Source organism: Theropithecus gelada, chromosome 3, assembly GCF_003255815.1.
Source record: "Theropithecus gelada isolate Dixy chromosome 3, Tgel_1.0, whole genome shotgun sequence".
Lineage (NCBI taxonomy): Eukaryota > Metazoa > Chordata > Mammalia > Primates > Cercopithecidae > Theropithecus > Theropithecus gelada.
The window spans coordinates 111,415,943-111,551,185 of NC_037670.1; the positions used below are offsets into that span (position 1 = coordinate 111,415,943).

At 40.8% G+C, this 135,243-nt stretch overlaps 4 protein-coding genes across 11 annotated transcripts in view; 2 read left to right on the plus strand and 2 right to left on the minus strand.

Moving 5' to 3' along the window:
* Window positions 1-15,603, plus strand: part of FAM133B (family with sequence similarity 133 member B) — a 29,888-nt gene extending 14,285 nt beyond the window's left edge. For 2 of the 5 annotated variants that reach the window (XM_025380953.1, XM_025380950.1), the window contains 4 exons: window positions 825-875; window positions 6,691-6,783; window positions 10,685-10,732; window positions 14,267-15,589. In XM_025380953.1, coding sequence (XP_025236738.1) covers window positions 825-875; window positions 6,691-6,783; window positions 10,685-10,732; window positions 14,267-14,353 — 279 coding nt within the window. In that variant the 3' untranslated portion in view covers window positions 14,354-15,589. Of the gene's footprint in view, window positions 1-824; window positions 876-6,690; window positions 6,784-10,684; window positions 10,733-14,266 lie in introns of all 5 variants that reach the window. The other 3 variants (XM_025380951.1, XM_025380952.1, XM_025380954.1) reach the window with 3 other exon arrangements.
* Window positions 15,604-51,019: 35,416 nt separating this feature from the next.
* RBM48 (RNA binding motif protein 48) lies at window positions 51,020-60,445 on the minus strand. Its single transcript, XM_025379440.1, has 5 exons — window positions 60,300-60,445; window positions 59,555-59,745; window positions 56,664-56,809; window positions 53,934-54,502; window positions 51,020-51,696 (listed from the first exon to the last, which is right to left on the minus strand). The coding sequence occupies exons 1-5, from the start codon at window positions 60,408-60,410 to the stop codon at window positions 51,610-51,612; spliced, it is 1,104 nt and encodes a 367-aa protein (XP_025235225.1). The 5' UTR covers window positions 60,411-60,445; the 3' UTR covers window positions 51,020-51,609.
* A 248-nt stretch (window positions 60,446-60,693) lies between these two features.
* PEX1 (peroxisomal biogenesis factor 1) lies at window positions 60,694-103,518 on the plus strand. 4 transcript variants are annotated; one of them, XM_025380693.1, is made up of 24 exons: window positions 60,694-60,918; window positions 67,336-67,479; window positions 70,790-70,908; window positions 71,619-71,733; window positions 71,832-72,598; window positions 75,760-75,879; window positions 77,992-78,115; window positions 78,656-78,759; window positions 80,267-80,349; window positions 82,544-82,676; window positions 83,299-83,395; window positions 84,769-84,939; window positions 86,471-86,625; window positions 87,574-87,763; window positions 87,981-88,147; window positions 89,851-89,985; window positions 93,205-93,269; window positions 95,632-95,774; window positions 95,865-95,968; window positions 97,121-97,297; window positions 98,731-98,961; window positions 100,320-100,517; window positions 101,114-101,244; window positions 103,026-103,518. In XM_025380693.1, exons 5-24 carry the CDS (start codon window positions 71,984-71,986, stop codon window positions 103,108-103,110), a joined length of 3,228 nt encoding a protein of 1,075 aa, XP_025236478.1. In that variant the 5' UTR covers window positions 60,694-60,918; window positions 67,336-67,479; window positions 70,790-70,908; window positions 71,619-71,733; window positions 71,832-71,983; the 3' UTR covers window positions 103,111-103,518. The 4 variants fall into 4 exon arrangements, with proteins under 4 accessions (XP_025236478.1, XP_025236476.1, XP_025236477.1 ...); XM_025380691.1 differs by having other exon boundaries at window positions 60,700-60,918; window positions 70,790-70,873; XM_025380692.1 differs by lacking the exon at window positions 84,769-84,939 and having other exon boundaries at window positions 60,700-60,918; window positions 70,790-70,873.
* Window positions 103,519-122,304: 18,786 nt separating this feature from the next.
* GATAD1 (GATA zinc finger domain containing 1) lies at window positions 122,305-134,334 on the minus strand. Its single transcript, XM_025380607.1, has 5 exons — window positions 133,731-134,334; window positions 132,840-132,965; window positions 130,944-131,003; window positions 127,028-127,211; window positions 122,305-125,352 (listed from the first exon to the last, which is right to left on the minus strand). Exons 1-5 carry the CDS (start codon window positions 133,983-133,985, stop codon window positions 125,162-125,164), a joined length of 816 nt encoding a protein of 271 aa, XP_025236392.1. The 5' UTR covers window positions 133,986-134,334; the 3' UTR covers window positions 122,305-125,161.
* Window positions 134,335-135,243: the final 909 nt, after the last annotated feature.

Consider the following 135,243-nt stretch of genomic DNA (forward strand, 5'->3'; position numbering starts at 1 on the left):
TCAAAAAAAAGTGTTGATTCCTGAGCCCTGTCTCCGGAGTCTGATACAGTATCTGATTACAGTTGGAAACCTACATCTGTAACAGATGACTTGTGTGATTCTGATACCGGGGTGTGTATGGACCACAGTTTGACAAACACTATACTAGAGTCTCAGGAAACCAAAGCAGCTGTCTGCATTTATAACAGATAGCTGCTTGCCCCTGTGAGAGATCTTCTGGCAAAATACCTGGCATCTAGAAAGTACTCAGTAAATGTTGGTTTTCTCTTTGTCTTTTAAAGCAGAAGAGTCAGTCTCATGATAATGATGGCTAACATTTATTGAGTGCCTACTATGTGTTAGGCACAATTCTAAGCACTTAATTTATTAACTCATTTAATCTCAACAACTTTAGAAAGTAATTTGGTAATCTATGGACAAAGTGGATAAGGAAACCAGGCTCAGGAAGATTAATAGCTAGAACTCAAAGGATTCAAAAGAAGAAATTGTTGCCTTCTCAAGTTAGAGTACAACTCCAGTGCATGTGACCACCATAAGCACACAGTCTATGGCACGAAGTCCTATTTTAAAGTAAGCTGTGTGGGTATTACAGACAATACTTTAAGAGTAAATTTGGTATACAGCCAGATAAATAAAGAAGCCTGTTTGCTTACAAGCAAATGCATACATAACATGCATTTCTCTTAAGTTTTCAGAATAATATTCTGGGATTAGAGTAGCCTTTTTTCCGTCATAGAGCAAATCACTTTTTGGGTATTTTTGTCCTTGTTCTATAATGCTGTGTCCTTAGCATTTAAAATTGATAACTACATTTCTTTGTTTAGGATAGTTTAAAAAAGAAAAAGAAGTCAAAAGATGGAACTGAGAAAGAAAAGGTAACTATACTCTTACATTGCCTTAAGATAGTCTGTCATATAATACTTAATTGACTTAAAGAAATAACAATAATGTGTACCTCTTTTTAATTTAAGAGATGTATTTATTTCATTTTTGTAATATTTTGTTTCAATTTAAAGCAATTTTTAATTTGGATTCATTATTGAAGCTAAAGGATCAAAAGAGTATTCTAGGCCGAGAATTTGAATTTGTATAGATTAATGGATTATCTCAGATTAAAAATACAAAATAATGCAGATGAGCAGATTAAACATTTCTTTTTATTTCTTTTTTTCTTTTTCTTTTGAGATGTAGTCTTGCTTTGTCACCCAGGCTGGTACAGTGGTGCCATCTCAGCTCACTGCAGCCTCTACCTCCTGGGTTCAAGTGATTCCCTGCCTCAGCCTCCCTGTAGTTGGGACTACAGGTGTGTGTCACCACGCCCAGCTAATTTTTGTATTTTTAGTAGAGACAGTTTTGCCATGTTGGCCAGGCTGCTCTCAAAACCCTGACCTCAGGTGATGCGCCTGCCTCAGCGTCTCCGCGCTCGGCCCATTTCCTTTGATTTCTTAAATCATTTTGAAGAAGGCCCTTCCAATTAAAGAACATTAATTTCTCTTTCAAATTGAATATACTATAGATAAATATTGAAAAATCTTCTTACTATTGTAAATAGATGTTTTACCCTCATTTATAACTTACCTGTATAGTTAAAGCAGAATTTATGCCCATCTTAATTTCTGGTTTACATTTTAAATTGTTATTCTGGTTATTAAAAATAAAGAAAAACCTAAAGAGGGCAATAATAAAACTATAGACCAGTGTCACTATTTTTTTACTCAGAATTTATGTTTTTTTAATGATAGAAAATGAAACTGAAATTCAGTTTCAGTTTTATTTAATATACCATGGTACACAATGGTATATACCATATACAATGGTATATTATGTGCAGTTCACATAATATAACGTTGACATTTTAAAGCTAAAATTCATTATTAGTTAACGTATTTACAGTGTTGTGCAACCACCATCTCACATTTCAAAACTTTCATCACTCCATAAAAACACTCCATATCCATTAAATAATCACCACCACTCCCTCATTCTCTGGTAACCTCTAATGGGCATTCTGACTATGGATTTGCCTATTCTGGATTTATCATATAAAAGCAGTCATACAATATGCAACCGTTTGTGTCTTTCAGCTAGCATAGTATTTTCAAATTTCATCCAAGTTGTATCATGTATCAGTACTTTGGTTTTTTGTATGGCTAAATAATATTCCATTTGTGTGTGTGTGGCGGCACAGGGGGAGCTGATTTCTCTGTCCATTCATTTGTTGATGGACATTTGGTTTTGTTTCTACCTTTTGGCTATTATAATGATGCTATGGACATTTATAAACACAAGTTTTTGTATGGATGCATGTTTTCATTTCTCTTGAGTATATGCCTAGGAGTGGTTTACATAACAATTTGCAAATAAAAATTAATTTTAAATGTTTTTAAATTAATTTTAAAAATTAACCAGGCGTGATGTAGTCCTAGCTACTTGGGAGACTGAGCCCACAAGGTCATACCACTACACTTTATCCTGGGAGAGAGAGTGAGACCCTGCATCTAAATTTTAAAAAAATAAAATTTAATTTAAAAACACACTTAGAAAAGAAACTATAATGACCAATTCCAAGAATTCAAGGATAATTTATTAATATGATTTGCCATATTAACTGATCAAGGAAAGAAACCATATGATTATTTCAGGAGTTGCCAGAAGGACGTGATGTAATTCAGCATTAATTCCTGATTTTCAGAACAATTATAAAATAAGTGGTTACCCTGTTTAAAAAAAAAAAAAAAAAAAAGTGTGTGTGAAATTAAATCTGGTAACGTAGAAACATGAAATATTAAAACTGAACTGCAATTTTTAAGTACTGAAAATATTAGATACAGAGTGATATACACACATATGATCAACAAATATTAATATATTTACCAGCTGGAATTAGTAAATGATTTATATTGGCTTCAGGTCTTGTTTTATGTAAAAAAAAAAAAAAGAAGAAGAAGAAAGACTGGGCACAATGACTCATGCTTGTAATCCAAACACTTTGGGAGGCTGAGGCAGGAGGATCACTTAGTTTCTCCTGAGACTGAAGTGGGAGGATCACTTAAGCTGAGAAATTGGAGGTTACAATAAGTTGTGATCATGCCACTACACTCCTGCTTGGATGACAGAGTAAGACTCCTATCTCTTTTTAAAAAAAAAAAAAAAAGTCCCCAAACTATCATTTCTTCCTTTGAGGTAGCTGATCCTGAAACTAGTGCATGTCTTTCCCATCCACATTTATATACTTTTATTACATTAGTATGTGTTCATAAATAACAGAATATTGTGTGTGTGTGTTTTTTTGTTTTTTTAGTTATACCTACGGAATGGGAAGAATATTGTGTATTATCAAAATGGTATCATTGTGTTTCCTTCTGAAACTTGTTTCTTTTCATTCAGCATTACTGTTGACATCTATCCTTATTGATACTTTCAAGTTTTGTGTTTTTTGTTTTTTTTTTTTGCTTATGGTATTCTACTGATTAATCCACCACAAAGTATTTCTTCATTCTCCTTTTTATGGACATCTAGATTGTTTTAATTTTTCAGTAATGCAAACACTGCTGCTGTGGATATTTCTTACCCATTTCTTCTTTTACTGTTTTTTTTTTTTTTTTTTTTTTTTCAGAGACAGAGTTTCGCTCTGTCACCCAGGCTGGAGTACAGTGGTGCAATCTCAGCTCACTGCAACCTCTGCTTCCCGGGTTCAAGCGATTCTCCTGCCTCAGCCTCCTGAATAGCTGGGATTACAGGCATGTGCCACCACACCCGGCTACTTTTTTGTATTTTCAGTAGAGATGGGGTTTTACCATGTTAGTCAGGCTGATCTCGAACTCTTGATCTCGTGATCCGCCCACCTCAGCCTCCCAAAGTGCTGGGATTACAGGTGTGAGCCACTGCGCCCAGCCAGTTACTGTTAATTTTCTAAAGGATACTTTGGACTGTAATTTCTAAGTTCTAGGATATACATTTAACTTGTGAACATTTTGCTTGCCCAAGTGCTTGTTACTTTGCATTCTTGCTAGTGTGTAAAAATACCCTTGTTTCACATACTTGTCAACCCAGGGAGATGTCATTATTGCAAATTTAATGTATACAAATGGTGGAGCTTCTTAACTTGTTTATTAGCCATTCATATTTCATTTTCTTTGCATTGCGTTTCATAGTCTTTGCCCATTTTTCTGTTGGAAAGAAACAACATTTTCTGGTTCATGGCATCTCTTTACGTGGTTTTTGTGTCTATTATAATCATATGAAGTCTTTAATTTTAAGTCACATAATCATTGTTTTTAGCCCCTTTATTATTTAAAATTGTTCTGAAAGTGCTGATAATAAAATACTCAATTAGAAAATACAGTGGAAGAAAATATCCCATTTATAGTAGTAACCAAAAAGCTATAGGAAAATTTTAAAGAAGTAAGCAGTACTTATTTGAAGAAAACTATACAAGTCTATTCAGAGACATATATGAAGATTGAATAAATGGAAAGTCATAACATGTTCCTGGGTATAACTTGCCATACTGGATATTAACACATTATAAGAATGTTTTAATTAACATAGTACAATACTAGTACAGGAATAGACAAAACAGTGGGACAGTGTAGAGTCCAGGTCAAAATTCGAGAATTTGTGGAATGTGGTAATATGATAAAGATGGCATTTCTTGGAACAAAATGACTAATCATTTGGAAAATATAAAGCTGGCCACTACATAAAGCCAAATCCCAGACAGCCCAGAGATTTAAATGTATGAAAACGCAACTAGAGAAAGGGTGAATATTACAATACTGGAGTGAGGAAGGCTTATGCCTCAAAACTCAGAAGGTTTTGACCATATATTTCAAATTCTGAATGGCAAAAACTGATTGCAAAAATTAAACTGTGAACAAAGTTTAAATACCATGAACAGACTAAGAAAAACTTCTAAGAATATATAACACAAAAAATTAATGCTCTTTAATAAGGAAAAAAGAATACCACACATACACAGACAAAGAAAACACAAACTGTATTCTCTGATACGATTGATAAAGAGCCTGAGAGGGAGGCTTCTTGGTAAAGTGTGATTCATAAATGGGTGACAGACAAATTTTGGACACGGTGGGAGAAAAAGATTATCGTTTGTGTGAAGGCTATGTTGGTCTTTGATTTAGTCGTCATTATTAAAGAGTTTGCACTCATGTACACTTCATTCTATTTCAACTTTGTTTTTAATAGCAAAGAGTCCATATTCCTGCCCTCCAGAAGGAGATGGGTTAAGTAAATTTGGCATTTTCGTGAATGTTAAATGCAGCCATAAATGATGTTGTAGTTGGCATGGAAAGATATTATTGGGTGAGAAGAGCATGTTCCAGACAGCAAGTATTCATGTAATATTGTAAACATACACGTAGAAAGATGTTTCCAAAAATCTTAATAGTGTTTAATCTCTGGTAGTGGGATTTGAGTCCATTTTCTTACAATTAACATTTAACATTTCAGCCAAAATAACAATGCTGTTTGCAGAAACGAAAGGAAGTCTCCTATAATCTAGGCCATAGAGAGATCATCACTGTTAGTTTATTTCTGCATTTTTGTCTTCAAAATTAGACTCATGCTGTATAAAAAGTTTTATATCCTGAATTTTTTTATGTAAGATTAGGTGGTGAACACTTTTTCCATTGTGTAGTTTTGTTTTTGTTATGAACTACTTCAGATATACAGAACAGTGCTATGAAAAATAATAAAATGATAACCAGCATATCCACTATGCAACTAATAAATCTTAACATTTTGTTATACTTGCTTTGGGTGTTGTCATAATTTTTTATTTCTTCAAATACATATTTAAGCCCCTAAGTACTACTCCCAGTCTCAGTGCCCTCTCCTTCTCCAGAGTTACTCACTTTTTCAACATTAAAAATACTAAGAGTTTAAGATTTTTTTGGCCGGGCGCGGTGGCTCATGTCTGTAATCCCAGCACTTTGGGAGGCCAAGGTAGGTGGATCACGAGATCAGGAGATCGAGACCATCCTGGCTAACACGGTGAAACCCCGTCTCTACTAAAAATACAAAAAACATTAGCCGGGCGTGGTGGCAGGCCCCTGTGGTCCCAGCTACTTGGGAGGCTGAGGCAGGAGAATGGCGTGAACCTGGGAGGCGGAGCTTGCAGTAAGCCGAGATCACACCACTGCACTCCAGCCTGGGTGACAGAGCAGGACTCTGTCTCAAAAAAAAAAAAAAAAAAATTTTTTTTAAACACATATTTACATTTAACACTTTAAATGCACTAAAGGAATTACTATGTAGAGATTCTTTTAGATCATTGCAAATAATTACCCATTTATTTTCTTTTCTGCAGTACTAGGCCTATCTAATCCAATCCTGCATAGAAACAAAAGAATTAAAATGCAAAGGAACCAAATCTTACATCATCTGCATGGTTTCATATGACTGTTTAAAAGTCTATTCTGTATAATTTAAGAAAAGAAGGTGGATTATTACATCTAAATGGATATGTAGTTACTTCTTTTCAATTTATTTAATATTGCTTTAGTGGAATTAAAGACAAATCCTCATAAATGTTACAATTTTTAGACATTCTAAAATAAAGATGGGTAATTGTAATAATTAGAAGAATTAAATAGAACTTAGAAACATAAAATGTATGTGACAAAGTGTATCTTTTTGAGTCAAGATAAATGTATTTATTTTTCATAGGATATTAAAGGACTCAGTAAAAAGAGAAAGATGTATTCTGAAGATAAACCTTTATCATCTGAGTCCTTGTCAGAATCAGAGTATATTGAGGAGGTAAGTATATGATCAAATCCATTTTCTCTATTTCAAAATGTTTAGTAATTGATTTAATATGACTTAGTAAAAAGAAATACTTCGGCCGGGCGCGGTGGCTCACGCCTGTAATCCCAGCACTTTGGGAGGCCGAGGCGGGCGGATCACGAGGTCAGGAGATCGAGACCATCCTGGCTAACACGGTGAAACCCCGTCTCTACTAAAAATGCAAAAAATTAGCCGGGCGAGGCGGCGGGCGCCTGTAGTCCCAGCTACTCGGGAGGCTGAGGCAGGAGAATGGCGTGAACCCGGGAGGCGGAGCTTGCAGTGAGCCGAGATCGCGCCACTGCACTCCAGCCTGGGCGACAGAGCGAGACTCTGTCTCAAAAAAAAAAAAAAAAAGAAATACTTCATATTTAATTTATTCACCTTTCTAGTATGAAAAAAAGAAAGTTATTTCATTTCAGAATGAGTTTTGCTTTTTTCCAGAAGATAATTATCTATTATTTTTTGTAATTAACCATATTTCCACATACCTTTCCGATCTCAGATATTTTTAGTCTTCTAATATTTTCTTTTTATTGTGCTACCATTCTTATTACATGAAAGAAACTGTGTAACATACAACATGTTGAAACCCAACATTCTCTTACATTGTTAAAATAGAATATTACATATACTATCTCAGTTTAGTTGATACTATTTAGTTGTGTTTTGAGCTACTTTTCGGGGCATAGAAAGGTGATTAAGTGGAGAAGAAATGTTGGCAGGAAACATATCATATTACTTAGTTGTGAGAACTAAATGAGATGATAAATTACGAAAGGCATTGCATCATACCTGAGACAGAGTAAATGGTGGCTAAAGGTTGCATAATTCTTGGTGTTACACTAAAATCTAAGCCAAGTTTGCCCTAGAATCACTTATCTTTAAAACTGTAGCTTTCTTTGGCGATCAACATGTTTAATCCGCCAATGGTATAATCTAAAAGAGTTGAGGATCTTACCCTTGCTTACAAGGGGTGGTAGCAGATTGCAACAAGAGCTGGTTTTCGTGATTCCTTAGTTGTTTCCGTATTAGCCTCCTCCTGTATCAGTCCTGCCCAGCTCTGTCTGTCTACTGTATTCCTCATCTCCCCATTCCCTGAGTCTTGCATTCTTGTTTGTTTGTGCCTCTCTCCTTTCTGATTTCATTGTTCTTGGTCTGCAACAGTGGCACTTGGTCCTCTAAGATCTGTTGCCCCCATTTTATAGCAGTGTCTTGTAATTGCTCCTGAAATGAAAGCTAACACTGAGGCAAGAAGGTTGCTTGAGCCCTGGAGTTTGAGGCTGCAGTACGCTCTGATCCCACCTGTGAATAGCCACTGCACTCTAGCCCAGGCAACATAGCAAGACCCCATCTCTAAAAAAATAATAATGATAATAATGTGTAATTTTATGAAATTGTATTTCAGTGTAAATGCTAGAATGCCGTAACACCAGGCCAGGCGCAGTGGCTCGTGCTTATAATCCCAGCACTTTGGGAGGCTGAGGCGGGTGGATCACCTGAGATCAGGAGTTCCAGACCAGCTTGGCCAGCATGGTGAAACACCATCTCTGCTAAAAGAAAAAAAAAAAGTTAACCAGGCGTGCCTGTAATCCCAGCTACTCGGGAGGCTGAGGTGGGAGAATCACTTGAACCTGGGAGGCGGAGGTTACAGTGAGCCAAGATCACACTATCACACTCCAGCCTGGGCAACAAGAGTGAAACTCCATCTTAATCAATCGATCAATGCAATAACACCAGAAGACATAGAATCTTAAGAAAAAAACAAAATGCAGGCTCTAGCAGGTGTATTACATATGCCCTTCAAAAACCATATGGTGGCATTATCTTAAAATGTATCTTAAAATCCTGCACAAGAGACTGGGTGCAGTGGCTCAGCCTCTTGTGGCACCTGTAATCTCAGCAATTTGGGAGGCTGTGGCAGGAGAATCAGTTCAGACCAGGAGTTCACGACCAGCTTGGGCAACATAACGAGACCCTGTCTCTTTAAAAAAAATTTTTTTTTTTTTTTTTAAATTTAGTTTCTGGGCCGGGTGTGGTGGCTCACGCCTGTATCCCAGCACTTCGGGAGGTAAAGGCAGTTGGATCACCTGAGGTCAGGAGTTAAAGAGCAGCCTGGCCAACATGGCAAAACCCTGTCTCTACTAAAAATACAAAAATTAGCCAGACACGGTGGCACAGGCCCATAATCCCAGCTACTCAGGAGACTGAGGCAGGAGAATCGCTTGAACCAGGAAGGCGGAGGCTGCAGTGAGCCAAGATCGCACCACTGCACTCCATCCTGGGCAACAGAGCGAGACTTTGTCCAAAAAAAAAATTAGTTTCTGTGTTGTAAACAGGTTCATCACGTGAATGTTTAGCAGGCTATTCAAAAGCTGTGGAGGATGTACAGGGCTGTTCAGGACATGGCGTGACAGCATCCCTCATCTCTGCCTGGCTAAATATAGATGCAGTACATCTGTCACCCTTAGTCATTGTAATAACAAGAATAACAATAAAAATATTGTTTCCTAGGTGCTCGGTAAAAAGAGCTAGTGAGTTAGTGATCTCTGTTGTGAGCTTGTGATCTCTAATGCTTATGTGTTGTATTTTTTTTAGTCCTTATGCGTTCTTTTATTGTTGATTGCATTTTAATGTATTTGTGATGTATTTAATATTGTAGTCACTCAGCAGCGAAACCATACAATTCAACATTAGGCAAATTTATAAATATTGTTTTATATGTAATGTATTAGTATTGTATTATGTTTGTCTGCTACATGGTAGCAAGTTTAATATGAAATATCTTACATTTGGGCTTAACATGTAATATGAAAGCTTATGAAAGCTTTGACAACTTTCAGTTTATTTATTTTTATTTTTTTAGAGGTAGCTTCTTGCTGTCGCCCAGGCTGGAGTGCAACAGTACAGTCATAGATCACTGCAGCCTGGAACTCCTGGGCTCAAGTGATTTTCCACCTCACCCTCCCAAGTAGCTAGGACTACAGTCACATGCCACCATACCCCACTAATTTTTAGCAAAAATTTTTTTGTAGAGGTGGAGTCTTAACTAGGTTACCGAGGCTGGTCTTGAACTCCTGGCCTCAAGCAATTCTCCCACCTTGGCCTATCAAAGCGCTGGGATCACAGGCACGAACCACTGCTCCCTGCCTCAGTTTAGTTTAAATCCAGTGTACCACACTCAAAAAGACTGAAATAAAATATAAATGGGATGATAATTCTTACTTAGAATTTTAAGCTGTTGGCTTATACTAACTACACTGAATATAGAGCTACCATTTGTTGAGCACCATAGAGTGAGAGATATACCTGCTGTATTTTAGGCACTTCCCCTTGAGGGTGGATATTATCTCCATTTTACAGATGTTGAGAGTAAGATAGGATTCAGACATTAATCTGTCTCATTTCAGAGCTGATTTTTTTTTGCCTGTTTTGAGACAAGGTCTCACTCTATCACCCAGGCTGGAGTGCAGTGGCGCAAACAGGGCTCACTGCAGCCTCAACCTCCTGGGCTCAAGTGATCCTCCCACCTCACCCTTCCAAGTAGCTGGGACTACAGGCACATGCCACTGTGCCCAGCTATTTTTTTTTTTTTCCCTTGGTAGAGATGGGGTACTCTCACTATGTTGCTCAGGCTAGCCTTGAACTCCTGGGTTCAAGCAAGCCTCCTGCCTTGGCCTCCCAAAGTGCTGAGATTATATGTTTTTTATTGAAACCTCGTTGAGATGTAACAGGAGTTATTTTAAATGTCCTGTGATTGTCAAAACGTTTTTTACATTTAAATTTTGAAGATGCAAGATAGAGAATGAAAGAAAAATGCTTTGAGTGCAAATTACATGTTTGTCTTCTGTTCTCCACAAAAATTAAAACTTTCTAGGTGCGAGCAAAAAAGAAGAAAAGCAGTGAAGAACGAGAAAAAGCAACAGCAAGTATCTCTTAACATTTTTACAGACAATAGCATAGGTGTTTTGGTTTAATATAAAATGAGTCATGGTAAAGCTTGATTGGATTTACTGGGACCAAATAAGTATTTGTTGGGAAAGGTGTGGTGTGTTCAGCAACTTCACTTAATGGGTAGGAGAAAGTCAAAATGGTTCATGAAAAATAAAAAATGCCCTGGTAGCAAGCATGTCCTGTTTCCATTTCAGTATTTTACTGTTAGAAATATAAACTCAGGGCCGGGCGCGGTGGGTCACGAGGTCAGGAGATCGAGACCATCCTGGCTAACACGGTGAAACCCTGTCTCTACTAAAAACACAAAAAAATTAGCCCGGCGTGGTCACGGGTGCCTGTAGTCCCAGCTACTCGGGAGACTGAGGCAGGAGAATGGATGAACCCGGGAGGCGGAGCTTGCAGTGAGCCTAGATCACGCCACTGCACTCCAGCCTGGGTGACAGAGTGGGGCACGGTGGCTCACACCTGTAATCCCAGCACTTTGGGAGGCCGAGACCGGTGGATCACGAGGTCAGGAGTTCAAAATCAGCCTGGCCAATATGGTGAAACCTCGTCTCTACTTAAAAAAAAAAAAATACAAAAATTCGCTGGGCGTGGTGGTGGATACCTGTAATCCAGCTACTCAGGAGGCTGAGGCAGGAGAATCACTTGAACCTGGGCGGCAGAGGTTGCAGTGAGCTGAGCTCACTCCACTGCACTCCAGCCTTGACAACAGAGCAAGACTCCGTCTCAAAAAAATAAAAAAGAAGAAATATAAGCTCAAATTTCTGTTTGACTTTCTTAAGCTACAATATGAAATATGAGAGACCAAAGGTATGGTGATTTCCGTTATCTTTGATAATAGTTACTTTCAAATCAGCCAAATCTGGTAATAACAGAAAAAGCCTCTCCAAGCACTAGCTGCAATGAAAAAATAAGAATATGACAACATAAATTACTCATTAATAAAGATTATTTTGATAGTTTTTAAAGCCAAACTCTGCTATTAATGCAAATTGAGAAGAAAAGAGAAAGAAGAGGCAAATTAAGGAAAATAGAAGTAGTATCCAAATAAGAAGGAGATCAACCAAGAGAAAATGGTTAACAGATTATTTTCAAAGAGTAATGCAAACAATATCAGCAAAGTAATTTAGGGGGCCTCAGTATAAATGTGAGCGATGACCTTTGAAGGCATTTTCTTAGGGAAAGGCGAAAGAAAAACGAAAACATCATCATTGGTAGGTTTGAGTAACCCCTTCCCAGAATTTCCCTGACTCTTCAAATGAGGTACCTTCTCTGATAGGAAGGCTCACCTAGTAATGATTCAGAAATAACATTTTATATGCTCCAAGCCTACGATGACAAATAAGGTTTTTTTGGTTTGTTTTTTCTGAATGTGAAAGTAGTTTGGGTGAAGATAGCTTTGGTCTGTGGTTCAGATTAATTAAGACATAACCACATTAGTATTTGCATACTTTCACGTTTCTATGCTTTCAGCTAGTTGTGTATGTATGAAGCATTTCTATGCAGGCACTTAGTCTTAAGAGTATAATGGAGTACAAGATAGAAGAGTATGATACGTGAGAGAGATACTGTGGGGAGGGGCTCATGAAATCCTCGCTGAGGAAGTGAAATTAAGCTGAAATCTGATTTATAAGAAAGAGCCAACCACATGAAGATCAAAGGAAAGAATATCCTAGGCAGAGGGAAGAGCTCTTAAGGACCTATAGTGAGAATAAGCTTGTATATTTGAGGGACTAAGAGAAGGTAAGTGGCTTAATGCCATACAATGCCATACAGTGAGGGTAGCAAGTAAGCAGAGGCTTACTTACATTACACAGCAGAGTGTGTTTTCATCAGAATGTTACAAGAAGCTGTTCTGAGGATTTTAAACAAAGGTGACTTAAATATTTTACATTTTGTAAATGCTTTGGTACAGGAGATAAGTGGGCACAAGTGAGGAATGACGTTTGTACAGCAGTGATAGTAATGGAGTTGGACTGGCAAGGATGGATTTGAGATATATTTTGGACTTAGATGGTAAGACTTCCTTGGTGCTTTGAATGTGGACATTGGAGTTAAAGCAAAGAGCAGAATCAAAGATAGCTTAGATTCTTTGACTTAAGCAAAATGACAGATAAGTAGTGCCAGTTACTAAGATGGCTGAGGATTTGGAGAGAAAAATGAAGCATTTTGTTGTGGTAATTTCAGATATGCCTACCAGACATCCCAGGTAGAGCTGTTAATGAGGCACTTACAGTCCTGAGGTCAAAGTGTAGGACTGCATATAAAGATTGGGGCTTCATTGGTGTTTAAGTGGAAAATAAAGCATGTGACTGGAAGAGTATGTGGAAAACAACGGAAGGAAGCCCCAGAAAAGCCGAGTAGAGGAAGAAGAGCAGGCAAAGGAAATGAAGAGGTCTTAGTGATAGAAGAAAACCAGCAGAGAGGTGTCATGGAAGCTAAGAAGAAAATGATTTTTAGAAGAGAGTGCTCAGCTGTCCTTTTGTGGGGAAAAAAAAAGCAATCTGTACCCAAAACTTAGTTTTAAAAGCCCAAATTACAAGATTTTGGAAAGTTCCCTATGTACTTCAAACATGTAGTGAAAAAAGAATGATGAAAATTAGCTTAGTGCCACAGAGTGGTAGAGGCCTTTGAGAGAGGGGAGAGTAGGTAGTGCTGATAGATAGGAAATGGATAGGAAGCTCTGCTGTTACCATCCTTATAGGTCTCTTCTCCTTTCTTGCTTTTCATTTTCTTCTCTTGAATATCAATACACTAGCAGCAGTTGGTACCACCTTTCCAAAGTATCTATGTTTCTAAAAGTTCTGCCTTCTGTAACAGAAATAGGAGAGTCAGACTTCAACAAAACTCCAGCTCCCTTCAGTTCACTCAGTTAAACTACTTTTACCAGGCTTTAGTGGCATTTTCTTCTAAAAATCAGACATCTGTTTTGCTTAACAAAATAAACTTTTTAACTGTATATTGATACTTTGTACTAATTAGTTGATCTTAATTTAATAATGTAATTTAATAATTACAACAACTTCAATTAGTGCTGCCAGTCTGAGCAGTACACAATACCTGTGTTCCTATTTACTTAAAACTAGCAAATTTAATATTTCTGTTCTGTCTGAAAACTGTCTTACAAAAACAATTATGTTTTTCTGTGGTTACTGCTTTTCAGTAACTGCAATTACTTTACCTTTAGAAGTTATATAGCATGAAATATAATGATTGGTAGTGTGATTCAATTGAATTTATTTCCTATAGGAAATTTTGTTAGAAGTTACGTTAATGTGCTAATGACTTAAGAGTTTCTCCCTATCTTTTTGAAAATCAACAAGAACTCTTTTAGTCCTCATATGATGCTGGTTGTTGACACTTTTCAAGAAATGTTTTGAGTAGTTTACTTGGTTGTGTGGATTGTTTGGAATTATATAGTAGCTTAGGAGAAGCATGGTAAAGATGCTTTTAATTTGCATATTTTTATATAGTAATGTATAACATGGAATTATCTTTACAGGAAAAAACGAAAAAGAAAAAGAAGCATAAGAAACACAGTAAGAAGAAGAAAAAGAAGGCTGCTAGTTCAAGTCCTGACTCACCATAACATTAAGAAAAATCAGGATTCCCTTCTAAAGAAAGTGCAATGTCTGAGGAAATTTCAACTGTGAAAACTACAACATATTTACTAAAATGCATGAATTTTCTTGTTTTTAGAATTATTCCTGGACTATTCAGTAGCCACTCAGATGCCACTGTGTGAAAGGGCCATAAATGTTGCCTGCTGCTTGAACATCTTTTTTTTTTTCTTCCAGTGCTTGATAACTCTGGGAGATAAGACACTGCAGTCATACTAGTGGTTAAGATATTTGGGAATAAAATTAATACTTTTGACTAGAAGTGTCTAAGGATAAACCAACAGAAATTGAATCTGGATGTATCTTTAAGATGTAATCAGAAATGACCAGATGACTCTAGTTAAAATTTTTGAAGGAGGGATTACATTACTATTTTAAAACCCTTACTCTGTAGATAAGTGTATTTTAATTTTTTCCCCTTGTATACTTGTATTTACCTGGGGAAGGGGCTTTTAGGGTTGGGGGGGTGGTTTGCTATCTCTTTAGCTAGCAGAATAGTGTGCCTTTGATCCTCACACATCCTATATTCTGGACACAGTAGCCATGCTTCACAGGGAGGTCAGAGCTGGCTACCAGCAGTCTTGCCCTTTACTGAGCTTAGTGTCATCCTTGGATGCTGTCATATGCTGCTTTCAGTGAACCAGAGAAACAGCCATTTGCAGCATGAGAAAGCCCCAAAAGCTCTGAGATTTACCTCCACTTCAGTAATAATGAAAATTTTTTAGCATTAGAATGTGTTATGTCATTTGAATTAATTTTGATTACACTTTGGCTTGGGAGAGGAATTATTTTAAATAGACACTGGTACTTTTTGAACTTGATAGCTAAAGATTCTAAAATGCATGTTTTATACTAAGTTTTAACCAGTCAGGAAAATTTTATGTAACCAGTGATAGTTTATTTTTTGTATGAATTTTGTTTAGGCTGCAATGTTTAGCTTTTGTTAACTCCTCACTCTTGCTGTCTTAAGTTCATTACTATGTTTAATGGCCTACTTGCCAAGATATTTAGCATGTAAAAAGTAGGATTTTGATTTAAAAAAAAAAAAAAAGGCTTCATATTGAAGCTGAGACTTACAATAACAAGTTGAGTGGCAAGCCTGGTATGCTGTGTCTTATTGCCAGAATCTTAGTAAATGTAATGTTTTAAAAGTTTGTTGTCTTTGTATATTAATAGCAAATTATGACAAGTTAAGTTTAAATAAGTTACATTATTGCTCTCCCTGTGTCATATTTTACTAAGATTTTGTGCCTCATATCTACTGCTGACTTGTTTACTAGGAATGTTAAAAGGAACTGATAATTCATTTTCATTTTACATTTTTATATAATCAGGTAACATGAAATACAACTTGATGTACAATTTTGCCTGTTACAAAGGATGTGCTAATTATAGTGGTATATGCACAGAACATGTTAGCATGACAACAGGCTGAATAAATAGCTATTTTACTTAAAAATAGCTGTGTTCTTATCAGCTCCCTTTGGACTGCAAGTAAACTTACACAGATAAGAAACACTCCTAGATGTTAAGCCTGAAATAAATAAGACATCCCTAAATTTTTAGCTATTAAAAAACCACACATCTTGGTTTCTTTAAATTTCATACTCAAAGGTGCATACTATTTCCTAATAAAAGGTATCTGTATGCTTTTGAATACACAGAAAATTTAAGGGACGTTGTGCATCCAAAAGAAAGTTTCCTAGAATTGTTGTTCGTGAAAATGCCAGAAGATAAGTTGATCAAATCACATGGTCATCACTTTTGTTATGACACAGAACTGCAGATTTACAGACTAGTCCGTTATATAAAGATTATATTCCGCTAGAAGCAACTGTTCATTTTATTAGACTGGGGGAGAAGGTGATTTGGTGAAGAACTGTATTCTTTCCAGAATGTGTTAACTGTCTGGACAACACTTTTTTCTAGTCCTGTGTTGGTAGCCTTAACAGCCTCCTAACAAAGTATGGAAAGAAAAGAAAATTTGACATAGTAATTTTATTTTTATTTATTTATTTTGTGTGTGTGTGTGTGTGTGTGACAGGGTCTCTGTTTCCTGGACTGGAGTGCAGTGGTGTGATTTCAGCTCACTGTAGCCTTGACTCCCAGGCTTAAGTGATCCTCCCACCTCAATCTCCGAGTAGCTGGGACTTCAGGCGCACACCACCATGCCTGGCTAATTTTTTTTATTTTTTGTAGAGACGGGGTTTCACCATGTTGCCCAGGCTGGTCCCAAACTCCTGGGCTCAAGTGACCCACCCACCTCCGCCTCCCAAAGTACTAGGATTACAGGCATGAGCCACTGCGCCTAGCTGACAGAGTAATATTATCAGTTAGGTTTATTCCAAAGTTATTACCCCTGTGCAAATTACATCTCTTCCTCCCTTCCAAACTACCCTTTTTCTTGACAAACTTTACACCAATTTTTTACAAATAGAAGGCATGTTACTAGGATAACGGTACTGGAATAGGTGCTGTAAATCAGTGGATGTTCCAGATAGAAAAATTGGCTTTATACTCGTACTACCTCTTTGTAATTGTTTGGATTCCTTTAGCTGTCGTTAGTATAGTTAGATGTTTTAAATACCATTAGAGTGTCCTGAATTTATTTTATTTTATTTTATTTTATTTTATTTTTATTTTTATTTTTTTTGAGACTAAGTCTGGCTCTGTCGCCCAGGCTGGAGTGCAGTGGCCGGATCTCAGCTCACTGCAAGCTCCGCCTCCCGGGTTTACGCCATTCTCCTGCCTCAGCCTCCCGAGTAGCTGGGACCACAGGCGCCCGCCACCTCACCCGGCTAGTTTTTTGTATTTTTTAGTAGAGACGGGGTTTCACCGTGTTAGCCAGGATGGTCTCGATCTCCTGACCTTGTGATCCGCCCGTCTCGGCCTCCCAAAGTGCTGGGATTACAGGCTTGAGCCACCGCGCCCGGCGTCTGAATTTATTTTAACTAGAATACAGATTGACATTCCTTCCATCAAGATGTATTAAAAACCTATTGCTTAATTTTCTGACATTTCTTGGAGACCCATAGACAGGACTCATGGAAACCAAGTGAGAACAGCTATTCTTCAGACTTAAGTGACAGGGTTCATACTTTTTTTAAAATTGCCACTTTTTAACTTAAAGTCTATGAATACTCATCTATTTGCTTAAGAAAAGTTTTGAGAAACTTTTTTCCCCAAAACTGTATTTAATCATAGGTCACTGCATCCTTGACTTCCCAGGGTCAAGCCAGCCTCCCACTTCAGCCTTCCCAGTGACTGGAATCTGTGACAGGCATGCCCCGCCACACCTAGCTAATTTTTTTTTTGTAGAGACAGGATCTCCCTGTGTTGCACAGGCTGGTCTCAAGTTCCTGGGCTCAAGCAGTCCTCCCACCTCGTTTTCCCAAAGTGCTGCGATTACAGGCATAGGCCACCACGCCCAGCCTTTGCCGTATTTTAAATTTGGGTTTTATATTTTATTTGAAAGTAAGAATCTAGTGCCCTAAATTGTAAAAATCACTTTAATACATTTTCTTGCCTTACCACAGTGAAGGCCAGCAGACATAGATTACGTGTTTGTTCTCTCTACCAGGATTTTACAATCAAGTTAGAACAGTTGACATTTTAGTCAACTTTGGCATAATCACACCATGTTATCCTACCAGTCAACCCAATCAAAGTTGGAGGGGTAAAAGTGAGTTTTTACATTTTTCTAGAAGCTCCCAGATAGAAGCGTTTGTTTGGATATCATAAAAGGATGCTTGGTTAGAGTTTGGAGAAGGTTGTAACCTTTGAAGGAGCTGCTGATAGCCTGGGAAATTACTTCAGCTTAAAGAATAAGGTATTTGTGATTTTACTTATTTGTTACGTGTTCAAATATGTTTTCAACTGTTCTGTTGGTGCTGAAGGAGTATAAATGATAACAAATACCACTTAAGTGGTGTTTAGCCCTGAAGAAAAATGTTGGAATTGCTATAAATTTTTAAATCACATTAGCTGGGTGTGGTGACTTGTGCCCGCAGCCCATACTTGGGTGGCTGAAGTGGAGGATGGATTGAGCCTGGGAAGCCGAGGTTGCAGTGAGCTATGATTGTGCCACTACACTTTAGCTTGGGCAATGTGACACAGCAAGACCCTGTCTAGAAAAAATAGGCCAGTCATGGTGCCTCAGGCCTGTAATCCCAGTAATTAGGGAGGTGGAGGTGGGTGGATCGCTTGAGCCCAGGAATTCAAGACCAGCCTGGGCAACATGGCAAAACCCCATCTCTACAAAAAATGCAAAAGATAAGCCAGGTGTGGTGGTGCATGCCTGTAATCCCACATATTCACGAGGCTGAGGTGGGAGGATTGCTTGAGCCCCAGGAGGTGGAAGTTGCATTGAGCTGAGATGGCGCCACTGCACTGCATCCTAGGCAACGTGGCAGAGCAAGACCCTGTCTCAAAAAGAAAATAATAAAATTTTAGATCACAGAAACCTTAATGAAATTACCATATTCGAAGTGGTAGCAACCATTATTGCATACTTTTCCAGTTACTTGAGAACCTTCTGTGTTTGGTTGCTGGGATGTTGCCATGGTCACATTCCATGTTGGGATTGGAGTAGTGAACTGTGGAAACAGTGATAGCTCAGGATGCCCAGGCTTGAAGCTAGGCTATCTGGAAATTCTGGAGTGTGCTAAAGCCACACTGGACATGGACCAGACGGCTCTGAAGAAACTGATAGAATCCATGAGTGAAACTGTCAAGAGCTGTAAGTACTGACCAGACTTCCAATGCTTCCTGAACATCTTGATTCACAGAAATGTTTAAAAAGCAAAAAGATGAGGATATATTTAAAAAGATACAGGAGCCAACCTGAAAACTGCCAATGGCCAAGGCCGGAACTACTTGAGCAACAAAGTAACATAGTATTCTTAGGCGTCTTAGTCTATTTGGGCTTCTGTAACAAAATACCATAGACTGGATTGTTTATAAGCAACAGAAATGTAGTTCTCACAGTTCTGGAGGCTGGGAAGTCCAAGGTCGAGGCCGATTCGCTGTCTGGTAAGGAAGGGCCTGCTTTCTGGCTCATGGATGGCACTCCCTTGCTGTGTCCTCACCACAGTGGAAGAGACTAGCTAACCCTCTGGGGTCTCTTACTTTATAAGAACACTAGACCTAACTGCCGCTACCTCCCAAAGGCTACACCTCCTCATACCATTAGCTTGGGGGTTAAAATTTAAACCTGAATTTGGTGGAAGCCAGGGAGGGGCCTCAACAGACCATAGCAGTGTATAACCAGTGGTATAAAATAAATACATGTGACAATACTAATTAATAATAATAAATGGAAGAGAAAAATCTTCCTCATGGAAGATTTCTAAATAATAGTATAGATACCACTTCCCAGGGAGTGGAGCTTAATTCCCTTCTTGGGTGACCGGCTTCAAAAGAATAGATCGTGGAAAGAGAAAAATAGTAACTACCGTGGAGAGAGCTGGCAGACTCTAGCTTAACCAAATGATCAAGTTTAACAACCATGGTGATATGTCATGTTGAGATCATGGTTCCCTTTACATGTGATTAGAGCAGCACTTTACATCTGTGGTTTTATTCCCCAAAACACATGATCACAATCTAATCTTGAGAAAAACAGGCAAACACCCAGATGTGATGGCATGCACCTGTAGTCCTAACTACTGGGGAGGCCTTGAGGCAGGAGCATATTTTGAGCCCAGGAGTTTGAGGCTGCAATGAGTTCACGGCACTGCTTTCCTGCCTGGGACACACAGCAAGACTCCATCTCTTTAAAATAAAAAAGAAAAATATAAAAATATTTAAAAAAACAAAATGATGATCATTCCATTCTACAAAATAAATCCAAAACTGTCAGGTTCATGAAAGGCAAGGAAAGACTGAAAACTATCACAGGTTGGAGAAGGCATGACAACCGAATATGGTATCCTGGATTGAATTCTGAGATCAAAAAAAGAATGTTAGTGTAAAAACTGTGGAAATCCAATTAAAGTCTATAGTTAATAGTAATGTACCAATGTTAATACATTAGCTTTGACAAATGTACCATGGTTATGTAAGACATTAGCATTAGGGAGAAACTGGATGAAGAGTATATAGGAACTCTTTGTAATACCTTTGCATCTCTTATGTAAATCTAAAATTATTCCAAACTAAAATGGGTCAATTTCTATTATCTCAACACCATCCTCATTACTGACCCATGGTTTCTCAAATATCATTTACAATGGTTTCTTTTCTCCGTTTCTTTTTGAGACAGAGTCTCACTTTGTCACCCAGGCTGGACTGTAGTAGTAGTACAAACACAGCACACTGCAGCCTCAACCTCCCTAACTCAAGCCATCATTTCACCTCAGCCTCCCAAGTAGCTTGGGCCTACAGGTATGCGCCACCACACTCAACTAATTTTTGTATTTTTTGTAGAGATGGGGTTTCATTATATTGCCCAGGCTGGTCTCAAATTCCTTAGCTCAAGCAATCTGCGCAACTCTGCCTCTAGGAGTGCTGGGATTACAGGCGTGAACCACCGTGCCTGGCCTTACAATGGTTTCTTGACCACATGTGAAAGGCCTTTAGATGTAATGAAACATGAGATACACTGGGAAAATTCAGAAAAAGTTAGCTTACTACTTGCTGAAGATTGTATCTAAAATCTTTGATTGCTTTGTTGGATGACTTGTCAACATTTGACTCTCAGAGAAGCTCCTGACTCTTATTCTTCAAACCTCTCTTTTTTCGGGCTTCCATGTGCACACCACTATCGGTGCTAATACTTCCACACCACTGTTGGTGCTAACATTTCCACTCAGATAATAACTTTCTACCAGAGTGGAGCAGAGTCTCTTTCAGGCAAGCATTAATACACTATATTCTACATAATACATCTACACCTGAGCTTCCTTTTTCTTCATATTCCAGACAAGAAAAGACTTTCCAAGTTTTTATGCTCAAAGCAGCTGCATCCATTTTATGACCTAGCCTTGTAAATCACAGAGCCTCATTTTCACTATATTCTATTGATTAAAACAGTCACAAAAAGCCCCCTAGTTTTAAGAGGAGAAGACATAGACACTATTTCTCTAAGAGAGGAGTATCAAAGTCACATTGTAAGAAGAGCATATTCAATGGGATACATTGATATAGTCATCTTTAGGAAAATACAAACTGCCTCATCAGGATTCACCATTAATAAGGTAGTTTCAAGAATCTACTACCAGGTGGCGAGGCACAGCAGCTCATGCCTGTACTCCTAGCCCTTTGGGAGGCTAAGGCAGGTGGATCACATGAGGCCAGGAGTTCGAGACCAGTCAGGCCAACATGGTGAAGTTCTATCTCTACTAAAAATATAAAAATTAGCCAGGCATGGTGGTGGGAGCCTGTAATCCCAGCTACTCGGGAGGCTGAGGTAGTAGAATCGCTTGAACCCAGGAGGCAGAGGTTGCAGTGAGCCGAGATCGTGCCACTGCCCTCCAACCTGGGTGACAGAGCGAGACTCCATCTCAAAGGGAAAAAAAAGAAAGAATCTACTGCCAGGCCTGGCACAGTGGCTCATACCTATAATCCCAGCACTTTTGGAGGCCAAGGCAGGAGGACTGCATGAGCCCAGGAGTTGGAGACCAGCCTGGCCAAAATAGTGAGACTTCATCTCTACTAAAAATTTAAAAGTTAATGGCCTTTAGATGGAGCAACTTGGGTGGAGCAGGAGGCCATTATTCTAAGTGAAGTAACTCAGGAATGGAAAACCAAATATTGCATGTTCTCATAAGTGGGAGCTAAGCTATGAGGATGCAAAGGTATAAGAATGATACGATGGACTTTAGGGACTCTGTGGGAAGGGTGGGAGGTGGGTGAGGGATAAAAGACTACATACTGGGTACCATGGACACTGCTCAGGTGATGAATGCACCAAAATATCAGAAATCACCACTGAAGAACTTATTCATGTAGCCAAAAACCACAGGTACCCCAAAAACTATCGAAATAAACTTTTAAAAATTAAAATTAGCCGGACATGGTGGTGTGCACCTATAGTCCCAGCTACTCAAGAGGCTGAGGCAGGAGGCTCTCTTGAGCCCAGGAGTTCAGGACTGCAGTGAACGATTATCGCATCACTGCACTCCAGCCTGGGTGACAGAGAAAGATCCTGTGTCTAAAAAAAAAAAAAAAGCATAAAGTGTAATCTTTTTTTTTTTTTTTTCCAGACAGACTCTCACTCTTATTGCCCAGGCTGGAGTGCAATAATGCAATCTTGGCTCACCACAACCTCTGCCTCCCCAGTTCAAGCAATTCTCCTGCCTCACCCTCCTGAGTAGCTGAGATTACAGGCATGTGCCACCACGCGTGGCTAATTTTGTATTTTTAGTAGAGATGGGGTTTCTCCATGTTGGTCAGGCTGGTCCCAAACTCCTGACCTCAGGTGATCCGCCCACCTCAGTCTCCCAAAGTGCTGGGATTACAGGCATGAGCCACCGTGCCCAGTGACACTTTATGCTTTTAGAGACTGAAGGAGTCTCAGAGATCATCCAGGACAAAACCTAAGTGCTATAGGTGAGGGCAGAGAGGCGTAAGGAAGCTGTATGGCTTGTGTAAGTCTCTCAGCATCTAGCATGAGAAATGGAAGTGGAACCCAGCGGCTTATTAAGTCTTGTATCCCCAGCCCACGAAGTCTCACCTGTTGGTTCTCAGTCCTGATACTGTGTCAGACACTTGTGCACTTGTTCAAAACAGGATTTTACTAAGTCTGGAGTGAGAACCAGGTATGTGCGTATTTTAAAATTTCCATTTGAACACTGCAGATCTGATCAGTCACAAAGCCTGAGTTTCTGCAGCATCTCAGGCTCCCTCCCCAGCTTTCTGTCTTTATTTCCACCTTTCTATCCCAAACCCTATGCCTCCAAGCCTGGCTTCCATGCTTCTAGCTTTCCTACTTCAATGGATTTTCCTAAACCACTTTTACTGTTATGCCCCTCTCCTGTTCCAAAATGTTCAGTGGCTTAACCCAAAGATTCTCAACTCCTAGGGCATAGAAGTTGTGCTCTTGTTCAAAAGCTAATTCCTGGGCCTGCTGTTAACAATTCTGGTTTAGCAGATTTGGGGCAAGTTCTGGGAAACTGCAAGCATGGGGCAGTGGAGAAGGGGTTAATTCTCATACAGATGGTACAAAATGACACCGATTCTGACACCTCTGACCAGGCATTGAAGGCCCTCCACCATCAGCCTATCCTCTTCAACCTTGCCATTCTCTTCTTACCAACTCCTTGCTATGCTCGTTATGCTCCCAGTAAGGCATGTTCTATTTCAATCCTAAAATTCTACGTCTTTCCTTTTACTCATGTTGTCCTCTTTTCCTAGAATTTTCCTCCTCTTTAACACCCTCAACACATTTCTTCCTACATAGATACTATGCATCCTTCAAGACTCAGCTCACAGTCTAGTTCTCCCAGGAAAATGGCCCAACTCCTTTCCCATTCTGATTTTTCTTTCTTCACATGCCTATAGTGGTGAATGTTATCTTACATGATTTAGCAGCTGCGTACCGTCTCAGGAAATTTCTGAGTGAGGCCCACATTAATTGTGTAAGCTCTTTAGTAACTAGTCCATATCGTATATATTTTTTTCTATCAGAACACCTAGCATCATAGGAACAAAATAGCAGCTTAGTAAGATATACTTAATTGGACTGAATAACTCATTGATTAAATCTAAGTTGTATTTATTTGCCTTTTCATTTTACAGCCAAAAAAAGTGAGCTAGAGTGTCTCATAAGACTTTTCCACAGCTTGGTGGGAAGAGCTGATGGAAGATTTAATAACACTGGGCTAGATCGTAACACATTTCGAGGGGTCCTCCACAACGTATTAGGAATGACTGATGACATGTTGATGAATAGGGGTAAGAAGTCATAAGACACTAAAAAGAGCCAATCTGAAATAGCAAACTACTCAGATCCCGAGTAGCTGGACTACAGGCATGCACCACCACGCCCAGCTAACTTTTGTATTTTTAGTAGAGACGGGGTTTCACTATGTTGGCCAGGCTGGTCTCAAACTCCTGACCTTGTGATCTGCCCACCTCTGCCTCCCAAAGTGCTGGGATTACAGGCGTGAGCCACCATGCCCAGGCTGAATTTTTTTAACTCCAAACTAGAAAGGCATAATTCCAGAGGCATGGTGCTATAAACATAATTGGTTTGATCATGAGGATAGTTTTCAATACAAACTCACTCAGAATTTCATACTTCATAGGTGTATAGCTTTGAGAAATAACCAGTAGGTCCAGGCGCGGTGGTTCACACCTGAAATCCCAGAACTTTGGGAGGCTGAGGCGGGTGGATCACCTGACGTCAGGAGTTCAAGACTAGCTTGGCCAACATGGTGAAACCGTGTCTCTACTAAAAATACAAAAAATTAGCAAGGTGTGGTGGTGCATGCTGAGGCAGGAGAATCCCTTGAACCTGGGCGGCAGGGTTGCAATGAGCCGAGATTGTGCCATTGCACTCAAGCCTGGGTGACATGAGCGAAACTCTGTCTCAAAAAAAAAAAAAAAAAAAAAAAAGAGAAAGAGAGAAACAACCAGTAATGAGCTAAGTAAGCTAGCAGTATCTTTTTTATTTATTTATTTATTTATTTATTTATTTATTTATTTTATTTTATTTTTTATTTTTTTGAGATAGTCTCCCTCTGTTGCCCAGGCTGGAGTGCAGTGGTGCGATCTCAGCTTACTGTAACCTCCACCTCCCAGATTCAAGGGATTCTCAGGCCTCAACCTCCAGAGTATCTGGTATTACAGACATGCCACCAAGTCCAGCTAATTTTTGTGTTTTTAATAGAGATGGGATTTTGCCATGTTGGTCAGGTTGGTCTTGAACTCCTGACCTCAAGTGATACACCTGCCTTGGCCTCCTAAAGTGCTGGAATTACAGGTGTGAGCCACCCCATCCAGCCTGATCAGTAACATTTTTTTAAAAGATACGCAGTTTGTGGCTTTTAATCGTGATGTCTTTAGATTCGCATGCTGTAGACATGTAAATTACTAAATGGCTTCACTTTCCTCATAAAAATAAAGAACATGTATCAGTTAGTATAAAAAATGGTAATGACTCATATTGAAAAACTCAAAGATCATATCTTTAAAATAAAAAAATTACTTAATGTGATCCAGTTAGTTTTAGTAACAGGTTTTTTTTTTTTTTTTTTTTTTTTTTTTAATTGAGATGGAGTCTCTGTTGACCAGGCTGGAGTGCAGTGGCACGATCTCAGCTCACGCAACCTCTGCCTCTCGGGTTCAAGTGATTCTCCTGCCTCAGCCTCCAGAGTAGCTGGGATTACAGGCGCCTGCCACCACGCCCAGCTAATTTTTTGTACTTTTAGTAGAGACAGGGTTTCACCATGTTGGCCAGGCTTGTCTTGAACTCCTGACCTCAGGTGATCCGCCCTCCTCGGCCTCCCAAAGTGCTGGGATTATAGGCCTGAACCACCGCACCCAGCCAGTAATAGATTTTTAAGATATACAATTTGATAAGTTTTAACACATGTATACACCTATGAAACCATCACCACAATCAAAATAATTAATATATTCATCATCTCAAAAAGAGTAAATATCTTATTTTTATAGGATAATACTAAATTTTCCAATTTTAAAAATAATGTATTATTTTAGTAATTTACCTTTAGATATTGTGCAAACTCTTTAGAACATATTTTTTGCCACTTTTTTTTTTTTTTTTTAGAGTAAACATAATCCCATTAACTCTGCTGTGTGTCTTCTTGGCTCATAGTAACTGTATAAAACATCACAAATGAAACTCATCATTGCTCATGGAGGAGAATGTCTCTTTTCTTTCTTCAAGAATACAGCGTAAAACACATTTCCTGTAATTTTGATTATTTCAAGAGACTGTGCCAAAAATTTTCCCCCTCAATTTGGGAGAAACATTTTTCTATCTATTCGAACTTACATACTGTTGAATTACAAAATAGCACTAAATTACAATACAATTACACATTCTTTTTATTTCAGTGTTTTTTGCATTTGACAAAGACAATGATAACTACATAAAAGTAAAAGAGTAGGTTAAAGGATTATCAGTGTTTCTTCAAGGAACTTTTGAAGAAAAGCTGAAGTGTAAGATTTCTGTATGTAATTATTGGCTTGGTAATATATAGACAATTTTGTACTTAGTGAATGCTTAAATGTTTAAAAATATAAAATCAGTGTTCTTTATAGCAACCTTGCAAAAATAGTTCATGACAGCTTAAAAAAAAAGCAAATGAAATGGGTGCCACAACTGTAAGGTCATGGAAGAGTCCCCAGCCCCAAACATTTCCTTTACTGGTTCTGGAATGCCCAAATGTCACCACCAGGATGGGTCTTTGGCTTATGGCCCACATTAAGAACAACAGCTAAGAATTCAGGGCTTGTGCCAACTCTGATCAGCTGGCAAGACTGCATTTCCGAGGCTGCCTCCGAGGCAGGAAACAGGCCTTGCACATGGCAGTGCATGGGTTATGGAGGGGAAATTCTTTGACTTTTCTTTGACATTTATGAATTTTTTAGTTTCTCTGTGTTGTACTTTTTTTCTCCCACTCTAACTTTGCATGAGATGAGATAACTTTTCAATATAGTTTTCCAGCTGGTCGTGGTGGCTCACTTCTGTAATCCTAGCACTTTGGGAGAGGCCAAGGTGGGTGGGTTACTTGAGGTCAGCAATTCCAGACCAGCCTGCCACCATGGTGAAACCCCCTCTCTACTGAAAATACAAAAAGTAGCTGGGCGTGGTTGAGCTTCCCTGTAATCCCAGCTACTGGGGAGGCTGAGGCAGGAGAATTGCTTGAACCCAGGAGGCAGAGGTTGGAGTGAGCTGGGATCACTTCACTGCACTCCAGCCTGGGCGACAGAGTGAGACTCTGTCTCAAAAAATAATAAATAAATAAATAAATATAGTTTCCACTGCAGTGTTTTATACAAAAGTCTCACTGAGGAGTGAACAGTTGTTTTCAGAATGTAAATTCTTGTGGTAATGCTAATATTTGGTGAAAATGGTCTTGACACTGAATGCAGCTGTACACGGTTGAACAGCCTCCGATTATGAAAAAAATTTTCCGTCTCTAATCTCACTTCCTAAAACTGTTTCATATACACTTAAAGATATGTTAATTTTGAGAAAATACTACTTTCTAGTCAGGTTGTATTGCAAATTCATATGTATGCTATAGATTGAAGAAATTCAACAGAAAGACCCAACTAATCTGATAATCTGGAGTTTTATTCTTACTTTTACTAAAACATTTAATTAGATTATAAACCCCACAAAACTCCTTCACTGTGGGACTCCCTTATTCACAAATGACCTTAGTAAGATCATTTGTGGGATAAGTGAGTGAACTTTGTGCTTATAAAGATCATGGAAAGCATGACCTTAAGTTCCATGATTATAAGTCATGGAAAGCATTCTCCAGGGAGAGGTTATTTGATAATTTTGGATAGTGCAGATGAACAGACCCCAAGGACATTACTGATTCACCATCCAAATACATCCAAAAACGTTCTGTGTCAGCAATATAGTGAAGTGTGTACTTCGTTTTTGCACTCTATGTAAGAAGAGAATCATAATATTGACATAGATACACACATGCATATACATGTATGTATATATATGTATTGCATGATCAAAGGTTTAAAAACTTCATCTCAAAGCTCCTTGATTACAGCTTCATATCATTTTTAAACTTGCAATATAAAAATCCAGAAATTGCATTTTTCTTTTCACATCCCAAGGAATATTTAATCTGATAGAAAAAAATATAAAGAGTGCTTTATTCTAAAATCTCTCTACCGTATAATAGATTAAACTCGTCATTGTGTGGCATATCCATTGTTTTTTCTTTTAGTATCATAAATTGAAATAACTAAAGAGAAGACTAATGACACTTGAACTGCTGTTATTCAAATCTTTAAACTTCTTATGCTTTAAAAAGTCTGTAAGTTTATTATTTAAATGGAGATGGTTACATTTCTCGAAAGCAAATACTTGACATGTTGAAGAACAGTCTACACCAACAGTCATCTGAAGAAGAGACTATGAAGGAATTAAAGAATTGGTAGATATAACACTGAAGAAAATGGTAAGAATGAAAAACTGCAATTCATTATAGTTAGATAGAGCTAAGGAAATGATTTCTTTTCTTCCATAATGAATGTAGCCTTTATGAGTGCAGGGGTTTTTGTTTGTTCTCTGACCTAACTATTGCCTAGAACAATGCCTGACTGATAGCGGTGCTCAACAAATATTTATAGAATAGCTGGGCAACTAAATGAATCACTATACAAAATGAATGCTTATTTTACTATTTTTAAAAATTTTACTCAGTAAAACCTCATTAGTTTAGGGGGAGACCAGATGCAATGCGTGTACAACTGGATGCTACTCTATTTTGTCTTTATGACCTAACTCCTCCAATCCATCTACATATTCATTATAATACAATAACATAATAATAAAAATAGTTGACCCCTCTAGAGTGCTTTCTAAATGCAGGGCGCTTCAGGGAGCTTTAATGTGTGAACTCATTTTATTTTATTTTTATTTTTTATTTTTTTTGAGACAGAGTCTCGCTCTGTCACCCAGGCTGGAGTGCAATGGTGAAATCTCAGCTCACTGCAGCCTCCGCCTCCTGAGTTCAAGCGATTCAGTCTCCCGAGTAGCTTGGATTACATGCGCCACCACACCCAGCTAATTTTTGTATTTTTAGTAGAGACGATGTTCACCATGTTGTCCAGGCTGGTCTCGAACTCCTGACCTCATGATCCTCCCACCTCGGCCTCCCAAAGTGTTGGGATTACAGGTGCGAGCCACTGCGCCTGGCCGTGAACTCATTTTATTCTCAAAACAACCTCATTGTCATGGGATTCTTGGGGTGTCACTTTGCCAGCCAGAAACCTCTGTGGCTAGTGGCACCTCTGTCCAAATTTTGCTCAGTCCCACTAGACTCGTTACATCCACTCGGCCTGGCAGGGTTGCGCTTGGCTTGTGCTACTGACCCTGGATCCCATGCCTGCCAAGGGTGAGTCAGGCACTGAGCAGCAAAGGGTGTGTGGTGTGTGAGTGAATGATCACGGGGTCCAGCCGCTGCGCACAGACAGGCACACTGGCTGCGGTGGGGTGGGCAGCTCCAGGTGCCAGCACAAGTGCTAACTCCCTGTGAGGCTGCAGCTGGACCAGGTATACCGCAAGCAGCTTCCACGGCTGGCACCAGCGAATGTGGTGGTGCCCAGAAGCTTGGAGAAGCCAGGAACTACAGATTCCCAAGCAGGGTGTCGCATCCCTGGCTTGCAGAGCTCCTAGGTCTGGGCTCTCTGAAGGGCCGCAGCTCTTCTCTCCTTCTCTCTTCTTAACTGAGAACCCACCCCTTTCCACCCCAGAGCCTGTCTGCCTCCTGCCATTGTTCATGGCACCCAGGTTGTTTGGGCCAAGGAGTGCCTGCAGGCCAGCGCTGAGCTGCCTTCAGCACCCCCTTGGCCTCCCTCCAATGCTAGTCAGTGCCCAAAGTCCAGAGGGGGCTAAGTCAGCAGGGGACTGATGTGTCAGCACTGCCCTGAGTGTGCGCACACCTGGCCAGGTTACAATAGTGCCCTGGCTCAGCCTCAACTTTGCTCTAAGATTGGAGTGGGTGCCGGAGCAGGGAGAGGCCGGGAAGTGGCAGCAGGTGCTTCCAAGCCTGTGGAGTAGGCGCTGGGAGAAGGGAGAGGTCAGAGAGTGGCAGCAGGCACCTCCAAACCTGGAGGGGGAAGGGGGGCCTTCCCAGCCCCCAAGAGTGCAGAGATGCCTGGGTCCGCAGCTGTGGCTTGGGCAGCTGCAGCTGTGCTCAGGAGGGTGGGGATCCTGCCTGCTACCTAGAGCACACAGCCCCAGTCACACCTCCCTGCTGCAGCGACACCTTTGTAGTGGCCGCTCCAGATGGGCCACTGTTGCCATCGCTATGAAGTAGAAACTATTATCTCCATTTTGCAAAGGAGAAAACTGAAATACAGAAAGGTTTACCCAAGGTCACCCTAGAAAATGGGGTGCATAATTTCTCTCTCAGTAAAACCTAAGGTAATTCTTGGCCGAGTGCAATGGCTCACACCTGTCACCCCAGCACTTTGGGAGGCCGAGATGGGGAGATCTCTTGAGGTCAGGAGTTCAAGACCGGCCTGGCCAACATGGTGAAACCTCGTCTCTATCCAAAACAGAAAAATTAGCCAGGCGTGGTGGTGCACACCTGTCATCCCAGCTACTCGGGAGGCTGAGACAGGAGAATCACTTGAACCCAGGAAATGGAGGTTGCAGTGAGCTGAGATCATGCCATTGAACTCCAGCCTGGGCAACAGAGTGAGACTCTGTCTCAAAAAAAAAAAAAAAAAAAAAAAATGCCTAAGGTAGTTATTTTATTGTGAACATGGTGTTTTCTACCTTTTCTTTCTTTGATCCTAAGCTGGATACCAGTGAGGTTTTGTGAATCTAAGGCTGCCCAGGCCCGGTTCACGTGTATTACTTTGGAGTTCAGGAAAGAAACAGATGGTGGGAGGTTTTGGAGTCTCAGATGCAGCTAATGCAGTCTCCAAAGTATCCTCTTCTTTTGGAAATATACTCACTAGGCCTGTTAGGGCTGAGGGTAGATTCCTTCTTGAGAGACAGTATGTTTCCCAGTACCACACACACCCTTCTTTCTTTGTATGAATATATTTTTTTAATTTTTAATTCTTGTAGGTACATAGTAGATATATATATTTATGGGGTGCATGAGATACTTTAATATAGGCATGTAATGCATAATAATCACATCATGGTAAACGGGGTATCCACTCCCTCAAGCATTTATCCTTTGTGTTACAAACAATCCAATTACACTCTTTTAGTTATTATTATTATTATTTTTTTTTTTTTTTGAGACGGAGTCTCGCTCTGCCGCCCAGGCTGGAGTGCAGTGGCCGGATCTCAGCTCACTGCAAGCTCCGCCTCCCGGGTTCACGCCATTCTCCTGCCTCAGCCTCCCGAGTAGCTGGGACTACAGGCGCCCGCCACTGCGCCCGGCTAGTTTTTTTGTATTTTTTAGTAGAGACGGGGTTTCACCGTGTTAGCCAGGATGGTCTCGATCTCCTGACCTTGTGATCCGCCCGTCTCGGCCTCCCAAAGTGCTGGGATTACAGGCTTGAGCCACCGCGCCCGGCCTTAGTTATTATTAATATTTGGGGTTTTCGGGGTTTTTTTTGAGAAAGAGTCTCACTCCATTGCCCAGGCTGGAGTGCAATGGCGCCATCTCAGCTCACTGCAACTTCTGCCTCCTGGGTTCAAGCAATTCTCCTGCCTCAGCCTCCCTAGTAGCTGGGATCACAGGTGCCAAAAATTAGGTGTCCAGCTTAATTTTTGTATTTTTAGTAGAGATGGCGTTTCACCATTGTGGCCAGGCTGGTCTCGAACTTCTGACCTCAAGTGATCCGCCCATCTCGGCCTCCCAAACTGTTGGGATTACAGGTGTGAACCACTGCACCTGTCTCTTTCAGTTATTTTTAAATGTACAATGAAATAATTGTTGACTATAGTCACCCTGTTGTGCTATCAAATACTAGTCCTATTTGTTCTTCCCATTTTTGTACCTATTAACCATCCCCACCTCACCCCCACCCCTCTATTACCCTTTCCAGCCTCTGGTAACCATTCTACTCTCTATTTCCATGAGTTCAATTGTTTTCATTTTAACTCCCACATATAAGTGAGAACATGTGAAGTTTGTCTTTCTGTGTCTGGCTTATTTAACTTAACAAAATGACCTACAGTTCCATCCATGTTGTTGCAAATGACAGGATCTCATCCCTTTTTATAGCTGAATAGCACTCCATTGTGTATATGTACCACATTTTTTTTTTTTCTGAGATGGAGTTTCGTTCTTGTTGCCCAGGCTGGAGTGCAATGGCATGATCTTGGCTCACTGCAACCTCCGCCTCCTGGGTTCAAGCAATTCTCCTGCCTCAGCCTTGCGAGTAGCTGGGATTACAGGTACATGCCACCATGCCCGGCTAAGTTTTGTATTTTTAGTAGAGACGGGGTTTAGCCATGTTAGCCAGACTGGTCTCAAACTCCTGACCTCAGGTGATCTGCCCACCTTGACCTCCCAAAGTGCTGGGATTACAGGCGTGAGCCACTGCGCCCCGCCACATTTTTTTTATCCATTCACCTGTTGATAGACACTTAGGTTGCTTCCTAAGTGGCTTGGCTATTATGGGTGGTGCTGCAATAAACATGGGAGTGCAGCTATCTCTTCAATATCCTGATTTCTTTTCTTTTAGATATATACCAAGCAGTGGGATTGCTGGATCATATGGTAGTTCTATTTTTAGTTTTTGGAGACTAGGTCTCACTCTGTCACCTAGGTTGGAGTGCAGTGGCATGATCACAGCTCACTGCAGTCTTGACCTCCTGTGCTCAAGCAATCCTCCTGCCCCAGACTTAAGAGCAGCTGGGACTACAGGCGTGTGCCACCATACCCAGCTACTTTTTTTTTTTTTTGAGACGGAGTCTTGCTCTGTCGCCCAGGCTGGAGTGCAGTGGCGCAATCTCGGCTCACTGCAAGCTCCGCCTCCCGGGTTCACACCATTCTCCTGCCTCAGCCTCCCGAGTAGCTGGGACTACAGGCGCCTGCCACTGCGCCCGGCTCATTTTTTCTATTTTTAGTAGAGACGGGGTTTCACCATGGTCTCGATCTCCTGACCTTGTGATCCGCCCGCCTCGGCCTCCCAAAGTGCTGGGATTATAGGCGTGAGCCACCGTGCCCGGCCCTTTTTTTTTAACTTATTTTTTTAGAGACAGAGTCTCACTATGTTGTCCAGGCTGGTCTTGCACTCCTAGATTCAAGCAATCCTCCTGCCTCTGCCTCCTAAATTGCTGGAACTACAGATGTGAGCCACCACGTCCAGTTTTGAGGAACCTCCAAACTGTTCTCCATGGTGGTTGTACTAATTTACATTCCTGCCTACAGTGTACGAAGGTTCCCTTTTCGTCACATCCCTGGCAGCATTTGTTATTGCCTGACTTTGGGATATAAGCCTTTTTTCTTTTTCTTTTTTTTTGAGACAGAATTTCACTCTCGTTGCCCAGACTGGAATGCAATGGCGCGATCTTGGCTCACCGCAACCTCCGCCTCCCAGGTTCAAGTGATTCTCCTGCCTCAGACTCACAAGTAGCTGAGATTACAGGTGCCTGCCACCACACCCAGCTAATTTTGGATTTTTAGTAGAGACGGTTTTTTCCATGTTGGTCAGGCTGGTCTTGAACTCCTGACCTCAGGTGTTCCAAGGTGCTTGGCCTCCCAAAGTGCTAGGATTGCAGGTGTGAGCCCCCACACCCGGCCGATATAAGCCATTTTAAATGGGGTGAGATGATATCTCATTGTAGTTTTGATTTCCATTTCTCTGATGATCAATGATGTTGAGTACCTTTTCATATACCTGTTTGACATTTCTACATTTTCTTTTGAGAAATGTCAGAACTTCTGCCCATTTTTAAATCATATTGTTAGATTTTTTTCCTTTACAGTTGTTTGAACTCCTTATATATTCTGGTTATTAATTCCTTGTCAGATGGATAGTCTGCAAATATTAATATTATCTCCCATTCTACGGGTTTTCTCTTCACTTTGATTGTTTCTTTTGCTGTGCAGAAGTTTTTAAACTTTCATGATCCAATTTGTTCACTGTTGCTTTGGTTGCCTGTGCTTGTGAGAAATCTTTGCCCAGACCAATGTCCTGCAGAGTTTCTCTGAAGTTATCTTGTAGTAGTTTCATAGTTTGAGGTTTTACATTTATGTCTTTAATCCATTTTGACTTGATTTTTGTATATGGTGAGAAGTAGGGGTCTAGTTTCATTCTTCTGCATATGGATATCCAGTTTTCCCATCACCCTTTACTGAAGAGACTGTCTTCCCTAACGTATGTTCTTGGCACCTTTGCCAAAAATGAGTTCACTGTAGATGTATGGATTTGTTTCTGAGTTCTCTATTATGTTCCATTGCTCTGTGTGTCTGTTTTTATGCCAGTACCATGCTGTTTTGGTTACTATAGCACTGTAGTGTAATTTGAAGTTAGGTAACGTGATTCCACCAGTTTTGTTCTTTTTGCTCGGGATAGCTTTGGTTATTCTGGGTCTTTTGTGATTCCATATAAATTTTAGGATTGTTTTTTCTATTTCTGTGAAGAATGTCATTGGTATTTTGATAGAGATTGCGTTAAATCTGTAGATTGCTTTGGGTAGTATGGACATTTTAACAATATTGATTCTTCCAATTCATGAACATGGAATCTGTTTCCATTTTGGGGGTGTCTTCTTCAATTTCTTTCATTAGTACCTTATAGTTTTCATTGTAGAGCCCTTTCATTTCTTAGGTTAATTCCTAGGTATTTAATTTTATGTATGGTTATTGTAAATGGGATTACGTTTCTTCTTTTTCAGATTGTTGGCTTATAGAAATGCTACTGATTTTTGCTATGTTGAAATGTATGTTGATTTTGCATCCCGCAATGTTGCTGAATTTGTCAGTTCTAATAGTTTTTCTGGGGTAATCTTTAGGTTCTTCCAAATGTAAGATTATATCATTTACAAACAAGAATAATTTGATTTCTTCCTTTCCGATTTAGATCCCCTTTATTTCTCTCTTGTCTAATTGGGACCTCTCCTTTGAAATAAAATGTTACGGAGTAAATTTGTTCGGACTATTACTCAAGTTTTCTCTAGATTAAACTCTCAGGAACCCTGATGTAATTAGGCCCAGATGTGAAAAACAAGGACCTACTGAAACCAATCCAATTAAGCAGTTAAAGGCATTCATAATCTCTACACATGCTACTCTCACCCCCTACTCCTGCACAACATACTTAGTCTCTCATAATCCCTGTCATGAATGCTTCACTCCAGGCAGGTCTGTCTTAATTTATACCCATTTGCTGTCTTAATTCGGGTGGGCCACTCTTCTGCACTTCCTCCTCACACCTCTCTACTATCCCAACCATCCTTAAAGGTTCAGCAGTGGTCTGCAAGTCTTCTTCAGAACTGTTGCTTCCATAACTTCCAATGTCTTGCTCCTTAGCAGAGCAACTTCACTGTTACCCTTTTTATCTGATGGGCTCCCAAGTAAGAGATCCTTTGTGGAACAAATTCTACAAAAAAATTAATTTGAAAATCATTGCCCTATTGTACTTACTTTATCAGAAAGTAGCCATATAATAATGGATTTCCTCTAATTTTTATCTTATTTCTCTAATTAGAGTATAAGTGTTTTAGGGACAGGGCTATATTTTGTATATCTAAGGTAACTCAGGTATGCCTATTAGAATAATACAAATAAAATAAGTGGCCTCTGTAAATGAACAATTTTTGAGGTATGTAGGGTGTCTACAGAAGTGTGAACTTTTATTTGGTAAATTTTTTTTAGTCTAGAGAGCTATTTTCCATGCAAAATTGAAAACTAGTATTTATCAAGAAACATCTTCATCTCTAAGGTTATAACAATGATGGCAAGATATCACTTGCAGACTTTGAAAAAGCAGTAAGAGAAGACAGACTTCTGTTGGAGGTGTTTGGACCATGTTTACCAGAAGCAAATGTATACTTACTAATGCCAACAGCCCAAATAGATTCAGGAAAAATGTTAAAGTGTCAGAAAGTGGCCGGGCGCGGTGGCTCAAGCCTGTAATCCCAGCACTTTGGGAGGCTGAGATGGGCGTATCACGAGGTCAGGAGATCAAGACCATCCTGGCTAAAACGGTGAAACCCCGTCTCTACTTAAAAATACGAAAAACTAGCCGGGCGAGGTGGTGGGCGCCTGTAGTCCTAGCTACTCGGGAGGCAGAGGCAGGAGAATGGCGTGAACCCGGGAGGCGGAGCTTGCAGTGAGCTGAAATCCGGCCACTGCACTCCAGCCTGGGCGACAGAGCAAGACTCTGTCTCAAACAAACAAACAAACAAACAAACAAACAAAAAAAGGGTCGGAGAGTAATACTTGCTAGACACTCTCCTCTGTTGGGCTGCAGCCCACTGCTGAAGTTAAGGCAATCGTTGAGAGTTCAGCCCCATCCTGGCATTTGGGCCCCAAGAAGACATTCATGATTATTTCAGTAACTATATTCAAGACTTTCATTGAGCTTTTAACCCCGTTAGCAATACACAATTCCTGTTTCCTGTAAGTATGGTGTATTTCCCAAACCAAATCTGGGGTATATTGGCTTGCTTAGGGGATAGAACACTGAACACTGAATAGAGTTTCAGCAAGTACACCACAAACGCTAGAACACTTGATTTCTTTCAACCCAATTGCTGTCAATGTTTTTAAAATTTTGGAGACATAGAGTACTTTGTGCTTATGAAGGTTTTTCATGTATGCATCTGACAAAAGTTTTCTGAGCTGGAAGTATCTGTCTAATAATTGATTTGGCTCATAAAATTGCCTTACATATTCTTCCTTTATCAACTATGCATTTCAAACACGGTGTACAAAAACACTTTTTTTTTTTTTTTTTGAGACAAAGTCTCCCTCTGTTGCCCAGACTGGAGTGCAGTGGCATGATCTCAACTCACTGCGACCTCTGCCTCCCGGGTTCAAGCAATTCTCATGCCTCAGCCTCCCGAGTAGCTGGGATTACAGGCATTTGCCACCACGCCTGGCTACTTTTTGTATTTTTTGTAGAGATGGAGTTTTGTCATGTTGGCCAGGCTGGTCTCCAACTCTTCACCTCCCACCTTGCCCTCCCAAAGTGTTGGGATTACAGGTGTGAGACCCTGTGCCCAAAATAATAACCTATATGGAAATTTTGTAAATTAGCTTGCATGTTATTAAGCTATCCTTATCCACCTCAACTCATCTCTTTAATTTGGACCCCTGTAGTTTATTCCCTCTACCCCACATTTTAACATGGTCACAGGACTATCAGGAACCCATTCAGAAACAGATGACCCATTTAGCAGCTCCTCTCTTTAACTGTCAGGTCACTTTTGTCATGCAACAAATCTCTAGAACCCCTTTCATCTTCCAAAACTGAAATTCTGTACCCATTAAATAGTAACTCCTCATTTTCCCTCCCCACAGCCCCGGGCCACCACCACCAGAATCTGCATTTTAACAAGATCCTGAGGTAGAGGTCTTAGCAACTTATTTATAGTCTGAGAAGCCTGAACCAGACAGCAATTTGCTCCTTCCAATTCTGTGCTTAGGTCTCTAATATGTCCTTTACCTGAGATTTCAGCAAAAACTATCTACCTCACATGGAAGTAGGGCCTACCCTCCTTATCTGCAGCTTGCTGTTAGTACCATCTACCACTTGGAGCCATCCTAGTTAATATGGATCAGTATGAGGAAAGAAGCCATTTCTCTTACAGTCTCCTGTCTCTGAAGAGAAGGAGGAATTAAAGCTGAAAAACAACAGGAATGAAGTCAGTGGCAAGACCAACGGACGCCACTGACCAGGCCTGAGGTTAAAGATTAATGCCCCCACTCTAACCACATGTGTTACCTATGGATCACTTGCTCAATCTATCACGACCCTTCCACGTGGACCCCCTTAGAGTTGTAAGCCCTTAAAAGGGCCAGGAACTTTTTCTTCAGGGAGCTCGGTTCTTGAGACGCAAGTCTGCTGAGCCTTCTAGCCAAATAAAGTCTCTTCCTTCTATAACCCGGTGTCTGAGATGTTTTGTCTGCAGCTAGTCCTGCTACATTTCTTGGTTCCCTGACCAGGAATCAAGGTGATTAACGGATGGTCGAGGCAGCCCCTTAGGCGGCTTAGGCCTGCCCAGCAGAGCATCCTTGCGGGGACTCTGGCTAGCTTAGGCGACGCGAATCCTGAGAGCGCTCCCGGGTAGGCATTTGCTCCGGTGGAACGCCCAGTCAGAGTGGTGCATGGCAAGACCCCGCGGAGGATCAATGCAGCGGCTGAACAACGGGAAGGAACTGGCGCTTGGAGTCTGGACATCTGGAATACAGTAGGACTGGTCCTGGGAACTTGCCCACTCCATTTGAGTGGAAGAGTGGCCTGATCACCCACAGTGTGCCCTTATCGGCACTTTGGTCTCAGTTTTGATTTTGATTTGGCTTGGCTTGTTTGGAAAAAAAAAAAAAAGGAGAGTGACAATGAGTGAATGCTTGTGTTTCAGACAGGCACCGGATGGACAGCGGTCACCGTCCAAAGTGAGTGTTGAGCCCCAAGCTGCAGTTCAGTAGGATACCTCAAATGGCTAAGTGGCAGTTCATGCTGGCATCTGGTACCAGCCTGCCTAAGCTAAGAGAATCTAAGATTCCCGCAAGGGAAGCAGCCAGTGACAGGCAAGGCAAGTGAGTAACCCCTTTACCCTTTCCCTTCTTGTGGCATGAGCATTGTTTTTGTCTGGGGGAGGGTGGGGAGATGGGTGAGAGATAAAGTAAGCCCACTCCATCAGGAACTATGTTAAAGAATTTCAAAAAAGGATTTAATGGAGATTATGGGGTTACTATGACCCCAGGAAAACTTAGAACCTTGTGCCAGATAGATTGGCCAGCATTAGAAGTGGGTTGGCCATCAGAAGGAAGCCTAGACAGGTCCCTTGTTTCAAAGGTATGGCACAAGATAACTGGTAAGCGAGGACACCCAGACCAGTTTCCTTACACAGACACTTGGTTACAGCTGATTTTAGACCCCCCACAGTGGTTAAGAGGACAGGCAGCAGCAGTCCTAGTGCTGCTAGGACAGGCATTGGCCATACTAGTGGCAAAGGGACAGACAGTCAAGGAAGAATCCCGCTAAACCTGCAGAGGGAAATCAGCTCCTAAAACCCTGTCCGACCCAACATCAGAGGATTCATGGCAAGAAACGGCACCAGTGCCCCTCCCCCTGCTTTCACCAATAAGGAAGGCCTCCCACTCCTGAGTCCACTGCGCCCAAGCTTCCACAGGCCTACGTACCCCTAGGCCACCCAGAGGCAAAAAGAAAGGATGTGAAGTTTCGGGAAAGACCCCTCCCTTGGCAGCTCATTTGCAACCTAAAACCGGGATACAAATGCCCCTGAGAGAGCAGTGTATACTGGGGTAGATGAGAATGGGCAGATGGTAGAGAGGCATGTTTTTGTGTACCAGCCCTTCACCTCTGCCAATTTCCTCAACTGGAAGAACAACACCCCATCCTATACCGAAAAGCCACAAGCTGTAATTGATTTGCTCCAAACTATTATCCAGACCCACAACCCCACCTGGGCTGATTGCCACCAGTTGCTCATGTTCCTCTTTAACACAGATGAAAGGAGGAGAGTGCTCCAAGCAGCAACTAAGTGGCTGGAAGAACATGTTCCAGCTGATTACCAAAACCCCCGAGAATATGTGAGGATCCAATTAGCAGGAACAGACCCCCAGTGGGACCCAAATGAAAGACAGGGTATGCAAAGGCTAAACTGGTACAGGGAAGCCCTTCTGGAAGGGTTAAAGAAGGGAGCTTGAAGGCCACAAATGTTAACAAAGTCTCTGAGAACATTCAAGGAAAGGATGAGAGCCCGGCACAATTCTATGAGACACTATGTGAGGCCTATCATATGTATACTCCCTTTGATCCTGATAGCCCTGAAAATCAGCACATGATTAACATGGCTTTAGTTAGTCAAAGTGCAGAAGACTTTAGAAGAAAACTACAGAAACAGGCTGGGTTTGCAGGTGTGAATACTTCACAGTTACTGGAGATAGCCAACCAGGTGTTTGTGAATAGAGATGTGGTACACTGCAGAGAACCGCAGAGACAGCAAACGCCAAACCCGGTGAAATGCTGCCCTGCTAGCTGCAGCTATTAGAGGGATCCCCCCAAAGGGGCCAGAGAGAGGGGGCCTCGAGAAAAAGACCCCGTCTGGCCATCCATGCCTGCAACATAACCAGTGTGCTTACTGTAAGGAAATAGGACATTGGAAGGACAAGTGTCCCCAGTTGAAAGGGAAACTGTTGGGAACAGGCCCCCCAAATCTGGCCATAAACTGGCCCCAAAACTGGCCATGAACAAAATTTCTGCAGCACTGTGACATGCTCATGATGGCCTTAATGCCCAAGCTGGAAGGTTGTCGGTTTCCCAGAATGAGGGCAAGGAACACCTGGCCCACCCAGGGTGGAAAACCACTCAAGGCATTCTTAAACCACAAACAATAGCATGAGCAATCTGTGCCTTAAGGACATGTTAATGCTGCAGATAACTAGTCAGAACCCATCCCTTTATTTCGGCCCATCCCTTTGTTTCCTGTAAGGAATACTTTTAGTAAATCTTTAATCTATAGAAATAATGCTTATCACTGGCTGGCTGTCAATAAGTATGTGGGTAAATCTCTGCTCAAAGCTCTCAGCTCTGAAGGCTGTGAGACCCCTGATTTCCCACTCCTCACTCTATATTTCTGTGTGTGTGTCTTTAATTCCTCTATCACTGCTGGGTTAGGGTCTCCACAACTGAGCTGGTCTCGGCAAGTGGTGCCCATATGTGGGGCTCGAACCCAGGTCAAAGGGTCACCAGAGCGACAGTTGGAAAACATGGAACTAAGCCGGAGGACACCCAAGTACTCTTAAAGCAATCCACGTGGTGAGTAAGAAGGGAGCTTGGAAGCATCAGTGTAACAGTGGGACAAGTGTGGGCTCTGGTTCGTTCCACCTTGGAACGTTTTCACACTAATGATGAGGAGGGAGGAGAGTATAACGACGTAACCAAAGAAGTAACAGAGCAGGTTTGTTTGCCAGCTAAAGCTAAAGCAGCAAAAGAGGAAGAGGTTCATCCTTACCCTTCTGCACCCCCTTTATTTTGAAGGAAAAGAATGGCCTGACTCTCCAGATCTGTCTTTTCCAGAGGACACTGGGCGAACAGTAGTCTCCCCAGTGACTGTTCAAGCAACACTGCTCTCAGTTCTATTCAGGCAGGATTCCAGCAAGCTAGAAGAGAGGGTAATTTAGAGGCTTGGCAGTTCCCTGTTAGAATACACCCCCCAGATCAACAGGGAAATATCATAGCTACATTTGAGCCTTTTCCTTTAAAATTACTCAAAAAATTTAAATAAGCTATTAATCAGTATGGACCAGCTTCTCCTTTTGTAATGGGACTGTTAAAGAATGTTGCTGTTTCCAGTCGGATGATTCGTACTGACTGGGATGCTCTTACTCGAGCTTGTCTGACTCCTGCTCAGTTCTTATAATTTAAAACTTAGTGGGCAGATGAAGCTTCCATTCAGGGTACTCTTACACCCAGGCCCAACCTCAAATTAATATAACTGCAGACCAACTTTTGGGGGTTGGCAGCTGGGCTGGTTTAGATGCACAAATGGTTATGCAGGATGATGCCATAGAGCAGCCTAGAGGAATGTGCATTAGAGCATGGGAAAAAAATCACTTCAGGCAGAGAACAATACCCTTCCTTTAGTGCTGTAAAGCAGGGACCAAAAGAACTGTACATGGATTTTATAGCTCAGTTACAGGAGTCTTTTAAAAAGGTGATTGCAGATTTGGCTGCTCAGGATATAGTGTTGCATTTATTAGCTTTTGACAATGTTAATCCTGATTGCCAGGCTGCTCTGCGACCTATTAGAGGGAAAGCACATTTAGTTGATAATATCAAGGCCTGTGACAGTATCGGAGGTAATCTGCAGAAAGTTACTTTGTTGGCATAGGCAATGGCAGGACTGAGAGCAGATAAAGGAAACTCCGTTTCCTGGAGCTTGATTTAACTATGGGAAGCATGGTCATACTAAAAAAGAATGTAGAAAAAATCAGCGAGTCAGGCCACCAGATAGTGGAAAAAAGAAAACTGCTGAGCCTGAAATATGTCCAAAATGTAAAAGAGGAAAACATTGGGCCAATCAGTGTCACTCTAAGTTTGATAAAGACGGGAACCCTATTTTGGGAAATGGAATGAGGGGCCCACCCTGGGCCCCATTCCAAACTGGGGCATTTCTGGCTCAGGCCATTCCCTCACCCCTGTACAATATGTGTCCGTTGCCACAGCCAGTAGTGCCACAGTAGGTTTATGCTGCACAAAAGCTGTGAGCCTTCTGCCTGGGGAACCCACGCAAAAGGTCCCAACAGAAGTCTGTGGACCCTTGCCAGCAGGGAGGACAGGATTTCTTCTAGGAAGGTCTAGTTTAAGTTTAAAAGGAGTACAAATAACATACAGGAGTCATTGATTCAGATTACAATGAGGAAATTCAAATTGTTATATCTACTTCTGTTCCCTGGAAAGCAGAGCCAGGAGAGTGTATAGCACAGCTCCTGATTGTGCCGTATGTGGAAATGGGGAAAAATGAAATTAAACAAACAGGAGGATTTGTTATAACTGCAGACCAACTTTTGGGGGTTGGCGGCTGGGCTGGTTTAGATGCACAAGTGGTTTTGCAGGGTGATGCCATAGAGCAGCTTAGAGGAGAGTGCATTAGAGCTTGCGAAAAACATCACTTCAGAGGAGAGCAATACCCTTCCTTTAGTGTGTAAAGCAGGGACCAAAAGAACCGTACATGGATAAACAAGGCAAAGCAGCTTATTGGGTGAATCATATTACTGATAAACGTCCTACCTGTGAAATAACTATTCAAGGAAAGAAATTTAAAGGTTTGGTAGATGCAGGAGCAGACACTTCAATCATTTCTGTACAGCACTGGCCGTCTGCGTGGCCAATTCAACCCACTCAATTTAACATAGTTGGCGTTGGTAAAGTCCCTGAAGTATAACAAAGTAGTATTTTGCATTGTGAAGGGTCCGATGGACAACCTGGGACTATTCAACCAATTATAACTTCTGTACATATAAATTTATGGGAAAGAGATTTATTACAACAATGGGGAACACAAGTTCTAATTCCAGAACAATTATATAGCCCTCAAAGTCAACATATGATGCATGAAATGGGTATGTCCCTGGTATCGGACTAGGAAAAAATTTGCAAGGTTTGAAGGAACCTCTTCAAGCGGAAAGACAAAGTTCCCCCCAAGGCTTAGGATATCATTTTTAATGGCGCCCAGTGTTAAGCCTCCAGAAGCTATATCTTAAAAATGGTTAACAGATAAGCCAATTTGGATAGAACGATGAGCTAAGTAAAGAAAACTGGAGGCTTTAGAGGACTTCATTAATGAACAGTTAGAAAAGGGACACATAACTCCGCTGGGTTAGCGTGTCTATGACCCAGCTTGTCTCGGCTGGAAACAAGGTGGCTGTGAGCTGGAGGCATCAGACAAGGACGAAGGGGCCTTGTTCAATCTGGCAGAAGGGTTTCTGGACTGAGGGGGACTGGGCTCATGTGCCCCCAAAGAGTCCATGGTCAAGATGACAGTCGGGGGCAAGAATATTGATTTTCTTATTGACACTGGTGCTGAACATTCAGCAGTAACCACCCAGGTCGCCCCCTTATCCAAAATGACTATTGATATAATTGGAGCCACAGGGGTTTCAGCAAAGCAAGCTTTCCATTTGCCCTGGACCTGCACAGTGGGAGGTATTCACCATGTTCCTGTATATGCCTGACTGACCCTTGCCTTTACTAGGAAGGGATGTACTTAGCAAGTTGAGAGCCACTATCTCTTTCACAAAGCACGGCTCTTTACAGCTAAAGTTACCTGGAATGAGAGTCATCATGGCCCTTATAGTTCCTCAGGAAGAGGAATAGACTCTTCTTAAAATTAATAGTCCCTTGTCTCCATGGAACACTCCCCTCCTGCCTATTCCCATGCTAGGGACCAAGGACTACAGGCTGGTACAGGACTTGCCTTGATCAACCAAGCTACGGTGACTTTTTACCCAACGGTACCTAACCCGTACACATTGTTTGGGTTGCTGCCAGCTGAGGACAGCTGGTTCACCCGCTTGGCCCTAAAAGACCCTTTCTTTAGCATCAGGCTAGCCCCTGAGAGCCAAAACCTGTTTGCCTTTCTGTGGGAGGATCTCGGGCCAGGTGTCCCCACTCAGTACACTTGGACCCAGCTTCCCCAAGGGTTCAAGAACTCCCCCACCATCTTTGGGGAGGCGTTGGCTCGAGACCTCTAGAAGTTTCCCGCCAGAGACCTAGGCTGTGTGTTGCTCCAGTGTGTCGACAACCTCCTGCTGGGACACCCCACGGCAGTCGGGTGCGCCAAGGGAACCGATACCCTGCTCCGGCACCTGAAGGACTGTGGGTATAAGGTGTCCAAGAAAAGAGCTCAGATCTGCCAACAGCAGGTACATTACCTGGAATTTACTATCCGACAGGGAGAGCGCAGCCTGGGATCAGAAAGACAGCAAGTCATCTGCAACCTACTGGCGCCTGAGACCAGAAGGCAGGTGAGAGAATTCTTAGGAGCTGTGGGGTTCTGGAGGTTGTGGATCCCAAACTCTGCAGTATTGGCTAAGCCCCTGTATGGAGTCACAAAGCAGGAGATAAGGAACCTTTTGAATGGGGGTCCCAACAGCAACGAGCTTTTCATGAGTTAAAAGAGAAACTCATGTTGGCCCCAGCCCTGGGGCTGCCTGACCTGACAAAGCCTTTTACACTGTATGTGTCAGAGAGAGAAAAAATAGCAGTTGGAGTTTTGACCCAGACTGTGAGGCCCTGGCCAAGGTTGGTGGCCTACCTCTCTAAACAACTAGACGGGGTTTCTAAGGGTTGGCCCCTCGTTTGAGGGCCTTGACAGCAACTGCCCTGCTAGCACAAGAAGTGGATAAACTAACTCTTGGGCAAAACCTGAACATAAAGGCCCCCCGTGCTGTGGTGACTTTAATGAATACCAAAGGACACAATTGGCTAATGAATGCTAGGCTAACTAGGTACCAAAGCTTGCTTTGTGAGAATCCCCACCATGGAAGTTTGCAACACCCTGAACCCCGCCACCTTGCTCCCAGTATCAGAGAGCCCAGCTGAACATAACTGTGTAGAGGTAGGTGTTGGACTCAGGTTATTTTAGCAGGCTTGACCTCCGAGATCATCCTTGGGCATCAGTAGACTGGGAGCTGTATGTGGCAGGAGCAGCTTCGTCAACCCACAAGGAGAGGTGTGTGTGCGATACACAGTGGTAACCCTGGATGCTGTCATTGAAGTCAAATCATTGCCCCAGGGCACTTCAGCCCAGAAGGCCAAACTCATTGCTTTAATTCGGGCCTTAGAGCTAAGTGAAGGTAAGACTATAAACATTACACTGACTCTCGGTATGCCTTTTTAACTCTCCAAGTGCATGGGGCATTATACAAGGAAAAGGCCTGTTGAACTCTGGGCAAAAAGACATAAAGTATCAGCAAGAGATCCTGCAATTATTAGAGGCAGTGTGGAAGCCCCAAAAGGTGGCAGTCATGCACTGCAGAGGACACCAGTGAGCTTCCACCTTGATTGCCTTGGGGAACTCCTGAGCTGACTCAGAGGCTCTAAAAGCAGCATCCACCCCCTACCAGGCAGCAGTCACAGCCCCCCTTCTCCCTTAGGCACCTGACCTTGTATCTACTCATTCTAAAGAGAAGGACTTTCTCCAGGCAGACAGAGGGCAGGCGATAGAAGAGGGATGGATCTGGTTATGGGACAGAAGAATAGCCGTGCCACAGTTGCTAGGAGCCGCAGTCGTACTGGCTGTACACAAGACTACCCACCTAGGCCAAGAGTCACTTGAAAAGTTGTTAAACCGGTACTTCTACATCTCTGGCATCTGTCAGCCCCTGCCAAAACAGTGATGCAGCAGTGTGCCACCTGCCGACAGCACAATGCTAGGCAAGGTCCAACCGTCCCGCCCGGCATACAAGCTTACGGAGCAGCCCCCTTCGAAGATCTCCAAGTACACTTCACCGAGATGCCCAAATGTGGAAGTAACAAGTATTTGCTAGTTCTAGTGTGCACATACACTGGGTGGGTGGAGGCCTATCCAACATGGACTGAGAAATCTCGTGAAGTAACCCGTGTGCTTCTCTGAGATCTCATCCCTAGGTTTGGACAGCTCGGACAATGGGCAGGCATTTGTGGCTGATTTGGTACAGAAGACAGCAAAAGTATTGGGGATCACATGGAAACTACATGCCGCTTACCGACCACAGAGTTCCGGAAAGGTGGAGCGGATAAATCAGACTATCAAAAATAGTTTAGGGAAAGTGTGTCAAGAAACAGGATTAAAGTGAGTACAAGCTCTCCCTATCGTATTGTTTAAGATTAGATGTACCCCTTCTAAAAAAAAAACAAGATATTCCCCTTATGAGACATTATATCATAGGCCTCCTCCCATACTGCGGAAACTCCCAGGCCCTCCTCCAGAGCTAGGTGAAATTGAGTTACAACGACAGCAACAGGCTAAAGCCTGTTTTCCCTAAAGGGAAAATTACATAAACAATTTCAGCCTGGGTAAATGAGAGGTGCCCTGTCAGCTTATTCTCCCCAGTTCACCATTTCTCCCCAGGTGATACGGTGTGGATCAAGGATTGGAATGTAGCCCCCTTGCGACCACAGTGGAAAGGACCCCAGACCATCATCTTGACCACTCCCACAGTCATAAAGGTAGAGGGAATCCCCGCCTGGATCCACCACAGCCGTGTAAAACCTGCAGCACCTGAGACATGGGAGGCGAGACTAAGCCCAGACAACCCCTGCAAAGTGACTCTGAAGAGGACAACAAGCCCTAATCCAGTCAAAACCAGAAGCTGACTGGTTCACACACAGCTGAAGCACGAGGAAATTCATCATGGGACTCATTTTCCTTAAATTTTGGACTTGTACAGTAAGGACTTCAACTGACCTTCCTCAGACTGAGGATTGTTCCCAGTGTATACATCAAGTCACTGAGGTAGGACAAAAGGTTGCTGCAGTCCTATTATTTTATAGTTATTATGAGTGTATCAGGACTCTAAAAGGAACTTGTTTGTATAATGCTACTCTATACAAGGTATGTAGCCCAGGAAGTGACCAGCCTGATGTGTGCTATAACCCATCTGAGCCCCCTATGACTACCGTTTTTGAAATAAGATTGAAGACTGGCAGCTGGGGAAAAGCTGATACAAGTAAAGTAATAACTAGAACAGAAGAAAAAGGAGTCCCCAAACAAATTATCTTAGGACTTGACGCCTGTACAGCAATCAACAGTGACCTGTATGGAAATGGAAAAAGATGTGGCTCTTTAGATTGGGAAAGGGGCTATATAGTAGAAAATAAGTTTGTTTGTCATGAATTAGGACTGTGTAGTGATGAATGTAGTTACTGGTCCTGTGTCATTTAGGCCACCTGTAAAAAAGATGAGAAGGACCCTGTCCGCCTTCAAAAAGGAAAGAATAACTTCCTGCACTAGAGGTCACTGTAACCCATTAGAACTACTAATTACCGGCCGGGCGCGGTGGCTCATGCCTGTAATCCCAGCACTTTGGGAGGCCGAGACAGGCGGATCACGAGGTCGGGAGATCGAGACCATCCTGGCTAACATGGTGAAACCCTGTCTCTACTAAAAATACAAAAAATTAGCCGGGCGTGTTGGCAGGAGCCTGTAGTCCCAGCTACTTGGGAGGCTGAGGCAGGAGAATGGCGTGAACCCAAGAGGCAGAGCTTGCAGTGAGCCAAGATTGCGCCACTGCACTCCAGCCTGGGCAACAGAGTGAGACTCTATCTCAAAAAAAAAAAAAAAAAAAAAAAAAAGATAAACTGCTAATTACCAATCCCCTTGATCCCCCTTGGAAAACAGGAGAGTATGTAACTCTAGGAATCAATGGAACTGGACTGGATCCCCGAGTAAATATTTTAGTCCAAGGGGAAGTCCACAGGTGCCCTCCCAAACCAGTGTTTCAGACCTTTTCTGATGAGCTGAATCTGCCAGCACCAGAGCCTCCACAAAAAAAGTCAAAGAACTTGTTTCTCCAGTTAGCAGAAAATGTAGCTCATTCCCTCAATGTTACTTCATAGCTATATGTGGGGGAACCACTTGTGAGACCGATGGCCTTGGGAAGACTGAGAATTGGTGCCTACTGATCCAGTTCCTGACATAGTCCTAGTCCAGGAGGCCCAAACTAGCAACTTCTGGGTCTTGAAAACCTTGATTATTGGACAATACTGCATAGCTAGAGAAGGGAAAGACTTCACCATCCCTGTAGGAAGGCTCAATTGTCTAGGACAGAAGCTGTGTAACAGCACAACAGGGACAGTCACCTGTTGGGGCCTAAACCATACTGAAAATAACCCATTCAATAAGTTTCCTAAGTTGCTGTTCGGGCCCATCCATAATTTCATCGGGACTGGATGGCTCCCACTGGACTGTATTGGATATGTGGGCATAAAGCCTACACCAAATAACCTGACCAATGGGCAGGGAGTTGTGTCATTGGCACCATTAAGCCATCCTTTCTCCTACTGCCCGTAAAAACAGGTGAGCTCCTAGGTTTCCCTGTCTATGCCTCCTGAAAAAAAGGAGCACAGCTATAGGAAATTGGAAAGATGAGTGGCTCACACAGTACTATAGGCCTGCCACGTCGGTGCAAGACAGCTCGTGGGGATACCGAACCCCCATCTACATGCTCAACTGGATCTTTTTTTTCTTGAGACAGAGTCTCGCTCTGTCGCCCAGGCTGGAGTGCAGTGGCCGGATCTCAGCTCACTGCAAGCTCTGCCTCCTGGGTTTACGCCATTCTCCTGCCTCAGCCTCGCGAGTAGCTGGGACTACAGGCGCCCGCCACCTCGCCCGGCTAGTTTTTTGTTTTTTTTTTTTCAGTAGAGTCGGGGTTTCACCGTGTTAGCCAGGATGGTCTCGATCTCCTGACCTCGTGATCTGCCCGTCTCGGCCTCCCAAAGTGCTGGGATTACAGGCTTGAGCCACCGCGCCCAGCCGCTCAACTGGATCTTACAGTTACATGCCATCTTAGAAATAATCACTAATGAAACTGGCAGAGCTTTGACTCTTAGCCTGGCAGGAAACCCAAATGAGAAATGCCATCTATCAGAGTAGATTGGCCTTAGACTATTTGCTGGCAGCTGAAGGAGTCGTCTGTGGAAAATTCAACTTGACCAATTGCTATCTGCAAATAGATGATCAAGGACAAGTAGTTGAAGATATAGTTAGAGACATGACAAAGCTGGCACATGTGCCTGTGCAGGTTTGGCATGGGTTTGATCCTGGATCCCTGTTTGGAAAGTGGTTTCCAGCTCTAGGAGATTTAAAACTCTTTTTTTTTTTTTTTTTTTTTTTTTTGAGACGGAGTCTCGCTCTGTCGCCCAGGCTGGAGTGCAGTGGCCGGATCTCAGCTCACTGCAAGCTCCGCCTCCCGGGTTCACGCCATTCTCCGGCCTCAGCCTCCCGAGTAGCTGGGACTACAGGCGCCCGCCACCTCGCCCGGCTAGTTTTTTGTATTTCTTAATAGAGACGGGGTTTCACCCTGTTAGCCAGGATGGTCTCGATCTCCTGACCTCGTGATCCGCCCGTCTCGGCCTCCCAAAGTGCTGGGATTACAGGCTTGAGCCACCGCGCCCGGCCTTAAAACTCTTATAATAGGTATAGCAGTAGTGATAGGAACCTGCCTATTGCTCCCTTGATTGTTAGTCATATTTCTGTAACTACTAAGAAGTTGTTACTACCTTGATTCATCAGAAAACTTCAGCACAAGTGTATTACATGGATCACTATCGATCTGTCTCACAGGAAGACCTGGGTAGTGAAGATGAGAGTGAGCACTCCCACTAGTGAGTGAGGTTCTGAAACAGGGGAATGAGGAGAGGCCATTTCTCTTACAGTCTCCTGTCTCTGAAGAGGAGGAGGAAGTAAAAGCTGAAAAACAACACGAATCAAGTCAGTAGCAAAACCAACCTACGCCACTGACCAGGCCTGAGGTTAAAGATTAACCCCCCAATTCTAACCACATGTGTTACCTATAGATCACTTGCTCAGTCTATCATGACCCTTTCACATGGACCCCCTTAGAGTTGTAAGCCCTTAAAAGGGCCAGAACTTTTTCTTCAGGGAGCTCGGCTCTTGAGACGCAAGTCTGCCAACACTCCCGGCCAAATAAAGCCTCTTCCTTCTATAACCCGGTGTCTAAGGGGTTTTGTCTGCGGCTTGTCCTGCTACAAGTAAATCATAGCTGAAACTGAACCTTATTAACTGGTATGTTCAAATTCAATCCACTAGGCAAGAGGCCATTAAAGATAGGGAGAAATGAAAACAACATGCCATGGTATGGACCTTCTCAAGTTATTTTTACCGGTAAAGAAAATGGCCAGGCGTAGTGGGTCACACCTGTAATCCTAGGACTTTGGGAGGCCAAGGTGAGTGGATCACTTGAGCCCAGGAGTTCAATACCTGCCTGGACAACACAATGAGACCCTGTCTCTACTAAAAAGAAAAAGAAAATGGAGACAGCCTAGATGTACTGAAATTTCCAATTATGTGACCCACTGACAGAAAAAAGTGTGGATGTGCCAGAAGCAGTAACAGAAGTCTAGAATTTATAAATACTGATTTATTTTTGGATTGCCACAGGTCAAGTAAATTCTTCTTAAAAGTTAATTAAAGCATGTAAGATTCTAATTTCAGCTTTGTTCTAATAGTTAATCTACTTTTTACCTCACAGAATTGTCTTGATTTTGAAACCCTGGCATTCAGAAACACCCTGACTTCTAGTGTTTCAATGGCTCATTCAATACTTGTATTATTATCAGAAACAGATGCTGGTTGCCTATCTTTATTGTAGTTTCCATATTTGCTTCAATTAATTTACATATAATTACTGTACATGAGAGGTAATGTTATGACAAGAATAGTTTCTGCAACATTAAGTATGGGTCGAAAAAAAAAGAAATGGGCCAGGCATGGTGGCTCATGCCTGTAATCCCAGCACTTTGGGAGGCCGAGGTGGGAGGATCACGAGGTCAGGAGTTCGAGACCAGCCTGACCAATATGGTGAAACCCCATCTCTACTAAAAAAGCACAAAACTTGGCCAGGAATGGTGGTGTACGCCTGTAATCCCAGCTACTCAGGAGGCTGAGGCAGGAGAATTGCTTGGACCCGGGAGGTGGAGGTTGCGGCAAGCTGAGATCATGCCATTGCATTCCAGCCTGGGCAAAAGAGAAAGACTCCATCTCCCAAAAAAAAAGAAAGAAAGAAAGAAATGACTTTAGATAAATAGCTTGAATGAAATTACAAAGAGGAGTGCATTAAAAAATACCAGCAGTAAAATCTCTAGAAGAATTAAAATGACAGGCTAAAAATAAATAATAAATGTTCTTTTCAGGATGTACTAATTTGCTGCTGGCACTCTATATTCTTCTTCTTTGTTTTAATGGATGACTTGTATGTACATCTTCTGGCTTGTCCTCTGGACGCTTTGGCACAGATGAAATTACCTAATTATAAAAAAAGAACCATTAAAATTTAGTTTCTATAGCACAGGAGTAAAGCTATTAGAAGAGGTAAGACTACATCCAATAGTTCAATCCTTGATGTGGCTTTTGAGGCAGAGTTGGCTTAAGTTCAAGGTACAGCCTATGACCTAGGCACAGAGTGAAGTTTTCTGTTCAAACACTGATGAGAGTAAAATTTCTAAAGCTACTTAAAAAGAAAAAAAATTTGGAGGAAGAAAAGTGAACATATGCTCCACTTTAACATTCCTTTATAGATCTAAAGTCACTTGTTATATTACAGATTCAGATAGATATCCTGGTTTTGCATTCTTGAAACACTGATAATGTTTGATAGATTTGGGGGGATGAAAACATTTGGAGAAATGAGCAGGAAGCAGTATAATCCTCAATTTCCTAGGAGAAAAAGGAAAGGCAAACACACTATCAGAGAGAGTGTACAATAAGCCAAAGCAAAGAAAGAGTCTTCATTTGAAATGGAAAATTATTAGAAACTATAGTAAACTGTATTTAACATTTTTTTTTGTTGTTCTACTATTTCTGGACCTAGAATTTGGACTTCACATGTTATTCTTTAAAATGTAATCAGCTCTGGCTGAGACAGCTGCGTATCTATGTCTATGCCTCAGTTCAGCTGCAACTGAAGGAAGGAAGGAAAGGTGGAAGCACAAACTGAAAACCTTTTTTTTTTTTTTTTTGAGACAGGGTCTCACACTGTCACCCAGGCTGGAGTGCAGTGGCATGATCTTGGCTCACTGCAACCTCCGCCTCCCAGATTCCAGTGATCCTTCCACCTTAGCCTCCCAAGTAGCTACAACAGTGCACCACCACGCCTGGCTAATTTTTGTATATTTATGGTAAAGATGGGGTTTCATCACATTGGTCAGGCTGGTCTCAGACTCCTGGGCTCAAGCAGTCTGTTCACCCCAGCCTCCCACCTCAGCCTCCCAAAGTGCTGAGATTATTGGTGTAAGCCACTGTCCCCAGCCTAAACTGAAAAACTAAAGAAGGCTTCAAAACTGTGCCCACAGATTATTAAATAATTATTATTAAATATTTAAATTATTATTAAATAATTAAATAATTATTATTAAATAATGCCTCTTTAATCAGATGTTTTCAGGTAAAAAATGTACATATAAGAAATTAAGCTACTTGAGCCTCCCTTAATCACATTGTAAAATACGAGTAAAACTATGTGAAAAGCACTTTCTGCATCTTGGAGTAAGTATAAGAGAATGTCATAACCCTCAGTTTATGATTTGTAACAGTAGCCCCTACCCCTATCCCACAAAAAGGTGTCTTTTGAAAGCTAACTCAGATGTTAACTTTATTTGTGCTTAGGAAATGGAAAATGATTATATAAATGACATTAAAAAAAAAAAAGACTACCTAGGCAGCACAATCTGATCCTGATCATTTAAGAAGTCTACATTTGAGGCCGGGCGTGGTGGCTTATGCCTGTAATCCCTGTAATCCCAGCACTTTGGGAGGCTGAAGCGGGTGGATCACGAGATCAGGAGATCGAGACCATCCTGGCTAATATGGTGAAACCTCGTCTCTACTAAAAAATACAAAACACTTGCCCTGGCATGGCGGCGGGCACCTGTAGTCCCAGCTACTTGGGAGGCTGAGGCAGGAGAATGGTGTGAACCCAGGAGGCAGAGCTTGCAGTGACCGTAGATCCTGAGCGACAGAGTGAGACTCTGTCTCCAAAAAATAAATAAATAAATAAAATAAAGTCTACATTTGAAATGCATACCTAGAGGCCCAATTTTTAGAAATCTCACCTTCTATTGCTCTTTATCACAAAAGCAAATTAAGCATTTTACTTTGATATAAACTGTAATAACTCTAAATTTGAGAGAAATGGAATTTTCCTTCTCAACTTTGGCTCATATTAACTACTTGGGGAGCTTTTAACAAAAATGGCAGGCCTGGGCACCACTCTCACAGATTGATTTAATTGGCTGAAACCACTGCTTTAATATTTTGTATCTACAGTGATATAAAATGTCTGTTCATTGTTTAAAGCAAGTATTAACAGTTCAAAGCAAATAAAATGTTAGCCAAATTCAGTTATTTCAACAGAGAACTATAGAAAAACACATCAAAAAACTAAAAAGTGAAAAAAATTACAATACTATTGTTCCCACAAATAATTCCCCATTTAGTCCTATAACCAAATCGTCTCTTAGAACAGTTTTTAAAAATAACCTTACCTCTTTAAGTTTATTCCGAATTAAATTCGCAGTTGTATTCAATGAGTCATCGTGCATATCCACTTTAGACATGTCTGGTAACAGAGGTCCAATCATAACCTCATTACTACCTGAGTTTGTTTCAAGAAAAGTTCCAAGTTTACGATCATCTTCTCTTCTTCTTTTGCGCTCCTGCAGTTGTGTTGTCCTAGGCATAAATCTGTCAACTGCCTCTGAAGACGTAATAGCCTTTTGCGCACCAGGGTAGGCCACTGAGTTCTTAAAAGTGTTCATCTGTGTTTTCTGCAAAGAGTCATTGTGGTTATAATGCCCCATTGTTTTATGATGATTTCTACCATCCTTAGAGGAGTCTGATGCTCTGTCCACATGTCCCCCGGATGAACACATACATTTTGAGGAGAAATAACATAAAGGCAATTCACAGGAATACGGAAGATAAGGATTTGAGTTCCCTGCAGAAGTGTTCAAAGCAGCTTTACAAAATCCAGACATCTCTGAGTGGAAGTCTTGTCTAAAATCTTCTCTGTCTTTATGCTCTGTAACCAATTTCTTCTTTGTCACGTAATGGTCTTTATATTACAATTTAAAAGTTGAGGGAAAGAGAAACATAAGTGGTTAATTTATTGTTTTCATCATTGAGAATCATATAATTTTTAAAAATCACTTAAAAATGTTAACAAATTACACTCCAAAAAAACTGTTTCTTGAGAAGGGAATATATTCACATGGTTTAAAACCTAAAACGGATAAAAAGATATACAGCATCAAGTGTCACCCTTTCCTTGCTCTCCATGGGTCTGGTTTCATCCCCATAAGTAATTACTATTGTTTTTTATTTATCTGTTCAGTAAGTTTTACTTTGCCACCTCCTTTCTCCCATTCTTTTTCTCCCCACTAAAAAAGGTAAATGTAATATCCACTCCTCTGCACCTCTGCATTTTCCATTTCACTGTAGATCTTATATAGGTTTTCCATCATTATACAGAAAGTTGTTTTTTTTGTTTGTTTGTTTGTTTTTAACAATTTCAGAGTATTCCACTATCTGGATGTATCATGCTCCTTAGCTTGTGTTTGTTAGTTACTAAAGAAAGCACTATGCTTGTCCCACTTCTAGGGCTGGCAAGGGCCTCTTCCCTGGTTTACTCTCCCAAAAGCAGTCTACAACATGGAGTGTGGAAGATGTGGTAAAGATGAAATTGGCTATGTGTTGATGATTGTTGATGTTAATATTAATACATGGGAGATGTGTTAACTTAGTCTTTCTGCCTTTGTGTTTTGAAATTTCCAGGCCGGGCACAGTGCCTCACGCCTGTAATCCCAGCACTTTGGGAGGCTGAGGCAGGTGGATCACGAGGTCAGAAGATCAAGACCATCCTGGCTAACACGGCAAAACCCCGTCTTTACTAAATATACAAGAAATTAGCCGGGCGTGGTGGCAGGCGCCTGTAGTCCCAGCTACTCAGGAGGCTGAGGTAGGAGAATGGCATGAACCTAGGAGGCGGAGCTTGCAGTGAGCAGAGATCACGCCACTGCCCTCCAGCCTGGGGGACAGAGCTAGACTCCGTTTCAAAATAATAATAATAATAATAATAACTTCCATAATAAGAGTTTTTGAAAAGTAAGACCAAGTATACAAACGCATCGCACAGATGCTAAAATGCTGATGAAAGAGAGCTTAACTGAAGTGTCCAAGGCCAAGCAAGCCAGGTTTAATTCTGAGATCAGCAGCACGGCAAAAAGATCTTAAGAGGAAGGGGAGCAAATAATGAAGATAACCCTAGGCTGTCACACCAACACCGAGATAATTAGAGCAGTTAAAAAGTAAGCTCTGGAGAAAGAGTCCAAAGCTTGGGTTTCAATCCTTATTTTTGTCCTTAATTCATCTCTAATAATATAGGCCGGTCACAAACTTTCTGAGACTTAGTTTCCTCACCAAGAAAAATTAGGACACAGGTCAGATAATGTCAAAGGTCTTTCTCCACATTAATGTTTTATAATTTCCTTTGTCATACAAACACATTAAGTTTTCCTGGTGCTATTTATTTACTTATCTTACAAGTTAGACTTCAATGGATACAGATGACTGGGGATTCTCAACAGCTCTCTTGCCAGATTTCTGAGTAAGTTTTCCAAGAGTTTTCCCACTTTATTTCTCTCTACCACTATCTGGTAGAAGGGGCATATGGGGGCATTTAGTCAATTGCTGGTCAAATGTAGAACTTCTCCATGATTAGCAGTGACAACTAGTCTGCAAATCATAACTGCTTCTCACTGCATTCTGGTCAAAGCCTTAATTCCTTAGCATGGGACACAAGGCCCTTCATGATTCACTTCTTATCCACTTTTCTAAACTTATCTCTCACTGAAACCTTTGAACTTTGGTTATACTGTATTAACTAAATTTCCTTAAATGCATGATGCTCATTTATTCCTCTAAACACTTAAACATCCTGCCTGGCTTGCCTTTCCATCTTTTCCTCTCCCTTTTAGTTAATGTCTACTTATCCTTCAAATTTCAGCCACTTCTCACAAACTGTAGGAAGTCTTCTATGAACCAACATTTCTCCCTTCTCAACCCAGATTATGTAGTGTGCTGTAGAGAACCCTTACAGTTACTGAATACTGTGATGCTTTACTTGCCTCTCCTCCCACTAGACTAGGAATTGCATGATGATACACCTGGCAGAGTACCTGACATACAGGAGGCATTTAGCAATATGCTTTCCATACCTTTATTTTCAGTAGTTTTTACTACATATGCCTTCCGCACTTGTAGTTTTTTCCTAGTTTCTTCAACTGTTTCAAATTCTGGCGCATAGCACACATGAAGCAATCCACCGAAGAAACTCTGTTCATCCATTTTTCTCTTGGCTGTCCTGAATGGAAATATAAGATAGCATGGTTTTTTAATCTAGATTTACTTGGGATGAAAGCTTAACTAGTATACAATATCTGGATCTAAAGAGCAAAGTCCAACTTTTGCTATGTGTATATATATCCTGTGGATTGGGAATTAAGATGCTCTGCTTGTGGACAGTATTCATCCCATTGTTCGAGTATGTACTTAGAGCCTCCCCTTTTCTCCCCTTCGAGCCTCTTTGTTCCCTAGTCTTTAAACAACTAAGGACCCAGCTGGTTGGCCTGAAGTATATAAACTGTGGTCATAAAATAGAGCTTTTCTCTGTGGCCCTGAAGAGTTACTTCATACCCAATTAAGCTTTTTCAGCACAATGTATTTCTGTAATGGGATTCTTGCCTTAAAAATCAGATGAAAAATACTATAATCATAAAACGTTCAATAACTGAGGAACTATTAAACATATAACAATAAGAAAATGAGAAGAATGTTATTCAGTCAATAAATACTTACTAAACATCTATGATTGGCCAGGTACTACAATAAATTTAACTACTTCTGTATCCAGGGATAATGATAAATACTTGCTCAGATTTTACCATATGCCAGGCAATGTCGTAAGTGCTTCACTTGAATTAACACCTAACAACAACCCTGTAATGAAACAGAAGCACTGGGACATTACATAACTTAGCCATGCTCATACTCTGGTTTGAGGAGCAAGGATTCAAATCCAGATGTCTTACTTCAGAGCCTACTAGACTAGGTACTTTGGAAAACAGAAAAGCTCGAGAAAATATTTCTCTAACCATGGGAGCTGGCAGATTGGTTAAGAAAGTGAGATTACATATAACAGCAGCCTGAGAAAACCACACATGACCCAGTAAAATCAAGTGCTTTTGTGGTAGATTATGATTTCTACTGATAGCACATGAAAGAAAATATGAATTGTAATAGCCAGAGAAGGATGGGTCTCAGAGCAGATTAGTGAGGAGAACAGAGATCAACATAAAGATAGATAAGGCGTTGCATACTTCAGCCTTTTTGGAGCAGAGGGTTTATGTCACATAGAAGGCCGGAAAACACTGAGTCAATTTGCAGAAAGGAGTAACAGTAGAAACCACAATAGCTAATGCTTACTGTATTCTGACCAGGAGGCACTCTGCTAAACCCTTTATATGGATTATCTCATTTCATCCTCATACAACCTCAAGAAGTAGATAGGTCCCTTTACTATATAGATTTTACGGAACAGGAAAAACTTAAACAGGTTAAATAACTTGTCCAAGATCACAAAGCTAGTAAGCAGTGGAAATGGAAAACTTACTCCAAACCCAACATTCTTTCTGAGACATACTCTCACTCCATCACCCAGGATGGAGTGCAGTGGTCCATAAATGACTCACTGCAACCTCCACCTCCTGGGCTCAACTGATTCTCCCATCTCAGCCTCCCAAGTAGCTGGGACTACAGGAATGCACTACCACGCCCACCTTGATTTTTGTATTTTTAGCAGAGGTGGGGTTTTGCCATGTTGGCCAGTCGGGTCTCGAACTCCTGGGCTCAAGCTGTCTGCCCACCTTGGCCTTCCATAGTGCTGGGATCAAATTCAACTTTTTTTTCTTTTCTTTTTTTCTGGGACAGTCTCACTCTTTCCAGGCTGGAGTGCAATGGCATGATCTTGGCTCACTGCAACCTCTACTTTCTGGGTTCAAGTGATCCTTGTGCCTCAGCCTCCCCAGGAGCTGGGATTAAAGGCTTGCACCAACACAGCTAATTTTTGTATTTAGTAGAGTCAGGGTTTCACCATGTTGGCCAGACTGGTCTTGAACTCCTGACCTCAGGTGATCCGCCTACCTCCACCTCCCAAACTGCTGGGATTACAGGGGTGAGCCACATGCCTGGCGCCAAACCCAAATTTTTTCTGTTTTTTTTTTTTTTTTGAGACGGAGCCTCGCTCTGTCATCCAGACTGGAGTGCAGTGGTGTGATTTCTGCTCACTGCAATCTCCACCTCCCGGGTTCAAGCGATTCCCATGCCTCAGCCACCTGAGTAGCTGGGACTACGGGTCCGCACCACACACCCGGCTAATTTTTGTATTTTTAGTAGAGCCGGGGTTTCCATCATGTTGGCCAGGCTGGTCTTGAACCCCTGACCTCAAGTGATCTGCCTGCCTCGGTCTCCCAAAGTACTCTGATTACAGGCGTGAGGCGTGAGTTATTGGCGCCCAGCCCTCAAACCCATTGTTTTTTTCTTTGAGGCGGAGATCCCCTCTTGTTGCCCTGGCTGGAGTGCAATGGCGCAATCTCGGCTCACTGCAACCTCTGCCTCCTGGGTTCAAGCAATTCTCCTGCCTCAGCCTCCTGAGTAGCTGGGATTACAGGTATGCGCCACTAGACCCGGCTAATTTTGTATTTTTAGTAGAGACGGGGTTTCACCATGTTGGCCAGGCTGGTCTCAAACTCCTCACCTCGTGATCCGCCTGCCTCGGCCTCCCAGAGTGCTATGATTGCAGGCGTAAGCCACCGTGCCTGGCCAAACCCAACTTTTACTCTACCACGCTACAGGACATTAAATTGTTAAGCATGGGAATGATGTGATGGATACAGTGTTTCAGTAAAGTTAACCTGTAAAAAGGCTGTAGGAAGATATGCTAGATTACATTTTGGGGTAATTCAGATATGAATGAGGGAAACTTGGGGCCAAAATGACAGAAATATGAATGGAGGAAATGAAACGAGTCATTGCTTAACTTGCACCTTACCTTGCACTTTGTAAGTTCATAAATTTAATAAGATAAACTTCAGTAAAGTCTTCTGCTGGGTATTCATCTAGCGCATTGTACTGTTCAATTGCACCATATAAAGCGAATCGCTCAACTAATTCCTTCATGACTCCCACAGCAGGAACTCCTTGTATTAGTAAGTACTGAGATTCCAAATTGATTGTATATACCTGAAAGAAATGCATAGTTATTAAACGTATTTCGCAAATAAGCCTAGGACGAATCTGTCTCTATTTTTTTTTTTAAAACAGAACTTTGAAAACAAGAAATAATCTGTTCAACCCAGTCAGCAAAAAACACAAAATAAAATTTCTGCCATTCCCTCTGCATAAAGAGTAACAGTCCATGTGAGAGGCTACCTAAGGCATATAACAGACTACCTTCAGTCGACATTTTTTTCCAGAAATTGAGTCGGCAGAAGTCACTGGGAACAATCACTCAACGAATATTCACTGAGCGCTTACCTGTGCCAAGTAGTACTGTAAACACTGAAGATCCAATGACTAAAACCAAGCCCTATTCTCGTGGAGTTGATGTTCTAATAGTTGACCAAAAGGGTCGTGAGAATCTTTGGTACCTGGCCCAGGGTTCTTCACGCCAGCTCTAACGAGCGACAGATCTGACGGAAGCCTTCTCGTGCCTTTATTTCCGTAGGTTAGCCATATGGCGCTAGCGCTCACAAAAAGCTACCGAGGAGAGCGAATGAAACAAAAAATCACTTTACCTTGACAGCACGAGGCCGTCGTCCCTCCCGATATTTGGCCCGCGTGTCGCACACCGCCCTCTGGACGTGGTGGTCAAATAAACTCCCTAACTCCCCACCGCTGGACGCCATCTTGCCTACTTTGATCCTCGCAGGGAGGACAACATCCGCCCTGCTGACCTCCCTTTTATCCAATAAGAGAGCGGGATGAGTTAAGGAGTGTCAGGATTGGCTGAAGAATCGACAGCGTCGGCCATCGTTTCCTGCGTGCGAGGATTTGATGAACGAGGTGCCGCCCCCGAGCGGCTTGGCGGAGAGGCGCCGTGGGTGACAGAAGCTTTCTTGTCCCACCCCACTACAGGCTTACGGCGAGACGCGCAGCGGGGAGAGGGGGCGGGGCCTTAGGGGGCGGGGCCGATCGATCTCCTCCGGTTCCGACGTCCTCAGCCTGCCAGGTCCCGTGTCCTTTGCGGCGCTAGGGTGGGCAAACCCAGAGCGACGCTTCGGGACGATGTGGGGCAGCGATCGCCTGGCGGGTGCTGGGGGAGGCGGGGCGGCAGTGACTGTGGCCTTCACCAACGCTCGCGACTGCTTCCTCCACCTGCCGCGGGGTCTCGTGGCCCAGCTGCACCTGCTGCAGGTAACGTGCTGGCCCCGGGCCACCTGATCTTCAGCCTGGGGTCGGACAAGGCCGAAGCCTCTCAGGGACGCGGCGGGACACCGGCTGCCACCCGGGCGCCCCCGAAGCGTACAGAGATTAGGATCCCTCGACGGCAGGGCCCTTCTGGGTGGTCTCTGCATCCCGCAAGTCCAGTGCAGCCCTGGGCTCGTCTTATCCCAGGTCTTTTCACTTGGTGAAACTGGGCCTAGAAATGTCCTAATATTCTACCACTGTTTTTATAAATATTCCTCATTCCAGGCTGGAAAAGTTCCTGATAAGTGGTTTGTTTTTATTATTTTAAAAGGTGTTTTTCTTGCCAGTCATTTCACCTGCGCTGCTGCCGTCCGGGCCGCGAGAGGGAGGCGCAGAGTTGTTGGTGGAGCCCCTGTCGGTCCCCGGGGACTGAGCACCGCGTCCCATGAGCGGGAAAGCTTAATACAGTAATGGTTCTGCCCTGCGTCCCAGACCCTTGGAACACAGCTGTAGTGTGTCAGGAACACATAACGTAGTTAAGATCACTTGAAGCTCTGCGATCAGTCGCCCTTCTGGACGTTGTGGTTGGGATGTTTCGCAGTTCTAACCACCGGTGGAGATACAGCGTCCATATTTTCATAATTAAAAATAGAGGCACATGGTCTCACGAGTTTGAGTGTGGTTATGGGGGCAAAAGGACGGCGTATTTGAAATCTTCATAAATCCTGGATGCATGGTACCCACCAGTGGCTAATCTATGTAATGAATAAAGAGTTTGCAATAATTTCAAGCATCCCTTCTTTCCACTTGAGTTACTTCTCCATACCTAGGGGAAGATTTTTTTGGTCCATTGAAAACATGAGTTCAGCAGAATCCTCCTATCATCGTCGTTATTATTTTTTACTACTAAGTAGACAATCTTGGTTTTTGATGGGCTTTATGGTTAGAGACAAATCAGTCACTGTCACCAAGTTCCAGGTAGAAGTTGGTTCAGTGCTCTGTCAGCTTCGATGGGATTTTTCAACATGTTTTCAAATCCGCTCATGATAGTAGGAATGCTTTCTTACAGTAACTCTAATTTGATCCTAAGATGTAGTTGTTACCTTACATTCATCACTGTTTAAGAATTTAGTGGTCTTGATCTTTGTTTTAAATTTTGAGCCTTCGAGAAGTATTTATAAGAATTAATTCATGTTACCTTACATTCATCACTATTTAAGAATTTAGTGGTCTTGATCTTGTTTTAAATTTTGAGCCTTCAAGAAGTACTTATTAAGAACTAATTCATGCATATCTTTTTGAAATGTAAATGTCTTTAGCCCTGGAACAAATTGCTGTTTCTGTTCAGCCCGTATTAGCAGAATAGGTCAACTTTGCTTTCTAATTATCAATGTAATAAGTTTATGACTTTATAGATTCTATAAATCTATACATTTATTTCTTGATGAATTATATAAATTTATATAATTTATGTTTTGTAGAAAATTTGGAAAGCATGGAAAATTGTTAACAGGAAAATAAATTACCCGTAATCCCAGAACTTAGAGGTGACTAATGTTGACAGTTTGGATCAAATCTTCCAGTTTTGTTTCTAATCTTCATTTTTAACAGAAATGAAGTCCTATATACACACATACAGTTTTGTGTCCTAGTGTTTTTACTTAATGTTATTATGAGTGTTTTATTTTGTTAAAAGGTCTTCATTTTAAGTTGTTAATTAGTATTCTAGCACAAATTTGCCATTATTTAACTGTTCACTATGATTGACTATTTAGATTGTACTTAATTTTTAGGCATTAGAAGTGATAAACTATATTTTAATCAAACGTTGAAAATAACACATCTTTGTTTAGAAAACATCATTTTTATTTCTTGTTGTCTAGGATAGATTCCCAGAATTCTTGGGTTAGAGGCCATAGATAATTATGAAAGCCGAAAGGTTCACAAATTGGGAGTTAATACTTGAATTACTTTATTTGGGGTGAAACATTGAGTACATAATACAGATCATGCAGTAATGGGAAGAGGGGTTGGAACAATGGTTTTCTGGCCTATGTCAGACTTACCTTGAAGCTTTTAAGAATACAGATGTTCTGTTGGGAGGCCGAGACGTGCGGATCACAAGGTCAGGAGATCGAGACCATCCTGGCTAACACGGTGAAACCCCGTCTCTACTAAAACTACAAAAAAAAAAAATTAGCTGGGCGTGGTGGCGAGCGCCTCTAGTCCCAGCTACACGGGAGGCTGAGGCAGGAGAATGGCATGAACCCAGGGAGCGGAGCTTGCAGTGAGCCGAGATCGCGCCACTGCACTCCAGCCTGGGCAACAGAGAGAGACTCCATCTCAAAAAAAAAAAAAAAAGAATACAGATGTTGTGATCAACCCTCTGACCTATTAAATCAAAATCTTAGGGAATAGACTTTAGGCATCTCTAATTTTAAAAAATTTATTCAGGCTACTTGGATGCACAAAAGAGTTGAGACCTACTGTCCTAGAATCATAGAATGTTAATGACCATAGAGACCTTAAGCATCTAGGTTATTTCTGTACGTTTACACGTAAGGAAAATGGCATTCCTAGGCCAGTACCATTGCCATGCAGCTAATTTGCCCTCTTGTCTATAGCTCACTCTGCGTCACCCAACCTACCCTTCTCACTGTTTCTTCTATAACCAATCTCCTTCCCACTTCTGTTCTCTTACTCATGCCATTCTTCCCTCAGTCGTTTTTCTTCCTTCCATACAAATTCCATGTCTTTGAAAAGAGCATAATCCTACCTCCTCCACATAGCTTTCCAGTTCTCTGTTGCCCACGTTTGTCTCCCTTTCAATACTTCTCTATTGTGTTACGTGACACATCACATTTGATATACTTTGTTCTGTGTTTCAAGTATTGTATTCTCTTGTTTACTCAAGTCATTATTTCAGGACTGACTCCCCAGTAGATGCTTTAAGTCAGGATTTCTCAACCTTGGCACTGTTGACATTTTGAGCTGGATAATTTTTTGTTTTGGGGGCTCTCCTGTACATTTTAAATGTTTAACAGCACCCTTGGTCTCTATCCAGTAGATGCCTGTACTGCCTCCCCCTATTTGTGACAACCAGAAAGGTCTTCAGACATTGTCAGATGCCTACTGAAGGACAAAATCACCTCTGGTTGAGACCACTGCTTCAGCTAAGTTACCTTCTCTGTACTCAGAACTTGATGTGATTGCAACAGAGAGAGAGGATTCATATACACAGTGAATGCAAACGAACCTAAATCACCGTTCGGATATGGCCACACAATTTTCATTTCCCTTGTGTTAGCAAGAGATACCCCAGGCTTTGGACCTGGACATTCCTAAGGCATTCTGACGGATGGTTTTATCTGCAGATTTCCTGGTAATACTGATACCTCAGTTTGGGTCAAAGAAGGTCAATTAATTGATTGATTTGATTTGACTCCTGGAAAAGAGGCTTCTTTCTAGCTGTCTCTTTCTTCTCTGTACCTGAATAGCCAGGGCTCTGTGGTTCAAGTGAAGTATTTTGACATAAAAATTAGAACATTGGTGTGCAAAGTTTGCTAAATCTAACTGAGTACATATTATGACTTTATGGAGCTGGTTACTCCTTTTTGACCAAATAAATAATTAGAAGTATTTTTCCTCCTCAATAATGTTCATTTCTCCTTTTTTTCAGTGAGCTGGTAGAGTTTCCTTTTTTTGATATTTCAGGGCATCTCTCGTATTTCCATCTCTTAAGTTTCTTCATATGAAGTAGAATTGATCTGGATTATGTATTGCTGACTCTGATGAAAACCCACAGAAAGTATCTGGGACTTGATCACCTTCATTCTTGTAATAGCTCACACGGTTACAGCTGACATAGTAACTAAAGACTTTTGATTCCAAAGCTAGGCAAAATACACTCAGTTGAAAGAATTTGTCAGCCAGAACAGTTGGACTGTTTTGTGAAAATTGTGAGAAAAATTACACAACTAAGTGATACATGATGATGGCTTTCTTAAATATAAAAGTGTAATAATGTGTCTAATTTCCAGTATGTGATATTGTCCCAGAAGTGACTCCAACATTGTTTGAAATTTGTCTCATATAAAGAAACATAAACTGGCTGCGGTGGCTCATATCTGTAATCCCAGTACTTTAGGAGGCAGAGGTGGGCAGATCATCTGAGGTCAGGAGTTTCAGACCAGCCTGGCCAACATGGTGAAACCCCGTCTCTACTAAAAATACAAAAATTAGTTGGGCATGGTGGTGGGGGCCTGTAATCCAAGCTACTTGGGAGGCTGAGGCAGGAGAATTGCTTAAATCTGGAAGGCGGAGGTTGCAGTGAGCCGAGATTGCACCACTGCCTTCCAGCCTGGGTGACACAGCGAGACTCCGTCTCAAAAAAAAAAAAAAAAGAAAATGCAAGAAACATAAAGACTGGGCGTGTTGGCTCATGCCTGTAATCCCAGCACTTTGAGAGATTGAGGACTGAGGTGGGAAGATCACTTGAGCCCAGGAGGTTGAGGCTGCAGTGAGCTGTGATTGTGCCACTGCACTCGAGCCTGGGCAACACAGTGAGATCCTGTCTCAGGAAAAAAAATTCCATGTAAATGAATGAATTTGATATTTAATATTTTAAATTAATGAAAAATGTTCTGTAGAGATGTAGATCTTGCCATGTTGCCCAGGCTGGCTTTGAACTTCTGGGCTCAAACAGTCCTCCTGTCTTAGCCTCCCAAAGTATAAAGATTACACATGTGAGCCACTGCGCCTGGCCTAATATTTTTAACTTAATGAATTTATTTTGATATAAATAAATTAATAACACTGAAGCTTCCTGATATAATAAGTCTTTTTGTGTGTGTGATGGGTTCTTACTTTGTTGCCCACGCTGAAGTGTAATGGCACTATCATGACTCACTGTAGCCTCAACCTTCCTGACTCAAGTGAGCCTCCCACCTTGGCTTCGCAAGTAGATGGGACCACAGGTGTATGCCACCACACCTGGCTGGTTTTTAAAATTTATTATTGATACATATTAATAAAATTCTTTTTATTTTATAAATGATATATGTGGCTGGGCATGGTGGCTCAAGCCCCCGACAGTTTGGGAGGCCGAGGTGGGAGGATCACTTGAGGCCAGGAGCTTAAGACCAGCCTAAGCAACATAGTGAGATCCCATCTCTATAGAAAAAAAAAAATTAGCTAGGTGTGGTGGTGTATGCCTGTATTCCTAGCTACTCAGGAGCCTGAGGTGAGAGGATTGCTAGAGCCCAGGAGTTTCAAGTTACAGTGACCTATGATTGTGCCACTGCACTCCAGCCTGGGCAGCAGAGCAAAATCCTGTCTCAAAAAAAAAAAAAGTTTGAAAATGCTTATTATGCAATATAAGTAGGGGAAAAGGATATTAAATTGTGCCTATATGAACACAACTATATGAAAAACTTGCACATAGAAAAAAGGATTAACAAGAAATAGACCAAATTGTTCACATGGTTGTCTTTTTTGTGGAGAGAATATCAGTAGTTCATTTGTTTCCTTCCAAGTTTATATATTTTCCAAGGTCTCTATAATGAGTTTGTAATTGTTTAATCATAGAAAACCCTTTTTTGGTCCTTGGCCACAAACACATGTTTTATGTAATTGCTCTTTTAATGAGAATAAATGTTATATTTTGCTTTGTTTAAAACCTATATTCCCATAGTTACATGAGCCCTTAAAATTATTAAGAGGCTGCATAATATAACATTTCTGGAAGGGTACAGAAGAAACAGCAGTAATTACCTCTGAGAACAGGGACATGGCTTCACATTTTACCCTTTTGTACATTTTGTGCTTTTGCCACATGCATTTATTGTTATTCCAATAAATAAGTAAATATGGATTGCATACTCCATCTGGTTGGTGTTTCATAATTCTAAAACTATATTGCTACATTTTTAAAGATGATATATGTTTCCACTTATTAACTTATGTTAAACTAGTAAATTTATAGCTTATTTAATAGTTTCCCTATTGATAGACATTTAAGACAGTCTCAAGTGTTTACTATTATAGAAAATACTGCACAGATAGCTTTTGCTGTAGTTTCTTTTTTCTTTGAATAATTAATTGGGAATAAATGCTCAAATAATTATATGTGGCTCAACTGCTATGTAAGTGTATTGACTGACTGCTGCCATTTTGAATTCTGAAAGGGTTGATTAAATTTATAACACTGCCATAATAATATAAGGGTATTGGCTTCATTAGCATCACCAGCATTGGATGTTGGAAATGATTATAGATTTTTAAATGCTACAACAAATGTAGATAACAGAGAACTATCTATAGAACTCTTTTTGTATGTGTGAATTGAAATAATAGTTTATTTTCATGTGAATCTAGAAAAATGTATATGAAAACCTTTTTTCCTCTCATTTCTTATATGAATAGAATCAAGCTATAGAAGTGGTCTGGAGTCAGCAGCCTGCATTCTTGAGCTGGGTGGAAGGCAGGCATTTTAGTGATCAAGGTGAAAATGTGGCTGAAATTAACAGACAAGTTGGTCAAAAACTTGGACTCTCAAATGGGGGACAGGTAAGCACATGTGATGGCAATAACTTTCTTCTAATGTCACATAATATAGCAATAGAAATAAAATTAAAAGTTTACATTTTTTGTTAAAGGAGGTGAGATGACACCTAATTTGTATGCTATTATGTAACTAGTCTAGGCTATTGAAGCTGACTATACTGTTTTTAGGTCATTATCTTGTATTTTACCATACTCCCTACTTGCTTCTTATTCTACTATTTAACTTATTTTCCACATTCCCTAATTTTGGTTTCGTGAAATTATTTTTCTTTTGAATTACTAGGTTCTGCTTACTATTATTGAACTTCGTTTCTGATATATTTTATAAACTTCCATGGTCTCACTTGATTAAAAAATTCAGCTGGGTGCGGTGGCACACACCTGTAATTCCAGCACTTTGGGAGGCCGAGGTGGGCGGATAACTTGAGGTCAGGAGTTGGAGACCAGCCTGGCTAACATGGTGAAGCCCCCCATCTCTACTAAAAATTCAAAAATTAGCTGGGCATGGTAGCAGGCACCTGTAATCCCAGCTACTTGGGAGGCTGAGGCAGGAGAATTGCTTGAACCTGGGAGCCGTAGGTTGCAGTGAACTGAGATTGCACTGCTGCACTTCAGCTGGGTGACAAGAGTGAAACAATGTCTTGAAAAAAATAAAAAATAAAAAGTTCTACAACGGAGGGTTATTATTTTTCCATTTTTGTCTTCCCTTATGAGTTTAATATGCTTAGATTATAAACCTGAAAGCTTAAAACATGTCTATTTTTTGTTTTCTTATGCTTATCAAGTTATTCCTTTAAACATTTTCTAAACTGTAGGAATAATATGAGGCTGGGCTCAGTGGCTTATACCTGTAATCCCAGTGCTTTGGAAGGCCAAGGTGGGAGGACCACTTGAGGCCACGAGTTCAAGATTAGCCTGGCTAGGCAACATAGCAAGACCCTCTCTCTACAAAAAAATAAAAAAAATTAGCGCTCAAGCCTGTAATCCCAGCACTTTGGGAGGCCGAGACGGGCGGATCACGAGGTCAGGAGATCGAGACCATCCTGGCTAACACGGTGAAACCCCGTCTCTACTAAAAAATACAAAAAACTAGCCGGGCGCGGTGGCGGGCGCCTGTAGTCCCAGCTACTCGGGAGGCTGAGGCAGGAGAATGGCGTGAACCCGGGAGGCGGAGCTTGCAGTGAGCTGAGATCCGGCCACTGCACTCCAGCCTGGGCGGCAGAGCGAGACTCCGTCTCAAAAAAAAAAAAAAAAAAATTAGCTGGGCATGGTAGCGCATGCTTGTCGTCCCAGCTACTCAGCAGACTGAGGTAGGAGGAATGCTTGAGCCCAGGAATTTGAGTGACCTATGATTATGCACTCCAGCCGGGGGCAACAGCAAGACCCTGTCTCTTAAAAGAAGAAGATGTAGTAATAATATGTATTCATTATAACTATTTTACCATTGAAAGTAAAAAATAAGTTTTTACCTTTCTCCAGTCCCATCCTCAGAATGAATGAATGCTGTTTTGGGGGATCTCAGTAGACCTTTAGGATTGGAAGAATGAGATCATTCATATTTTCTGCAATTATTATCCCACAAAATATTTCAGATACCTTTCCATGTATTACAAACAATGTGCATTTAACATGTCTCTCTTTGTCTCTCACTCTCTGTGTCTTTATGATCCTCTGCTGTAGCCCTGCCACTAAGACACTATCTCCTGAAGAATCACTGATAGGAACAGAAAGTGGACTGACTAGCCCAGGAGTCCTTAGCTTCTTAGGGGGCAGGACCTGCTTTGTGCTTTCTCAGAATCAGATATATATGTGGACTGAAACATTTAAAACCAGAATAGCTAAGGGTGCTATACATTTAAAACTTATATAGATGGGGCTACACTGCTCTCTATTACCAATTTCCCATGACAATACACGAGAGTGCCAAGTCTTTTTAACTTGTTTTAAGCACAGACTAATTTTGTTTATGCATGTTTTTGATGAGAAGAGACTACTCATGAGAAATCTATAAACCTAGCACTAGTCCCTTGCATACTCTAAATTGTTGCTAGAATCTTAAAATTTTAGCATCAGATGGACCTTAGAAATCATTAACTTTGGTGCTTTGTTCTACAATACAAGGAGATGGAATATTTCACCCAGGATTGCTTAGCAAGTTACAGTTCTGCCCTCTGAATTCTAGGCACTTCCCTATGGGCATCAACTTCCTGATTTTCAAGTCTTAATTAGTCTCTGAAGAATCCTACTTGTTTTTATCTCCCATTTGCTTTGAAGTGACTTTACCTGATTTTTTTTAGATTCCTTATTGCAGCAATGTCACTAAGAAACTGAGTCTCTAGCTTCTTGGTGGGCAGGAGCTGCTTTGTGCTTGCTCAGAATCATCCTTTTCAGTAAGGGAGATACTGTAGAGAAATTTACTGAGGAGTGTGGGGGTGAGGCACTCAGGGAAATTCTGCTCCAGTCCACAAAAGCAGAGAGGAAGAGTTGGTTACCTAGAGTATTTAACATGCAGAGGCTTTGGATTTTACTCCTTTAATCCTTGGAAATGCCTATAGAAGGGGAAAGGAAGTAAGATGGTGGCTCCAGCTTATAGACATACTTGTGTTTTATATATTTAAACTATAATGAGAGGGTATTATTTGTTTTACTTAACTTTTAGCTGTGAAGGATTATACTTCTAAATATTTGTCTCCAATGTCTATTTCAGTGTGTTTTTCACTTTTCTTGAAGCAGCATGGCTGTTGCAAAACTTCTAGAAATAATGAGAATATTTACATATTAGATCAAGCCATAACTTGATGATATAGTCATTTCTTCTTACATTTTTTACTTACATTTTTACATTTTAGTGATTACTTTCATTTTTGAAAAATGTGTCGTGCTGAGATGTATTTTTCTTCATTCTGTAATTAGTTATGAAACAGTTTTTCCTAAAATGCTGAGTATATCAAGTCCTGGATAAGAATAAGTACTCAATAAATATTTGTCACATGAAAGACTACACATGAAGCCAGGCATAGTGGCTTGCACCTGTTTTCCCAGCTACTCAGGAGGCTGAGGCGGGAGGATTGCTTGAGCCCAGGGTTTCCAGGCTGCAGTGAGCTCGGATTGTACCACTGCACTTCAACATGGGTGACAGAGCCAGTCCCCATCTCTCAAAACAGAAAGACTACATAGACTACATATACACCCCCCTCCAAAACACACACACACATCTACTTACCTAAAATGGTAAGAAGATAGCTTCTTATTTTCTAGTATATGACACAGAAAAGTTTTTTTAAAGTAGTTTTAAATTTTTAATTTTTTCTAGGTATTTCTCAAGCCATGTTCCCACGTGGTATCTTGTCAACAAGTTGAGGTGGAACCCCTCTCGGCAGATGATTGGGAGATACTGGTAAAGAAAACCAAATAAGAACTCTCTCATTTAAGGTTAAATTACTTCACAATATCAATGTCTTTAGATTTCTCTTCTCTAAGCTTTATTATATATTCTGAGTTGGTTTTGAATTATAAGAATGAATTGGGGCCAGGCACAGTAGCTCATGCCTATAATTCCAGGACTTTGGGAGGCCAAGGCAGGTGGATTGCTTGAGACCAGGAGTTCAAGACCAGGCTGGGCAACATGGTGAAACCCCATCTCTACTAAAAATACAAAAATTAGCTGGGCATGGTAGTGCGTGCCTTTAGTCCCAGCTGCTTGGGAGGCTGAGGCAGGAGGATTGCTTGAGCCCAGAAAGTCAAAGCTGCAGTGAGTCAAGATCATGCCATTTTACTCCAATTTGGACAACAGAGTGAGACCTTGTCTCAAATAAAAAAAAAAGAATAAATTGATAGAGATCTAATGTACAACCTGATGACTATAAGTAATAAAATTGTATTGGGGATTCATGTTAAATGAGTAGATTTTAACTACTCTTGCCACAAAAACAAAAAAGTGGGTAACTGTGAGGTGATGTATATGTTAATTTACTTCACTATAGTAACCATTTTACTATCTATATGTAGCTCATAACATCATGTTGTATATATTAAATATGCACATTAAAATTTGTTTTTTAAAAATGAATTGAGATTTTTCCTACTAGACATGGAATGGACAAAATGTAAAGTGAGTTGATCTTTTTGTCTATTGGTTCTAGGAGCTGCATGCTGTTTCCCTTGAACAGCATCTTCTAGATCAAATTCGAATAGTTTTTCCAAAAGCCATTTTTCCTGTTTGGGTTGATCAACAAACGTACATATTTATCCAAATCGGTAGGTGCTATTGTAATATTTGCTGTCATATTCTACACTATAGCATTGAGTCCAAAGTAGAAATGAATGTGCACTAATAAGCTTTATTTTCTACACAGTTGCACTAATACCAACTGCCTCTTATGGAAGGCTGGAAACTGACACCAAACTCCTCATTCAGCCAAAGACACGCCAAACCAAAGAGAATACATTTTCAAAAGCTGATGCTGAATATAAAACACTTCCTAGTTATGGAAGAGACCAGAAAGGCATGATGAAAGAACTTCAAACCAAGCAACCTCAGTCAAATGCTGTGGGAATCACTGAATCTAACGAAAACGAGTCAGAGATTCCAGTTGACTCATCATCAGTAGCAAGTTTATGGACTATGATAGGAAACATTTTTTCCTTTCGATCTGAGAAGAAACAAGAGACATCCTGGGGTTTAACTGAAATCAATGCGTTCAAAAATATGCAGTCAAAGGTTGTTCCTCTAGACAATATTTTCAGAGTATGCAAATCTCAACCTCCTAGTATGTCTAATGCGTCAGCAACCTCTGCTTTTCATCAACACTGTGCCATTCATGTATTTCCTTGGGACCAGGAATATTTTGATGTAGAGCCCAGCTTTACTGTGACATATGGAAAGCTAGTGAAGCTACTTTCTCCAAAGCAACAGCAAAGTAAAACAAAACAAAATGTCTTATCACCTGAAAAAGAGAAGCAGATGTCAGAGCCACTAGATAAAAAAAAAACGAGGTCAGATCATAGTGAAGAAGATGAGAAGGCCTGTGTGCTACAAGTAGTCTGGAATGGACTTGAAGAATTGAAGAATGCCATCAAATACACCAAAAACGTAGAAGTTCTCCATCTTGGGAAAGCCTGGGTTAGTATACATTTTATAACTTGGGAGAAATTTTATGTGGCTTAAACATCCCCAAATTATGAATTAGAATAGTATTTCATATATAAATTGAAAATCAATTAAAAAGAAACACAGTGCCTAAAGCTTTGGGGGACACATTTACACTTTGCAGTAAAGTCCTTGTATGGATAAAGATTGTGTGTTTTCTGGCCAAGTAAGCTTGAATAGGTACAAGCTTAGGTAGGTTCAGGCCCAGAGAGGTCAAAATTACTTGCCTGAGATTGCATAGTTAGTAAGTGTCGATTCAAACCTAGGCAGATTGACTTGGGGGTTCATCAGCATGGAGTGCCCTACAAAGCCTCCCACCTTTAATGCTTGCAGATTTGTTCCCCAGTTACCAAAAGCAACTTGTTAATACTTAGGGAAAAGGGCCAGTATAGGGAGAAATCCATGGCATGAGGTAACCTTCCTGCTGCATGTGGTGGCACCTGGATTGGAATGCATCCAGAAGCTGCTTACCCTGCTGGTGTCTGCTCTTTAATTTGTGTATAACACAGAGGAAGTAGACATGGCAACTAGTGTTCCAGCCCCTCATCCTGGCCACAAATATTAAAGCTACCTTTATATGACGTAAGTCACTAGTCCATTTATTTGAACCTAAATTTGAACCACTGTAAAGTAAGACTTCATAGTGATAAAGAGAGGAACCTGTTAGGAAAGGGAATAAAATAGAAAGGGAAGGTTGTCTCCTTTTGTAGATTTTTTTTTTTTCTCCAACAGTTTTACCTGTGACCTTTATGCAAATAACTGACAAAGCATTAATCTCTTTGGCCTACATCATTTTCTTTTCTTTTCTTTTCTTTTTTTTTTTGATGGAGTTTCATTCTTGTTGCCCAAGCTGGAGTGCAGTGGCGTGATCTGGCTCACTGCAGCCTCCACCTCCCGGGTTCAAGTGGTTCTCCTGCCTCAGCCTCCTGAGTAGCTGGGACTACAGGCATGCACCACCATGCCTGGCTAATTTTTTGTATTTTTAGTAGAAACAGGGTTTCACCATGTTAGCCAGGCTGGTCTCGAACTCCTGACCTCAGGTGATCTGCCTGCCTCAGCCTCCCAAAGTGCTGGGATTACAGGCTTGAGCCACTGCTCCTGGCCAGCCTACATCATTTTCTAAAGCTCCAGACCATTCTTTTCTTTTCTAGTCAGAGGCTTGCTTTGTTGCCCTGGCTGGAGTACAGTGGCATCGTCTCCACTCACTGCAACCTCCACCTCCCAGGTTCAAGTGATTCTCCTGCCTCAGCCTCTGGAGTAGCTGGGACTACAAGTGTGCGCCACCACTCCTGGCTAATTTTTGTATTTTTAGTAGGGATGAGGTTTCACCGTGTTGGCCAGGCTGGTCTTGAACTCCTGGTCTCAAGTGGTCCACCTGCCTCAGTCTCCCAAAGTGCTGGGATTACAGGCGTGAGCCACTGTGCCTGGCCTCATATCATTATTTTCTGTTAGCTTTAACTGTCCATTCAGGAGATCCCACTGCATTGTCAAATTCAAAATGTCTAACACTGAGCTTATGATTTAGCTGGTTCTGTCATTAGATGGGAATATCCTTTTATTTCCTTGAAATTATATGGTGAGAACAGGGAGAAGTGCTGATGGTAAAGTCCTGTGATTAAGATAGCAGAAAGGACTCAGCCCTTCCCAGTTCACTGAAGGTTGAAGAGCCATGGACAATGAGAAGTCACAGTAGGTGAAATCAGATACTAAAATGGACTTGGCTTGAGAGATCAAAATTGATCACTTGGTGATACAACTAACAAATTCATGTTAACTTGAACCTTTATTACCCTGTGAAGCATAGTGATTTAAAAAAACAAAAACAGGAAACTTGATTGTTAAATTCTTTTTAAGTCAGAATATGTACCTTAGAGTTTTTATTTATGCTTTTGTCTACCATTAATATGTCTGCACATGCTCTTTAGAAGTTAATAAAGTCGTCTTTATGTCTTTCAGTGCTTACATATATTTGAGAAGTTGAGAGAAATTTTTAACATCATTATTGAGATATATATATATGGGTTTTTTTTGTTTTGTTTTGTTTTTTGTTTTTGAGATGGAGTCTCGCTCTGTCACCCAGGCTGGAGTATGGTGACGTGATCTCCACTCACTGCAAGCCCCACCTTCCAGGTTCAAGTGATTCTCCTGCCTCAGCCTCCCGAGTAGCTGGGATACAGGCTCCCACCACGACACCCGACTAATTTTTGTAGTTTTAGTAGAGACGAGGTTTCACCATGTTGGCCATGCTGGTCTCAAACTCCTGACCTTGTGATCCGCCCACCTCAGCCTCCCAAAGTGCTGGAATTACAGGCATGAGCCACCGCGCCCAGCTGAGATAAAATTTAAAGTGTACAATTCAGTCATTTTTAGTATATTTATGCTAGTTGTACAACCATCACCACAATCTAAGTTTAGAACATTTTCGTTAGGGGGTGGGAGAAATTTTACTCTTTGCTTTTTAGATTAAGTTTCTGTCTGGATTTAATAATTTAATCAGACAATCAGGCAGATCGTCTGTGATTAGTTTTGGCCATTCCAGCTTCTTCACTGGTTGTCAGCTTTCACAAATAAAGGCTTCTCCAAGATTAGAAATATCATTTAATTTGAATGTAAATGTACCATAGTTTAAAAGATGGGTTTGGTGGTTACAGTCAAATACATTCATTTAAAGCTCTAATTCTGAAGATTATGTAAAGAAAAGGAAAGAAATGTAGGGAGAAGATTGAAATGTTCATGGTGTGACAATATCTGAACATCCATCTGGTTACACTGTTGATATCTGAATGTTTGTGTCCTCAAATTCGTATGTTTAAATCCCAACTCCCAAGGTGATGGTATTAGGAGGTGTGGTCTTTGGGAAGTGATTAGGTCATGAAGGTGAAGCCTTCATGAATGGGATTAGTGCTGTTATAAAAGAGAACTGTGAGAAATAAGTTTCTGTCATTTATTAACCACCCAGTTTAGGATATTTTGATATAGCAGCCTGCATGGACTGAGACAACTATGAGTTCTTATGATAGCTTCTGTTATATCACCTAAATTCATAGAAGCTAATATATCAATATTTATGCTATGAAATATTTCTTAACCAAGCTTTGAATATATTTATATTTTTGTTTATTTTTAAATTTCAGATTCCAGATGACCTGAGGAAGAGACTAAATATAGAAATGCATGCCGTAGTCAGGATAACTCCAGTGGAAGTTACCCCTAAAATTCCAAGATCTCTAAAGTTACAACCTAGAGAGAATTTAGTGAGTTCAAATATATATGTTACATCAAAATTCTTTTACATGTTTTGTAAGATTTCTAGTTGCTTTAGCTAAGTAATAAGAATGTTGTATTCCTTTTTGATACAAGTCTTTTTTTATTATGTTAAACTATATATAACATAAAATATGCCATATTAGCCATTTTTACGTGTATAATTCAGAGACATTAATTACATTCATAATATTGTACAACCATCATCACTATCTATATCCAGAACTTTTCCATCACCCCAAACGGAAACTTGGTACCCATTAAACAATAATTCCCCATCCACTCCTTTCCCCAGTCCCTGGTAATCTCTAATGTATATTGTATCTCTATGAATTTACTTATTCTAGATATTTCATATATAAGTGGAAGTATGCATTTGTCTTATGTATCTGACTTATTTCATTTAACATAATATTTTCAAGACTCATCTGTGTTGTATGTATCAGAACGTTATTCCTTTTCATGGCTGAATACTATTCCATTGAATGCATATACCACATTTGTTTATCCATTCATCTGTTGATGGACACTTGGGTTGTTTCCACATTTTTGGCTGCTACAGTGAACACTGGTGTACAAATATCTGTTTGAGTTCTTCTTTTCAGCTCCTTTGGGATATACCTAGGAATTATGTTTAACTTTTTGAGAAGCTGAGAAATCTTTAATAAATGATAACACAAATATGTATATTTGCCAATCAAATATGAATATTTTTTGCTTTCTTAAGAGGTTGATAATTTTGCCACACGGTCGTAATTTTAAAAAATTGTCCCATGTTGTTTCAGTATTAATATTGTAGCCTAAAAGAGTGCTAGACTGTTTTACTTTTCTGCCTAGTTAATTCTTCAGATACTGGTAGAGTCAGGAAATGAGATACTGAACTTAAAGATCATTGTAGGTTAATCCTAGCACTTTGGGAAGCTGTGGTGGGAGGATTGCTTGAGGCCAAGAGTTTGAGAACAGCCTGGGCAACATAGCAAGACCCCATCTCTACAAAAAAATGTAAAAAAAAATTAAGCCAGGCGTGGTAGCTCACACCTGTAATCCCAGCACTTTGGGAGGCTGAGATGGGTGGATCACTTGAGGTCGGGAGTTGGAGAGCAGCCTGGCCAACATGGTGAAACCCCATCTCTACTAAAAAGATAAGAATTAGCCGGGTGTGGTGCTAATCCTGTAATCTCAACTACTCAGGAGGCTGAGGCAGGAGAATCACTTGAACTGAGGAGGTGGAAGTTACAGTGAGCCTAGATCTCACCACTGCACTCCAGCCTGGGTGACAGAACAAGACTCTATCTCAAAAAAAGTAAAAATAAAAATTAGACACATGTGGTGGCACATGCCTGTAGTCCTAGGTACTCAGGAGGCTGACTGAGGTGGGAGGATATCTTGAGCCCAGGAGTTCAACACTGCAGTAAGCTATGATTGTGCCACTGCACTCCAGCCTACGCAATATCTCAAAACAAATTTTTTTAAATAGATTATTAGGCCAGACATGGCAGCTCATGCCAATAATTCCAGCACTATGGGAGGCCAAGGCAGGCAGATCACCTGAGACCAGGAGTTTGAGAGCAGCCTGGCCAACATGGTGAAACCCCATGTCTACTAAAAATACAAAAATTAGCTGGCAATGCCTGTAATCCCAGCTACTTGGGAGCCTGAGGCAAGAGAATCGCTTGAACGTGGGAGGCAGAGGTTGCAATGAGTGGAGACTGCGCCACTGCCCTCCAGTCTGGGCGATACAGTGAGATTCTGTCTCAAAGAAAAAGGAATTTGTTTTCCTGTCTTTATAGTAGAGGGAGGACAGGGAGAATGGGGTTGGAATGGTTACTGACTGAGCCAAATTATGGTAGGTGTATCACTGAGCATAGAGAAAATGAGCATTTAAAACTTTTCCACCTAACAGATGTTTCTTCAGGCTACACTGCACTTATTGTGCTAACTGTAATGTCAAATCCCAAACCTGTGCCTATAGAATATGAACATCTTTCATTGGATTTGTTTGGTAAGGCTTACACTTTATTAGGAAGATAAGATGTTAAAATAAGGGTGTTAAAGTTAAGTTCAGTTATGAGGATAATTCATTACTATTCCTTTTTTGGCAGCCTAAAAACGTAAGTGAAGAAGACATAAAAATTGTATTTTATTCATGGCTACAGCAGTCTACTACCACCATGCTTCCTTTGGTAATATCAGAGGAAGAATTTATTAAGCTGGAAACTAAAGATGGTGAGTACATTTGTTATTTGGACTTTTTTTTCTATTTAAATAGTTGTACATTTTTAATTGTTCTTGCAACCTGTCATACATGTGAACATTATGTGAATAGTGAAATGTAATTATGATAATTAAACAGTAGATTTTATGTATTGAAAAATACATTTGGCTGAGTGCAGTGGCTCATGCCTGTAATCCCAGCACTTTGGGAGGCCGAGGCAGGCGGATCACTTGAGGCCAGGCGTTCGAGAGCAGCCTGCCAACATGGCGCAACCCCATCTATACAAAAAAATACAAAAATTAGCCAGGCGTGGTGGTGTATGCCTGTAGTCCCAGCTACTTGGGAGGCTGAGGCGGAAGGATCACTTGAGCCCAGGAGGTCCGTGTTCATGCCACTGCACTCCAGCCTGGGCAACAGAGCGAGACCCTGTTGCAAAAAAAAAAAAAAAAAAAAAAAAGCCTTTAACTTAAATAAATTTGACATTTAAAATCTTAAATTATTTCATCTCTGTTTCAATACTAACTCTGTATTTATTACTTTCTTTTTAATAGGGCTGAAGGAATTTTCTCTGAGCATAGTTCATTCTTGGGAAAAAGAAAAAGATAAAAATATTTTTCTGTTGAGTCCCAATTTGCTGCAGAAGACTACAATACAAGTAATAGCATATTATTGAATATTTAATAAAATACTATTTGTTACATATGATCGATAATAAAGTATGAATTTCCTTGTAACATCTTGCATTGTGAAGTGTATTAAAAACCAGGTAGGAGTAAGGAATAACTTGATTTAAAATATTTTATTTTATTCTGTAATCTCTTTAAAGTATCTATACAAATTATTGACTTATCCTAAATTTAAAAATGAATGCCTTAGCACAGTTAAGTTCCAAGAATAGAGTTGATCGTGTTAACTGGTAAATGGGTCATGATTTAAAATTCTTCTAGGATTGAAACAAATGAAAACATAGTTTTAAGGGTTTGATTTTTTAAATTCCTATTTTTACATGCAATTTTACTGTACAACCCATCATATTTTGACAGTTCTTAAATTTGCGACTCTTCAGAAATATTATCAGATCACTTTTCTTTGCTTCCATAAGTTTTTTTTTGTTTTTTTGTTTTTTTAAAGACAGTGTCTCACTTTGTCGCCCAGGCTGGAATGCAGTGGCACGATCATGGCTCACTGCGGCCTTGACCTCCCAGGCTCAGGTGATCCTCCCACCTCAGCATCCCAAGTAGCTGGGATCACAGGCACATGCCATAATGCCTGGCTAATTTTTGTATGTTTTGTAGAGATAGGGTTTCACCATGTTGCCCAGACTTGTCTTGAACTGCTGGGTTCAAGCAATTGTTCTGCCTTGCCCACCCAAAGTGGTGGGATTACAAGTGTGAGCCACTGCGCCCAGCTCTTCTAGAAGTATTTTAAGAGTGGTCTTTTTTTTTGAGACGGAGTCTCGCTCTGTCACCCAGGCTGGAGTGCAGTGGCACCATCTCGGCTCACTGCAACCTCCGCCCAGGTTCAAGTGATTCTCCTGCCTCAGCTTCCCTAGTAGCTAGGATTATAGGCAAATGCCACCACGCCCTGCTATTTTTTGTATTTTTAGTAGAGACGAGGTTTCACCATGTTGGCCAGGCTGGTCTTGAACTCCTGACCTCAAGTGATCTGCCCTCCTTGGCCTCCAAAAGTGTGAGCCACCACGCCCAGTCAAGAGTGGTCTTTTTACAATATTATTTTTTGATTAGGACATTCATTCTTGTCATTATAAAACTGAAGATACTCTAGTTATTTAGAATTTCAGTGTTTTGGAACTAGACATTGTTTCTGTATTTTTGAAATATTATTGAAGGAATACCATTTGGAGAAGATACAAATGTAAGAATTGTGAAAGGATAATTGTGACACAAATCAAAATTATAAATAAAAATATATCTGTAAAATGTATTAAGGCAATAACATTCTTTCTGCTTGTTGACCATAAATATTTATGTCCTGTGGATGGGTACATTGTTATTGTCAAGGGTGTTTAAATAATGATCTTGCATGCGTAATTTATCTATTCTCTCTAAAAACTAAAAAGCAATTTAGTTTTCTGGGACCCGAGAAAAACATGCAAAAGACATACTTTGAAATGTAAAACTGATTTTTCCTTGCAACTATAGGTCCTTCTAGATCCTATGGTAAAAGAAGAAAACAGTGAGGAAATTGACTTTATTCTTCCTTTTTTAAAGCTGAGCTCTTTGGGGTAAGAAGTTATGGCCAAACTAGCATGTTTAGAGACGTGTTTTAATATTATATCTGGCAGAGTTTTCAATGTAAATATTAAAATGGATGTTAATATCAATAAGTGATCTTACTAATGCATTAGTAGGTATTTTTTCAAGGATTGTCTCTATCTTCACGCCTAGCTTGAATTTGCCTTGTCTTCTTTTTTTTTTTTTCTTTATTTTTATGTTTTTATCCATCCCTGGTGGTAGGGGATAACCTTGTCTTCTTCAATAACTAGAAGTCTGAAGCTTGTTAGAAATTTTACTTTGAGAATTGATCGATGAGAAGAAAGCAACTAGATATCACCTGGATCATATATGCTTGAATAAAACAATAATTCTTAGAACAAATAAATACATTTTAAAAGTTAAAGCCAAAAACATTAGTTAAATGTTTAAAAATATTTCAAATTAAGTTATTCCTTCACTGTCTTGTATTACTGTAATAATTTGGATTATTTGTGTTTTTCTCAACTTTTAAAACAAATATTTAAAAAATTCCTCTTTTGATTCAGTAGGGCTAGATTAAAATATAAAAAATATTTTAACTCCTCTTAATTTCCATATTTCTTATATAATATGAGAATCTCTTATAAGCATTACCTCTTAGAAGTCTTCAAAGAAGCTTTGGTAGATGTAGTAGTAGTGCTTTGATTTCCTAGAATGGTATAATCTGTAAATGTTTTAGTAAAAAGATTAAACCATAAAGTCAAAATGTTTAAATATAGCACAGTGTTTATTAATATAAAATAAAATCTCTCTTTTTTTTTTTTTTGAGATGGACTCTTACTTGGTCACCCAGGCTGGAGTGCAGTGTTGCAGTCTCAGCTCATTGCAACCTCCCGCCTCTTGGGTTCAAGCAATGCTTCCTCATCAGCCTCCTAAGTAGCTGGGATTACAAGCATGCACCACCACACCTGCCTAATTTTTTGTATTTTTAGTAGAGATGAGGTTTCACCATGTTGGCCAGGCTGGTCTCAAGTGATCCGCCTGCCTCAGCCTCCCAATGTGCTGGGATTACAGGCGTGAACCACTGCGTCCTGCATAAAGTAAAATCTCTTCAGACTCTTATGTGATCATATAAAGTGGCAGGCAGTCACAGTCCAGAAGTAGTTTAAAGTTCATGTTTGTATAATGTAATCTACAGATTGATACTGGATTTCATAGGTAATGTTTAAGAGGAAATAAGTTTTTAGTTATCCTCAGTACTTCAAAAGCACCCATTTATGATTATGTTGATTACTAAATTAAATCATTTGTAGGTTAGAGGTGTTTTTGTGTGTGTGTTAAGATTCCTTAAGGAGTTCTATTAGGGCACAACTTTTAGTAACTGCACATTTTTAAAGTAATAAAACTAATTTTAAAAGCTTGGAGGCTGGGTTCACACCTGTAATCCCAGCACTTTGGGAGGCCGAGGCGGGTGGATCACCTGTCAGGAGTTTGAGACCAGCCTGGCCAACATGGTGAAACCCTGTCTCTACTAAAAGTACAGAAATTAGCCAGGTGTGGTGGAGGGCAGCTGTAATCCCAGTTACTTGGGAGGCTGAGGCAGGAGAATCGGTTGAACCTGGGAGGCAGAGGTTGCAGTGAGCTGAGATGATGCCACTGTACTCCAGCCTGGGCGACAGAGCAAGACTCCGTCTCAAAAAAAAAAAAAAGGCCTGGATTCAGTTTTGACATTAATCAGTATACTTTCTCTCAAGTAGGGGACAATTTCTAAGATTTTAGTCTTTTAAAATTTATTAACTAGTCTGAGCATGGTGGCTCATGTCTATAATCCCAGCACTTTGTGGGGCAGAGGCAGATGGATCCCTTGAGCCCAGGAGTTGGAGACTAACCTGGGCAACATGGCAAAACCCCGTCTCTACAACAAATGAACACACAAAAAAACCAATCAGCTGGGTGTGGTGTTACACGCCTGAAGTCCCAGCTCCTCGGGAGACTGAGGCAGGAGAATCACCTTTGCCAGGGAGTTTGAGGCTGCAGGGAGCTGGGTTCACGCCACTGCACTCCAGCCTGGATGACCCAGCAAGCCCCTTTCTCAAAAAAAAAAAAAAAAAGATATAAAATAAATTAATTAACTATACTGGGAAGGCAAAATTCAGCATTTTTTGTAGCTAAATTTTATCCTGCTTCAGTCTTTTATCATGTAACCATGTATATCTTTTACAGAGGAGTGAATTCCTTAGGCGTATCCTCCTTGGAGCACATCACTCATAGCCTCCTGGGACGCCCTTTGTCTCGGCAGCTGATGTCTCTTGTTGCAGGACTTAGGAATGGAGCTCTTTTACTCACAGGAGGAAAGGTAAGTGGTTAAGGTGTGTTCATTTTTCTGTAACATTTAATAACTTTTCATTTACCTTTCTTTGGGTTTTGAGCAGGTATTATATAGGGTTTATACGACATATAGAAAGCATTCATTTATTCACTAATATTTCTGTGTGTCTGCTTTTAGGTGTTGGGGGAGTAATAACGAATAAGAGTGATGTTCTCCATGCCCTTTTTCTGTGTCAGTTGATACAATTATATGGTTTTTCTTTTTTAGGCTATGAAGTGCTGATAGGGTTGAGTAACTTACAAATGTTGAACCAGCCTTGCATACCTGTGATAAATACCATGTAGTTGTGGTGTATCATTCTTTCTACATTGCTGAGTTTTATCTGCTAATGTTCTGCTGAGCTTTTGTCCATTTAAGTTTGAAAGTGATTAGTTTGCAGTTTTCTGTTTTTGTATTGTCTTTGTCTGGTTTTGCTATCAGTGTAAATCTGGCCTCATAAAATGAGTTGGGAAGTATTCCCTCTTCTTCTTTTATTTTTTTGGAAGAGACTGTATAAAATTGAGGCTGAATCTTGGTGGTTGCCATAATGACAGAAACTATTTCTGTGACTGAATATATTGGGAATTCTTACAAAGCAGTTATTTTCTAGGGAAGTGGAAAATCAACTTTAGCCAAAGCAATCTGTAAAGAAGCATTTGACAAACTGGATGCCCATGTGGAGAGAGTTGACTGTAAAGCTTTACGAGGTATGAGTATGGTAACACTCTACATAAATCCCTTTTTCATTAGAAAGACAAGAATGTTATAATTAATGCTATCAATCTAAAAAATACACATATCATCTAGTCTTTAACTTTTCTGTTTATCATTTAGTCATTGAAATTTCTTAGAAATTTTAAGTCTTTGGCTTTCTAATGTTTTTGATAAAATTCCTAAAACTCTCCATATTTGATGGAAGCCTATTTTTTTTTCTAGCCAGAACTCTTTGTAGACTATATTCCTGGAAGTGCTCACTGACACCACTCTGAAAAATTAGTACTTAGAATATACTCTAATTGGTATAAATGATCTCTGAATTGCTATGGGAAACTGAGAGAATGGTTGCTTCAGGAGAGAGAAAGTAGGAGGCTGTGGACAGCAATGAGGAGAATTACAGTTTACCATAGAACACTTTTGTACTTTTGAAGTCCTTAACATTTACATTATCTATTCAATTAAAATTTTTTTTTTTTTTTTTTTTTTTTTACTTTGAACAGTCAATTTTTCCCCCTTGGGTACCTCTATCATATAGTTCCAACTAATCATGAACTTGTGTGTTTCCTGTTCTTTGTAAATTTAAACTTTGTAACTCACCAGGAAGTTTGAAGCCAAATTTGTGATTCAAATATAGCAACTCCAGGATCTCTAGGCAGACGCATTTGCATTTGATTTTACACGAATCTTGATCCCTTACTCTCACTTATGTTTTCCCACATCCTACTTTTTTTATTTTGTTGTAGGCCATCTAAAATTTTCAATGGAGTGAAACTGGGTATAAATGAATACATGCATACAGAAATTATAGTAGCATATTCCTTTTCTTTTTTTCTTTTTTCTTTTTTTTCCTTTTTTGAGACAATCTTGCTCTGTCGCCCAGGCTGGAGTGCAGTGGTGTGATCTTGGCTCACTATAGCCTCCATCTCCCAGGTTCAAGCAATTCTCATGCCTCAACCTCCTGAGTAATTGGGACTACAGGACATGCCACCACACCTGGCTAATTTTTGTATTTTCAGTAGAGATGGGGTTTCACCATGTTGGCCAGGCTGGTCTCAAACTCCTGAGCTCAAAGTGATCTGTCCGCCTTGGCCTCCCAAAGTGCTGGGATTCCAGCATAAGCCACTGCACCTGGCCTCCTTTTCTGAGTTTTATAAAATTTGATACTTTATTGTACCCTTTGAGACTGTATTAATTGAACCATGTTAATGATGAACAAGTTTTTGTGATTGGTATATTAATAAAATATAGATCAAATTTTTATAGTTAAATCAGTATTGAGCTTTTCTAGCGCTTTCAAAAGGACCACCTGAACTTTCCCAGCACTGAAATAATATTGAAACCATTTCATATCTTCTGTATTAAGGAAAAAGGCTTGAAAACATACAAAAAACCCTAGAGGTGGCTTTCTCAGAGGCAGTGTGGATGCAGCCATCTGTTGTTCTGCTGGATGACCTTGACCACATTGCTGGACTGCCTGCTGTCCCGGAACATGAGCACAGTCCTGATGCGGCGCAGAGCCAGCGGCTTGCTCACGGTAAATGCATCCACCACTCGGTTGGTCTTGTTCTTTTGTCAGTCAGCATTTTTAGTCTTAACAATAAATCTACTCTCTTCAGAGAATAATATATGTGTTATGTTAAGTGTTGTGTTTGAGGCCCCTGATAGCATTCTACAGTTGTCCTATAGACTATGTATTAGTAAATTGGTAGAGTAAAAACAGTGTGAAAATTCTGCAACTTCATGCTTAGTCCTTTAGGGTTTTTCATTCTCTTTTACTTACTGTTTAATTTACAGATTTACTCTTTTGTTCATTTGACAAATATTTGACAAACGCTTGTGCACAGTCTGTATTCTCAAAGTCTAGGAGAAAAAGAAGGGTGAACAGTGTTAGTACAGAACAATACTAATAATGATGGCTACTGTGTATGAGTAGCCATCCCTTTCTTGGCTTTCTTGGATTGCTTTGTATTCTGCATGAAGATATTCCCTGGGCTTTACAGGTCAATAAATGGAAATTCAGAGAGATTAATTTGACCAGGGTGACCAACAAGGAGGTGACAGAATACACTATGCGAGAAGTATACACAGAATAGTGTGGGAGCATATAACCTATACTGGGGTTGAGGTGGGATAAGGAGTTATCAGGGAAAGCTTTTTAGAGGAGTTGATAACTGAGCTGAGTTTTGATGGAAGAGTAGAAATTAGCGTGAACCAATTTCATGCTAATAAAGAAGCAAAGGAAGCGTGGTCTACAGGCAAAAGCACAGAGGTGTAGGAAGTAATGATACTTTGGGGAATACCCTGTTGACTGGAGCTTAGAGTGCAAGGAGAGGAGTGCTAGGGAGGTGAGGTTGGAGGGTTTGGCAGCACTGACTTGCTTCAAGGTTCTTAAGAACTGAAATAGATATAAAATGCAACCAAGAGTGGCTTGGATTATATTACCTAGTGTGTTAATCTCAAATTTTGAAATCTATAGCATCTATAGGACTGGTGTTACTAATCTTACACTCGATCTGTTACTGTTCTTATACTAGATCTATTAGTCCAGAGTTTAAGGGAGTGCTGCAAATTTCTAGGTCAGAACAGGACTCAGATGTACATTATTAATGCCGATTTCAGTTCTGACCTTCTCATATGAAACCTTACAAGACCTGGGGTAGGAAGAGATTGTTCTGGAAGTCGTAGGAATATGAGCTGTATTTTAACAAACAGAATACAGTATGGAAATTTATCACCCTTCTAGAATATTTATTTCAGAGACAAATTTTTATCATTTGTTCATTTATTTCATAAGATCCACGAGTAGGGAACCTCATTAGACATTGCTTTGAGTATATGGTCTGAGTTTGCAGTACCTCTTGTGCTTCCATTAGATTTATTAGGTCCTTGATAGATAAATCAGGGAATAACTAGATGGATTCATTTTTTAAAGACATGAAAGAGTGATACCATACATACTCCACCTTAAAGGTCAACCTAGAGTATCATTATTTTTAATGAATGTATAATTTTTAAATTTCATGTTTATTTTTCCTAAGCTTTTACACTATATTGCTTAATTTCAGCTTTGAATGATATGATAAAAGAGTTTATCTCCATGGGAAGTTTGGTTGCACTGATTGCCACAAGTCAGTCTCAACAATCTCTACATCCTTTACTTGTTTCTGCTCAAGGAGTTCACATATTTCAGTGCATCCAACACATTCAGCCTCCTAATCAGGTAATACACTACTTGTAAGGATTATTGAATTATGTCCCTTTTCTAGAAATTATTTTTCAATTTTATTAGTAATTTGTGGCTTTAAACTTATGCTTCTATTAATGATCTTAAGGATATGTAAGTCAACATTTGGTGCATGTTGTGCTAGAGGCATAAATTATAATTTATAGCCACCTGAAATGTTAGTATGCAGTTTCCAAGAAAATGACTTTTTTGAAAATGGCATTTCTTTGAATGAGAAAAAACAGAAATAGATAGATGGCTTTTAAACACTTCATTAATTAAATTTTTTTTCCCACCATCACATAATGGCACTTAGTCCCCTTTGGGAACTCATGAGGGTTTTAGTGGCACTGAGCTGAAAGAAGTATGTTCCAGGACTGGCAAACATATTTAAAATTCTTAAAAAGTTTCACCTAGCATCTACCCTAAATATTCAGACCCTGTGCTAGTTAACTGCTATTGAAGAACAAAGGTATTATATCTATTATTAAGGATAATAGAATGGTATTTGAGATATTGGTCACTGAATATGTTTTTAGAAATAAGTTTTATAGGAACCAAAAAAAAATTATTAAAGGAACCATGTATTACTAAAAATGCTTCTTATTGGAGAAAGAAATGACAATCATTTATTAATGTGATTTTTTTACAACCTTATTGAGATATAATTTAAGTACAACAAATTCACATAAAGTGTATAATTTGATCAGTTTTAACATATGTAGATGCCATGAAACCATCACCACAATTAAGGAAACAAACATTTTCATCACTCCAGAAGCCTCCTAGCCTTTTTACTACCCATCCCTCCCCCACTCCATCCCCAGACAACTACTAATGTGCTTTCTGTCACTATAGATTTGTCAACTTGATTTTCTCCAAATGTACGTTCTAAAATATACAGTTGAATAAAATTGGAAATTTGAATTTTGTGCTTTTCTTTAGGAACAAAGATGTGAAATTCTGTGTAATGTAATAAAAAATAAACTGGACTGTGATATAAACAAGTTCACCGATCTTGACCTGCAGCATGTAGCTAAAGAAACTGGAGGGTTTGTGGCTAGAGATTTTACGGTACTTGTGGATCGAGCCATACATTCTCGACTCTCTCGTCAGAGTATATCCACCAGAGAAAGTATGTTTTACTATTAAAACCTGAACTTGGAATCTTCTTTCTATTGTGGAGAAATGTAATTGTAGTAAGACAAGAATTAAATATATTCCATTGTAGTATTTGAATAAGCAGTTATTTGAGTAGAAAATCAGTGTTTCCAGCTAAAATGATGGCATATTTTGAAAATTCATATAGTGAAATATAACTACTAAAAGAAATTTTGTTTATTTTTAAACAGAATTAGTTTTAACAACATCGGACTTCCAGAAGGCTCTCCATGGATTTATTCCTGCGTCTTTGCGAAGTGTCAACCTGCATAAACCTAGAGACCTGGGTTGGGACAAGATTGGTGGGTTACATGAAGTTAGGCAGATACTCATGGATACTATCCAGTTACCTGCCAAGGTATGTTTAAAAAAAAAAAAAGAAAAAGTGAATACTTACTCCCAGAAGAACCACTGTATTATTGGCTTTGGTTTTATGTGTTAGCTTGCCCAATCTCCATGTGAGTCAACAAGTGTTTACTGACACTATTTTAGGTATCTAAATAAATAAATATCTGACACTATTTTAGGTACTTTAACAAATTTTTATTTTATTAATTAATTTTTTATTAGAGTTGAGACCTCACTGTCATCTAGGCTGGAGTGCAGGGGCACACTCACAGCTCACTGCAACCTTGAACTCCTGGGCTCAAACAATCCTCCTGCCTCAGCCTCCCCAGTAGCTAGAACTGCAGGCATGAACCAACATACCCAGCTAACTCTTTAATTTTTGTAGAGACAGAGTCTTGCTATGTTGCCCAGGCTGACAGATTTTAATGTGTATGATGCAGTCTTTGACCATAAGAAACTTATGAAAGCTGAGGTGATAGTTACAGTAAATACATTTTGATGTATAATTCTGTTTGCTTTAATCATTCAAATTGTAGTAAAACAAGATGAACTGTCTGCTGCGATTTGAGCAGAAATGGATAGGAATAAACTAGGAGGTAGAAGAGTTATCAAGGTTAACAGGACTGATGGGTGAAGCTAGATTTCCAGACCTGGGATGAAAAGCAGAGTTGGCAGGTATAGACGAGGCAGATGGCAGGATAAAGGAGACAAATGTAGATTGTTCTTCAGAAGATCAGATGGTAGAGTCTAGGAGGTAGTGTGTTTTAATCAGAAATCTGAGAGGCAAAGATCATTGCATAAGATCAGGGACCCGTGCAAAGGAGTGAGAAAAAAAATATGGGTAAGGACCCTGGGTTTCATGTAACTGCATGGCAACTCCTGGGAACAGTGGCCACTGGAGCCTGGGACATGCTGATTGCAGCCCAGGACTATTAAAACCAGTGTGAGAGAACATGGGCATGGAAGTACTAGCTAGCAGGATCATGATCCCAATGCTGGGATTGGGTGGGCATCGAGCATTAGTACATGGAGATTCAGTACATCCAGATACAGTACACGGAGATTATATGCGTAACTGCTGTCTGGGCTTCTTTCAGATTAGAGCAGAAGTAGAGGTGAGTGGGAATATTCTCAATAGAGGGAACTAAATAGGCATACCTAATAAAGGAGACCAGGATATTGCTGACAGTAGCCTCATGTTTGGCTCACCTGTTCAAAAAGTCCTCTTGTTCTCGAGCAGTGGTGCTTTAAAAGGTAATTTGAGAAGCAGTCGACTATTTGTTCAGCCTGGAGACTCTTGGGATATTTTACTATCTTTGATTGAAGAGATTTGAATGTACACAGCCCTCATAACTTGCCCCATGAAGCATATCCGTGAAAGGCACTATACTTGTTAAAAGATTGGTTTGTACTTTTAAAATGTAGTACTTTTAATAAAACAGGAAAAATAGAAAGAAGTTCTGATGCAGTTATATGCATTTTATATAGAATGTGTTCTTAATTGGAAAAAATTTGTAGTAGTTCCTTTGAGTTCATTTATAGTTTTTAGTAGGAATTTTATTTTCTACTGTTGTACTTGCTGTTACTGAAGAAAGGTGGTGGTGATTACTATCTGAATATTTTTTTCTATACATTGATCTTTAGCTGCTACTTAGTCATTTCTGTTTAGACTTGAGCTCTTTTTCATATTTTTTTGTTGTTGTTGTTTCTCAGTATCCAGAATTATTTGCAAACTTGCCCATACGACAAAGAACAGGAATACTGTTGTATGGTCCGCCTGGAACAGGAAAAACTTTACTAGCTGGGGTAATTGCACGAGAGAGTAGAATGAATTTTATAAGTGTCAAGGTATGTTGTCCACTTCTTTTTTCATTGAGGCAAAATTTACATAAATGCAGTTAGCCATTTTAAAGTGTACAATTCACTGACATTTAGTGCATTCACAATGCTATGCAACCACCACCTCTTTCTAATTTCAAAACTTTTTCATTCCATTCCTTCTTCCGCTCATCCCCTGGCAACCATTAATCTGCTTTTTGTCTCTATGGATTTGCCTTTTCTGTATATTTCATATAAAAGGAATCATGCAGTATGTCACCTTTTGTGTCTGGCTTCTTTCACTTATGTAAAGTTTTCATGGTTCATCCAGGTAGTAGCATGTATCAGTACTTCATTCCTTTGCATGACTGAATAATGTTACCATACTTTCTTTATCCACTTATCAGTGGTGAACATTTGAATTGTTTCTACCTTTTGACTATTATGAATAATGTTGCTGTAAATATTCATGTACAGATTTCTCCATGGACATGTTTTTATTTCTCTTGGGCATAAACTGAGGAGTAGAATTGTTGGGTCTTAGGGTAATTCTCTAACTTTTCAAAGAACCACCAAACTGTCTTTCACACCAACTGCACCATTCCCACTGGCAATGTGGGGGGTTCCTGATTCTCCACATCTTTACCAACACCATTATGTTTGTCGATTGTGGGCTAGTCTCACATTTGGAAAGCTAGTAGGAACAGCGATCCATCTATTAAAAGTTGTGTGCGGCTGGGTGCGGTGGCTCACACCTGTAATCCCAGCACTTTGGGAGGCCGAGGCGGGCGGATCACAAGGTCAGGAGATCGAGACCATCTTGGCTAACACGGTGAAACCCCATCTCTACTAAAAATACAAAAACTTAGCCAGGCGTGGTGGCGGGTGCCTGTAGTCCCAGCTACTCGGGAGGCTGAGGCAGGAGAATGGCGTGAACCCGGGAGGCGGAGCTTGCAGTGAGCCGAGATCGCGCCACTGTACTCCAGCCTGGGCAACAGGGCGTGACTCCGTCTCAAAAAAAAAAAAAAAAGTTGTATGACATTGAGTAATGAGCCACCTCTCTCGTAGGGCTTATTATGGTCTTGCTTAAGGCAAATCTTCATGCATTGTGAACAGAATTATACATAAATACTCAGATAAAAGGGCAAACTATTCTTAAAGGGAGTAGACAACTAGAGGCTGGAGACCATACTGAGGCAGGAAGCTGGGGTTTTCATGGTTCTGTTACTTTTGACTATATCTCACCCTTGCTTGTGTCAAAGTGAGACTAGGTCTAAGTTTTTTTCAGGTATAAGGTGAGTGTGGTAATTAAGAGGCATGCTAGCAGATCATTTTGGGTAATGCTTCACAGCTCACCACTGGTGTGTCATTGTGGTCGCAGATCCAGTATCTTAGCTGTATAGTTTCAGTACATAATCAATATTAGTTTAACAAAGGGCAATTAGATTCCAAGACAAAGGAATCATGTATTATTCTAGCCTTACTCAAACTTGATTTATAAATCAGTTTAGTAATTTATTTATTTTTTCTATATTTATTTTCATTTTTTTGAGATGGAGTCTCACTCTATTGACCAGGCTGGAGTGTACTGACACAATCTTGGCTTACTGCAACCTCCGCCTCCTGGGTTCAAGCTATTCTCCTGCCTCAGCCTCCCGAGTAGCTGGGGTTACAGGCTAATTTTTGTATTTTTAGTAGAGACGGGATTTCACCATGTTGGCTAGGCTGGTTTTGAACTCCTGACCTCAAGTGATCTGCCCGCCTTGGCCTCCCAAAGTGCTGGGATTACAGGTGTGAGTCACAGCGCCCAGCTCAGTTTTATAATGTATAACTGGGTTTTACCCAGTTGTAAATTACTCTTTTATCATGTTTTTTTGTGAACTGGCAATGATGGAGAAACACTAAAAGTGCCAGGCTGTTGCCTTGTTCCTGTTATTTGCCTTAGTTCTTTTTTTTTTTTTTTTTTTTTTGAGACGGAGTCTTGCTGTGTTACCAGGCTGGAGTGGAGTGGCGTGATCTTGGCTCACTGCAACCTCCGCCTCCTGGGTTCAAGTAATTCCTGCCTCAGCCTCCCGACTAGCTGGGATTACAGGCTCCTGCCACGGCACCTGGTGAATTTTTTTTGTATTTTTAGTAGAGACGGGATTTTACCATGTTGGCCAGGCTAGTCTTGACCTCCTGACCTCGTGATCCACCCGCCTCGGCCTCCCAAAGTGCTGGGATTACAGGTGAGAGCCACAATCCCAGCCTTGCTTTAGTTATTTCTTGTTGCCTCCTCTAGTCCTATAGTTCTCTGACTGTACTGAGGAAATGTAATTAAATATTATTACATTAATAGATATCTATGTGGTTGAATATTAGAAATTCCTTATTTGGTCACATATCTTGATCAGTAGTTGGTCTTTTGGAGATAGTGATTTTTCACTACAGATTTCTTTAGGACCTATTCAGTTTTTTTTTAAAGATTCCAATTTAAGGAAAGACTATTCTCATTGATTTTGCTATATGCAGGGAAGTTTATTTCGAAAGGTTTTTCAGTTGGCTTTTAGGGAAGATTATATATTCTCTTTTTTTTTTTGGCCTTTTCCCACGTTCTAAAAATGATATATTCTTTAAATCCTGTGCAAATACATTGTTTCAGTAATTGAAGGTGCTGATTAAAGTCATATCTCTACACATTTTTTAAATTTTAGATAGAACTTTGTCCCTTCTTAAACCATTCACTTATTCACTTGAAAAAAATTATTTATCTAATACTTACGTGGCAGACACTGTTTCTGGCACAAGGGATTCAGCAGTGAACAAAACTGCCTTTTTGGAGTTTACATTCTACTAGTGGAGAGTGACAATAAGCAGATAGACACATTCAGTATATAATCCACTGTCAGATGGTGATGGTAAGTCCTATGTAGGAAGAAAAGCAGGGTAAGGAAGCTTAGAGTAAACTGGAGTGAGTCATAGATGGACGTGTCAGAAAAGGGTTTCTGAAGAGGTGGTATTTGAGCAGAGATCTAAATAAAATGAAGCAACAAGCCATGAGAATATCTGGGGGAAAATGTTCTGGGCAGAAGAAACACCAAGCATAGAACTTGTGGTATGTTATTTATTCTAGCACACATTAATTTTAAAAATGTAAAAGACATCCATTTAATCATATGAAAGATTTCCATGATTCATTTAGTCAGAAACCAAATTTATATTTTCTTTTTAAATAATTTTATCTCAACTCTAATTTTATTTTACCCATAGGGGCCAGAGTTACTCAGCAAATATATTGGAGCAAGTGAACAAGCTGTTCGGGATATTTTTATTAGGTTGGTTCCCTATTAATGTTTTTAAAGTAACTGACTCTGTTATTATTTATCAATCAGTGCTTTTTTTGGTCTTGTTTTTTGAAGAACTGATATTTGAAACCTGTGGTTTATGTGAATTATTAATAAGCTAGAGGACATGGATTCTCTATTTCACCAAATACTACAAAATATTTTAGATATTAAATTTTGGAAATTATTTGGTTTTGTATTTACAATAGAAATACTCCTCAAAGTGGAATCGAAGTGGTTATTCAAAGAAATGTCAGAGTAGATTCTTATATGAAGCAAATAATTGCCCCTAATTTATCTCTAAATTTTCTGAGTTCTAAATTCTTTTTTCCCCCAGTCTCTAATTTATCTCTTATAAATCAAGAGTCCATCTGGCCAATTTAATTTCAGTGAGTGTAACTATTTTGCATATATTAAAAAACTGCATATGAATATAGAAGATGGTATGTAAGGATGAAAATAATTATTCAAATGTGATAGCATTATGGGGAGTTTTAAAATAAAAGTTACTGTTTTATTCTTCCAAAAATTTTATTATAAAATGTACAGTTAAGAGAATATATATAAAATACTTATGCATCTTAAGGAAGAATAATAAAATGAATACTTCATGTATTCACCACCCAGTTTACCAGGAAAAAGCATAAACAAAATAAACCTCTTCTACATAATTCCTGGGTTAAAGAGAGGTTATAGTGGAAAATATTTGGGAGCAAATGATAATGAAAATACTATCCATTAAAATTGTTAGATGTTGCAAAACTGATTTCAAGGAAAATTTATAGCCTTAAATGTTTAGAAAAGAAAAAAGGTTGAAAGTTAACCACTTATGTATCTATCTCATGAAATTAGGAAAATTATAGATATACACTAAAAAATAGGTTAAAAGGGAAATAATAAAGATAAGAATGAAGTTTAATGAAACACAAAACAGAGAAGCTCACAAAGCCAAAATTTATTTTTTGAACACTGAGTACAATTGACAAATCTCTAGCAAGTTTGATTAAGGAAAAAAAAAAGCATGAATAAACAATTTTAGGGATAAAAAGGGAACCATAACTAAAGATATCCCAGAAATGTAAAAGATAATAAGGGAATATTATGAAAATATTTATGGCAATACATTTGAAAACTTAGGTGACACAGACAAAAATAAAATTGACCAAAATTGAACCAAAAAGAAATAAAATCTGAGTAGTCCTATAACTTAGTGAAAAAACTGAGTTAGAAAAGTTAAAAAAATCTTTACACAAATCAAACATCAGACTCAGTTTTCTAGGAGACTTCTGCCAAACATGCAAGTAGCAGATAATTCTGGTCTATTTTTGGCCCCAGAAGATATATTTTACTTGCCATGCATTTAATGAGATAGCTGTTGGTTTTCTCAATCACCATGACAGGTGTTTTATATTAGGTGTTATTCTCCAGACATCTAGTCCACCTGTTGCCAGAGATGGAATTAATATTCACTTCTTTAGAATTAAAATTTGTTAATAAATTTAATAAAACTAAAAGTCAAAGTTCAAATTATTAGAAAAGTAAAAGAAAATATATTTTTTGGGAGGCCGAGACGGGCGGATCACGAGGTCAGGAGATCGAGACCATCCTGGCTAACATGGTGAAACCCCGTCTCTACTAAAAACACAAAAAAAATTACCCGGGCGCGGTGGCGGGCACCTGTAGTCCCAGCTACATGGGAGGCTGAGGCAGGAGAATGGCGTGAACCCGGGAGGCGGAGCTTGCAGTGAGTGGAGATTGCGCCACTGCACTCCAGCCTGGGCGACAGAGAGACTCCGTCTCAAAAAATAAATAAATAAATAAATAAATAAGAAAATATTTTTTTTAATAGCCCTTACAAAACAGTACCAGCATAATGAGCTTTCCAAATTTTGAATGGGCAAAAGAAATGAATAGGCATTTCACAAAAGAAGTAAGGGTGGCCAATAAGTATATATTAATATAAAAATGGTTACTTGTAATAGAAAGCAAACAAGTGTTTGACTTATTGACCAAGAGTCAGATTTTTGTTTTCATCCCCGTTAGTCTATCCAGAAGGCACGGGTCTTAATAAACACCTTGACCTCAGCAGTTTACTGAATACGAGGGCAATTTCATATACCTTGCCTTCTTTAAGGGTTTGTTGTAAAGATTAAAATAAGTACATAAATATATATAAATACATTTATGTGTTTATATGTAAATACATACAACTTGCCTTCTTTAAGGGTTTGTTGTAAAAATTAAAAGTACATAAATATATATAAATGCATAAATACATTCATATATATATATGAAATCACTTTGCAAACTCTGAAGCCTGATTCAAATATGAAATGTTGTTTGTTTTTCCCAGAGCACAGGCTGCAAAGCCCTGCATTCTTTTCTTTGATGAATTTGAATCCATTGCTCCTCGGCGGGGTCATGATAATACAGGAGTTACAGACCGAGTAGTTAACCAGTTGCTGACTCAGTTGGATGGAGTAGAAGGCTTACAGGGTAATAATTATAAATACAGAAATAGAATGTTATAACAAAATGTCATCATGTCATCAGATTTTAGTAAAAAAATGTTCTTTTTTCCTCTAGGTGTTTATGTATTGGCTGCGACTAGTCGCCCTGACTTGATTGACCCTGCCCTGCTTAGGCCTGGTCGACTAGATAAATGTGTATACTGTCCTCCTCCTGATCAGGTGACAATTTCATATTTAGAGTCCAAAACCCAACAAATGCTACACTCTTTCCTTGTGAGCTTTACTTCTGCCAGGTAATGGCAATTGTCCTTAGAAGATCAGCTTTCTTAGGGAAAAGCTTTAGCCACTGTTTGCTCAAAGCATAAAAAGATTCTGAATTAGATGCAAAGCCTTTCTTTGGCCCAGTGCAAGTCTGAAAACTTTGTAATCCTTCTGTGTTAGCTGATTGGGGGAAAAAATGCAAGAAACCTAAAGTATTATATTTTCACATTCTCTTCTGTTCAACGATTACATCCATTATCCTGTCAAATAAAAACTCTGATACAGAATCAAGCATGTGAATCATAAGCATGTAAGCAGGTTTCATAGAGATAATTTTTCAACCCTTCCTAGTCCTGTGTTGTTCCAACTGCTATTCTCCAATTTAGAAGCAAGCAAATAAATGAATGAACGAACAGATAGACAAATGAATAGTCAAAGGTATAAAGTATCTGAATATATGTTACATGTAGCTATTATTTAAATTATTTAGATTTTCCTTTTGAAATCCCTTCTTGGCACACTTGCCTAAATGTAGAAAATAACCACTGTGTGAATAAGAAATTACTTACACTGAATATTTTGTAGGTTTTTGCTTTTTTCTTTTTCAGACAAAGTCTCACTTTGTCACCCAGGCTGGAGTGCAGTGGTACGATCACAACTCACTGCAGCCTCTGTGTCCCAGGCTCAAGCAATCTTCCTACCTCAGCTTCCCGAGTAGCTGGGACCACAGGCACACGCTACCACGCCCAGATAATTTTATTTTTAATTTTTGTGTAGAGATGGGGTTTCCCTATGTTGCCCAGGCTGTTCTTGAACTCCAGGGCTCAAGTGATCCTCCCATCTCAACCTCCCAAAGTATTGGGATTACAGGTGTGCCACCATGCCCAGCCTTAAGAGTGGTGATTTTCATTCATTTTCCTACATATATTATTTCTGTTGGGGAAAAAGTTCCAAGGAAGATAAATAGTAGGCTGTTGGTACATTTTGCAACTTATTTATAAAGCTTTTTTAGATATATAAGGTTAATTTATGAAGAAAATCATAAGACACACAATTTAAGATAATATTTTTAATATTTTTTATTTGTTAAATAAATTTTTCTCCCTTCAGGTGTCACGTCTCGAAATTTTAAATGTCCTCAGTGACTCTCTACCTCTGGCAGATGATGTTGACCTTCAGCATGTAGCATCTGTAACCGACTCCTTTACTGGAGCTGATCTGAAAGCTTTACTTTACAATGCCCAATTGGAGGCCTTACATGGAATGCTGCTCTCAAGTGGACTCCAGGCAAGTTATATGAGGAAGTTGTTATGACATTTTATGAGTGATAAGAGAAGTACAATGTCAAAATTTCAATCTTAAAAAAATGCTATTTTTTAAACAACTTTGGTAAAACTGTATAGAAGTATAAGTTTACCTTTAGTTGAATGTTCCATAGTTGGAATATGGGTTTTGCAGAGAATTTGTAATTATGAAGAGTTTGGTGTCTGTTTCTTTAACATTACCTTAATATTGGCAAAAACATGTTGGTGTTTGCAAGGATATTATTTAAATTAGGATACCATGAATTAAATACTACAAACAGAAAAATAATTAGAGTTTTTAGTTTTTTTGTACTTTAACTTCTAAAAAATAATTAGTTAAAGCTGTTGTTTTGAAGCTCAAATTGTCCCAATCTGGCCAATAGGAGCCCCTTTTGTATGGCTCCTATATCTTTATGACATGTCCTCATCATTCTTGAATCACTTCCTCACTTCCAGATACAGTAAGTTATTCTTGGCCAGGTACAGTGGCTCACGTCTGTAATCCCAGCACTTTGGCAGGCCAAGGCAGGAGGATCATTTGAGCCTAGTTTGAGACCAAACTATACCCATTATGGACAACAGAGTGGGACTTGTCTCTACGAAAAATTTAAAAATCAGCTGGCCATGGTGGTGCACACCTGTAGTACTAGCTACTCGGGAGAGGCTGAGGCAGGAGGATCACTTGAGGAAGTCCAGGATGCAGTGAGCCATGACTGTGCCACTGCACTCCAGCATGGATGACAGAGTGAGACCCTGCCCCCCAAAAAGAAAAATATTATTGGTTTATCTTGTGCTTTCTGTATCCCAACCTTAGCATCAGCCTTTTCTCTAAAGATAGTATTATGATTTTAATATTTACAGTCGATATTTGAACTGTTACATTATAGACTTTACCATATATTTTCTAGGAAGGATTATTCTATTACTCTTCTTTACCACATTTGGTTGGAATGTCTACAGAGCCTACAGTTTCTAAATCAGATACTCCCTAAGTTTTTGCTATTTTGGCAAGCCATTGAAGTTCTCCCCTCTCCCTTTACTACCAGAAAGGTGTGTATTTGTAGAGCTCTCTATAATGAGAAAGCACTCTATAACATGTTGATTCATCATTTTGGAGTAGAAAAGTATGAATGGAATGTCAGAGACATAAAAATAAAGCCCAGAGGTCTGAGTCTTAGCTTCATTACAGACTTTCTTGGGGGATGGTTGGTAAATTATCTACACATTCTATGTTATCTTTATATTTTAATAGTTAAATTTTTACCATGTGCCTCAAAACCATTAGAGAATTAATGAGTTTTTTGAAAAATGCTTCTAAGTTTCTTGTATTGCTCTGATAGAATGCTATGTTATTATTTATTTCTGAGACTAAAATTGTTTACATCTTTAAACTGGTTGTCCTTTTGTGTATTTTAGGATGGAAGTTCCAGCTCTGATAGTGACCTAAGTCTGTCTTCAATGGTCTTTCTTAACCATAGCAGTGGCTCTGACGATTCAGCTGGAGATGGAGAATGTGGCTTAGATCAGTCACTTGTTTCCTTAGAGATGTCCGAGATCCTTCCAGATGAATCAAAATTCAATATGTACCGGCTCTACTTTGGAAGCTCTTATGAATCAGAACTTGGAAATGGAACCTCTTCTGATTTGGTATCTTGTGCAGTCGTCATTATGCAGTTCTGAAATATAAAGCTACATGTTGGTGTAAAGTTGGAGTGATTTCTCTCCTAACCAGCCCCACATATTCTTCCTGGTTGGTTGGTTCTTCAGTAAAATAGTTTTGTTTCTTGCTTACACTAATTGGTAATTTGCATTCCTTGTTAAGATTTTTAAGACAGGGCTGGGAGCAAGGAACCAAAGTCGTGCATGGTTGTGATTACCTTTGGTTTCTTTGAGGTTTCTCTCTCTTACCTAGTGGTTTTAAAATATCTTTAGCAGTTCCATTTTATAGTAAACTTAAATTCTATTATCATGAACAGTTGAGGATAATGAATAATTTGATACAATAATGTAAGAAATTCCTGAAAACAAAATATTATCTGTGATACTTTTGCTGCAAAGTGTAAGCACAGTGAAGGGTGCTAATAATGTTTCAACAGGAAAGTGTTTTGATTAAATGTAGGCAGTATCACTGTTCTTCTACTAGCATTCAACATCTCTTCTCAAAATTAATAGTGGTTCACTGTAATTTTATTGGTACATGTAACATTTGTACATGTATTTGGTTATTTATATGTTTCCTGGTTTTTTGTACACTTACTTTATTAATTTAGGCTTTTTTTTTTTTTTTTTTTTTTGAGACAGTCTCACTCTATCACCCAGGCTAGAGTACAGTGGCACAATTATGGCTCACTGCAGCCTTGACCTCCTGGGCTTAGGTGATTCTCCCACCTCAGCCTCCTGAGTAGCTGAGTATGCCACCATGCCCAGCTAATTTTTGTACTTTTTGTAGAGATGAGGTTTCACCATGTTACCCAGGCTGGTCTCAAACTCCTGGGCTCAAGCGATCTGCCTGCCTTGACTTCCCAAAGTGCTAGGATTACAGGTGTGAGCCACTATACCTAGCCTAACTCAGACTTTAAAAACATAAAAGCAATTCATTTGTATTCCCAAGAATAGTAAAGTGGTGGTTTAATTTTAGTCTTTAATTCTGTTTTTTATTTATTCTATCTAGAAATGTCCCAGAAACTTAGTATAAATTTACTTTCTGAAAACAAAGAAACCTGTCCTTGGGCATTAGTGTGTTGGATTTAAGCAACAAAGTTAAAAAAACCTACCCTGTGTTATGGCAATTTTTGCTCGATGGTGGTTCTATAACACAGGTATCAGTGAACCTTTATAGAAGAGGAACAACTTTTCAACTTGCTTAATTTCAGTTAATTAACATGTATACTTATCTACGTTAATGCCTTATTGCTTAAAATGTTTAATTTTTATCTTTGGTAAACACATAGTTTCTTCTCTGCCCCTCTTCCTTCCATCTTTCATTACTACAATTTACCACACAGAGCTCACAGTGTCTGTCTGCACCAAGCTCCGTGACTCAGGATTTGCCTGGAGTTCCTGGGAAAGACCAGTTGTTTTCACAGCCTCCAGTGTTAAGGACAGCTTCACAAGAGGGTTGCCAAGAACTTACACAAGAACAAAGAGATCAACTGAGGGCAGATATCAGTATTATCAAAGGCAGATACCAGAGCCAAAGTGGAGTATGACTTTTTCCCCCTCGTTATAATTGTTAAAACTTCTTAAAAATTGTTTCACCCTTTTGATATGTATTTCTTTGACTTATAAATGACCTATATTTATAAACAAGGGACCAGAACACATTAACTCAGTCATGGTTTTTTTTTTTTTTTTGAGACGGAGTCTCGCTCTGTCCCCCAGGCTGGAGTGCAGTGGCCAGATCTCAGCTCACTGCAAGCTCCGCCTCCTGGGTTCACGCCATTCTCCTGCCTCAGCCTCCCGAGTAGCTGGGACTACAGGCGCCCGCCACCTCGCCCGGCTAGTTTTTTGTATTTTTTTAGTAGAGACGGGGTTTCACCATGTTAGCCAGGACGGTCTTGATCTCCTGACCTCGTGATCCGCCCGTCTCGGCCTCCCAAAGTGCTGGGATTACAGGCTTGAGCCACCGCGCCCGGCCAGTCATGGTTATATGCTTCCTTGCTTTCAGTGTTTCATTATCTTATAAGGAAGAGAATGTATGGTCTCTTGAAAAAACTGACAAAAGAAATAACAATTGGACTACCATATTTTTTTTCACATCCCTAATTTAACTCTTTGTCAATTTCTTTTTTTACTTAAGGAGGATGAATCCATTAACCAACCAGGACCAATTAAAACCAGACTGGCTATTAGTCAGTCACATTTAATGACTGCACTTGGTCACACAAGACCATCCATCAGTGAAGACGACTGGAAGAATTTTGCTGAGCTGTAAGTAACAGATTCTGTTTTGGAAGTACAGCTACTATTATAAGTGACATAGTATTACACTTAAACCTTTAAAGTTCGTGTTTAAAATAAAAAAAATATTTTGAATATGTAAAAGCCAATTCAAAAATATGCATCGTATTTGCATTTAAAAATACCAAAATTTCAGAAGTACAGAAGTCAAAATTGAGTTTTCATTAACCAGTTCATTTGATTATATTTGAATTATTCATAATAGACTCATTTAATTTTAGTAACTTTGGGCTGAGCGCAGTGGCTCATGCCTGTAATCCCAGCACTTTGGGAGGCCAAGGCAGGTGGATCACCTGAGGTCAGGAGTTCGAGGCCAACCTGACCAACATGGGGAAATCCCATTTCTACTAAAAATACAAAAATTAGCCAGGTGTGGTGGCATGCACCTATAGTCCCAGCTACTCGGGAGGCTGAGACAGAAGAATTGCTTGAACCCAGGAGGTGGAGGTTGCAGAGAGCCGAGATCGCACCACTGCACTCCAGCATGGGTGACAGAGCAAGACTGTCTTGCTAAAAAAAACAATTTAGTAACTTTGAAGAAATAAGGAAAATTAAAAGTTCAAAGTGATTCTAATGTCTAGTTTATAAAATTTTGTTATAAAAACACCTGTTTTGCCTTCAACATAATTTATATTAATATTTTATTGATCTCAAGAACATATAAATACATTCAGATTTATTCATTTGTGGACCACATTTGTTACACATTGGATTTAAAGGATCCTTGCAATTGAGTTTATGACCACCTATGAATCTGAGACCCATGGACTGGAAGCATTCTAGGTCAATGATTCAGTGTAATTCAATTTAAGAGATGTTTCTTCCTGGTCTTTAGAAGCTGCTGCCCTTTGCTATCTAATTTTGCAGTACTTTGGAGTATGTATGTATGTGTACATAAGTTAGTGCTATGTATTTATTAAAGAAGAATAAGAAAACAGAGGTAAGGAAAAACAAGGAAACAAATTTCCCTTAACCTCACCACCTCCCAAAGCATATCTGTTTATATGCTTATATATTTTTTCCTGTTCTGATAAGAACAGTCTGTACATATTGCTATATAGCAGTCCCCCTTTATCCACATACATCCTGAAAATTGTTTTACATTTTAAATGTTAATTACTTTATTGCTTTTAAATGTCATTTTATAGTGTAGCTCTGCCACAATATCCAATTTTTAGACATTTAAATTGCTCCCAGGCAATGTGGTAATGAACATTCTTGCAGCTGAATATATGCACATATCTAACTGTTTCACTGGGATAGAGGTGGAATTGTTGCATAACAGGGAGTTCACAATTTTTAAGGCTTTCGAAATGTATTGCCCAATTGCCTTCCAGAAATACTGTACAATATATATTTCAACAGCATTATGTCAGAGTGCCAGATATACTGCACCATCACAAACATTGTGTGTTGCAGTATTTTTCTAAACTTGGCCCTTTTGATTTTAGAAAAATGATATCTTAATAATTTACATTTATTTGATTAAAAGTATAGAAGTTACAATTTTTCATATTATTCATTGTCATTTGTATTTTATCTTTTCTAACTTGTCTCTTCATCCCCTTTGCTCTGTTTTCTATTGGAATGCAACTTTATTTGTAAGAATTCTTTTTAATTTCTGCGACTGGCATTTTTTTTTCTAGTTTGTTATTTCCCGTTCATTTCTTTTGTGTTTGCCAACAATCCATTATCTTTTGTTTTATGATGGTAGTATTTACACATATTAAATTATCTCTTTCTTTTTTCAGATATGAAAGCTTTCAAAATCCAAAGAGGAGAAAAAATCAAAGTGGAACAATGTTTCGACCTGGACAGAAAGTAACTTTAGCATAAAATATACTTCTTTTTGGTTTTGTTTTGTTTTTTGATGGCTTGTCCATATGTTGTAACAGGAAAAAAATGGTGTCTGTAAATTTCTTCTTAATTTAACAAATGTGGTTAATTTATAAAATCACAGATTGGTAAATGCTATAATTAGGTAATGATCAGGATTGAGATTAATACTGTAGTATAAATTAGGACATTTATAACAGATTCCGTATTTTATTTCCTATAAATAATATTAGCCAAATGGTGGAACTAATTTATTTCTTTTGAGGAAAACATAATAAAGAATGTAATTAAATTTAAATTTCTTGGAATTCCCAGTTGTATATTCATCATCTTTGTAGCATTTGACAAATTTTATGCTTAGCAGCTTCTTCACTGTTTTGAAATAAAACATTCTATTACCTACTGATACAATTATCTGTTCTTTGTAGATCAAAAATTGTGAAATTTACACATAATTCAAATACATTTAATTATCTGCTCAACCAGAAATGAAGTCACATCCCCCTAATATACTACATCCAGCTCCAAGCCCAAGATATTTAAATGACATCCATTCCTCTCCTAGTTCCAGTTATAATTTTATCTTGATATTCTCTCATATATGAACTAAATTATAAAGTTAGCCGCCATCAATACAATCTGTGTATCTAATATCTAACTATATAGTAATGGGGTAAGGGAACAACAAAAAAGAAAACATTAATCAAAATATACAGATAAGCCTGGGCAACACAGTGAGACCCCATCTCTTAAAAAAAAATTAGCCATGCATGATGGTGTGCTTCTAGTCCCAGATACTTGGGAGGCTGAGGCAGGAGGATCACTTGATCCCAGGAGGTTCTGGTTCTAAACCAAAGCTCAGAATCCCAGGGGATAGAAACAAAGACTTTGTGGATCACTAGGATAAAACTGAGAAGCACCACCCCCTAATGCACTTTGTTTCTCAGTTCTTTGATGACATCACTGAGCTGACATACCTGCCTTCTTTTCACCATAAAGTGAGTTTCATGATCAGAAGCAATGTCTATGGGATAGCATAACAATGTAAAAACCATTTAGTAAGTTCATGAAAGGTGGTGGTGGTAAAAGTTTGGAGAACATACAAAACAAATACAATTCCAAGGTGTGTCCCTTCCAGGAAGGACAAATTGCTACCTGCTCTGTGATAGAAGAGGATCAGATGTAATCAGCCTGCCATCAGACTTGGGCTGGTCTCTTCTGGGTGTGGGCTTGTCTGGTTGGTCACTGCTGCTGACAAGTAGGCTGTCAGTATAGCTAGGTTGTCATGTCAGCTGTGGTGAGGGGGAGGTCCACATTGTGGAGGCCACATCCCCGCAATCTTGGCCAATTTGACCATGAATCTTAAGCACTGGGGTAGCTGGAAAAGATGGCTGATTGACATCCATACAGAGGTCATCTTTTGACCACTTGATTAGTGTAAGCACTGAAGGCTTTTAACTGAGCATTCACACAGGACACAAATATTCTGATTCTTTGGGCCCATTCCAAGAACTCTGGGCATACTTTTCCTCCAGACCTCATACCCAGTTGTGTTCTTTCCAAATTTCTGGTCATCTGGTTACGTTATCAGCCACTATCTGTGAATCAGCATAGATTTTTATATCAGACATTTCTACCTCCTGACAGAATGGAGGAGATATGTTACTTAACAATACTGTTCCCTTGGAAGATTTCCTATCTCCACTATTTGTAAGGGCTACTCCCTCAATGTAGCAGTAATGCTTTCACTCTGATGGGTAAGTCACAGTGGAATTCTGGGTCTTCAGGAATTAGTGTTAGTGCATCCCCTGTGACCTGCACGTATACATCCAGATGGCCTGAAGTAACTGAAGTAACAAAAGAAGGGAAAATGGCCTGTTCCTGCCTTAACTGATGACATTCCACCATTGTGATTTGTTCCTGCCCAACCTTAACTGAGCAATTAACCTTGTGAAATTCCTTCTCCTGGCTCAAAACCTCCCCCACTGAGCACCTTGTGACCCCCGCCCCTGCCCGTAAGAGAAAACCCCCTTTGATTGTAATTTTCCACTACCCACCCAAATCCTATAAAATGGCCCCACACCTATCTCCCTTCACTGACTCCTTTTTCAGACTCAGCCCACCTGCACCCAGGTGAAATAAACAGCTTTGTTGCTCACACGAAGCCTGTTTGGTGGACTCTCTTCACACGGACGCGTGTGACATTTGGTGCCGAAACCCAGGACAGGAGGACTCCTTTGGGAGACCAGTCCCCTGTCCTTGCCCTCACTCTGTGAGGAGATCCACCTATGACCTTGGGTCCTCAGACCAACCAGCCCAAGGAACATCTCACCAGTTTCAAATCAGGTAAGCGGTCTTTTCACTCTCTTCTCCAGCCTCTCTTGCTACCCTTCATCTCCCTGTCCTTCCAATTCCACTTCTTTTTCCTCTCTAGTAGAGACAAAGGAGACACATTTTATCCATGGACCCAAAACTCCAGCGCCGATCACAGACTCGGGAAGACAGTCTTCCCTCGGTATTTAATCACTGCAGGGATGCCTGCCTGATTATTCACCCACGCTCCACTGGTGTCTGATCACCGTGGGGACGCCTGCCTTGGTCATTCACCCACATTCCCTTGGTGGCAAATCAACTGCAGGGACGCCTGCTTTGGCTCCTCACCTACCCCCTTCTCCGTGTCTCTACCTTTCTCTAAACTTACCTCCTTCACTATGGGCAACCTTCCACCCTCCATTCCCCCTTCTTCACCCTTAACCTGTGTTCTTAAAAACCTAAAACCTCTTCAACTCACACCTGACCTAAAACCTAAATGCTTATTTTCTTCTGCAACACCACTTGGCCCCAATACAAACTTGAGAATGGCTCTAAATAGCCAGAAAATGGTACTTTCAATTTCTCCATCCTACAAGATCTAATAATTTTTGTCAAAAAATGGGCAAATGGTCTGAGATGCCTGATGTCCAGGCATTCTTTTCCACATTGGTCCCTCCCTAGTCTCTGCTCCCAATGCGACTCATCCCAAATCTTTCTTCTTTCTCTCCTGTCTGTTCCTTCAGTCTCCACCCCAAGCTCTGAGTCCTCTGAATCCTCCTTTTCTACAGACCCATCTGACCTCCCCCCTCCTCCCCAGGCTACTCCAAGCCAGGCTGAGCCACGTCCCAATTCTTCTTCAGCCTTTGCTCCCCGACCCTATAATCCTTTTATCACCTCCCTTCCTCACACCCAGTCCGGCTTACAGTTTCGTTCCGTGACTAGCCCTCCCCCACCTGCCCAACAATTTCCTCTTAAAGAGGTGGCTGGAGCTGAAGGCATAGTCAAGGTTAATGCTCCTTTTTCTTTATCCGACCTCTCCCAAATCAGCATTTAGGCTCTTTTTCATCAAATATAAAAACCCAGCCCAATTCATGGCCCTTTTGGCAACAACCCTTAGATGCTTTACAGCTGTAGACCCTGAAGGGTCAGAAGGCCGTCTTATTCTCAATATGCATTTTATTACCCAATCTGCTCCCAACATTAAATAAAGCTCCAAAAATTAAATTCCGGCCCTCAAACCCCACAACAGGACTTAATTAACCTCACCTTCAAGGTGTACAATAATAGACTAAAGGCAGCCAAGTAGCAACGTATTTGAGATGCAATTCCTTGCCTCCACTGTGAGAGAAACCCCAGCCACGTCTCCAGCACACAAGAACTTAAAAATGCCTGAACCGCAGTGGCCAGGCGTTCCTCCAGGACCACCTCCCCCAGGATCTTGCTTCAAGTGCTGGAAATCTGGCCATTGGGACAAGGAATGCCTGCAGCCCGGGATTCCTCCTAAGCCATGTCCCATCTGTGCAGGACCCCGCTGGAAATCAGATTATACAACTCACCCAGCAGCCACTCCCAGAGTCCCTGGAACTCTGGTCCAAGGCTCTCTGACTCCTTCCCAGATCTTCTCAACTGAAGACTGATGCTGCCCGATTGCCTCAGAAGCCCCCTGGACAATCACGGACACCGAACTTCAGGTAACTCTCACAGTGGTGGATAAGTCTATCCCGTTTAATCAAAACAGGGGCTACCCACTCCACATGACCTTCTTTTCAAGGGCCTGTTTCTCTTGTCCCCATAACTATTGTGGGTATTGATGGCCAAGCTTCAAAACCCCTTAAAACTCCCCCACTCTGGTGCCAACTTGGACAACATTCTTCTATGCATTCTTTTTTAGTTATCCCCACCTGCCCAGTTCCCTTATTAGGCCGAGACATTTTAATCAAATTATCTGCTTCCCTGACTATTCCTGGGCTACAGCCACATCTCATTGCTGCCCTTCTTCCCAACCCAAAGCCTCCTTCATATCTTCCTCTCGTATCCCCCGACCTTAACCCACAAGTATGGGACACCTCTACTCCCTCCCTGGCAACCGATCACATTCCCATTACCATCCCATTAAAACCTAATCACCCTTACCCTGCTCAATGCCAGTATCCCATCCCACAACAGACTTTAAAGGGATTGAAGCCTGTTATCACTCGCCTGCTACAGCATGGGCTTCTAAAACCTATAAACTCTCCATACAATTCCCCCATTTTACCTGTCCAAAAACCAGACAAGTCTTACAGGTTAGTTCAGGATCTGTACCTTATCAACAAATTGTTTTGCCTATCCACCCTGTGGTGCCCAACTCATACACTCTTTTGTCCTCGATGCCTTCCTCCACAACTCACTATTCCGTCCTTGATCTTAAAGATGCTTTTTTCACTATTCCCCTGCACCCTTCATCCCAGCCTCTCTTTGCTTTTACCTGGACTATCCCTGACACCCATGAGTCCCAGCAGCTTACCTGGGCTGTACTGCCACAAGGCTTCAGGGACAGCCCTCATTACTTCAGCCAAGCTTTCTCTCATGATTTACTTTCTTTCCACCCCTCTGCTTCTCACCTTATTCAATATATTGATGACCTACTTTGTAGCCCCTCCTTTAAATCTTCTCAACAAGACACCCTCCTGCTCCTTCAACATTTATTCTCCAAAGGATATTGGGTATCCCCCTCCAAAGCTCAAATTTCTTCTCCATCCGTTACCTATCTCGGCATAATTCTTCATGAAAACACACGTGCTCTCCCTGCCGATTGTGTCCAGCTGATCTCTCAAACCCCAACCCCTTCTATAAAAACAGCAACTCCTTTTGGGAGTGCGGTCTACAAGGACACTTGAAAAAAGATTGTCCAAGTAGAAATAAGCTGCCCCCTTGTCCATGCCCCTTATGTCAAGGGAATCACTGGAAGGCCCACTGCCCCCAGGGGATGAAGGTCCTCTAAGTCAGAAGCCACTAAACAGATGATCCAGCAGCAGGACTGAGAGTGACCGGGGCAAGTGCCAGCCCATGCCATCACCCTCACAGAGCCCCGGGTATGCTTGACCATTGAGGGCCAGAAGGTTAACTGTCTCCTGGACACTGGCATGGCCTTCTCAGTCTTACTCTCCTGTCCCGGTCAACTGTCCTCCAGATTTGTCATTATCCGAGGGCTCCTAGGACAGCCAGTCACTAGATACTTCTCCCAGCCACTAAGTTGTGACTGGGGAGCTTTACTCTTTTCACATGCTTTTCTAATTATGCCTGAAAGCCCCACTCCCTTGTTAGGGAGAGACATTCTAGCAAAAGCAGGGGCCATTATACACCTGAATATAGGAGAAGGAGCACCTGTTTGCTGTCCCCTGCTTGAGGAAGGAATTAATCCTGAAGTCTGCGCAACAGAAGGACAATATGGATGAGCAAAAAATGCCCATCCTGTTCAAGTTAAACTAAAGGATTCTGCCTCCTTTCCCTACCAAAGGCAGTACCCCCTTAGACCCGAGGCCCAACAAGGACTCCAGAAGATTGTTAAGGACCCAAAAGCCCAAGGCCTAGTAAAACCATGCAATAGCCCCTGCAATACTCCAATTTTAAGAGTACAGAAACCCAATGGACAGTGGAGGTTAGTGCAAGATCTCAGGATTATCAATGAGGCCGCTGTCCTTCTATACCCAGCTGTACCTAACCCTTATAATCTGCTTTCCCAAATCCCAGAGGAAGCAGAGTGGTTTACAGTTCTGGACCTTAAGGATGCCTTTTTCTGCATCCCTGTACATCCTGACTCTCAATTCTTGTTTGCCTTTGAAGATCCTTCAAACACAACATCTCAACTCACCTGGACTATTTTACCCCAAGGGTTCGGGGATAGCCCCCATCTATTTGGCCAGGCATTAGCCCAAGACTTGAGCCAGTTCTCATACCTGGACACTCTTGTCCTTCGGTACGTGAATGATTTACTTTTAGCTGCCCATTCAGAAACCTTGTGCCATCAAGCCACCCAAGCGCTCTTAAATTTAAATTTCCTCACTACCTGTGGTGACAAGGTTTCCAAACCAAAGGCTCAGCTCTGCTCACAGCAGGTTAAATACTTAGGGCTAAAATTATCCAAAGGCACCAGGGCCCTCAGTGAGGAATGTATCCAGCCTATACTGGCTTATCCTCATCCCAAAACCCTAAAGCAACTAAGAGGGTTCCTTGGCATAAGAGGTTTCTGCCGAACATGGATTCACGGGTACGGCGAAATAGCCAGACCATTATATACACTAATTAAGGAAACTCAGAGAGCCAATATCCTTTTAGTAAGATGGACACCTGAAGCAGAAGCGGCTTTCCAGGCCCTAACCCAAGCCCCCGTGTTAAGCTTGCCAGCGAGGCAAGACTTTTCTTTATATGTCACAGAAAAAACAGCACTAGCTCTAGGAGTCCTTACACAGGTCCGAGGGACCAGCTTGCAACCCGTGGCATCCCTGAGTAAGGAAATTGATGTAGTGGCAAAGGGTCAGCCTCATTGTTTACGGGTAGTGGCAGCAATAGCCGTCTTAGTATCTATAGCGGTTAAAATAATACAGGGAAGAGATCTTACTGTGTGGACATCACATGATGTGAATGGCATACTCACTGCTAAAGGAGACTTGTGGCTGTTAGACAACTGTTTACTTAAATATTAGGCTCTATTACTTGAAGGGCCAGTGCTGCGACTGCGCACTTGTGCAACTCTGAACCCAGTCACATTTCCTCCAGACAATGAAGAAAAGATAGAACATAACTGCCAACAAGTAATTGCTCAAACCTATGCTGCTCGAGGCGACCTTTTAGAGGTTCCCTTGACTGATCCCAACCTCAACTTCTATACTGATGGAAGTTCCTTTGTAGAAAAAGGACTTCAAAAAGTAGGGTATGCACTGGTCAGTGATAACGGAATACTTGAAAGTAATCCCCTCACTCCAGGAACTAGTGCTCAGCTGGCAGAACTAATAGTCCTCACTCAGGCACTAGAATTAGGAGAAGGAAGAAGGGTAAATATATATACAGACCCTAAATATGCTTACCTAGTCCTCCATGCCCATGCAGCAATACGGAGAGAAAGGGAAATCCTAACTTCCGAGGGAACACCTATCAAACATCGGGAAGCCATCAGGAAATTATTGTTGGCTGTATGGAAACCTAAAGAGGTGGCAGTCTTACACTGCCAGGGTCATCAAAAAGGAAAGGAAAGGGAAACAGAAGAGGAGCGCCAAGCAGGTATTAAAGCCAAAAGAGCCGCAAGGCAGGATCCTCTAATAGAAATGCTTATAGAAGGACCCCTAGTATAGGATAATCCCCTCCAGGAAACCAAGCCCCAGTACTCACCAGGAGAAATAGAATGGGGAACCTCACGAGGACATAGTTTTCTCCCCTCAGGATGGCTAGCCACCGAAGAAGGGAAAATACTTTTGCCTGCAGCTAACCAATGGAAATTACTTAAAACCCTTCAACAAACCTTTTACTTAGGCATTGATAGCACCCATCAGATGGCCAAATCATTTTTTACTGGACCAGGCCTTTTCAAAACTATCAAGCAGATAGTCAGGGCCTGTGAAGTGTGCCAAAGAAATAATCCCCTGCCTTATTGCCAGGCTCCTTCAGGAGAACAAAGAACAGGCCATTACCCAGGAGAAGACTGGCAACTAGATTTTACCCACATGCCCAAATCTCAGGGATTTCAGTATCTACTAGTCTGGGTAGGTACTTGGTTGGGAAGAGGCCTTCCCCTGTAGGACAGAAAAGGCCCAAGAGATAATAAAGGCACTAGTTCATGAAATAATTCCCAGATTTGGACTTCCCCGTGGCTTACAGAGTGACAACAGCCCTGGTTTCAAGGCTACAGCAACCCAGGGAGTATCCTAGGCGTTAGCTATACAATATCACTTACACTGTGCCTGGAGGCCACAGTCCTCAGGGAAGGTCGAGAAAATGAACGAAACACTCAAACGACATCTAAAAAAGCTAACCCAGGAAACTCACCTCGCATGGCCTTCTTTGTTGCCTATAGTCTTACTAAGAATCTGAAACTCTCCCCAAAAAGCAGGACTTAGCCCATAGGACATGCTATATGGACGGCCCTTCCTAACCAATGACCTTGTGCTTGACCGAGAAACGGCCAACTTAGTTGCAGACATCACTTCCTTAGCCAAATATCAACAAGTTCTTAAAACATTACAAGGAGCCTGTCCCCGAGAAGAGGGAAAGGAACTATTCCACCCTGGTGGTATGGTATTAGTCAAGTTCCTTCCCTCTAATTCCCCATCCCTAGATACATCCTGGGAAGGATCCTACCCAGTCATTTTATCTACCCCAACTGCGGTTAAAGTGGCTGGAGTGGAGTCATGGATACATCACACTCGAGTCAAACCCTGGATACAGCCAAAGGAACCTGAAAATCCAGGAGACAACGCTAGCTATTCCCGTGAACCTCTAGAGGATTTGCGCCTGCTCTTCAAACGACAACCAGGAGGAAAGTAACTAAAATCGTAAATCCCCATGGCCCTCCCTTATCATATTTTTCTCTTTACTGTTCTCTTACCCCCTTTCACTCTCACTGCACCCCCTCCATGCCGCTGTACGACCAGTAGCTCCCCTTACCAAGAGTTTCTATGGAGAATGCAGCGTCCTGGAAATATTGATGCCCCATTGTATAGGAGTTTATCTAAGGGAACCCCCACCTTCACTGCCCACACCCATATGCCCCGCAACTGTTATAATGCTGCCACTCTTTGCATGCAATCAAATACTCACTATTGGACAGGAAAAATGATTAATCCTAGTTGTCCTGGAGGACTTGGAGCCACTGTCTGTTGGACTTACTTCACCCATACCAGTATGTCTGACGGGGGTGGAGTTCAAGATCAGGCAAGAGAGAAACACATAGAAGAAGTAATCTCCCAACTGACCCGGGTACATAGCACCTCTAGCCCCTGCAGAGGACTAGATCTCTCAAAACTACATGAAACCCTCTGTACCCATACTCGCCTGGTAAGCCTATTTAATACCACCCTCCTTGGGCTCCATGAGGTCTCGGCCTAAAACCCTACTAACTGTTGGATGTGCCTCCCCCTGCACTTCAGGCCTACATTTCAATCCCTGTACCTGAACAATGGAACAACTTCAGCACAGAAATAAACACCACTTCTGTTTTAGTAGGACCTCTTGTTTCCAACCTGGAAATAACCCGTACCTCAAACCTCACCTGTGTAAATTTTAGCAGTACTATAGACACAACCAACTCCCAATGCATCAGGTGGGTAACTCCTCCCACATGAATAGTCTGCCTACCCTCAGGAATATTTTTTGTCTGCGGTACCTCAGCCTATCGTTGTTTGAATGGCTCTTCAGAATCTATGTGCTTCCTCTCATTCTTAGTGCCACCTATGACCATCTACACTGAACAAGATTTATACAATTATGTCATACATAAGCCCCGCAACAAAAGAGTACCCATTCTTCCTTTTGTTATCGGAGCAGGAGTGCTAGGTGGACTAGGTACTGGCATTGGCGGTATCACAACCTCTACTCAGTTTTACTACAAACTATCTCAAGAACTAAATGGTGACATGGAACGGGTCGCCGACTCCCTGGTCACCTTGCAAGATCAACTTAACTCCCTAGCAGCAGTAGTCCTTCAAAATCAAAGAGCTTTAGACTTGCTAACTGCCGAAAGAGGGGGAACCTCTTTATTTTTAGGGGAAGAATGCTGTTATTATGTTAATCAATCTGGAATCATCAGTGAGAAAATTAAAGAAATTAAAGATCGAATACAACGTAGAGCAAAGGAGCTTCAAAACACTGGACCCTGGGGCCTCCTCAGTCAATGGATGCCCCGGATTCTCCCCTTCTTAGGACTTCTAGCAGCTATAATATTGCTACTCCTCCTTGGACCCTGTATCTTTAACCTCTTTGTTAAGTTTGTCTCAACTAGAATCAAAGCTGTAAACGACAAATGGAGCCCCAGATGCAGTCCATGACTTAAGTTCTACCGCAGACCCCTGGACCGGCCTGCTGGCCCATGATCCGATGTTAATGACATCAAAGGCACCCCTCCTGAGGAAATCTCAACTGCACAACCCCTACTACGCCCCAATTCAGCAGGAAGCAGTTAGAGCAGTCATCGGCCAACCTCCCCAATAGCACTTAGGTTTTCCTGTTGAGAGGGGGCACTAAGAGACAGGACTAGCTGGATTTCCTAGGACAACTAAGAATCCCTAAGGCTAGCTGGGAAGGTGACCGCATCCACCTTTAAACAGGGGGCTTGCAACTTAGCTCATACCCGACCAATCAGAGAGCTCACTAAAATGCTGATTAGGCAAAAACAGAAGGTAAAGAAATAGCCAATCATCTATTGCCTGAGAGCACAGCGGGAGGGACAAGGATCGGGATATAAACCCAGGCATTCCAGCTGGCAACAGCAACCCCCTTTGGGTCCCCTCCCTTTGTATGGGAGCTCTGTTTTCACTCTATTCACTCTATTAAATCTTGCAACTGCACTCTTCTGGTCCGTGTTTGTTACAGCTCAAGCTGAGCTTTCGCTCGCTGTCCACCACTGCTGTTTGCCGCCATCGCAGACCCGCTGACTCCCATCCCTCTCCCTTACAATAGTAAGCAATTAATTTGGATTTGCGAATTGATCAGTCCAAAGTGGCTGCCAGTTTGAAAATCTCAGGAAGGTACCATATATACTAAGAGAAGCCCTGACATGAGGGCCTAAGCCAAAAGTTGGCCCACATCCTTCCTCTTCCAAATTTAGGATGGGCACTGTAAGGATAAATATGAATTCAAAAGAATAAGTTTAATTCCACCTGTTGAAAATAAGGCAAGAAATTTTCCTCCCCTCCCTTTATGTCAGGTTATTACTTGAGAAAACTTGTATGTACTTTCTCAGTCTCTTTGAGATACATATATATATATATACACACACACATTTTTTTTTTTTTTTTTTGGAGACGGAGTTTTGCTCTTGTTTCCCAGGCTGGAGTGCAGTGGTGCAATCTCGGCTCACTGCAACCTCCGCCTCCAGATTCAAGTGATTCTCCTGCCTCAGCCACCCCAGTAGCTAGGATTACAGATGCGTGTCACCATGCCTGGCTAATTTTTTGTATTTTTAGTAGAGATGGGTTTCACCATGTTGGCCAGGCTGGTTTCCAACTCCTGACCTCAGGTGATCCACCCGCCTCGGCCTCCCAAAGTGCTGGGATTACAGGTGTGAGCCACTATGCCCAGCCTGAAATATATATATATTTAAAAACTGAATCAGCCTTTTGTCAGCTTTATGACCAAGGAATGTCTTTCTCAAGGACCTGGGAAATGTAAACATCACCAGATAGCATACCTATCTTCCAGTTTCTGTGGGAGGGTAACAACCTAATCTTAATGAGTGACTTGCACCAAGCTGTAAAAGTAACTCCTGTTTCCACACTCCCCCAGCCCCAAAAAGTTGATTATCTTAGGTAACACAAGTGGTCACATCAATTGTCAGGTAAAGTTAGGATGAACTGTGTGACCAATGGTGCTGTCAAATTCTCTTAGTTGAAGACTATTTATCTTGAAAACATACATGTAATGAATGGGCTGTACATGCTTGGCTGTATAAAAGGGTGAAATTTCCTTCTGTCTTTATGATCTCTTAGCAAAGTGCCTGTGATGTGCATTACATTCTCATTTAATGTTTATTCATTAATAAAGCTTTTCTTTCTCTACTGCCTTCATGGAGAGGATTTCTGGGTTGAGAGAAGACTTTGTTTTTTAAAGTACATTTCCCCAGTAGCACCTTCACTCTTTATTCTAAAATGGCTGGCTGGGTGTGGTGGCTCATGCCTGTAATCACAACCCTTTGGGAGGCCAAGGTGGGAGGACTGTTTGAGGCCAGGAGTTTGAGAACTAGCCTAAGCAATATAGTGAGACCCCGTCTCTTAAAAAAAAAAAAAAAAAAAAAGCTGGGCATGGTAGTGCACAGCTGTGGTCCCAGCTACTCAGGAGGCTGAGGCAGGAGAATCGCTTGAACCTGGGCAGCTAAGGTTGCAGTGAGCAGTGATCACACCACTGCACTCCAGCCTAGGTGACAGTGCAAGAACCTGTTTAAAAAAAATAAATAAATAAAATTGCTGTCTTTTTCACTCACACCTTCACTATTCATGGGGAGAAGTGTGTAAGGTATAACAGTCTTTTTGTAATAAACCTCCCCACTTCCACTCAGCTTCTGCTAACCAGGTGGCACATCGAAGTTAAGAGTAATTAGAAGTAGAGATGATGTTATGAGAAGTTGAGGTTAAGATTGTAGCTCTTCTTTTTTCTTTTTTTTTTTGAGACCGAGTCTCACTCTGTCGCCCAGGCTTGAGTATAATGGCGCGATCTTGGCTCACTGCAACCTCCACTGTCCAGGTGCAAGCGATTCTCCTGCCTCAGTCTCCTGAGTAGCTGTGATTACAGGGACGTGCCACCATGCCAGGCTAATTTTTGTATTTTGAGTAGAGACGAGGTTTCACCACGTTGACCAGGCTGGTCTTGAACTTCAGTCCTCAGGTGATCTGCCCGCCTCTGCCTCCCAAAGTGCTGGGATGACAGGCGTGAGCCACTATGCCTGGTAGATTGTAGCTTTTTTGTTTATAATTGGGTAATTACTTCATACCAGTCTGTCATGTTTAATAAATAACACAGGTTAGTGATTGGCTTTTTTTTTTTTTTTTTTTTTTTGAGATGGAGTTTCCCTCTTGTCACACAGGTTAGAGTGCAATGGTGTGATCTTGGCTCACTGCAGCCTCCACCTCCCAAGTTCAAGTGATTCTCCTGCCTCAGTCTCCGGAGTAGCTGGGATTACAGAGGCCTGCCACCACACTCAGATAATTTTTGTATTTTTAGCAGGGACGGGGTTTCACCATGTTGGTCAGGCTGGTCTTGAACTCCTGACCTCAGGTGATCCACCTGCCTCAGCCTCCCAAAGTGCTGGGATTACAGGCGTGAGCCACTGTACCCAGCCTCTTCTTCAACAGAAAAGAAAGAAAATGAAACTATGTAAGTTCAGCTATGTGCAGGGATGCTTTAGAAATAACATTTAGATTTTTAATTTGTATTAGATTCTTTGGACCTAGTACTGTATTTCTCACAGTAGCATTTACCCTATTTCTTTTGGATCTTACGTATGACAGTTCAGCAGTGACATTTCCATGGTATTTTCTTAACTTCTTTAGGTCTCATATTTCCTATCTGTAGAATGAGGTAGTTAGATTAGATGGTCTCTAAATCCATATGTCTACAAAGAATATGAATCTTTGAAAAATTGTTTTCTTCATCTGGATCACAAGCCACTATCAATCTATGAGAATCTGCACTGGAGTTGAAGAAACTAGCTTTATTCACGAAATCAAATTTCATTTGCCTAGAAATGTTCAGCTTACAATATCTGACATGAACTCTTTGGAAGCTCCTCTATTGCATTATTCTGATGCTTAGAGCATCAATATGCTGGGACACTCCCTTGCCTAACCCCTGTGCCCAGGGGCCCTGCCTGAGGACGCTGGCAGGATTCTCTAGCTTGCTCTGAAAAACAATGCCTTTGCTGTAGCCACTCTTCTGGTTGTCCTTTTATAGCCCGTCCCCATTTCAGTGATTCCCCTGCAAGCTGAAGCATGCAGCAATTAGAGCAGTTTTTCTATTCTTTTTCATTCCCAAGGCCCTTTCCTAGACTTTCATAATGCAAGACACAAGGACAGACAATTATTATTTCTAGGCTTCGGATATCTGTGCAGAGGACCAGAGTTGAGAAAGGGTGCCTTGACTGTGGTAGGCCTGAATGTGTTCTAATTTTGGACATGACCTCAGAGTGAGCACTGAGGCTGGCCCACAGGCCAGAGACCCACAAACAACATGGCTGCCCGTCTTGCCCACCTGCCTCACACAGTTTGTCCCATAAAAGCATTAAATTAGGAGACAGAAACCAATGGTGCAGAGTTTTGTTACTACATTGCACATCTTCTGAGTTCTCAAATCCATATTTTCAATTATCTAATGGATACTCAAGTCCAGGAGATGCCTCACAGTCCTCACATTACAAAACAGAACAAACACCTCACATCACCTGCAAATCTCAACCTGGCCTTGTTTACTAACTGGGAGATTTTTAAATCATAAGAATCAAGTAGGATCTTTGCCCATGTATTTTGTAAGATTTTTTCACCTACCACAAAGTTGTACTCACGTCTTCCTTAATTCATCCTTCTCCCTCAGTCTCTATTTACAACTGGTTATTAAATTCTGTTGACTTTATCTCCTATATATCTATTTTTTTAAGATTATGGTAAAATATGCATAACAAAACTTACAATTTTAACCTTTTTTTTGAGACGAAGTCTCACTCTGCTACCCAGGCTGGAGTACAGTGGCGCAATCTCAACTCACTGCAACCTCTGCCTCCTGGGTTCAAGCAATTCCCAGGCCTCATCCTCCTGGCAGCTGGGACTACAGTCACCCACCACCACACTCAACTAATTTTTGTATTTTTACTAGAGATGGGGTTTTGCCATGTTGGCCAGGCTGGTCTTTTTAACTCCTGACCTCAACTGATCCACTTGCCTTGGCCTCCCAAAGAGCTGGGATTACAGGCGTGAGCCACCACACCCAAGCATTAACCTTTTTTTTGTTTTGTTTTTGAGTCGGATTCTCACTCTGTTGCCCAGGCTGGAGCGCAGTGCGTGATCTCAGCTCACTGCAAGCTCTGCCTCCCAGGTTCACACCATTCTCCTGCCTCAGCCTCCCAAGTAGCTGGGACTACAGGCACCCGCCACCACACCCAGCTATTTCTTTTTTTTTTTTTTTTTGTATTTTTTAGTAGACACAGGGTTTCACTGTGTTAGCCAGAATGGTCTCAATCTCCTGACCTCATGATCCACCCGCCTTGACCTCCCAAAGTTCTGGGATTACAGGCGTGAGCCACTGCGTCAGGCCAGCATTAACCATTTTTAAGTGTACAATTTAGTGTCATTAAGTACATTCATCATGTTAACTACTCTCACTACCCATTTCCAGGATTTTTTCAAAATCACTCCAAACAGAAACTTTGTACCCACAACACCCCTCTTCCCCCAACCCTGGTAACCTCTAATGTTCTGTCGCTATGACATAATTTGCCTATTCTAGGTAACTAACTCATATAAGTGGAATTATATAATATTTGTCTTTTTAAGTTTGGCTTATTTCCCTTAGCATGTTTTCAAGGTTCACCCTTATAGAATGTATCAGAATTTCATTTTTTCTATGGCTGAATAATATCCCACTCACCACGTTTTGATCATCCACTCGTCTGCTGATGGGTCCTTGTGTTGTTTCTATCCATCTCTGTCAGCTCGGGCTGCTGTGACAAAATACCGTAGCCTGAGTGGTTTAAACAACACACATTCATTTCTCACAGTTCTAGATGCTGAGAACCCAAGACCAAGGTGCTGGCAGATTTGGGTTCTGGTGAGAGCTCTCTTCCTAGCTGTGGCCACCTTCTGGCTATCTTCTTACATAGTGAGGAGAGAAAGGAAGGCTTTGGTCTGTTTTCCTCTTCCTAACAGGACACTAATTCCACTATGGGGGCTCCACCCTCATGACTTCATCGAAATCTGATTACCTCCCAAACACCCTACTCCCCTAATACCATTGCCTTGGGGGCCAGGGATTTAACATATGAACTTGGGGCATGGTGATCAGGCACACATTCAGCCTGTAACACCATTTAGATTACCATCTTTGGACCTAAATAAATATTTTAAAGTTGTATTTTTTTTCTGATTATATAAGTAACGGATGCTAGCAATACAAACTTCAAAATTTTTAAAAGCATAAAGAATATTAAAATGACTATAATTCCAACTATGCTTGCTGTTGACATTTTGTTTGTTCCAGTTTTCTTTATATGTATATGTATGCATGTGTATATGTGAGTGTGTGTTTTTTTTTTTACAAAATCAGAATCATTATGTAGTTGTGTCCAGGTTTTACACTAACCATTTTATAAACTTTTTTTGCATTATTAAAAATTATTTGTAAATGGTATTTCTGATGACTGCACAAAATTCTATTAGAAAAATATCAAAATTCATTTTCCTATTGTTGGACCTTTAGATTGTTTCTGGTTTCTCACAACTTTAAATACTGGAAACAACCTCTTTTTATACTCATTTTTTGGTCCACATTTTAAATCCTCTTAGCATGATTCTTAGAAATGAAATTACTAGATCAAGAAGTGTAAATACTTTTAAGAGTATTGATACATATTGCTATTCTAAAAAGCTATGTTAATTTACATGGGCCACCAGCTGGATAGGGTGTCCCTCTGTGCCTCTGAGATGGTCCCTAGTGGTCTCTGCCCTTGGAGTTCACACCCTTGTGTCGTCCTGTGCTCACACCGTACCAGGGTTGGTCTGTGTGACCCAACAGCATATGGCAGAAGTGCTGGTATGTCCCTTCTTTCAGATTAGGTTATAGAAAAGATGGTGGCTTCCATCTTGGGTACAACCGCACTTGCGTCTTTCTGTCACGAATCATTTGCTGTGAGCAAACCTGTGGAGGCCCATAGAGAGGAATGGAAGCTTCCTGCCAACAGCCACATGTGGGAGCTGTTTCTCCCGTTTTATTCTTTGCTCTTCAATTTAGTATATAAACTTTAAAATAACGCAATCTATCTTTCCCTATGTGATCTCTTTCATTACTTTTTAAACAATGTATCAAAATACTACATATTCATAGCAAAAAGAAGATAGCCAAATAATTCTAAATAGTTTATAATGAGAAACAGTAGTTCTTTGCCTTTTCTTTCAGAGTCTCAGCAACTGTTATCAGCCGGAATTTGATTAGAGAAACAGAACCACTTAGGAGCGATACAGAATAAGGAATCTATAAAGGCAACTTTACCTTATACAATTCTGGGAGCTTGCTGAACGCTCTGTGCAAAGCTGTTGCTTCTGTGTTTGGTGTCGGGGCCTTAAGTCAGCAGGGCAGGCAGTCTGGAAGGGAAGACAGATTTCAAGTGGAGGACAGGAAAGAAAAACTTGAAGCTACATTAGTCTCTTACCCTCGCCAAACCTCCAATTCAGATGACACAGGCACTAGGCAGAAGACGCTGGTGACCTTTACCACACAGCTAAGCATGCGCCTGGCCCAGGAGTGGCTGAAGCTGAAGGAAGTCACTCCCGAGTTCTTTCCTAGAATCATGATGTGAATATAGGAAAATAACGAAATCACTGACTTTATTTCCTCAGCTGGCCATTCATCTCCCTTTCAAGGGTTTAAGAACTACTATTTATAAAATATTCCAGATTATATGTATAGACTAAAAGCCAGTGGTTGTTTACCACCAGTTGGGCAGTATGCAAACAAACGTGTGTGTGTGTGTGTGTGTGTGTGTGTGCTTATTGTAAAAAATTTGGAAAATACTGCATGTTAGAGAAAATTTGGAAAATACTGCAAAGTATAAAGCTGAAAAGAGTAGCTGTAGAAAACCTCTGTTGACATGTTAAAATTCTGGAGGCATTTCTGTCTTTGTTTTGAGACAAGGTCTCACTTCTATCACCCAAGCTGGAGTGGTGGCATGATCATGAGTCACTGCAGCTCAAGTGATCCTCCACCTCAGTCTCCTAAAGTGCTGGGATTACAGGCATGAGCTACTGTGCCTGGGCTCCTTCCATCTTTTATAAAAGATGCTTCTTGTTTGCAGAATTGCTGTCATACAGTTCTACATTCTGTCTTTTTTTCTCTTATTTATTGTGAACCTTTCTGTTATTACTAGCAATCTTCCTCGTGGGTCACCATTAAGATGTGTTTAAATAAATTACCGTGCATTTGTGCATCTGACCCAATAATTAATGGCCCACCTCTTGTGGGTCATTTGGGTTCCTTCTCCTTGGCACAGACCTTCTCCTGGCTTATGTTTCTTGGGTGTAGGAGGTACACCCTCCTACCAAAGGTATGGCTCACACACTTGGTATGAAGTAAACAGCACAGTTCTTCAAACATGTCCAGGGAAGCCAGACAAAATCCACAAAAATGCCTCTCCCTTTTCTGGGCATGACAGAAACTTCATTCTAAGCTTGTGCATTGTTTAGATGTAGACACAACACACATGCATGTGTATAAAGCAAATAAATACATTTCCCTCTATTGTTCATTTGATTTCACCTACTTATGACTGAAATGGAAAACTTATTAGGCCTGGAAAAGTCTTTCACAGCCGGGAACTGGAATGGTTTGGGATAATTTCTTTCAAACGCTCATGTTAAGCTTTATTTGTCTTAAGAGAACTATTTAAAACTCATCTTAAAAACAATCTAATACTAACCCAGAATATAACAATCTAAGTTTTACTTGACTATTCACAATTTAAAAGTTTCAGCCAAAGTTAATATGAATTAATAACTAAAATATCAACAAGCATTTTAGTTAACAGTATCTAATTCAGACCCTACACTCAGCATCTCCCATAAGCAAGAACCTGGGTTAGGTTATGTGGAAGTTAGAGATGAGTAAATAAAACACAGCATTCCCGCCCTACAAGGAACAAAGGGATAGGAATGATGATGGAAGTAGAAACTTAAATGTGATGACAATAGGATAGAGATTGATTTCAAAAAGCCATGGGAATCTGACAAGGTCTCAAAGAAAGAATCTGAAGGCATTAAGAAAGGTCTTTGGAAGGTAGAATTGGACAGAACAGTACGAACAAGGGCTCAGAGCCAGAAAAATTAGGCGGGTATATGGGGGAAACATTTTAGTGGTAATGAGGAGACAGGGCTGGGAACACAGACCAGGGCCATATCAGGTTTGGCCTCAGCAGAGAAATGTAAGCAATGGGAACCATCGCACTGGGTGAAATTCCATCTTTATTTTAAAAGATGGTACACAACCATCTACCAATTTATAAACAGATGGTCAATTTATAGATTTTTAAAAGTCTACATTTTAATATTTTACATTGTGTTCATTTTATTAGCCATTTCTGGATTTTCCCAAAATCTATTACTTATTAATGATGAATCTATCTACTTCAAATTCTTTTTTTTTTTTTTTAGATGGATTCATGCCCTGTCACCCAGGCTGGAGTGCAGTGGCACGATCTCAGCTCACTGCAGCCTCTGCCTCCCGAGTTCCAGTGATTCTCCTGCCTCAGTCTCCGGAGTAGACTAGCTGGGATTATAGGTGCACACCACCATGCCTGGCTAATTTTTGTATTCTTAGTAGAGACAGGGTTTCACCATGTTGACCAGGCTGGTCTCAAGCTCCTGACCTCAGGCGATCCTCCTGCCTCGGCCTTCCAAAGTGCTGGGATTACAAGCGTGAGCCACTGCACCTGGTCTCTACTCCAAATTCTAAGTACTATACTGTTTTGGTTTTACATACCATTTTTGGTTAAATAGCCCCATTTAAATTGTTTAAATAAATACATCCAAAGTAAATACATTGTGAAAAATACATTTTAATCCAAAAGTTTTGAATATTAGCACTTAGAAAGTCATTTACAATCAATTTTACTATAACCTTTGTGAATAAAGAGATCACTATGTATGTGTAGCTACCTACAGTTGTTTCTTTCCAACTCACAAACCGTAACTATGTGGGAAAAGGGTAAGAGTTAAAGCCACTGCAGTTCAAAATCATTACAATCAACTTAGATTCTGCAAATTTTCCCAGGGTTGAAAAATGCTGGTTAAATCAGGACAGAAGTGGAGGCAAGTAAGTGCACCTACTCCTCCCCCATTTTACATGTTGCTCCCTTACTTAACTGGCAAAGACCTGCACCTGAATTCCAGACAATTTCATATACAACAGGCCTCTTATTACGGGTCCACAGCAGATGGTTTAGGGTAGACGTTTTAAAGATATCAATGCTAATGGCCTACCAGTGACTTTCATGACTTCCCAATCTTCATTTTAATGGTAGTCAAGAAACTATCAAGCGGGATGCCTGATCTCAACATGTTTCCTCTGTGGCTTTGGTGAAGCTGACTATCTGCAGTATAAAATCTTATGGTTTGATTGGAAGTCTTGTTTTTGACTAGAAACAGTAAAGAGCAGCTTTATTAAGATCAATGGAATGGTTCTGAATGCCTGTTTGCTACAGAAGGATTAAATGAAAGTTTTTCTTTCTTTTTTTTTTTTTGGAGACAGAGTCTTGCGCTATCACACAGGCTGGAGAACAGTGGCGCAATCTTGGCTTACCGCAACCTCCACCTCCCGAGTTCAAGCAATTCTCCTGCCTCAGCCTCCCGAGTAGCTGGGATTACAGGCCTGCACCATAACACTCAACTAATTTTTCTATTTTTAGTAGAGACAGGGTTTCATCATGTTGGCCGGGTTGGTCCTGAACTCCTGACCTCAAGTGATCCATCCACTCAGGCCTCCCAAAGTGCTGGGATTACAGGTGTGAGCCACTGCGCCTGGCCTAGATGAAAGTTTTTAAAAGCCTGGGCTAGTAAAATCATCCACCAATCATTTTTCTTATGGTTAAAGCAGCCAAAAAGCTGTCACAGCATTTTTGAGATGAGAACATAAGGCTTGTGTGGCTTTATGATAGATACTGTTAGTCATTTTATTTGATTAAGCCCTTGGTCAGTCATCTATACCTTAATTAATATTTTGTTCTTATAGAAAAATATAAAATGTCCATTTTATGAGTTTCTAGAAATAAATAATGGAGAAAAATAGATACTACCTGTTCCTAATGGTCTCTCTGGAAATTACAGCTTTTGCCTAGGAAGATACACATATAGAATATCATTTAAGTTCAAAACATATTTCATTACATTCTATCCCTTTTAATTTTTTGTTTTTTTGAGATGGAGTCTTGCTCTGTCACCCAGGCTGGAGTGCAGTGGCACAATCTCAGCTCATTGCAACCTCCACCTCCTGGGTTCAACCAAGTCTCCTGCCTCAGCCTCCCGAGTAGCTGGGACTACAGGTGTGCACCACCATGCCTGGCTAATTTTTATATTTTTAGTAGAGACGGTTTCACCATGCTGGCCAGGTTGGTCTTGAACTCCCAACCTCAGGCGATCCGTCTGCCTCAGCCTCCCAAAGTGCTGGGATTAAAGGCGTGAGCCACTGTGCCCAGCCATTTTTTTTTTTCCAAGACAGAGTCTCACTCTGTTGCCCAGGCTGGAGCACAGCAGCACAATCTTGGCTCATTGCAACCTCCGCCTCCTGGGTTTAGGTGATTCTCCTGCCTCAGCCTCCCAAAGATCTGGGATTACAGGCAAATGTCACCATATCTGGCTAATTTTTGTATTTTTAGTAGAGACGGGGTTTCGCCATGTTGGCCAGGCTGGTCTCGAACTCCTGACCTGAGGCAATCCACTTCCCGACCTCAGGTGATCTGCCTGCCTCAGCATCCCAAAGTGCTGGGATTACAGGCATAAGCCACTGTGCCTGGCCTTAACCCTTTTAATTTTCTAAGTAACCAGTAATAAATAATCTAATGATTACTAGGTAGTAGAAAAAAACTTTTGAGTCATTTTTCCAGCTAAGAATTTCATTTAAAGATACCTATGACATATCCTGTGGTACTAAGAAGATCAGAGAACTGGAAATCCAGTTTTTTTGTGATATTTTTAAGAGACAGAATCTCACTCCATTGCCCAGCCTGGAGAGCAGTGATGCAATAGCTGGGACTACAGGCGTGAGCCACCACACCAGGCCTGGAAATCCAGTTTTAATTTGTGAACTACAAATGGTTGGCAACTGTTTCCTTAATTGTTATTGCAGGAGTAGGCCCAACATGAGTCCATATGTAGCCCTTCTCTGGTCTGGTGGGAACTGTGGGAAATGGTGATGACCGTGACTTGAAATACTCAGAAGGTGCATGACAAACAAATTCCAAGTATTCCATCTTCCTTGGAAGATCTTCCTCTGGCCCTGGAAGGCAGCCAAGGGAAAGGTTAAATACATTTTTGACCATATACATCATTTTCATAAGATGTTAAAATTTCTAGACACTGGGAGAGACCACTCTGGGAGCAACCTGGCATTAGCCCTTGAAACATGCAGTACTTTGAAATTATTCTTAATCATTTTTTCTTCTTTAATGGCTTAAAGAATATGGAATTCTCCCAAAAACAGTGATTGAACACTTGCATCATGTTTATTTTATACCCACACTGTTGTAAGTTTACACATATCAATACTTTCATTCCTCACAGCAACCTTCTGAGGTAGGCATTATTATTATTCCCATTTTACACATGAGGAAAGTGAGGCAAGAGAAACTAAGAAATTTGCCAAAGTCACATGGCTGGTAAATGGCGGGCTATGAACCCAGACACTCTGGCTCCAGAACTGGTGTTCTGACCTCACGCCATGCTGCCTCGCTGTAGGACAAGGATGCATATCAGAATCTGGGGATTAGAAAGAGGAGGCAGTAGAGGAATCCCGAAGGTGATTCTGATAATCACTGCCTGTGCTGGGATCCTGACCCATAGATACGGTAAATAAAAGTTCTATGTACTTATAAGCAGAAGGCTAGAACTGTTTGGTAATGTACCAAACTTGACATGTAGGTGAGAATAACAGTGGTATATTATTTGTCCCTGGAGTTCTCTTCAAAAAAAATTTATGCTTGTCCTCAGGATGCAAAAGTAATGATGCATGCTCATTGCAGAAAGATTAAAAAGTCTGAAGTAACTTTAAAAATCTGAAAACTTTTAAAATTGTATTAATCACTAAATTCTTGTGAGTCTATGTCAAAACTGTTTTGGCAGCTTTGAAATTAACAACAGCACAGCAGCTGCCATTTCAACTATCAGCCTTTATATTATAAAGGCCTAAGATGACATGTGTAGCATGCAGAGGTATGCATACTGAGAACTTGCAAGTATGGGATAACTGCGATAGTTCTTTTCTAAATTATTTTTGAATAGGTTTGTATAAATAAGTAACCTAAATAACCAAGTTCCTGAGCAATAAATTCTTGTAGTACAGTTTAACCCTGGGTCACTCTAAAAAAAACCTTATCCGTATCACTTCTTAGTAGATGCACATTGCTCTAACTCAAAATAACTGATAGCACTCAAACTCCAGCTACATAAAATGCCTCATATTTTCTATAAAGCTCTAATTTTTTTGTACTTAATTATATTCATGCTTTTTTCTTATGGACTGAACTGCATCCCCCCCATCCTCCAAATTCGTATGTTGAAGCCCTAATCCCCATGTGATGGTACTTGGAGATCAGACCTTTAGGGAGGCAATTAAGGTTAAATGAAACCATAAGGGTGGGGCCCTCATCTGACAGAAATGGTGTCCTTATAAGAAGAGACACCAAAGAGCTCTCTCTCCATGAAAGGCCATGTGAGGACACAGCAAGAAGGTGGCTATTTACAAGACAGGAAGAAAAGCCTCCCCAGAAATCCATGTTACCAGAACCTTGATGTTGGACTTCAGCCTCCAAAACTGTGAGAAAGTGACTTTCTGGTGTTTAAGCCACTCAGTCTGTGATATTTTGTCCTGACAGCCCAAGCTGACTAACACACTTTTTTACATAATATTGGAGAGTTAACTAAGTTAAAGAACCTGTGCCATTTGTCAAACTTGCCTATGATATAGGAGGCGGGATCAAATTGGTCTCTGGGGCTAGAGAGGGTAGGAATGAGCCACGTCAGTGCTGCACTCTTCTCGCAATACTGGTCCTGGATAAAACCTCTGATTTGAGCGTAGTAGGGCTTTCCATCTTGTTCATCAATCACAGAAACAACATCACCAATTTGGTAATATACTCCCTGGGTGAAAGAGAAGATAATCCCACATTGAAAATAAAAATAGAACACCACAGTTATGAATGAATCTTAATAGGTAAGCAAGTTTTCAAAGTGGTCAATAAAAGGTGTTCAAGATAGTCTAATGTATCAATCAATGTTTATATGTTTGGTGCCAATTCTAAAGTTGTTTCACTTTTGAATGAAAATTATACATACACATTCGAGGGTGCATATATGACAGTTGACATCTGGAGAAAACATTTATTCATACAGTACTTTGATTTTATATTGCTATAATACTATCCCTACTTTTTAAAAAATAGATTTTATTTTTTACAGAGGTTTTAAGTTTACAGTAAAATTAAGCAGAAGTAGAGAGATTTCCCATAGACTCCCTGCCCCCACACATGCACATCCTCCCCTATTATCAATAACCCCACCCACCACTGGAGTGGTACACTTGTTACACAGATGAACCTACACTGACACAGCACCATCAAAGACCAGAGTTCACATTAGGGTTCACTCTTGGTGCTGTGTATTCTATGGGGTTGGGCAAATGAATAATGACATGTACCCACCATTATAGTATCATACAAAGACAGTATTAATAGTTTCACTGCCCTAAAAATCCTCTGTGCTCCGTACTGTCCCTACTTTGTTAGCCACAGTCATGAAGTGGTAGTAAGGTTAAACGGCTTGCTGAAAGTCATAGAGACTGCAGCCGAAGCTCCTACATCAGCTCAGTAGTCTTTCTCTGTACTGTGTTGAAAATCAATGCTGATTTAATAAGAATGCATTCTACATGCCACCCTCCCCAACCATCCATTCAAAGAAAATAGATACCATGAATTCAAACCAAAACAAATTCAAACCAAAAATAATCTTTGGATTATAGTCTTCAGGATATGTTTACCTCAACCTATTGTACATCTCCTAGACTCACTGCTGCCTTTCTCTTCCACTCCCAGTTGAGTTTTATATCCTTCCACAACAGAACTACTAGTACTTCTGGAATTCAAGGCTTTGTGTCTCATTCATTTCTGTTCCACTTTATACCCAACTAACTAATGTGTACATGTCCTGTGTTAAATCTTCCCTATGACTCTAGCATCCATCCTATGTCCTCTTTCCTGGGTCTTGAGCTGGAAATAATCTCTCCTCTAAACACCCATAATGGTTGATCCAAATCTTTATGACATCCAGCACCTCCTTAAGTGGAAGTAGTTTTCTCGGTGGGATATACTGTCCTTGACTATGGAAACAGTGTAATTAATTGCTGCTTCCCTTCAAACAGGGACTTGGCAGCAGGTAAACCTGCAGGAATGTGTACCTCAACCATAAAAACACTTCTGAGGAAATACTTCCAGTAACGGAACTGTAACATAGCACCTGATAGGCCAGGAGTTTTTTCCTGGTGGACCCTTTATCCAAGTGTCTGACGGTGGCTGTTTCATCTGGGTCACTATGGATGGGTCTGGTCTATGCAGGCCAGTCTGTTACTTGCTAGTTCCTACCCATCAACAGCTGGTCCTTCCTCCCAGTCATTAGTCCAAAGTTATTTATCATATCGTTTGCATTTATGGTTTGCTTTGTCCACATGTATAATCAATATTCCCAAATTCTAAATGAGAATACTTGCTTATCATAGGCTTATCATGCATATCACAGCATACTCAAATGTATGCTGAATGAATATGAATCCAAAACATCTGCTTTCATAGTGTGAAGGCAGAAATGCAAAGACAATGTCTTAGTGAAAGATTCCAGTGGTAGGCAGTGCCTGGCACATAGTAGGTATTTATTAATATGTGCTGTGTTGTGTACATATATATAACACCAAACAGGACTAAGTCACTGATCTGAGTGGTCTCCTCATTTGCTGAGAGGATTCAAGGTTTCTGGTGGAGAAAAGGGATCCACAAGAGAACAGCACTAGCTTAGGCATCACCAGACCTGAGTTCATGGAGTTGTTCTGCCACCGCCATGCTCCAAGGAGGCCACTCAGCCATTCTGGGTCTTGGGTTGTCACACTCTTGACCGTTGACCCCAGTGGCTCCCACTCAGGCTACTCTTGCATGCCTGATCTGGGCTCTAGCTCAGTGGCTGGCAATGACCTCTTGAACTTGCCACCATGGTGCTGCCTGCCAGTGGCACTGCTGTGACAGCCCCCACAATACTGGGCATTTGCAACATTGCTTGACTACTTTGTAGGATTATTGTCCTTACCACTTAATAAACATGGGTGGCAGACAATACGAAAGTACAGTCAGTCACAATAACAGGTCCCACACGCCTTTCCATGGAGACACACATGGAAATCATTAGCACACTAAACCCGTAGCTCAACAAGTTGCTTCTGGCTTTAATCTGTAAATTGTGAAGGTAATGCACAAATATGAAAATATGATAACTCCTACATTCATTGAGTGCTTACTCTGCTAAGTGCTTAACACATATGATTTCACTTGACCCACCGAGGTAGAAACTATTTACAATTCCTATTTTAGAGATGAGACATCAGAGAGGTTGGTCCTCGTCGCATAGCTAGTCACTTGCTAAAGCTATAGAGCCAGGAACTATGCTCTAGGCTTAAGCTCTGGTAATGAGACTGCCTCACTCCATGACTTGTTGGCTATGTGATCTTGGACAAGTTAATTAACCTCGCTATGCCTCAATCTTCTCATCCAGAAAATGGGGATAGTAGTATCCACCTCATAGGGTGAACTGAATGAAATAAAGCATGCAAAATGTTCAGTCACTGATACATTGCAACTGTTTGCTAAACTTTAGATATTTTATTAACAATGTATTAAATGCTGGAAAAACAAGAGACATGTTTGCCTGTATACAGACTTCTTTTGTTGTTGGTTTTTCCCAGCCCTGCTGAGGAATGCCAGTGTAACCCTGTGGGGAGGAACAGTTTCAACTATATAGATTGCGGGCTTTAAAAAAAGTATACTTAAGGGCATAATCACTTCAGTTTCTCAGTCCACCTGGGTCAAGTATAAAGCACTAACTCACACCACTGTCCCCTAAATGATAGTTCAGATCCCAAAGCACCAAATAGCCTTCATTGGTTGCTGCCTGTGCCGTGCCAGGCCTGCTGATCCTTGGGGGGGTCTATGTTCTAATTCCTTTCCTAAGACTTCTGGTTTAAACACAACAATCTGTCACTTCTCTCACTGAGGTATCAGATGTCCATGGACTTTGGCCCTAGGAAACCTGACCTCCTCATTCTTTTATCAAAACATCTTGCAATTCCTCTCACCATGGATTTCTAGTAGGTGTTAATCCTCACTACTGCCCTTACTCAGCTCAACTCCACTTAAAGGCATTTCAGAATCTCTGGGCCTACTCTACCCATCTGACACCACAGTCTACAACCTGTACTAGTCCAAATCCTGTCTCTGTTCTTCTTGTTCTTCAATGCCATCACACTAATGGCTCACTCTTCCATGGTTCCACACTATACAATCAGCACTCTAAGAACACTTCCTATAATCTACACTAAAAAACAATACTTAAGATCCTCATATCATATGTCAGTAGGCACCTTCTCCTCCCACTTCAGCTCTAGATGAGATGTTTGAATAACAGTCACTCATGGGGGAAAATAGTTAGGAAGGGAACAAAAAGTATAACCACACCTTAAACAAATAAAGAGGAGATACCTTTAGACTAATCCAACATTTTAGTGGCACATTACCCACTAGGCCCAACTCTCCCTTCAGTAACTCTACAAAAGCTTACCTTGTAGAAGATTGATTCTGCAGTGATTATAGTGGAAACCGACTCAGGAGCTTTGATGGGCTATGAAAATACAAAACACGTTAGCACATTCATAGTATGTATGTGTGTACAGGTATTTTCCCAGCCCTATGAGAGTTCTGTAATTTGAGAAATACTAAAATGTACTGTTTGGTGACAAGAACTGCAATAAAAAGATAAATGATTTTCTGAATGTTGTGGCAAAGCAGTCTACTTCCACGGCAGTTTCTGCTACTATTAGCTTAAAAATTGCTGAGACAAAGAACAAGCTTCGATTATGCTGCTGAAATCTAATGCAAAGTCCTCTCAGAGCTTCACTACACATAAACATTCCAGTTATAAAAATGTACCTGCTCTAATAGCCTGAGCATGACAGAATGCAAGTAATAAAAAATGTACAGATGAATACAAAGTGAAAAAGTGTCTCCTTGAAGACATTTTCCAACTCAACTATTTAGCCATAATACTCAACGTCGGTTTTCTAGCAAGCTGGAACTAAGGCTTTAGAAACTTTGACAGTTCTTAGCAATTTGCTACCATCCAACCATTTTTGAAATCCCTACTAAAGCTTCAATACATACTTTTATGCCACAACATAGAAAGTAGGCCTCCCCAGATGTGTCTTGCTTAGTAACATTGAAGAAAGAGTTGCAGACAAATGATAATGAATTAATTGCTGAGAACATGGTATACTATACTTAAAAGGAAAAAAATGTGCATATGTGATACAAATACCAATAAGATATTTTGCATAATCAACAAATGCCTTGCTTAACTAAATTATAAAAATCTTAAATAAATTAGAAGCAACTACTCTGAAAAAGAAAATACTTTGGGGAAGGGAACATCACACACTGGGGCCCATCGGAGATGGGGGGCAAGGGGAGGGAGAGCATTAGGACAAATATCTAATGCACATGGGCCTTAAAACCTAGATGATGGGTTGACAGGTGCAGCAAACCACCATGACACATGTATACCTATGTAACAAACCTGCACGTTCTGCACATGTATCCCAGAATTTAAGGTAAAATTTTAAAAAATTAATTAAATTAAATTACATTAAAAAAAAAAGAAAGAAAATAGTCTGCCATCTGCATAAGTCTACTGCAGGGTCCCTTTGTGTTTTAGAAATAAATATGCCCAACTTCAAAAATGTCTTTACGGGTAAGTAAAACATTCCTGTTCTGAAAGAAAAGAATACCATACTGAGACTTTAAAAAATAGTCCATAATGCACTGTCCATTGTGTTTGAACATTATCCCTTGTTTATAAAAACTGATAATTTAATTGCAATAAAAATATGCTTTCAATTATTTCCAGCACAGGTCTTTCAACAATGTCTTTTCTTAGAGTAGAAGAGATAAGGCTTAGCAGAATTTTTGACTCATATTCATCAAATACATCATCATCATAAGTCAATAAGATACATTTTCTGGGGCTTTAATAATAAATAAATATGCAAATGATGAGTTCTAGTGTTAATATTTACTTAATTTTTAAAGAATGAAAAAAAAGTTTTCTTAGTGTACCTGGCCATATCAAGAACCATAATCTCTCCTCTTCCTTTCCATAGAGAACCCCAAAAAATGGGCTCAAGGCTGATGTTTCTTTTAAACTCATATTTTATATTTTCCAGGGGAAAAAAATAAAAGCTAAAAAAAAAAAAAAAAAAAAAGGAAAGAGTATTATTACCTTTAAAAATAGTGAGCCTCCTGCAACAGAGCTCATTCCCTTTTGGGGAGTCTGGACCACTCCCCAGAATACTAAGGAAGGGCTACCAAGGGCAGAGTCCAAGGTCAGTGGCGGGAAATGAAGGCAGTGGCAGGATACACACAACATCATTACAGTAAAAGGCACTGTCCACAAATATCTTACATTTTTCAATTTAAATATATGTCTTCTCCCTTTTCCTTTGGTGGAAACTTTCTTCTCAGCAGCCGGAGCAGATTTGTATTTAGTGTTTCTGAGCCGAGCAGACCTCCTGTGAATTTCCTGCTTACTCTGTTACACAAACAAATTAAAGAACAGAGAAAGAAGTAAAAAGTGTATAAAGGTTGCAATACAATCATCTTACAAGGATCCCAGAGTATGTACTTTATAGGAGTATTTAACAATTAAGAGCGCGCCTTTGCTTTTCAACAGAGGTAATTTCAGCAACTGGGCTAAGTAAAACCGGAAGTTCAGCACCGGAATCTCGGAGCTCGCTGGACAGGCGTCTCCACAGCCTCCAAAAGGTGTGAGCTGCTTGTAATAGGTCAGGAGGCGGAAGTAAGAGTCAGTCTGGGCCAAGACAAACACTATTCATTTGTTGTGTCTACAATAGAGAAAAACACTTAACAACTTTACTCCCTAAGGCCAGATAACGTATTAGGTTATGGCGCCTCCTACAACTGAATACTTAAGCTGCCATTTACAATAATGACATAATAATCTTACTTCATAACCTGATGAGACAAAACCTTTAACAAGCAATGAGGTCCAGCACCTGCACTTGTGGCATGACCCTGTTTACGACTGTGTAGACGTGTGCATATTGAGATTTTCTTAAGGGCTTTACATTTTGGTTCTTACTGCTTTGAATTTCTTGTAACAGGTGCTTTGGAATGGGTCAAACCAAAGATCTCAGTAGGAGGTGGGGAGGGGCGTTCCAGCCGGCAGGACCACGGCGAGCCGGGAAGCCCGGGCCCGCCCGCTCCCAAACCACCCGGCCCCTGCCGCCTAGCGCCCGGTCGGCCTCCGCCGGCGGGAGGGGCCGGAGGAGCTCACCTGCTTGCCGCCCCCGCCCCCGTTGCTCTGCGGAGGTGTGGCGGAGGTGCTGGCGAAGGTCGCCGCGCCGAAGCTGCCGCCACCGCCGCTGCTGCCCCCAGTCCCTCCAGCCGCCCCCGAGCCTGCGCCCCCGCTGCCTGCGCCGCCCCGGCCAGTGCAGTGATGGCAGAGGATCTCCCCCTGCGTGCCCTTCTTCCACATGGAGGACGACGTGGTCTTGCATACGCTGCAGGTGGGCTTCAGGCCCAGCGGCATGGTGGCCGGCTCGGGCGGCCCCCGCGGGCGCAGAGACACGGGAATGGCGGACGCTAGCCCGGCCGCCCCCTGGTCGGCCCACCACTCCCGGCGATAGGAAGAGCGGTGAGGGTGACAGCACCGAGCTGCCCGTGAAGGGACTAGGCCGCTAGCGCTGCCGCGTGGAGGCGGGAAACGGCTTCCGCCGGCTCCGCCGGCTCGGCGCCCAGCACCAGCCCCGGGAGGCCCGAGGCACTGGGAAGCAGGACCGGGAATGGAATATGGCCGGCGAGGACGCGGAGGCTTCCGGCGGTGAGCTGGACCCAGGGCCGCGCAGCCCGACCGCCTGACCGGAAGTGCAGCACCCGGAATTACTGGGAGCTTGCCGTAGTTCCGCTTGCTGTCGCCTAGGGGCGCGGTTCTCAAACTTTTTGGTGTCAGGCCTAGAATTTGCGGGGTAAAATGCAGGACGCCCAGTGAAATGTGACTTTCAGGTAAACGACGAACAATTGTTTTTAGCGTGAGTGTATTTCATGCAATAATGGTTTATCTGAGAGAAGTTTAACTGGGAGTCCTGTATTTTTATGTGCTAAATCTGGCAATCCAGGTCTGGCGTGGTGGCTCACGCTTGCAATCCCAGCACTTTGGGAGACCAAGGCTGGCGGATTACTTGAGCTCAGGAGTTCGAAATCAGCCTGGCCAACATGGTGAAACCCCTTCTCTACTAAAAATACAAAAGTTAGCCAGGCTCAGTAGTGGCGGGCTCCGGGGTAATCCCAGCTACTCTGGAGGCTGCGGCAGAAGAATCTCTTGAGTGCGGGAGGTAGAGCCTGCAGTGAGCCAAGATCATGCCATTGCACTTCAGCCTGGGGGATAGAGTGAGACTCTGACTCAAGAAAAAAAAAAAAATCTGGCAATCTTTCTCAGGACCCCTTTACACTCTTAAAAATTATAATTTGGACATGCCCCTACATCTCCCCCCAACCCATACTTTTGTTTAGTTGAATTCAGAGCATGCCATTTACGGACATCGACAAGGGATTCAGAAAATGCCATCCACTGACATTTATGTTTTAGAAATTGAAATTGAGACATTTTACAGCCTAAGATGTCAAGCGCACATTCTTCAGCCATTGGGTAATATCGTTGCAAGTCCCTTGGACTCTGAAGAGTATACCGATTAGAGAATGTGGAGAAAATTGAATAACTGGCTGTTATTCAATTCAAAACTGTTGGAAAACAGTTTTGGCTCTGAGGACCCAGCAGTTGACAAACAGCG

Bases quoted from the DNA above. Each gene is read 5' to 3' on its own strand.
- RBM48 (XM_025379440.1), bottom strand. From the start codon at position 60,410: ATGGCGTCCAGCGGTGGGGAGTTAGGGAGTTTATTTGACCACCACGTC. The intron at 56,810-59,554 runs GTAAGGTGCAAG...ATTTCCATTCAG, and splicing joins ATGAACTTACAAAGTGCAAG to GACAGCCAAGAGAAAAATGG. The intron at 54,503-56,663 runs GTATGGAAAGCA...TGTAATATAAAG, and splicing joins AAAAACTACTGAAAATAAAG to ACCATTACGTGACAAAGAAG.
- PEX1 (XM_025380691.1), top strand. From the start codon at position 60,790: ATGTGGGGCAGCGATCGCCTGGCGGGTGCTGGGGGAGGCGGGGCGGCA. The intron at 70,874-71,618 runs GTAAAGAAAACC...TATTGGTTCTAG, and splicing joins CAGATGATTGGGAGATACTG to GAGCTGCATGCTGTTTCCCT. The intron at 72,599-75,759 runs GTTAGTATACAT...TTTAAATTTCAG, and splicing joins TCCATCTTGGGAAAGCCTGG to ATTCCAGATGACCTGAGGAA.
- GATAD1 (XM_025380607.1), bottom strand. From the start codon at position 133,985: ATGCCGCTGGGCCTGAAGCCCACCTGCAGCGTATGCAAGACCACGTCG. The intron at 127,212-130,943 runs GTAAGCTTTTGT...TCTTTCACCCAG, and splicing joins CAGAATCAATCTTCTACAAG to GGAGTATATTACCAAATTGG. The intron at 125,353-127,027 runs GCAAGTTTGACA...GCTGCCTTCCAG, and splicing joins TCCCGCCTCCTATATCATAG to GGCCAGAGGAAGATCTTCCA.